Source organism: Camponotus vicinus, unplaced genomic scaffold (genome assembly GCF_025532165.1).
Source record: "Camponotus vicinus isolate PSW18456_S1 unplaced genomic scaffold, iyCamVici1.0 SCAF_8, whole genome shotgun sequence".
Lineage (NCBI taxonomy): Eukaryota > Metazoa > Arthropoda > Insecta > Hymenoptera > Formicidae > Camponotus > Camponotus vicinus.
The window spans coordinates 2,748,966-2,893,144 of NW_028141980.1; the positions used below are offsets into that span (position 1 = coordinate 2,748,966).

A 144,179-nucleotide genomic window follows, 5' to 3' on the forward strand; every position below is an offset into this window, starting at 1 on the left:
TACGCCTAAAGCACACATCCCAAGATCTATATACGCGAAACGGGTACTCATTTGCCAATCCTTTTTAATTAATATTTTAATAATCGCAAAAATTTGCAAAATGGTAAAAGACTTTTCTGTTCAATTTACTGCTTTCTATCCGCTCATGAGCATTGTCCAATCTTTATCAAACATTCTGTATATGTACATATGTAAATGTACAGAACTTTCTGTATATTTATGTATAGCTAGGTAGCAAAATTTAGTAGTGTAGCAATAAATTAAATCATGCTTTTGCAACAGATTCCGTGTTTTGTCTTAATGAATTTAATTTCTGGCTTGTCGATGTAGTACAGTGGTTAAAATGCAGCAAAGTTAATTATTGTTTGCTGTTATATCGTAATAACAAATACATAGCAAATATCAAACAAAATCCATCATATCATTAATAGCAGAAATGCAGTAAAAATTACAAATGATTTGCTGTTATAGTATAATAAGAAACGTAGCATGGATGCAGTATATTCTCTAAAACTGACAATAAAATATAATAAGAAACGTAGCATGGATGCAGTACATTCTCTAAAACTGACAATAAAAACAGCAAAAATTGAGCACAATTTGCCGTCATGATGTAATGGCAACGCAAGGACAGAACATGATCTATTTCGGCTGCGTTTCCAAATTCATAGCCAGTACTGACAATCTATTCTTAACGTAATAGATTTATAGTATTGGCAGTGAATTTTGGAATTCAGCCTTTATTAGTTGAAGGCAGAAATGCAGCAAAAAACTAACAAAAGTCACAATGCGACAGAATGTGGCAAAGATTGAATATGTCTCATATATATCATTATTACAAAGTATTCCAGAGTTCGTGGACACGAATGCACCACATGATTGTTCGTGCCAGAATAATTTTTCGTCTGGCAAAATTGCATTTGAACACTGTTTAAATAAAGGTAACTTTAAGATAACGAATTAGCAATTCATAAATCAGGAGTAGCTCTAAATTATTCATGAATCAGGAGTAGCGCACGTCACAATAAAAAACAATTTTGCCAGAGGAAAAAGTTGTTTCTCCTAACATGAATCATCATAATGTACATTCCATGTACACTTCATTCCATTGACACTGTATATATAATTATTAATATAATTCAACAAAATTGAATATTACAAATATTGTATAAATGTTACTGGTAAGTCGTTAGATATAATTTTTCATAAAAATAATACATGCTTGCGCGTGTGTAAAAAAATATAGTACATGTTAATAAAATAGTATATGATCCTCAAAGTGCCAAATGTGCCAAGAGCATATATAAATATGTTGATAAAGTTAATTATATCATGTTGACAAAATTCTAACAATGACCAAACGTAATATATCGTTTTAAGTAATGTCTGTAAAAAATGCAACAAAAAAACACAGAGCATTCTTGTGTTATATTATTTAAAATGCTGCAAAAATTAAGCAGAAGTTTTTAGTGTAAAAGCAGTAGAATTTAAATATTGCATTTACCATAAGTCAACAAGAAAATAAATCAAAATTAAATATAATATGAAAAGTAAATATAATATATACGTTATGCTACGATGGAAGAATATCAGAAATAGGTGTATCTGCAAGTACGGCATAATGAAATAAACGCGGTAGAACATGCGCATTTTTAAAACTAACAGAGAAAATAGTAGAAACACAGCATGGTTTATTATCATGAAATAATAGTAGAAACACAACGATATCATAAGATTATATAAAGATTATATAAAGCTTTAATTCTTTCATTTACTTCTATACGATGTATCTATATTATATTTAAGTTTATATTACAAGTAAATTTAAAGATTACAAAACATGATAGATTACAAAATATTAACAAGATATAAGCCTGCGACACACGATTTTTCATGTTAAGTGGAATGCAAAGCGTCTTATTAGTAGTCATGCTAGTTGGACTGATTTTGAAAATTTGCGTGATGCGTCCTACTATGCTTGCTAGTATGTTGTCTTTGATGATAGGTCCGGTGTTATTTTTCTTGCTTGTTTTACTGTTAGATAACTATAATAATATTCAGTCATATATGATAATTATTAATCTATTATTTTGTAAAAAAGTTTTCTATCTTGTATTATTCTATAAAAAAAAGAATTCATAAAACTTCATAAATCAAGATTTGTAGTAAAAAATTTGTTATATCGATCACACAGTCTGGCTATAAAGTTTTAGGACTGTGTCTATCAAAAATAAAGAAGTCGGTATATCTTTAATATATATATATATATATATATATATATATATATATATATATGTATGTATGTATGTATACCCAGTAAGCAAAATGTCAACATATTGGCAGCAGGATCGGTCAGAATCCTACACCAAAACCATAGCCATCTGTGTCCGCATTAAGCTTGTGCTCTGGCAACAGAGTCTGTCAAACATAATCTGAGAACAGATTGTCGGCAGAAACCGAGCAGGATCTGCGCATGCAACCTTATGGTAATTTGACAGCAAAAACTGAACAAGATTTGCGCTTACTATTAATGTTATATAAATGCAACAAAATTGATTATTACAGGTGCTAAATAAGAATATTATCGGCAAGTTAATTACAATTTTCTTCTAATATGATATATGTCATATGTTATATTGTAATATATGTTAATGTAATATATGTTATATCGTAGTTATATATCTCACATATAGCGAAAGACTAATTCAATTTAATTAAATTAATAATAAAATAAATGATAAAAGTAAATGTAACTTGTAAAACTTGAGATGTAATTTATTTAGAATTAAATTCTTGCTTTATGTCTCAAATAGGCAGTACATGAATAATTTCCTATTTATCACATTGATTTCAATCAGTTTAATATTCTGAATCTCATCTGCTGTATCAGATATCAGAAATTAAAGTGATAGAAATTAAAATGATAATTACTATATTTTTGATCTTTTATTAAAAATCGCGACTTTATATACATTTTTGACAGAAATTAGATTGCAAGAAAGTACAGCTCACATAGCGATAAGCAAAGGAACTATTGAATCATGCAAATGCTATTCCGTTTCTGCCGTCAATCTGTTATCAGAGATTGTGTGCGCAGATCCTGTTCGATTTTTGTTATCAATTTGCTATCAAATAATGCTGCACAAATTCTGTTCAATTTCTGCCATCAATCTGCCGTCAGTTTTATCAACAAGTTCTGCTCAGTTTTTGTTGACAATCTTTTGTCCAGTTATGTAAACAGATTTTGTTGTATTTCTGCTAACATGCTGGAAACATGATCGAATATATCAGTTCCTTTATACAAATTGTAATCTTTGTGCCTTAAAAATTTTTAATGGGTAATATTTGTAATTTGTAATTTGTAATATTTGACGAAAATCTGTTCTAACAGATTTGGCTATCTGGGTATATATATACACACACACACATACATATATATACTCTTGGAACAAAATTAATGCATAATTTTTTTCTTTAAAATTGTTAAAATTTAAATATCAGCTTTTAAAGAGAAAGTGAAAAAAATATGCGTTAATTTTGTTCAGGAGTATATATCAAGCGACGCGGTAGCCAAGTACATAAAAATAAATAAAAATAAAAAACAGAATCCGAGCATTGAAAGTCATTGCTCTCGACGCGGCGCTACCAAGTAGCTTATCCGGAATTTCATGTCATGTAAATTTTCGACTAAGATATTTTAAAAACTAAAGACGTAATCAAAAATCTAATGACACTTTTATAATATAATGTGAATATAAGCTTTTGATTGCGATCAGTTTGAATAAAATCGATGCAGTCAATCCTGAGAAGTGATGATCGAATATCAGAATTGTGACATTTTTCGTTCTTCTCCAGGTTCAGACTCACATACATATGCTCGCACGCATACACGCAAAGCAAGTTTGTCCCTCAAGCGGCGTTCACACCGTGCATATACGATTATTGCTTCGATGTGCAAAATGCTTTAAGAGGCAAAATCATATGTGTGCATGTGCGTCCATACGTGTGATATGTATATGTATATGTGTACGTACGTATAAGAGATTAATTTATCATATAGTATATAATTTTCAAATCTACCCTTTTGGGGTGAAATTTAATATCTTAGAAACGGAGCCGTAAAAATACGAAACTTCTGCTGTTAAATAAAATTTAAAAAAAGTAATTTATAGTAACAATTTTCAAAAACCATCCCTTATAAAAGAAAATTTCAAAAACCATGAGGATGAAAAACAATATCTCAAAAATGATGCGTCGCAGAAATATGGGACTTACATTGTTATAGTTAAGGTTTCTTACAAAGACTAATTTACCATATAATAATAATTTTTAAAAATCAACTCTTGGGAGTGAAATCTAATATTTCAGAAACGGTGTACCACAAAAATATAAAACCTGTGCCGTTAATTAAGGTTTATATAAAGACTAATTTATCGTATAATAATAATTTTTAAAAACCACCCCTTGGAGATGAAATCTAGTTTTAGAAACGGTGTAACACAAAAATATAAAACTTGTACTGTTTCTTATCACTTGTAGAGAAACTAATTTACCGTATAACAATTTTTAAAATCCATCCCTTGGGAATGAAATCTAATATCTCAGAAACGTTGAGCCACGAAAATATAAAACCTGTACTATTAGTGATGACTTGTAGAAAGACTAATTCAGCGTATAATAACAATTTCTAAAAACTACCCCTTGGGGGTGAAATCTAATATTTCAGAAACGGTGCACCATAAAAATATAAAACCTGTGTTAATAAAGGTAATAAAGGTTTATATAAAGGTTTATATAAAGACTAATTTACCGTATAATAATAATTTTTAAAAACCATCCCTTGGGGATGAAATCTAGTTTCAGAAACGATGTACCAAAAATATAAAACAAAAATATACAACATACATAAAAATATACAACTATACAATATACAAATATACAAATATACAATATACAAATATACAAATATACAATATACAATATAAAAATATACAAATATACAATATACACAAAAATATAAAACTTGTACTGTTTCTTATGACTTCTAGAAAGCTTAATTTACCGTATAATAACAATTTTTTAAAACCACCCTTTGGGAGTGAAATCTAATATTTCAGAAATAGTGTACCACAGAAATATGAAACCTGTGCCGTTAGATAAGACTTATAGAAAAACTAATTTACCGTACAGTAACAATTTTCATAGATAAAATAGTATCTCTAAAAGTAATTTATAAAAATTTTCCCCCAAAAAGTAATTTGAAAGGATATAAAATTTTACAAAAAGGTGATATCCCTCTAAAAAAAACCTTACAAAGGTAAAAAAATATGCCAAGTACATAAAAAATATTTCGCTTTGTATGCAACAAAAACGTTTAATAAAAAAATATCCTTAAAAATAATTTATAAAAATTTTCCCCCAAAAATTAATTTGCACAAAGGATATAAACTTTTACATAAAGGTGTGATATTCCTTTAAAAAAAACCTTACAAAGGTAAAAAAAATACGCCAAGTACATAAAAAATATTCTATCTCGTATGCAACAAAATGTTTAATAAAAAAAGTCCTTAAAAATAATTTACAGTAATTTTCCCTTACAAAATCATTTTTCTAAAAAACAAAACACATGATTTCCCTAAAAAAATATAAAATAAAATATCGAAACTAAATATGAAACCAATAATTACTATTAGCCAAGTACTTAAGAGCAAGTTGTAAATTTGATATAATATTTGCCGTGAAATTAGTCTTACGTTGTAGAAATATTATACATAAATTCTTCTTAAGAAATTAAAACGCATTTTATATTTATTTAGAGAAACTTTATTTTTAAAATATTTAAAATCAACACTAAATGAAAATTAGGATTCTTTTAATTCTTAAAACATTTTTTATACAATGTGTATAATTAAAAAAAAAACGTTTTACGCAAATTTTAAATCGCACTGTCTCTAAATCGAAATAAGTTACGAAAACTTGGCGTGCCCGGATCGTTTACATTATAAACAAATATATCCCCAATAAAATGTAAAATCTTAGATATTATGTAATTAAATATTTAATCTATGTTCGATTACAATATATATATATATATATATATATATATATGTATATACAGGTTGTCCGATTCGTGAGGGACCAAACGAAAAGTGATAATAGGTTGGGTCAAACTAAGAAGAAAAGTCCTCTACCATTTTGCAAAATTCGCAATAATTATTAAGTAATAAGCAAAATTGTCACATGAAGGTTACCTTTAATTTTTTAAATGGAACCCTCTATTTTTTATTATGTATTCTTATAGCTTATCTCGAGAGCTTTCCAAAACACTATAATAAAGTATTTCTTCATTGAGTACTTTTCGAGTTATGAGGCTTGAAGTAATTTCTTAATTTTACATAAACCATAAAATATCTAGTAAAATATTCCTTTTTCGATTATCTTACCTTAATACTTTTATATACAAAACAATGAGAGGAATCAATTGGTGTAAAGAAAAAACATAGTTGTTTTTATACCAATTGATTCCTCTCATTATTTTGCATATAAAAGTATTAAGGTAAGATAATCGAAAAATGAATATTTTACTAGATATTTTATGGTTTATGTAAAATTAAGAAATTATTTCAAGCCTCATAACTCGAAAAGTACTCAATGAAGAAATACTTTATTATAGTGTTTTGGAAAGCTCTCGAGATAAGCTATAAGAATACATAATAAAAAATAGGGGGTTCCATTTAATAAATTAAATGTGACATTTTTGCTTATTACTTAATAATTATTGCGAATTTTGCAAAATGGTAGAGGACTTTTCTTCTTAGTTTGACCCAATCTATCATCACTTTTCGTTTGGTCCCTCACGAATCGGACACCCTGTATATATATATATATATGTAGTTATACCATCATTTATTTTTCAATATATATTATTCCTTCTAATTCTAATTTGATTATAGATGACTTTTTAAAATCATATCAAGATTATCTTCAAATTTTTAAATAGAAATCTATAATATTTAAAGATTTTTGTAGTGATGTAGAAACATTTTCGAAACAATTAATTTGTTGCATAGATTTGTTAATAATAATAATAATAATAGCACAAGATTATTATGGAATATTCATGTTAAACACAATGTGCTTTAACTTGTCATGTGAAATGTGTCATGAATAATATTTCTCTCATATGACATCATGATATTAAGATTTTCGTTTTCAAATTTCCAGAATTTCATAAGTCTATTATTAATAAGTAATGCGCCGACTATGACATGCCGACATGGGGTTCCCGCACGCACGCACGCACGCACTTGTATCATCTTTCGTATGCGGGTAGAGCGGGTTAAACTGAATAGAAAAGTTCTCTACCATTTTACGATTTTTACAATAATTAATGAGAAATTAATTAAAAAATGTCAACCAATTCGCGCTAGTGTTAGCACACGACGAAAGAAACAGCCCACTGTCCGTGTGATTACTAGATGCACAATGAAGCGTTCTCAAGCACACAAGAAAAAGTGTTCTGCAAATGACTACATACGAGTTGTGAGTGGTGAGTAACGCTGATTTCTCATGTCTTAGCGACTGTATAACAACGTGTTATTTCCGATACCCCGACGTGAAAGCAGGCCCGTAATCAGCGGGGGGGGGGGGGCAAATGGGGGTATTGCTGCCCCTAGCGACTTCATTTGCCCCCCTTGGCAAATTTTTATCTTATTTGTTTCTTAATGCTCTGCATATTTAAGAGCACTAGGCAGTAAAAAAATTTCTGTTTCTTTCATTTTTAGAAACTATTATGTTTCCTGAGTAAAATGCCGTTTTATTTATGTCAAAATTCATAAAATGCGAATTTGGCAGCCAAAAAAGATCAAGCGCCACACGAATTCGTTTTCGCCCGAACGCAGGTTGTGTTATTTTATGTTATTTAGTCAAGAATTTTTATTAGTTATTCTTCGGAAAATAAGACAATGCATATAATTGCATATTAAAAAAGACCGGTTTTGTTTCTTTTTGTAGACAAGATATGTATCGATAATCATACTTTAAAATCTTTCGAAACTTTAAATGCGTTTTTCTCTGTTTCCCATTTTTTTTGTTTTACAGTGATAAACTCAAATACAGAGATTCAAATCGACTTGAAAAAAATTGAGCATGTTCACAACACATATAATTTCGGACTGAATTTTTAAAAAGTCTGGGAAAAGTCTGGTTTTTGAGAAAAAAAATCAAATAGCTTACTTTTTTCGACAAAAAACAAGCTCACTATTTTAAAATTTTGTTCAAATTAATTTTTGTTTAGATTTAGTGCAAAATCGAATGTATTTTGAAGAAAAATTTACAAGAAGATCACTGTATCTTTTTGCGTTTAATAAAAATTACTGCAAAAAGAAACAAACATCTTAAAAATTCATATCTGATCTATCATCTGCAGCTCCATTTTTAATGCATATTTTTAATTAAAATAATTTTTGTTTATACTTTATGAGCCTAATAAACACTGTTAAAGGAAGAGGGATTTTCTTTTCGCCTTATTTAACTGCCTACTTTCCTTAAATGAAATTGTGCGCATGGCCTTATTACCGCGACTCTAACTGCAAACAATTATCTATCTAACAGTTAGATAGAATCGCGGTAGTGATAGCGAAACTGTCATCGTGTGCCACTTTTGAATAACATTGTTTTAAAAACTCGCTTCTCAAAATTATGGAAAAGTGGTTAAAAGGTTTCAAAGCAAAACCGAAAAATGATGGAGATACATAAAATAAAAATTCCTGCAGTTCTTTTATTTCTAATTGTACAGAGTCCAATTCCAGTACAGAATTGTTAGTATATGCATCCAGTACATCGTATATATCACTGAATAATGCACCAGGTATCATTTTTATTAAATTATTTTTTAATTGTTTAACATTACCCGGGAAAAACAAGTCCATATAAAATTGGCCATATATGGATTTTGTCAATATCTAATTATGTTTTGCCAAATATAGTCATATATGATATCATATATGAATAAATATTATCAGATCTGAAAATTAAGTACCACTAAGAGTACACCGAAAAAATTGCATTCTTAACTTAAGAATATGCCACTTATCTTTAGAATATATATCACTAAAATAGGCGCCAAGAGGATCCTCTTAAGTTAAGAGGAAAATCTTCTAAAGAGATATTCTTAATATACAGAAAAAATATTTCTTTGGATTTAATAAATTTTGTTGAAGTCAAATAAATTTAATTATTGGTCTAAAAGTTTTTTTCCGCCTAATTTCAAATAATCTGTTTAATATTCTGAATCCCAACAAGGAATCCAGATTATTAAATAAATTATTTTAAATTCAGTTTGAAATTAAACTGATAAACAGTGATGTCAGAAAGAGGATGCGGCTCACGTGCACACAGAGAACCTGTGTGTGAGCCGCGTCCTCTCTTTCGCACCACTGCTAAGGGAAAAAAATATACTTTAGATCTTACGTTAATACAAGTCCTTTATATACATTTCATGATAAATATTGAATACGAGAAAAATTGAGAGTGGTATCGCCGCGTAGCGGCAAATGAAGAAACATGTCGCGCACACGAAAATCGAGTTGCGGCGTAGAAGTCGCAAATTAAGAATATATTCTTATTCATTAAGAATATATTCTTATTTATTAAGAATATTTATTAAGAGGACTTATAAAGAGGACTTTTAATTAATTAAATATATAATGCAAGATATAATTTTTAGGAAAAATTATATTTGTCTATATAAAAAAAGGTAAAATCATATATAATATTAAATGATTATATATAATATCATATATGATTTATATCAGAGCATACATGAAACTAACCTTTGCTTTGGTTTTATACATGCTTAGATATGATATCAATATCTGACTATGTCTGATTGTACAAAATGACATGAGTTATCTACCCATACAGCACCGAAAGATTGCAAAAACGTTGCATAGACCTAACATTGAAACATTGTAATATTGCATAGAAGTTGCGAAATGTTTCTGCAACATTACTGCAAGCTTGCAGCAACGTTGAAATGTCCGCCCTCAGAAATATTACAATGTAAGATTGTAGTAATGTTACGGTGCAACGTATTTGCAATATTAAAACGCGTTTTGCTATTGCAAATGCAGACCGTTTTAAATTTAATAAATAAACTTTGAAAATATAAAGAAATGTTTAAGAAAGATAGGAAAAAAAACATTTACCGCCTTTGAAAAAAAATATCTATTAGTGTTTTTTATCAAATGGGTCTTATTAAATATTTATCTCAATAATATACATACAATTATTTTACATACACTCGGTACCAGAATATTTTAATACATGCAATAAATGAATTATTTCCCATTTACCGATTCAATGAAGAAAAATCTGTTTAATATTCTGAATCCCAACGAGGGATCTAGATTATTAAACAAATTATTTGTTTAATAATCTAGATCCCTTATTAGAATTCAGAATATTAAATAAATCAAGTCAGTTTATCAGAAATTTAACTGACACAAGACAAAAAATATAATTACTACATTAGTCCTTTGTAGACCATATCCACTTTAGATGAAAATTCGAATACGAGTTAGTTAAGTTTGGTGTCGCCACGTAGCGGCAAGTAAAGAAACACATGTTATACATTTTCGCTATGTTAAAATATTGCTGCAACATTGCCAAAGTAATATTACAAAATAATGTCTCTGCAATATTTCTGCAGCATTACACTGCTATGTGCAATGTTGTAACATTGCAGCAATGTTGATGTAAGCTTCTGTGCTGTATGGGTAATATCATTTTTTATGATCAGAAATGGTCAGAGATGGACATCATATCTAAGCATATACAAAAACGTATGCTCTGATAAAATCATATGTGATATTATATATAATTATATATAAGACTGTATATAATTTTACTTTTTTCTATATAAATAGACATGGACTTTTTTTCCCCGGGTAACGATAAAAATTTATATTCTTTCATTTTCTGTGATTGTGTAATTTGTACAGATAGACGTAATATTTTTGAACAAGTTATACCCCCCCCCCAGAATTTAATGAAAGTAAGATTAATCGTATCATTTTAAAGAATTATCCAAAAACTGATGATAGGAATTTTCGTAGTCAGTGGTTTGACTTATTCAAATGGCTTGAATATTATCCTGAAAAAGATGCTTGTTTTTGCTATCGTCGCGTTTTTGGAATGACTGAAAGTAAAGAGACCACTTTTATAAAAACTGGCTTTTGTCAATGGAAAAAGCATTAGACAAGCAGAAAGGTTTTTATAAACATGATTCCACCCAAGTACACAAAATATGAATGAGTATGGACTGAGCAGCAGCAACGTTGCAGCAAAAATAAAGTAATTTCTACTTTGATTAATGAATCTGTTTTAGAAAAACATCGTTATTATATTTCTTCTATATTTGATATTATAAAATTCTTAGTTATACAGGAATTACCTCTACGCGGTAGTTATAAAAAGGATGAAAAATCTGAATCGGGTTTGTTCCAAACACTGTTTCAGTACACGGTTAAAAAAGATAAACACTTGGCAGAATGTGTTAAAATAATCCCGGAAAATGCTATTTACACATCACCTCTCATTTAAAATAACTCATTTAGATTAATATTATGGCTAAGAACATAAAAGAACAAATATCAGAAGAAATAAACACTGCTGATGTTCCATTTTACTGTATTATGGTAGATGGGACAAGGGATAGAAATAATGCAGAAGCAATTTCTATTGTATTACGTTACATTAAAAATGATATTCCGAAAGAGTCTCTGTTAAGTATTGAGGAAGCTGTCAGAATTAATTTTACAGGTATTAAGAGAAAATAATATAAATTGTGAACATATGTTAGTGTTATGATGGTGCGGCTGTAATGAGTGGTCATAAAGGTGGAATACAAACTTTAATTCAACAAAAATTAAATCGCAGTATTCCTTACGTTCATTATTTTAATCATTGCATTTAATTATTATTGCTCTCGTATCACGTATTTCTGAACCCATACAGCACAGAAGCTTGCATCGACATTGCTGCAATGTTACAACATTGCTCACTGTAGTGTAATGTTGCAGAAATAATGCAGAGACATTATTTTGTAATATTACTTTGGCAATGTTGCAGCAAAGTTTTAACATAGCGAAAATGTATAACATCCCATACAGCAATGAAAGATTGCAAAAATGTTGCATAGACCTAACATTGAAACATTGTAATATTGCATAGAAGTTGCGAAATGTTTTTGCAACATAACTGCAAGCTTGCAACAAAGTTGAAATGTCCGCCCTTAGAAATATTACAATGTAAGATTGTAGTAATATTACGGTGCAACGTATTTGCAATATTAAAACGCGTTTTGCTACACACCCAGTAAGCAAAATGTTAGCAGGTTGGCAGCAGATTGGCAGCAAATTCGATCAGAATCCCACACCAGAACCGTAGCCATCTGTGTCCGCATTAAGCTTTTGTTTTGGCGACAGAATCTGTAAAACATAACCTGTCAACAAACTGTCGGCAGAAACCGAGCAGGATCTGTGCGATGCAATTTGATGTTAGATTGCCAGCAGAAACCGAGCAGAATCTGCGCATGCAACCTGATGGCAAATTGACAGCAGAAACTGCACAAGATTTGCGCTTACTTTTATTAATATTATATAAATGCAACAAAATTGATTATTACAAGTGCTAAATAAGAATATTATCGGCACATTAATTACAATTTTCTTCTAAAATAACATATATGTCATATGTTATATCGTAATATATGTTAATGTAATATATGTTATATCGTAGTCAAATCTCATATAGCAAAGGACTAATTTAATTTAATTAAATTAATAATAAAGTAAATGATAAAAGTAAATGTAACTTGTAAAACTGGAGATGTAATTTATTTAAAATTAAATTCTTGCTTTATGCCTCAAATAGGCAGTACATGAATAATTATTCCAATCAGTTTAATATTCTGAATCTCATCTGCTTGTATCAGATATCAGAAATTAAAGTGATAGAAATTAAAATGATAATTACTATATTCTTAGTCTTTTATTCATATTCGCGACTTTATATATATTTCTGACAGAAATTAAATTACGAGAAAGTACAGCTCACGTAGCGGTAAGTGAAGGAACTATCGAATCATGCAAACTCTGTTCCGTTTCTGTCGTCAATCTGCTATCAGAGATTGTGTGCGCAGATCCTGCTCGATTTTTGTTATCAATTTGCAATCAAATTGCGCCTCACAGATCTTGTTAAATTTCTGCTATCAATTTGCCGTCAGTTATATCTGCAGGCTTTACTCGATTTCTGTCGATAATTTGACATAAAATTTCATTGCGCAGATCCTGCTCGGTTTCTGCCGACAATCTGTTGTCAAATTGCGTCGCACAGATCCTGTTCAATTTCTGCCATCAATCTGCCGTCAGTTATATCAGCAGGCTCTACTCGATATCTGCCGAGAATTTGATATCAAATTTCATTGCGCAGATCCTGCTCGGTTTCTGCAACCAATCTGTTATCGAATTGTGTTGCGCAGATCTTGCTCGATTTCTGCCACCAATCTGCTATGATAATTTTAAACAAATCCTGTTCAGTTTCTGCTATCAAATTATGTCAGCAGGTTTTGTAACATTTCTGCTGACATTCTGTTATCATTATTTGATATAACAAATTTTTTATACAATCTGCAATCTTACTGTCGACAAAAATTTGTAGCAGAAATTGACAAAATCTGTTTGAACAGACTTTGCTGACTGGGAATGCAGACCGTTTTAAATTTAATAAATAAACTTCGAAAATATAAAAGATGTTTAAGAATGAGAGGGAAAAAATGCCTTTAAAAAACGTCTATTAGTGTTTCTTATTAAATGTTTCTTTTTAAATGTTTCTTATTAAATATTTATCTCAATACTATACATATATAATTATTTACAGACACTCGACACCAGAATGTTTTAATACGTGTAATAAATAAACTATTTCCTATTTACCCATTCAATTGAGAAAAATCTATTTAATATTTTGAATCCCAACGAGGGATCCAGATTATTAAATAAATTATTTTAAATTCAGTTTGAAATTAAACTGATAAACAGTGATGTCAGAAAGAGGATGCGGCTCACGTGCACACAGAGAACCTGTGTGTGAGCCGCGTCCTCTCTTTCGCACCACTGCTAAGGGAAAAAAATATACTTTAGATCTTACGTTAATACAAGTCCTTTATATACATTTCATGATAAATATTGAATACGAGAAAAATTAAGAGTGGTGTCGCCGCGTAGCGGCAAATGAATTTTATTTATATCATAAGTTTTTTAATTTATGTTTTTATATACTCTTACAATGATATAAAAGAACAAACATTAATTAGAATTAATTACATATTTTTATTTAAAAATTGTTAAGATCCATTTACATATGTGTGTATGTGAAAAATACATAGAAATAATGTACAGAAAAACAAAAATAAAATATGAAATAAAATATTCTATAAGATAATAAAAAAAATATATATATTCAATGAAGAAAAATCTGTTTAATATTCTGAATCCCAACGAGGGATCCAGATTATTAAACAAATTATTTGTTTAATAATCTAGATCCTTTATTAGGATTCAGAATATTAAATAAATCAAATCATTTTATCAGAAATTAAACTGACACAAGACGAGAAATATAATTACTACATTAGTCCTTTGTAGACCTTATATGTGTTATCCACTTTAGATGAAAATTCGAATACGAGTTAGTTAAGTTTGGTGTCGCCACGTAGCGGCAACTAAAGAAACATGTTATACATTTTCACTATGTTAAAATGTTGCTGCAACATTGCCAAAGTAATATTACAAAATAATGTTTCTGCAATATTTCTGCAGCATTACACTGCTATGTGCAATGTTGTAACATTGCAGCAATGTTGATGCAAGTTTCTGTGCTGTATGGGATGTGTTTCTTTACTTGCCGCTACGCGGCGATACCCAATTTAACTAACTCGTATTAGAATTCATCTAAAGTGGATATAAGGTCTACAAAGGACTAATGTAGTAATTATATTTCTTGTCTTGTGTCAGTTTAATTTCTGATAAACTGACTTGGTTTATTTAATATTTTGAATCCTAATGAGGGATCTAGATTATTAAACAAATAATTTGTTTAATAATCTGGATCCCTCATTGGGTTTCAGAATATTAAACAGATTCTTCTTAATTGAATGAGTAAATAGGAAATAGTTCATTTATTGCACGTATTAATAATATTCTGTATTAGTAATATTCTGGTGTCAAATGTATGTAAAATAATTGTATGTATATTATTGAGATAAATATTTAAGAAACATCTAATAAAAAACACTAATAGATATTTTTTTAAAGGCATTTTTTCCTATCTTTCTTAAACATTTTTTTATATTTTCAAAGTTTATTTATTAAATTTAAAACGGTGTCTGCATTTGTAGTAAAACGCGTTTTAATATTACAAATACGTTGCACCGTAACATTGCTACAATCTTACATTGCAATATTCCTAAAAGCGGACATTTTAACGTTGTTGTGTAACCCCAGAACAATGGTGCAGTAACATTTTGCAGTGAATTTGCAACGTTGCAACATTGCGATGAAAGATTGCTGCAACGTGTATGCAAACTTTGTGTGCTGTATGGGAAGTACAACAGTTTTTTGATTATTGTAAATTAGTTCACAAAATTTTTAATACGTTTAAATTTAAGTCATTTTATGCTGGTCATACAACCACTCGATTGTTAGAACAGCAGTGGACAGGTCATCTTCATGTTGTACAAGTAATATATAATAATTACAGTAAAATGATCGAAGCGTTAAGCAACAGTCTAATTGTAGTGAATTAGACGGCAATGAAGTGGTCGAATGTAGTGGTTTACTAACAATTATGAAAACCAGAATGTTTAGATTTATTTTATGTGATATATTAAAATTACTGCGAACGATCGAGCCTGCAGATAAGCTTTTACAAACAAGAGAAAATGATCTAGCAACTACTCTACCTCTGACACATTCCGTATATTCTTGTATTAAGGATTATCGCTCCGACACAATATGATATATATATTTGATCCCAGCAAACACCAAGTAACAGTTATATAATTGTTAGTTATAATTTCTTACTCAACAATATAATTGTTATTTAACACATAACAGTTATATAACATGTAACAGTTATATTGTTGAGTAGGAAATTATAACTAACAGTTATATAACTGTTACTTGGTGTTTGCTGGGATATAAGGGTGTTTCAGACCACTCGTACCACCCATTTAAAAACTAGAGAAGTTGTTATTTCAAAAAAGTAAAAACATTTTCTTTATAAATCGGGTGCGCTCTATCGAATGGTGATATTTTCAACTTCTGGTTCCGGCCGAAAATAGGCGATTCAGACCGGAAGTGCATTTTTTTAAATGGAACATGATATTTTTTATTGCATATTCTTATAGCTTATTTCAAGAGCTTTCCAAAACACTATAATAAAATATTTTTCTCTCAAGTACTTTTTGAGTTATAAGGCTTGAAATCATTTCTTAATTTTACATAAACCGTAAAATATCTTGTAAAATATTCATTTTTTGATTATCTCACCTTAATACTTTTATGTACATAATAATGAGAGGAATCAATTGGTGTAAAGAAAACACATAATTGTTTCGAAGAAAAAATATGTAATTTGCAATTAACAATTACGTATTTTTTCTTCGAAGCAACTATGTGTTTTCTTTACACCAATTGATTCCTCTCATTATTTTGTACATAAAAGTATTAAGGTAAGATAATCGAAAAATGAATATTTTACAAGATATTTTACGGTTTATGTAAAATTAAGAAATTATTTCAAGCCTCATAACTCAAAAAGTACTTAACGAAAAGGTACTTAATTATAGTGTTTTGGAAAGCTCTCGAGATAAGCTACAAGAATATGCAATAAAAAATAGGGGGTTCCATTGAAGAAATTGACGGTGACCTTCACGTGACCTTGACAACACTCTTCAAGGTCATACTGATATCGCCATGTAATGCGTTACTTGAAACCTTACAACTTTTGTCTGAAATATTTTTGTCTACCGCGCTCAGTTTTTGAAATATTCGGCTGATACGGGTGGTCTGCGACATCCTGTATATATATATATATATATATATATATATATTTGAACGAATTATGAAAGAATGTACTGATTTTCTTCCTGATGTTGACGATACAGCTGATAATAATCGTATTTCAAAAAGAAAAGTAAACTTAAATGATCGTTTTTCAAACTTTGTTTTAATGGAAAGTTCTGGTTTATATACCCAGATAGCCAAATGCAATGAGGTTGCTGTCATGTTGCCAATAATTGTTGAAGCAACTAATTTTAACAAACTAGAGACAAGGTGAGACAGCATTATGTCTGTTACGTTGAACTCATATGAATTCATGTGCTAATAACAACAAATTGATTGCAACGTGTCAGCATATTGCTGACATGTTGTAGACAACGTAATAAACCAATATTGCAGACTATTTGCTTCGTTAATTGATTGCATGTAGAAGCAGACATATAGCTGCATTCGTAACGCATTCTATCTCGATGTCAGCAAGTATACTGCAAATATATAATAATACATGCGATGCATTTGTTTGCTGAATATGTCATATCAAGCTTGGCTATCTGGGTAATAACAGATCAACCAACAATTATCAACAAATTTTTTTTGAAATATTTGATTTAGTCATCAATGAGATGAATACTCGATTTTTCAGTAATAATAGTTTAATTAATGTTATAGATAAAATTTATAATTTCGATTTTGATGACATAAATGAACTACAGATACAGGCACTTACAAAATTGAATATTACAATTCCGTGCAAAGAAGAATTTGTCTGTGTAAAAAAGTTTTTCCAAGAAAATAATATAAAAAAAAAGATTATTTTTCAAAATTATTTCACCAAAAAGTTGCTTTCAAAGACACGTACAATTTGCTGGCTACAATTACAGTTTTGGTTGTAGTTCAGCCACTTGTGAGGCCTCGTTTACATAGACAAGTTATGCTGTTTGGTCGGGAGGCCAATCTGACAATATTACCTTTTGAAAAAAAAAATTGAATCAATCGATCAAAATGTTTTCCTAAGAATTTTCGATAACGAGACAACTCGAAAATTACAATTATTTTAACATTTTAATACTTACTTGATTGTAATTTTATATTACTGGTATTTCTTATGAAATATTGCATCGATATTTAAATAATAAAAAATAATGTATTTTGTGCATTGGAAAAGAGTTTTTGAGACTGCCCTACCTAGGATTTTATTTGCTCCCTCTAACATAACGGGCTGGTTACGGGCCTGCGTGAAAGGCAAGAGGAACTCACGTTAATAAAGTATCCCGACGTAAGAGGCAAGAAGAACTCACGTTAATAAATTTAAGGTCTCGGTGCTAATGCTGAAGATTGTAACTTTCGAGTCTCATAGCTCGGAGTACTTAATGAAAATGAACTTCACTATAGTGTTTTGAAAAGCTCTTGCTATCAACTATTATATTCTGGAATCAAAAATATGATGTTCCATTTAAAAAAATTGATGTGATCTTGACCTGACCTTATATAACGACGCCACCCACGGTCAAATCAATGATAACCTTCCTATGTTCCCCTCCGAATCATTTGTTTGAAACATTTTTCCGTATCTATCACAGTTTTCGAGAAATCTTAATGCATTATTTAAAATGGGACACGCTGTATATACAGGGTGTTCCAGACCACCCATACACCCCTTTTAAAATAAAAATAAATGGCTTTTATCAAAAATCGCGAACAATTTTTAAGTAAATCTGGTACGCTCTATCAAATGGTGATATTTTAACCTTTTAATTCCGACCGGAAATACGCCATCCGCATCGGAAGTTGAACTTTTTTAGGGGAACATGGTACTTTTCATGGTCAATTTTAAGATTGACAGAGACACTTTTAGAAAAAACATTTGATACAAAAGTTTCTTGTTTTTTCACGTACGATTCGAATCTGTAATAAAAAGTATCATGTTCCCTTAAAAAAATTCAACTTCCGATCTGGATGGCGTATTTCCGGTCGGAATCAAAAGTTGAAGGTGGCCTTGTCGTGACCTTGGCGACGCCATCCAAGGTCAAACACATGGCTCCAGTAAATAGACCTTTTTACACCCTACAACTTTTGTTTGAAACAATTTTTTGTAAAACCTATTTTTTGTGATATTTCGAGGTCCCGATTCTTTCGAACACTCCGTATGCCGTAGCGATGTAATGACACGTTTCCGACCCCAGGTTCATTTGCAAAAAAATGATTCTTATGGTGCCCCCGACAATCTCTGAAAATTTGTCGGTTGTATTTCCGAACACCCTGTATACAGAGTGAGTCTGATAAAACGTCCACCGTGTTTTTCTCGAAAACGGTAAGAGATAGGTAGAAGACATCCATTATGAAAATTGTAGGATAAGTAGGGGCACATACTTTGATGACCTTGAATAACCTTGAATGTCCGTTTTTCACATCAAGAATTAAAAAAAAATTTTTTTTTAAATGGAAAGGGGTACTTTGTAGTCACTCTATCGATAATACTCAATGAGCTTAATAACTTTTGTATCAGAGTTTTTTTTGAAAATTCAACCGTTATCAAGGTATCGACAAAATAAGTCAGAATGAAAATTTGGAATAAATTTTTTTATTATTCCTAACTGTACTTACTGTAGTACACTTACTGTAGTAAGTGTTCAAAATGTGCACCACGTTGAGCTAGACATGCCTGTAGTTTTCGCGGAAAGCTTGCTTGTACTTCTTCTAACTCATACAGCACAGAAGCTTGCATCAACATTGCTGCAACGTTACAACATTGCTCACTGCCGTATAATGTTGCAAAAGTAATGCAGAGACATTATTTTGTAATATTACTTTGGCAATGTTGCAGCAACATTTTAACATAGCGAAAATGTATAACATGCGTTTCTTTACTTGCCGCTACGCGGCGACACCAAATTTAACTAACTCGTATTCGAATTCATCTAAAGTGGATATAAGGTCTACAAAGGACTAATGTAGTAATTATATTTCTTGTCTTGAGTCAGTTTAATTTCTGATAAATTGACTTGATTTATTTAATATTCTGAATTCTAATAAGGGATCTAGATTATTAAACAAGTAATTTATTTAATAATCTGGATCCCTCGTTGGGATTCAGAATATTAAACAGATTTTTCTTCACTGAATGGATAAATGAGAAATAGTTCATTTATTGCACGTATTAAAATATTCTGGTGTCGAGTGTATGTAAAATAATTGTATGTATATTATTGAGATAAATATTTAATAAGAAATATTTATAGATAAAAAATTAATTATTAATAAATTTATTAATATAAAACACTAATAGATATTTTTTTAAAGGCGTGAAATTGTTTTAAAGCGAAATGTTTTTTCCTATCTTTCTTAAACATTTTTTTAATATTTTCAAAGTTTATTTATTAAATTTAAAACGGTCTGCATTTGTAGTAAAACACGTTTTAATATTATAAATACAATGCACCGTAACATTACTACAATCTTATATTGCAATATTCCTAAAAGCGGACATTTTAACGTTGCTGCAATCCCACAGCAATGGGATTCCCCATGCAGCAACATTTTGCAGTGAATTTGCAATGTTGCAATATTGCGGTGAAAGATTGCTGCAATGTGTATGCAATCTTTGTGTGCTGTATGGGAACTCCTGTGTGGTTATTTCGCGAAAAATTATTTTAATTCTTTCTATCATATTTTCTCGAGTGGTAGGACGTTGAAAATAGGCTAACTCCTTCACTCTTCCTCAGAGGTAAAAGTCCAAACATGTTAAGTCGTGTGATCTCGCAGGAAATAGTACAGGACCACCTCTATCTATCCATTTGTTTGGAAACATTCTGTTGAGCTCTTGCCTCGTATTTATTCCAAAATGAGGTCGATCACCCGACTTAACATGTTTGGATTTTTCCAAATTTTCATTCTGACTTATTTTGTCGATACCTTGACAACGGTTGAATTTTCAAAAAAAACTCTGATACAAAAGTTATTAAGCTCATTGAGTATTATCGATAGAGTGACTACAAAGTACCCCTTTCCATTTAAAAAAAAATTTTTTTTAAATTCTTGATGTGAAAAACGGACATTCAAGGTTATTCAAGGTCATCAAAGTATGTGCCCCTACTTATCCTACAATTTTCATAATGGATGTCTTTTACCTATCTCTTACCGTTTTCGAGAAAAACACGGTGGACGTTTTATCAGACTCACCCTATATATACAGGGTGTAACTGAAAAAGCGCCCACGGAGCAAACAGCGTTATTCCTGATTAAAAATCGAGTTGAAAAGTCCTGAGCCTTTTTTTTTATAATGCTTAATAAAGCGGTAATTATTGAGTAAAGTTGCGCCAATAAGCACCGATCTTTAGTCGGGCACACGTCAGTGAGCCGCGCGCCTGGTAGTGAGCGTGAGCGCTCCGCTGCTACCGCGCTATGTCATGCCGCTATCGTGCAATATTCTTATGCGTCGTAATAATGCGAAAAACTTTATTTTACATTAAAAATCGTATTTCTTTCGTCAAAAGCGTTTCCTTAAAGAAAATTTCGACAAGGAGAATAATGGTCAGTGCTTATTGGCGCAACTTTACTTAATAATTACCGCTTTATTAAGCGGCGTCTACAATAAGATTTTAAGGAGACTTAAGGCGTAAGACTTAAGAAATTGACCAATCACAGTCGAGTATTCTCTTAATTCTTGACTGTGATTGGTCAATTTTTTAAGTCTTACGCCTTAAGTCTCCTTAAAATCTCATTGTAGACGACGCTTTAAGCATTATAGAGAAAAATGACTCAGGACTTTTCGACTCGATTTTAATCAGAAATAACGCTGTTTACTCCGTGGACGCTTTTTTAGTTACACCCTGTATACAGGGTGGCTAAAAACTTTTCGCACATCCGAAGTGTAAAGGTAGATTGGCTCAAATTAAGAAGGAAGGTCTTTTACTGTTTTGCGATATTTGCAATAATTAACGAAAAATTAATTAAAGAAGATCGGCCAATGCGCGTGGCTAGAAGCGTGCGGCGGCGAAGCGATGATTGGGGTGGGGAGAAGCGATGAGTGTGTAGGCGTGCGGCTCCTCCTCATCCCAATCATCGCTTCGCCGCGTGCTGCCATTATGTTACAGTGAGACCGCCTTCGCCGCCGTGCGCTTCTAGCCACGCGCATTGGCCGATCTTCTTAAATTAATTTTTCGTTAATTATTGCAAATATCGCAAAACAGTAGAAGATCTTCCTTCTTAATTTGAGCCAATCTACCTTCACACTTCAGATGTGCGAAAAGTTTTCAGCCACCTTGTATATACAGGATGTCAGGCGTATATGTATTAAAAAAAACCATAAGTAAAATTTCCAGATATTAATTAAAAAAGATTGATCCAATGCGCGTGGATAGAAGCGCGCGGCGGCGAAAGCGGTCTGACTGTAACATAATGGTGGCGCGCAGCGAAGCGGTGATTGGGAAAGGGAGGAGCGATGAGTGTGTTGGCGCGCGGCGAAAGCTCCTCCTCTCCCCAATCACCGCTTCGCCGCGCGCCGCCATTATGTTACAGTCAGACCGCCTTCGCCGTGCACTTTTAGCCACGCGTATTCGCCGATCTTTTTTAATTAATATCTCGAAATTTTACGTAGTTTTTGCAAAATGATAAAAGACTTTTTAGTTCAGTTTAACGAGATCTACTTATAGTTTTTTTTTTAGATACATATACGCCTGACACCCTGCGTATATATATATATGTATATATACATATATATACAGGGTGTCCCAAAAGTCCTGGAACGGTCGAATATTTCATAAACTATGCACTTTAAAAAGAAATGTTTCAGACAAAAGTTGTATGGCTTGAAGGGGGCCATAAGATGGTGTCATTGGTTTTACCTTGAAAAGTCGTTTGAAAGTCACATGAAGGTCACCTTCAATTTTTTAAATGGAACTACCTATTTTTTATTGAATATTCTGGTAGCTCACGTCGAGAGCTTTTCAAAACACTATAACAAAATATTTGTCTATCAAGTATTTTTCGAGTTATGGACCGTGAAAGTCATAACTCGAGGTATGTCGCGCGTAGAGATTTTACGCACGGTCGGATTTACACCGCTTTTGTGTGTGTGTGTGTGTGTGTGTATGTGTGTGTGTGTCACAGCAGAGATAAGGACTCCACGATTCGTCACTCCCGCAGTATTTCATGACTTTAAACCCTCTGCTGTGTATGTGTGTGATTTTAATTGAGCAAATGCTCAAATTGTCGTCCGTGTACGGTTTGACAATGACCCAAGCGTACATAAAAATTGCTTAATACATTTCGTATTTGCTCAAGTGTGATATCCGATTTCTGAGCTCCTCTAGATTACGAGGTTTAGTCACATAAACATTATTTTTTAAATGTCCTCAAAAAAATTGTGCAAATATTTACATGGACCACTCGATCAAAACTATTATCATAACTATTAACTATTGGTACCGTACCAATTGAAGGTCTGCCATTTTACACGCCCGAGGTTCGCGCATGCGTACAGTGCTCTGTCCACCGTGGCACTGCAGATTAAAATGCGTAAAAGTTTAAAATCAGGTTTATTCATAAATAATTTGCCATGGTGAGGTGTTGTTTTTGTGGAAGCATTCACAAAAAAAATTGTGGACGAACATATCATAAGTAAATTGAAAAATCTATACATTATACACAGCATTTACGAAATGTGACAACTACAGGTTATGTTTTCGAGTTGATTATTAAGTCAATTATTTTCATATTTCATAGAATAGATAGCTAAAGAAAACTAGTTATTCGAATATTTAACAATTTGTTCTATTCTGTGCGATCCATTTTTTACAGGTTTCCTTTATCAGATAAATTCTTATTGGAACAATGGGTCAACAATATACCATTGAAATATTGGAAACCTACCAATGAAAGTTTATTGTGTTCAGATCATTTTACTGAAGACTGTTTTGATAGATCTGAATTTAGAGTACGCTTGAAGCTTAATAGTGTTCCAACTTATTTTGGAGATTCCCCGGCAGTCTGTATAATATGCAAGCGCAAACGTTCACGTCAATCTCCTTATTCATTCTTCAGGTATATTTTTTAAACGTTGTATTATTCGACATTAGTCCTAAAGCTTTACATCTTATTCATTATCTTTATATTTTATATCTATATTTTTTTTATAATAGGTTTCCTTTGGAAAAACTAGAACTCCTCAACAAATGGTTGGAAAATAAATATAAATATAAATATGTTAAATTGGAAGCCTACTGAAACTAGTCGTTTGTGTTCAAATCATTTTGACGCATCTTATTTGAGAAAAGTAAAAGGGAAATATTGGACATTGAAGGAAAACAGTATTCCAACAATATTAAATTCTACTAATAGTAATTCACTTGATAGAGAACTTCAAATAAATTAAATATCAATAATTTTTATTATAATTTCTATCTAATTTTCACCACAATATGAAGAAAGAAATGATGATTGTAATGACAAAAAGGTATCATTTCCAGTTCTTGATTCGACTGAATTACTTGCTTCTAAGGAAAATATTCAATAAAGAATTATTGTCTTATTAAATATAAAATCTTGTAATATTTTGAATAATTTTATTATTTATTTCATCGTTTAATACTGATTCTATTATTAATAACACAGAAAATGTTATGTTAACGTAAATTTTAGTCAAACTCATTTGAATTTCCCGCCCTCGGAGGCAAATTGCCGGGTAAGATGGCGGCATGTCTATGATGGCGGCTGTCCATTTGGGAACGCTTCTAAGTACTACGAACAAAGGCGATCGGCTATCCAGTTATATATAGATCAGTGTTTTGAATGCACCTACTGCACGGTCTTACATACAGGTCTGGAAACTCAGGCCTTTTTTAGTGGTGGGGGAGGTCTCACTTAGTGTGTCCGTTTTTCGACTAGAAGTCGCAATACGAGCGAGAGAGACAGAGATAGACGGCAGTAGTCGTTCTTTCTCTAACATACGTCTAAAATGACTTCTAGATCGCAGCGAACCTAGCAGGCAAGCCGTGAACTTCCGAAAAACGGACACACTAAGTAAGACCTCCCCCACCACCGGAGTTTCCAGACCTGTATGTAAGACCGTGACCTACTGAGGCCTAGAGAGCCTAAGATCAGAGTGACGCCATATGGCTACCACTTTTGATTGGTCCGCCATGTTTCATCCGTTCCCGCTAGGTTTTAAAAAGTTTTAAAAACTTTTCTATTTTTTTCATGTTTTTGTAAAAGAATAATTAAATTTAAATAAAAAACAATAATACTAATTATCAATTAATATTAATACTAATTATTAATATTAATAAATTAATATTAACAAATTTATATTAAATTAAGAATGAAAATAAATAGCTGTGAATAAAAAATTATATATTGCATATTGTGTTTATATATTGCACATTTTTTTGCATTTATTTGTAAGAATACATGCGTTGTACATGTGTTTGTATTTTGGATCTTAATATTTTATTTTTCTTGCGCAAAAGAATTAAATGAAGTTGTATTTTTGTGTTTATTTCTTTTAATTTTTTCATTTTGTTTTTCTCTTTTAAGTCGGTTTTAGTTTTATCTGAAGTACATGCTGTATTGATTATCAATGGTGTATTAGTAGGAAGTTCCACAGTTTCATTTATAATCTGAAAAAAATATATATATATTAAAATATTGAATGTACTTTTTTTTCATTATTTTTATAAGTTCTATTATTTATTTTTTTTTACCTGTTTATCATTTATTATAATTTGATCTTCTTCATTAACAGACCTATGTTCTTCTTCATTTATGTCAGATCTTTGATTATTAACAAAAGTTTTTTTGTTTTATATACTACCCAAAAATTGTTGGGACTGCGTTGTATTTTAATTTTTTTTTATTATCAATTCTATGTTCCCACATTTGAGGTTCAAAATGCACCTATATTAATATAACAATTAGTTAAACAATAATAATATTTTAAATATACGTAAACTAAATAATTTTACCTCGCATAAATATGAATTATTTGATGGTGTCCATTTATCAAGCGACGCGGTAGCATCGCGACGCCAAGTACATAAAAAAACAGACCGAGCATTGAGAGTCATTGTTCTCGATCCGAGCATTGAGAGTCACTGTTCTCGACGCGGCGCTACCAAGTACCTTAAGCGTTGTCTACAATGAGATTTTAAGGAGACTTAAGGCGTAAGACTTAAGTCTCCTTAAAATCTCATTGTAGACGCCACATTATCCGGAATTTTCGGTCTTATAAACTTTCGATTAAAATATCTCAAGAACTAAAGTTGTAATCATAAATCTAACGGCATTTTTATTATATAATATGAGTATAGACTTTTGATTGCGACCAGTTTGAATAAGATTGGTGCAGTCAATCCCGAGAAATAATGATCGCATATCAGAATTGTGACATTTTTCGTTTTCCATTTTCAGGTTCAGGTTCAGACTCACGTACATATGCTCGCACGCACAGTAAAGCGAGTTTGTCCCTCAAGGCGCGTTTGCAGCGCTCATGTCGATTACTCTGTCGAGTGTGCAAATACGCCTTAAGAAATAAGATTAAATGTATATGTGCGTGCATACACGTGTAATACGTGTGTATGTGTGTGCATACGTGTGAAAGATTAATTTATCGTATAGTAATTTTCAAAAATTACCCCTTGGGAGATGGAAATTAATATCTCAGGAACGTAAAAATATGGAACTTATTTGATTAAATAAAATTTCTAAAAAAATAATTGTCATATAATAACAATTTTGAAAAATAGTAATAATTTAGAAACAATCCCTTGAGGGTGAAATCTAATATTTCAGAAACGGTGCACCATAAAAATATAAAACTTGTACTGATAGTTAAAATTTATACAAAGATTAATTTAACGTATAATAATAATTTTTAAAAACCACCCCTTGGAGGTGAAATCTAATATTTCAAAAACGGTGCACCACAAAAATATAAAACCTGTACTATTAGTTATGACTTGTAGAAAGACTAATTAAGCGTATAATAATAATTTTTAAAAACAACCCCTTGGGGGTGAAATCTAATATTTCAGAAACGGTGCACCACAAAAATATAAAATCTGTACTGTTAGTTATGACTTGTAGAAAGACTAATTAAGCGTATAATAACAATTTTTAAAAACCACCCCTTGGGGGTGAAATCTAATATTTCAGAAACGGTATACCACAAAAATATAAAACCTGTGCCGTTAGTTAAGGTTTCTACAAAGACTAATTAGCGTATAATAATAATTTTTAAAAAACCACCCCTTAGGGGTGAAATCTAATATTTCAGAAACGGTGCACCACAAAAATATAAAACCTGTACTATTAATTATGACTTGTAGAAAGACTAATTAAGTGTATAACAATTTTTAAAAACCACCCTTTGGGGGTGAAATCTAATATTTCAGAAACGATGCACCACAAAAATATAAAACCTGTACTATTAGTTATGATTTGTAGAAAGACTAATTAAGCGTATAATAACAATTTTTAAAAACCACTCCTTGGGGGTGAAATCTAATATCAGAAACGGTATACCACAAAAATATAAAACCTGTGCCGTTAGTTAAGGTTTCTACAAAGACTAATTTAGCGTATAATAATAATTTTTAAAAACCACCCCTTGGGGGTGAAATCTAATATTTCAGAAACGGTGCACCACAAAAATATAAAATCTGTACTGTTAGTTATGACTTGTAGAAAGACTAATTAAGCGTATAATAACAATTTTTAAAAACTACCCCTTGGGGGTAAAATATAATATTTCAGAAACGGTGCACCACAAAAATATAAAACCTGTACTATTAGTTATGACTTGTAGAAAGACTAATTTAGCGTATAATAATAATCTTTAAAAACCACCCCTTGGAGGTGAAATCTAATATTTCAGAAACGGTGCACCACAAAAATATAAAACCTGTACTATTAGTTATGACTTGTAGAAAGACTAATTAAGCGTATAATAACAATTTTTAAAAACCACCCCTTGGGGGTGAAAACTAATATCAGAAACGTTATACCACAAAAACATAAAACTTGTGCCGTTAGTTAAGGTTTCTACAAAGACTAATTTACCGTATAATAACAATTTTTAAAAACCACCCCTTGGGGGTGAAATCTAATATTTTAGAAACGGTGCACCACAGAAATATAAAACCTGTACTGTTAGTTATGACTTGTAGAAAAACTAATTGACCGTACAGTAACAATTTTCAAAAATAAAATATTATTCCTAAAAATAATTTACTAATATTTTCCCCCAAAAAATAATTTACAGGAAGCATATAAAATTTGATAAAAAGGTGTGAAATCCCTCTAAAAACAACCTTGCAAAGGTAAAAAAAAATACGCCAAGTACATAAAAAATATTTCGCTTTGTATACAACAAAACGTTTAATAAAAAAAATGTCCCTAAAAATAATTTACAAAAATTATCCCCCAAAAATTAATTTGTAAAAAGGATATAAAATTTTACAAAAAGATGTGATATCCCTCTAAAAAAAACCTTACAAAGGTTAAAAAAATACGCCAAGTACATAAAAAATATTCTACCTTATATGCAACAAAATGTTTAATGAAAAAAGTCCTAAAAATAATTTATAATAATTTTCCCTTACAAAACCATTTTTCTGAAAAACAAAACCTCAACAAATAATTATCATAAAAAAATATAAAAAAATAAAATATCAAAACTAAATAGGAAATCAATAATTACTATTAGCCAAGTACCTAAGAGCAATTTGCAAATTTGATATAATACTTGCCATGAAATCAATTTTACATTGTAGAAATATTATACATAAATTCTCCCTAAAATATTAAAACGCATTTTATATTTATTCAGACAAACTTGATTTTTAAAATATTTAAAATCAACACTAAATAAGAATTAGGATTCTTTTAATTCCTAAAACATTTTTTATATAATGTATATAATTTAAGAAAAAAACGTTTTACGCAAGTTTTAAATCGCACAGTCTTTAAATCGAAGTAAGTTATGAAAACTTGGCGTGCCCGGATCGTTTACATTATAAACAAATATATCCCCAATAAAATGTAAAATCTTAGACATTATACAATTAAATATTAAATCTGTGCTTGATTACGATCCGGGCACGCCAAGTTTTCATAACTTAATTCGATTTAAAGACTGCGATTTAAAACTTGCGTAAAACGTTTTTTTCTTAAATTATATACATTATATAAAAAATGTTTTAGGAATTAAAAGAATCCTAATTCTCATTTAGTGTTGATTTTAAATATTTTAAAAATCAAGTTTGTCTGAATAAAAATAAAATACGTTTTAATTTTTTAGGGAGAATTTATGTATAATATTTCTACAATGTAAAATTGATTTCATGGCAAGTATATCAAATTTGCAAATGGCTCTTAGGTACTTGGCTAATAGTAATTATTGATTTCTTATTTAGTTTTGATATTTTATTTTTTTATATTTTTTATGATAATTATTTGTTGAGGTTTTGTTTTTCAGAAAAATGGTTTTGTAAGGGAAAATTATTATAAATTATTTTTAGGACTTTTTTCATTAAACATTTTGTTGCATATAAAGCGTCGTCTACAATGAGATTTTAAGGAGACTTAAGGCGTAAGACTTAAGAAATTGACCAATCACAGTCAAGTATTCAGAGAATACTTGACTGTGATTGGTCAATTTCTTAAATCTTACGTCTTAAGTCTCCTTAAAATCTCATTGTAGACGACGCATAAGGTAGAATATTTTTTATGTACTTGGCGTATATTTTTAACCTTTGTAAGGTTTTTTTTTAGAGGGATATTTAGTATTTATACTTTTTATCCATTCTGTTCGGCGTTGTGCATCTTTTGGCAATATTTTCATTGTGTATCCTTTTTCTGATGAATTGTTGCAAAATGGTATAGTACACCCAACCATTTTTCTTAATAATCTTATAATCTTTTATAATTTTATATCCCATCAATATAGGTTATCTATCGGTATAACTGACATTTGTGATATAGACAGACAGATAAACAGAGAGCGCGCATATCTCTTTCTCTTTCGCACAATTTCGATGAAAAATGGCGGACCTCCCATTATGGCGTCACTCTGATTTTAGGCTCTCTACTGAGGCCCAGTTCCACAATTTACTTTAACCGAAGTTTAACTCGTTAAAGAAGGATTTACATTGCGTTCAATGTCCGATGTATGACGTCCGATTGGATACAATGGGTTTGGGACGCAATGTAAATCCTCCTTTAACTAAACTTCGGTTAAAGTAAAGCCGACGGCACACGGTACGATTTTTCGTACTGGATTTGATAAGATTTAGTAAAATACTAAAAATGCACCAATCAGAATGCAGCATTTCTAATATTTTAGTAAATCTTATCAAATCCAGTACGAAAAATTGTACCGTGTGCCGTAGGCTTAAGTTGTGAAACTGGGCCTAAAACGTTCTTTATACCTGGGCTGCGTTCAGAAATCCTACTCGTGAGGTAGGGTGATATTTAACCTACCAATCGGAATCGAGAAATGTTTGCTCCTTTTGTCGTGATTGATCGATTTGATGTTACTTTATCATGCGAGTAGGATTTCTGAACGCGGCTCTGCTCACGTTAGCTTGCTCTCGTTTGCTAGTTCAGTTCAGTGCAGTGCAACATGAACTCAGTGCAACAATAAAGAACAAACCTTGCATCTCCGATGGCGCCTATTTTGAAGGCGACCAAATCAATATTGATGAATAAACAAGTATTTTGTGTTTTATTTAATAATTCCGGATACTTTTTTTACAAAATGTATATATATATATATATATATATATATATATATGTATATACAGGGTGTCCTATTTTAAATAATGCATTAAGATTTCTCGAAAACTATGGTAGATACGAAAAAATGTTTCAAACAAATGTTGTATAGTTCGGAGGGGGATATATATGTATATATATGTGTGTGTGTGCGCGTGCGTGCGTGTGTGTGTGTGTCTAAACAAGTAAAAAATGTCATATGAACATGTGTCTGATATATGTATATTAGTTTTCAAGTTATGGATGATTAAAGAAAATGTTCGAAATACCCGCCTTCTGCTTCAACCACGCTACTGCACGTCGTAGCATTGGCTGCGTTCAACAGAAAAAGCTGCTTTGCAACTGTTGTAAAGCAGCTTTTTCTGCTGAACGCAGCCAATGAATCCCGCACTCGCTGGAAAATATCAGATATTCTTCGAAAAAGAATTATTAGTCTCAAATCCATTTGCATCCTTTCTTGTAGATCATGCACATTATTCAGTTGCGTTGCATACACAATAGTTTTTAAATTCCCTCAAAGGTAAAAGTCTAATGCGTTGATTAGATAAGATCAAGACGTATTAAAGCGTGTGTAAGGCAGAAGGCAGACACTTCGAACATTTTCTTTAATCATCCATAATTCGAAAATTAAGATATATCACACATGTTTATATGAATTTAGAACATAAATGCGTGTTTGTCGTAAATGTAATTTATTCTTTATTAAATTATATAACTCTTTACTAACTTTTTAAACAGAACACAAATTTATTGAATATGAGAAAACATTTTATAAGTGATATACGTTTGCTCACGTCCCGACTGAATACAAAATTTCTTGACTGGTCAATTGTGCTTGACATAAAGAAAATCCGTAAGTCATCCATATCAATCAATATAGATAATATTATTTGCTATCAGGATACATGCTAACGGGATCCTTCTACCTAACATAGTATAATCCCAGCAAATACCAAGTAACAGTTATATAACTGTTAGTTATAATTTCCTACGTAACAATATAACTGTTACATGTTATATAACTGTTATGTGTTAGATAACAATTATATTATTGAGTAGGAAATTATAACTAACAATTATATAACTGTTACTTGGTGTTTGCTGGGATGTAATTATGATATTATTACATTTATTATGTTGTAATAAAATTATTAAATGTAAAACTTATAGTAAAATATCTTGTTGCGTTATTCTAAATGAAATATTCATATGTCATAAAATATTCGTATAACAATGTTATTAATAAAATATTTTATAATAATTATACATTTTTATATATGCATAAATATCCATATCTTTCTTTTAATTGATATGAAAATGTAATTTCATGTAATTAATATAAGAATGTTCATTATTTGCGATAAATTAATATATAGATTAATAGTATTAGTATGTCGTTGTCGGGGCAACCGAAAGCATAACACAGGCCACGCCACATGCCAGGGTGCATTCAGCCATTTATATAATGTTGCAGTGTATCAGGTATAAGTTGCATTACTTTGAAACATTTTCTTTTTCGCGATAGAAATCCGCAACTAACTGCATCATGAGTGAAAATGTAAAATTTATAGTGACAGAAATAAATAAATTGTTAGGACGGAATTATAATGTAATTGGGTTTAATGCCTTAACTGCTGAAGATTTATTGCAGGTATCTAATTGCTGTTTATTGTATTATTTTGGTAAAGTTCTAGTAAAACTTTAGTAAAATATATTTTTTGTAGATATTATACAATGTTCTTATGAAAATACAACAACAAGATGGTTTAGATACTGATGTTAGATTGGACTCTGCAGAAGAACATTCTATATATATTTTGACAGTTCTCCGAATACTTAATTATCAGCCTAATGTGGATCCTACAACATTTAGGTATAACACATATAATTTATACAGAATGTTCTAAAACATTCTTAACAACACTCGTTAGGAAGTAGAGTGCAATATATTGAAAAGTATATTATTTTAAAATTTTCACAATAATTATTGAAATATTAAAAAATGATTGGCGAATGAACGAGCGTTTCATGCGGTTAAACTATGAGATGTGTAGTTATACAGGCTGCGTTCGTTTTGACGCTTTCAGCACCGAAAGCATCGATCTATCTTTGTTTGCTATTCGATGTGCAATAAAAACAGAATGATGCTCATAGCGTGTGAGCGTGCAAAGCGAACGCAGCCTAAATGTGCTAGTAACGAGTGTCACATGGCAATGGAAAGTTTGGTTGTGTGTACCTCACTTCTCGTTTTTTTTTATTATCGTCCCATACAGCACCGAAAGATTGCAAAAACGTTGCATAGACTTAACGTTGAAACATTGTAATATTGCATAGAAGTTGCGAAATATTTCTGCAACATTACTGCTTGCAGCAACGTTGAAATGTCTGCCCTCAGAAATATTACAATATAAGATTGTAGTAATGTTACGATGCAACGTATTTGTAATATTAAAACGTGTTTTGCTACAAATGCAGACCGTTTTAAATTTAATAAATAAACTGAAAATATAAAAAAAATGTTTAAGAGAGATAGGAAAAAAACATTTACCGCCTTTAAAAAAAACATTATTAGTGTTTTTTATTAAATGTTTCTTATGAAATATTTATCTCAATAATATACATACAATTATTTTACATACACTCGACACCAGAATATTTTAATACAAATGCAATAAATGAATTATTTCTTATTTACCCATTCAATGAAGAAAAATCTGTTTAATATTCTGAATCCCAACGATTTGTATAATAATCTAGATCCCTTATTAGGATTCAGAATATTAAATAAATCAAGTCAGTTTATCAGAAATTTAACTGACACAAGACAAGAAATATAATTACTACATTAGTCCTTTGTAGGCCTTATATCCACTTTAGATGAAAATTCGAATACGAGTTAGTTAAGTTTGGTGTCGCCACATAGCGGCAAGTAAAGAAACACATGTTATACATTTTCGCTATGTTGCTGCAACATTGCCAAAGTAATATTACAAAATAATATCTCTGCAATATTTTTGCAGCATTATACTGCAATGTGCAATGTTGTAACATTGCAGTAATATTGATGCAAGCTTCTGTGCTGTATGGGGTGCGACACTTGCTGCTGGCACGCCTAGAGTGCACATCCTATGATATGATGCATATAAAACGCAATTTTTTTTTCATTTTTCCAAATTTCACTTTTTCTAAAAAAAAATACAAAAATTATTCTTCGAATTACTTTTTAATTTTTGTTATTTTTTTCTGTATGTATAAGTTATATACATATAAGAGAAAAATGTATAGATACGTTTTATATACAGGATATCTGATAATAATCATATCACTTTTCGTGCAAGTAGAGTGGATTAAATAAAATAGAAAATATCTATCTTTGCACGATTTTCGCAATAATCGGTGAGCAATTAATTTTAAAAATCCGTGCGAATATAGAAGTGCAGTGAAAAGAACTAGACTATTACTTACATAATTACTAGACAAGCGACGTAGAGCTGGGAATCAAGTGCTTAATTATGTATATTATACTCGCACGGATTGATCGACTTTTACAATTAATTTCTCATTATGAAAAAAGCGCAAAACAGGATTTTGTTACTCGATTTAACCCGCTCTCCCTGTATACGAGAGATGACATATTATCGGACATTTTGTATAAATTATATATTTTTTATTTTATCATTTTTTTCCGGATCTGAATAAATATGAATCTATTAAAATAATCTTTTTTATAGTTAAAATACCTGTACTTTATGCATTTATGTAAAAAATGTACAAAAAAGAGTTAATTTGTTTAGACAAGGTTTAGTCCGAGGTGAAATCGAAATTATCCATCCTATATTGACATGGCTCTTGACGCATATTGATGTAGTTCAGAAAAGAGCGTATCTATCACGATTTCTCGTCAAGGTAATGTATTGAAATTGTTTGTCGAATGCGCGTGGTATTTAAAATGATAAATTGCCACCATATAATAGAATAATAGAAAAAAAGCATTTTTCTTTGTTAGATAGAAATTTCACCAGAGTATTTAGCAGACTCGGAAATTTCCTCTTTATACGAACAGTATTTATCCTTAGTCGATAAGTTTAAGACAATTCATAAAGAAAGAGAAATAGGAAAGAAGGTGTGTAATCATAAGATATGTATGTGTAATCATTAAATTCTTTTTATTTTTGTTACATAAATAATAACACTTTTATTTATGCAGAATGTCGAAACTGCCGTCGAACTTGCAACAGATCTACAAGCAATGGAAAAAGAAAAAGAAGTATGTGATTAATATTGAAAAAATTTAGCTCCATATTTATTCAAAAATATATTTTGTAGCATGAAAATCCGGTTCATTTGAAACAAATTTATAGTCGAAAATATATAGTTGATATGATGTCGAATTAATATCGAAAACCAAATGTTGAAGTAAAATTGAAATTTTGATTGAATCAATATTAGAATGATATAAATTATTGATGAATTTTCGATTACCCATTTTTTTGGATATATTATATATGTTTCTTATTAAATCAATTAATTAGTTATATCCAAATGCTTATAAATTAAAAGTCACTTTAGATAATCTTATTTATAATTCATGGACAAAATTAAAGATGGAATTTCATTAATTTTATTAAATAAAAAACATTTAAAGTATAATCATATAAAAAATATATATCACTTATATTTTATATGAAACTAGAACTTAATCGCTTTGAAGTCAACATTGAATTAACATTACATTTTTGACTGGATATGAAAATTTAGTAGATTAATATTCAAATTACTATTTTGTTAAAATATAGGCAGTAATTGTGCGTATTGGTAAAATCAAATCAAAAGCTGAACTTGCATTGCATTTATTGGACGCCTGCAGATTATTACGAATAGAAAGAGATAAAGAACGTGATTCAATATTGGAGAAAGAGCAAGAAAAGGATACTATGTTTAATTTACAAGTATATTTTTTTGTAAACCATTATTTTAGACTTTATGAATATTATATAACTCACCATTATATATACCTATTATATATATCTCAGCTTTCTTTATAAAACACTTCTTCTTTTCTATAATAATTATGTGTTTTTATTATCATTTAGAATTCTCTTCAACGAGTTGAACGCGAGTTACACGCTTTGAAACGTGATAGTACTGGACTCACACCGCAAATATTAATTCAACATTTGACAGAAGAAGTAACGGTGCAATCTGCAATCATAAAAGAAAAACTTCCATCTGAATTAAACGCAAAAAAAAATTGGATAAAAGCTTTGTCAATAGTGAAGGAATATTCTTATTTAGGTCCAGATAAAATCATGGTCATGAGAAACGATTTGGATATAATATTAAAGAATATACAAGATTTAATAGAATCCAAAGTGCGTATAGAATAAAAAAATATACTCGATATACAAAAATGTGTATATCTAATGTATAATGATTTATATTCAATAATATATTATATATTATTTAATAATTTATGTATAAAGATTTATATTCAATAATATATTATTTTAACAAGTTTTTTTTATTTGCAAATATTTATTTTTCAGATATCTAAAAATGATATTGATAAAATGGAACCGTTCCGACAACAAGCTGCCGCTGTTGGAAATATGAAACGAAATGCTTTCGAGCGTTTAGAGAAGATCGAAAGTTCTTTAGAGGAATTACAATTACGATTAAAAGAGGAACAAGATTATTCGAAAAGTTTATCGCAAACATCGGTACCTAGAGCGGAGGAATTAAAAAAATATATCAATCGTCTAAAAACTAAGAGTACAGTATATAAACGTTGCAAAACAGAGATAGCTGGCCTACAAGCAGAAAATGGTGTACTTCATCGAACAGCGGCTATTTTAGACGTAAAGGTGTTATTGGAATATGCTCTGAGCCCCTCAAAATGGATATATACAGGGTGTCCGTTCTATCATCCGCCAAAAAAAAAAAACCATAAGTAGATCTCGTTAAACCGACCTAAGAAATCGCGGCGAAGTGGCGGGTGGGGCGCTCTCCAAAACATGATAGCGGCGTGTGGCGCTTCAACGTTGCGTTGATGAGTAAGCCCCGCCCATTACTTCGATGCGCGCCTAATATTAGATTACAGTGGAATGGTTTTTTTGTTGCGCGCTTATACTCGCACATATTGACCGATCTTCTTTAATTAATATCTCGAAATTTTACGGTTTTCAAAATGGTATATGACTTTTTAGTTCGGTTTAACGAGATCTATTTATGGTTTTTTTTGGCGGATGGTAAGACGGGCACCCTGTATATATACACACACATACATATGTGTATTTTATATTATGGTTTTTTTTCAGATTACGCATTCTTACCCAACGGATGTTGTATCTAAAGTAGTGATTCCAGAAAATTATACATTAGAGAACGCATTAGCAACAAATAGTCAGTTGTCTCATTCAATATTGGCTCTGCGTACCAATCTTGCTCCAGTCATAAGAGGTTATAACAAAATCTTATGCAAAGTATCTCACACACATCTTATCTAAAAAATTGTTTCTTAGTGAATTTCATACAAACTAGAATTTCATAGTTCACGCTTGAATAAAAGTCTCGATCAACACAACTCTCTAGAAGTTATAATTTAGCACAGTGCTGGGTTTTACTTGCAACTTTCGGCCAGATTTCTTAGTTTACGCCTACTGTTCCCCTCCTACCGCTCGCGCCTTAGTGACCGCGCCGTCGATCGCTCGTAACTAAGGAGCGCTCAGGAACGTGCGCGTCACAAATGTAATGTGGCAATCTATCTAAGTTCTCTTTATTGTTTATTAATAATAAAAATAATTATTCTATTATTAATTACGTTTAAAACACAAATATTTTAAATTGTTACAGAACATATACGTAATTAATAATAGAATAATTAATTTTATTATTAATAAACAATAAAGAGAACTTAGATAGATTGCCACATTACATTTGTGACGCGCACGTTCCTGAGCGCTCCTTAATTACGAGCGACCGGGGGCGCGGTCGCTAAGGCGCGAGCGGTAGGAGGGGAATAGTAGGCGGAAGCTAAGAAATCTGGCCAAAAGTTGCAAGTAAATCCCAGCACTGATTTAGCATGTAGAGTATTTAAAGTTAATGATTTTTAGAACCTTTTTGCGAAAATTATCAGCAGTTCTTTGTGAATAATAAGTGAAATAACCCAGGAGTCATCATGAATTGGCAATTCGAGTCTGATTCAAACTTTCCTAACCACCTGTTTATAGAATCTAGTGATCGATCGAGCTAGTGTCTTAGTAGACAGCAGTGCTACAGCACTGGCCCATTACTATGAATCAAATGAACATTTATTCAGAGATTTAATTATAAAATCTTATCTTCATTTTGTCTAATCTTTTCTGTATGTAAAGCCAAGATTCAATTAATAATTTACTAATAACTATTATTATTAGGCGATCATTTGTATTCTATAGACGGGTGATTGAGAGAACATGGATAAAACTTAAATTACATACTTCTATGTGATGAGTCTTAAAGTCCTCTACTTGTTAAAATTTGCAAAGAACGAATATGATAATTTCGCAAAAAAGTTTTAAAAATCATTAACTTTAAATGCTGCGTAAAGAGCTAAACTATAGCTCCTAGAGAATTCTGTCGATTGAAATTTTTGTCCAATATCGTATGAACTATAAAATTTTAAATTTTGAACAAAATTTATCGGAAAACATTTTTCTATAAAGTGCGTACAAAATCATTTTGCAGATAAAAAAATTCACTTTTATTTATTTATTTGTTATAATTTTTGTCTTTCGATTTAGGATGAACGTCCGTAATTATTGCATATCTAGTATTTACATTTCATAGCTAGATTCATAAACATCAAACATCATTATTACATACCTACATAATTTGAAACCTAAAGTAAAGTGAAAAGAATTAAAATGCAAGCAACTGCAGTGAAATAACATGAAATAAACTATAAAATGAAATAAAACATTATGAAGTGAAATAACATAGATGGAAATGAAATTAATACACTTATACGTAAACTTAATATTTGTGTTACTTGCTGATTTTGTTGAAACTTAGTATATTTGTAGAATAGACATTAAATAGAATTAAAAATAATAGACATGTATTTTTTTATATAGGCAATGGTGCAATTTCAGGGATAAAAAGTCTTTGTATTTATAAATACGAATAATTAACTCGTTGCATTTAAGTTCACGATATTAAAATTTTTTTTAATTTTGAAGATAATAAGGGGTTTTTCATGTCACAAGCAAATTCGATGTAAAGATTATAGATTGGCGGATCAAATACAGCGACCTAACAATTTTGTCTTGCTTTTTCTTGAATCTGGAAATAATCAACGAGAAGGTGACGAGAATCTATCTCATATTATTTTTTTAAATTATTTTTTAATATATTTTTTACAATTTTTTTATTTTTTGTAATTACATCATTTTTCACGCCTTTCTTATATGTATTTTTTAAGTTTTATTTTTTTGCAGGAACGATATAAAATAATCTTTTATACACAAAGAATTTGCAAAACAAACTTTATGCTACATTATTGCATAACGCACAGAACTTCACACTTTTTAAGACAATAATCTACATGATTGTCAAACTCCAATGATTTCTCTTGTAAATATCCACTTTTATACCATGAATACTTAAACAGATTCCCAGTTAGCCAAGTCTGCTCGAACAGATTTCGCCAAGTGCTTGCTAAAAATTGTTGTCAGCAAAAAGGCTACAATTTTGCTACAAGAGTTGTTATTACCTGATTAAGCTGGCAGATTGGCGGCAAAAACCGAGCAAAGCTTGCTGACAAAATCCGCCAACAAATTGGCGGCAAAAAGCAAGCAAAGCTTGCTGCATTACTTGACGTCAAATTGGCGGCAAAAACCAAGCAAGATCTGCGCGCACAAAATTTGACGTCAAGTTGGCGGCAAAACCCGAGCAAAATCTGTAAAGGAAAGTCTGACGTCAAATTGGCAGCAAAAACCGAGCAAGATCTGCGCGCATAATTTGACGGCAGATTGGTAGCAGAAACCGAGCAGAACCTGCATAATCGGTATTTAAGTACCTTGATTTCAATAGTTCCTTCGCTTTCCGCTACGCGATGCACGCTTTCTCGCAATCAAATTTCTGTTAGAAGTAGATATAAAGCCTGCTAGTGGCTATTAATAAAAGATCAAAAGTATATTTCTATTGGTTTAATTTTTGATATCTCATACAAGCCTAATATGAGAATATTAAACTGATTAGAATCAACAGGATAAATGGAAAATTATCCTATTTGAAGCATAAAGCAAGAGTTTAATTAATATATAAATTATGTCTCAATTTTATAAATTAAATTTAATTATTTTCACAATTTACTTTATTATTAATTTAATTAAGTTGAAAGAGAATTTGCTACGTGAGATATAACTACGATATAACATTACATTTCATAGTTATTTATGAAAAGAAAATTATAATTTACCAATAAAACTTATTCTGTAATATTAAATTTTATTGCACTTTGGTTAAAAGCAGATCATGCTCGGTTTCTACCGTCAATATGCTGTCAGATTGCGCGCGCGCAGATCTTGGTCGGTTTTTGCCGACAATTTGACGTCAACATGTCAGCAAGCTTTGCTCGGGTTTTGTCACCAATTTGCTGTCAGGTTATGTCAGCAAGGTTTGCTAGCAAAACACGAGCTTAATGCGGACACAGATGGTTATGGATTTGGTGTGGAATTTTGATTAAATTTGCTGCCAATTTGCACGCAATTTGTTAACATTTTGCTTACTGGGTTTATAAATCGAGGAGAAGATAGCTGATTATGAATAAGCAATTGAAATTTGATATTATTTTCGCAAATATAAATTCACATTGTAATTATAAAATAACTATATATGAAAAATGTTTTATAAAATTTTTCCAGATTTTAAAGCCAAAGACATTGAGAAATTGAATCCAATCATTCTTGCACGAATTGTTAAAATTTTTAAAGGACCCCGCACAAATCTTGTGGAAAAGTGATTTCAGTGAAATTGTCTAAAAGTTGGATATGTTTTAATTTATGACTTTATGATCAAAAGTTCCAATAAGTACGATCTTAAAAAATGGACAGATTTTTTGTTACAGACGTTCGAAGCGGACAATATTATTCATGCACGCTGGAGATATGTTGACTAGTTCGACATTACATGTAGAAAATACGTGAAGATGTAATATGTTGATGTATTTGCAAGTATGAGTCTGTGTGTGTGTCACAATAGAGATAAGGATCCTATATTTGTTACTACCGTAGTATTTATTGATTCCAATGTTAGCGTTCCTAGCCTAGCGTTACTTCATGATAAAAGATGCCAGCAATAGAAACAATCAAGAAGGTGAAGAAGTAGTCATTGATTTTGAGTCACGCTAAGAGTGAAGAAAAACAGTACAATAATACATGTGAATCTAATATTGTCTGTTTCGAATGTCTGTAACAAAAAATCTGTCCATTTTTTAATGTCATGTCTATTAGAATTTTTGATTAGGAAGTGCCTGCTCGGCATGTTATATTACTGATATATTACTACCATATTTTATTTGAAATATTAAACCTTTCAATAGTATATTATAGAAATATATCACGACCGTTTGTGCAACACTTCTGCAATGTTTCAATGTCCGCAATGATTTCAAATACAATCTTGCTGAAAGATTTCAGTAATATTTCGATAATATTACTGAAATATTTTTTTTAATAAATGAATCATCATCATCATTTTTTTTAATAAATGAATCATCATCATCATTGGCGAAACAGCCCTTTGCGGGCCAATGCCTGCTCCAATTTAATAAATCTTATTAAATTTAATAAAATATCTTGGAAATTTATAAAAGTATATAAACACTCGGCCGTAAGAATACTTTAATATACGCAATAAATGCTTCTCATTTATTCATTTCAATAAATCGGCTATTTCCCATTTATCAGTTTAATTTTTAATAAACTGACTTAATTTCAAATAATCTGTTTAATATTCTGAATCCCAACAAGAAATCCAGATTATTAAACAAATTATTTTAAATTAAGTTAGTTTATCAAGAATTAAACTGACTATAAAGAAGAAACATATTTTGAATCTTATGTTAGTATCAGTCCTATATACATTTCATGATGAAAAATTGATTACGAGTTAGTTAAGTTTGATGTAACGCCGCGTAGTGGCAAAGCGAAGAATCACAGTCTAAATATGTAATATTATAGAAACATACAAATATAAAACATTTTTTGACAAACTTCTTTATTTTTTTAAAAGATTTCAGAAATATTGCAAATGCAATGTTATAAAAACGATGTAGGTATATTTCTAAAATATTTCAGATATAAAGTTACAATTGAAATGTTAATGAAATATTTCTGAACATTCCCAGTAAGCAAAATGTCGATCAGAATCTTACACCAAAACTAGAGCCATCTGTGTCAGCATTAAGCTTTTGTTCTGGCGACAGAGTCTGTAAAACATAATCTGACAACAGATTGTCGACAGAAACCGAACAAAATCTGCGCACGTAATCTGATGGCAAATTGACAGCAGAAACCGAACAAGATTTGCGCTTACTCCTAGATAGCAAAGTTTGTAGAAAGCATATCATGCCAAGTGTCTGCTATCAACTAATGTTAGCAAAACGGCTACAAATTTGGTACTGAAGCTGTTATTACCAATTAAGTTGACAAATTGACGTCAAAACTCGAACAGAGTCTGCTCACAGAATCTGACGCAGATTGGTGGCAGAAACCAAGCAGAATCTACTAACATGACTTGATATCAGATTGTCGGCAAAAATCAAGCAGAATCTGCGTGCGCGCAATTTGACTGCAGATTGACAGCAGAAGTGAAACAGGGTTTGCATGCGTGATCTGATGGCAAATTGGCAACAATCTGCATTTGATTCGATAGTTCCTTCGCTTACCGCTATGTGATGTATTTTCTCGCAATCAAATTTCTGTCAGAAATATATATAAAGTCGCTATTATTAATAAAAGATCAAAAATATAGTAACTATTTCTATCACTTTAATTTCTGATATGTGATACAAGCAGATAAGATTCAGAATATTAAACTGATTGGAATCAATAGGATAAATGGATAATTATTCATTTACTGCCTATTTGAAGCATAAAGGAAGAATTTAATTCTAAATCAATTATATCTCAAGTTTTATAAGTTAAATTTAATTATTTTCACCATTTACTTTATTATTAATTTAATTAAATTGAGTTCTTTACTATGTGAGATATAACTACGATATAACATATTACATATTATATGTTGTATTAGAAGAAAATTGTAATTAACCGATAACTCACCGATAATAGTCTTATTTAACATCTGTAGTAATTAATTTTATTGTATTTATATTACTTATTTATATGAATGACCAGAAGCTGCAGATTCTGCTCGGGATCTGCTGCCAATCTGCCGTCAGATTACGCGCGCGCAGATCCTGCTCGGTTTCTGCCGACAATTTGACATCAAGTGATGTTAGCAGATCCTGCTCGGTTTTTGCTAATAATCTGCTGTCAGATTCTGTGAGCAGGTTTTGCTAGCAAATCGTGAGCCTATTGCGGACATAACGGATGCCAATCTGCTAGCAACTTTTGTGGAAATCTGTCGCCAATCTGCTGGCAAATTGCGCGCATTTTGCTTACCGGGCTTATATTGATGTTATACAAGTAGTAGTAGTAATAAGAACGGGTGAGGCTAGATCAGTCCCTGATGTCACCTAGATCTAAAAGATCTTCTGTAACCCCGTGGTTGTCTGAGGTTATATGTGGCGATCCAATTTGGCCCTTACAAGAAGGTTATATAGATCGCCCACCCTCACGTTTTGTAATGCACTGGGTTCAACGAACATGTGACTCCAAAGTGTGTATCTCCTAAGAGCAAGTGCGGGACAGTAGCACAGAATGTGAATGCTGTCCTCTTTTTCTTCGCCGCATAGCCGGCAGTCTTTCCGCTCGGCCAAGCCGAGATTGAATAAGTAGGCCCTGAGGGCCACATGGCCCGTGAGCAGGCCAATGGAGATATTGAGCCTCTTCTGCATGGTTAGGAGTTCATCCGTCTTTTTAGAAAGGGGTCGGTTCAGCAATAACTTGGCTTGACGACAGTCCAGAATCTGGCCCCACGAAACCAGATGTTCTCGTTTTAAAGACTCTTTGATGAGTCTTTTACCTATGGTAAAGGGGACGCCGACGACCTGTCTAGCCGAGACCTCGAGGGTGCCTAGCTTTGCCAGGCCGCCCGCCACTTCATTGCCATGAATTCCCTAATGACCGGGAACCCAGGCTAAGGTGATCCTATTGGATTCGCCTAGTCTGTTGAGCGCTAGCATGCAGTCCCAAACCACCGAGGACTCATTGGTGGTCTTGGCTAGAGCGTTAATGGCTGCCCTACTATCGGAGCAGATGAGTATATTTCTATTGGTGGCTTTAACTAAGGTTAAGGTGTTTGCACACTCAAGGATTGCTTGAAAAACCGTGGCCAGCTCCCCTAGGGAGTAAGATTCCCTGTGGTTAGTCCTTGAGCCTCCAGCTCCAAATCATCCTTTCGCCCCCAAGCCATCCGTGTACCAGATGTCCCAGTTTGACCGGCAGATTCGTTTTGGTTTACTCCAATCTTCCCTAGAAGGTATCTGGGTTTTGAAGAACTTAGAGACCTGGGATTTCCTAGGTATTCTATCCTGCAGCAGAGAGAATGGGTGTTCATGGAGGAACGATAGCCTGGTATGACCAAGATGCCGTCCTCTCCACTCACCCTGACACTTTAATCTGTAGGCAGAAAGTTTGGCTGTGCTGATATTAAAGTGGTCCAGGGGTGGAAGACAGAGTGCAATCTCAAGCGCCTCTGTAGGGGTGGTTCTCATGGCCTCCATCGCCGCCCTGTGGTAACAACCCTGAAGGCTTCTGAGTAGGTTCCTGGCCCCCACTTTCTCCACCCTGGGCCACCAGACCACCGCAGCATATGTGAGACGGGGCAGTAGAATGGCTTTGTAGATCCAGAGGGCAATATTGGGTTTAATGCCCCACGTTTTACCTACAGCCCTTCTACATGCCCACATGGAGGTGTAAAATTTCTTACGTTTGACTTCAAGGTGAAATTTCCAGCTTAGTTTGGGATCAAGATGGATCCCCAGGTACTTCACCGAAGAAGTGTATGGTAGCTCTTTGCCGCAGAGCCTCAAAGGCCCTGTGGGTTCGGGCTTGTATTTTCTAGTAAAAATCATGGCCTCGGTCTTAGACGGATTAACCGTGAGACCTTTGGCTTGACACCAGCTTTGAATAATCTTAAGTGCTTTATCCATGAGCTCCTTAAGAGTTGAGAGAAAGCTGCCTCTCACGATTGCAGCCACGTCATCCGCATAGCCACAAACGAGGAGGCCCGCTTCTTGTAATTTGACCAGGAGTTCGTCTACCACCAGGCACCACAAGAGCGGAGAGAAAACGCCGCCCTGTGGGCAACCTCTGGCCGGGAGACCACTCAAAGTTTTATCTCCATAATCAACAGTCAGAACTCTGTCCGATAGCATACTTTGCGTCCAATTGATCAGAGTTTCGGGGATGTGATGCCTGTGCATGGTCTCTTTGATCGCTGTATATGAGGTGGTATCAAATGCCCCCTCAATATCCAGAAATAATCCTAGGGCATACCCTCCTGTCGCCAGCTGTGTCTCAATCTTGCTCACAAGGTGATGAAGGGCAGTATCCGTGGATCTGCCCGCCCTATAAGCGTATTGAGAAAATGCCAGCGGTCGGATAGTAAGGGGATATGTCCTAATATGGCTGTCTATCAGTCTCTCCAGTGTCTTTAAAACAAAGGAGGTAAGGCTAATGGGTCTGAAGTCTTTGGCCAAGATATGGCCGTTTCTGCCTGGTTTAGGTATAAAAGTGACTCTGGTGCCACTCCAGACAAGGGGCACGTATCTAAGGGCTATACTAGCCCTAAGCACTTTAACTAGGGGGCCTATCAAAAGGTTCAAACCTTCTTGTAAGCAGGCGGGATAAATCCCGTCTGGTCCAGGTAATTTATAGGGCTTGAAGGTTTTGACGGCCCATTCAACGCCTTTGGGATGGACTATCTTCGCCGCTAGTGACCAATCCCTGGGTTTAAAAACTTCCATGGGTCTCACACGGACAGTAGGAAGATTGTCGACCGTTTGAAAACCTGGGAAATGAGTCTCCATAAGGTGCTCGATAAATTCAGTGAGGTTGACTGTGTAGCCTGTGTTGGGACGCTTGAGGCATCCCAACTGGGTGCGATTGTCAGAGATGAGTATTCTGTTTAGCCTGGAGGCCTCTGGAGCACTCTCGATGCTTGCGCAGAACTCTCTCCAGCTGCTGCGTTTACTTCTGACTATTTCCTTGCTATACCTGCATTGGGCGTTCCTAAAGCCTTCTCAGTGCGAAGACAAGCATGAGTTTCTTGCCCTGTTAAAGAGTCTCCTGGTCTCGTATCTGAGCTTTGACAGCTATTTGTTCCACCAGGGGGCTTTGGTCTGGGACCGTGTAAATTTCAGGGGGCAGTTTGCCTCAAAGGCATCCGAGATAGCGTTACTTAAGCAAGCCGCGGCAGTTTCCAGGTTATCCCTGGTATGGAATCTGGTCGGAACGGTAGTTAGTCTATTCTTCAAGTCTAGCCTGAAGCCGTCCCAATTCGTTTTCCTAGGATTTCGCCTTCGCAAGATCGTAGGTTGCTGGCGAAGGGTGAGGCGTATCTGTCTGTGATCGGATCCTGAAGGTTCGTCTAAGACCCTCCAGTCTCTTACAAGTTCAGACACGCCCTTGGTACAAACAGTGATATCGATTACCTCCTGTCTTCTAGCGTCCATGAAAGTAGGTTCCGTACCTCTGTTTAGGATGATAAGTCCCTTGTCCAGGATGAAATCATGCAGGCTCTCCCCTCTCGGGTTGATGTTTGAGCTCCCCCAACCAACATGGTGGGAGTTGGCATCACAGCCCAGGAGGAGTTCGAGTCCTGCTTCCTCAGCATGGGCAACCAGGTTCTTGACGTTGTCCTGAGGTGGAGGATCGCAGGAATCGTAGGGCATATATGCTGACCCTATGAGTAAGTCCATTGTCTTCCCCTCCTCCAGGTTGATGCTCGTCTAGACGACAGTTAGATCGCTGCTAAGCTGAGGCAGAAAAGTGATATTAAGGCCTTTTGCTACAATGCATGTCCTTAGTTTGCGGTTCGAACAGGCTCTGAAAATAGTTCCACAGCCGCCCAAACCTTTGATGGCATTATTCAGGAGCCAAGGCTCCTAGATAATGGCAAGGTGTGTGTGCATCGCAGCAGTGTTCCTGGGAAGGATAGCCGAGGCGCCTTTACTGTGTTGCAAGTTAATTTGGGTGATGGGTACCGTGGAGACCATCATATTTGGGCAGTCCCCCCTGGAGTTCCCTCCACAGATTCAGGCTTCCTGCCGCATTCCCTTTCGAGCAGCCTAACGGTTGCCCGTCCGAGATTGCAGCTGGGCCTGAAATTGCAGGACTTCAGGGCGTCTAGAGATTGATCCCCAATCAGGCAGGCGAAGTGGGTGCTCGTGGCATCCCTACTCACGCTCCCTCTGGTGACGATCCAATCTCCGGTCGCCAGTCCTGCATTTTGTCTGCCGAGGAGCCTCAAGGTTTCCTCAGCAGACAAGTCTGGCTCCTCCACGTGCACCACCACTCGATGGCGCCTAGGCAGCTCATCGACCGGCACTACACGTAGGGAGTTTCCTCCCACCTTCAGGTCGGAGGATAGGCTTTTTAGCCAATCCCTCGACTGTTCGTCGTCGCACTCAAAAACAAATGCTCCGTCTCTCTCCCAGGAGCCGGAGAATGTGGGGGCTTTTGTATCCTCGGGTAACTCGAGGATACGCCCTCTGATCATTTTCCTGATCAATCCACAATCCGCGGCTCCTAGCTTCTTATCAGGGAAGCCCTCCAAAATGAGGGCTAGTCTGATAAGCCCTTTGGTCGCTTGGGCATATGATCATTGATCATTGATCTTGGGTCGTTTGTCCTGGCGAGTATCGTTGGGGCTAAGGTTGTTATTCCCCGGCCGGGCGCGTTTAAGCGCCACAGTCGAGGCTTCACCGCTACTGGGTCCAGGACTAGAATCAGCTTCAGCGGGAGGGATTTGGGCTTTAGTAGCCTCTCCCTCCCTCTGAAGCTGTTTCTTGTAGCGTCTCCTTGCTGCTCCGCTATACCTGACTCGAGTTTTAGGTGCCCCCGAGTTGCATTCCTCCGGTCGTTCGCTCCCTAGGGAAGCCACGCCCTGGAGGACTTTGTCCATGGTGGTGTCTTTGTAAGTTGTTTGTTTGTTCGTCATGTCCATTTTCGTCCCACGAGTACCGCGGAAGCGCGATATCATCCAACCAGAGCCGCGAATGGCTGGGGCTTGGCTAAATACCCCGGAGGTCGCCCGGTATCCGGGGGAACCGTTCGAGACGCAGCACCCCCTCCGCCACGCAGCCGTCGGCATGGTTTCATTAACACCTTGGCTTGGGGGGTTTCTCTTCGTTGGTTGCTCCGCCCCTTAACGGGTGGGCGCGGATGCGACCGTAAGCCCCTTCACCACGCCAAGGTGGAGACCCATTCGGGGGGAATGTTATACAAATGCAATAAAATTAATCACTACAAGTGCTAAATAAGAGTATCATCGGCGAGTTATCAGTTAATTACAATTTTTTTCTAATATGACATATAATATATGTTATATCGTAGTTGTATCTCACATAGCGAAGGACTAATTCAATTTAATTAAATTAATAATAAAGTAAACGGTATAAAAGTAATTAAATTTAATTTATAAAATTTGAGATATAATTTATTTAAAATTAAATTCTTGCTTTATGCTTCAAATAGGCCGTAAATAAATAATTTTCCATTTATCCTATTGATTCCAATCAGTTTAATATTCTGAACCTCATCTGCTTGTCTCAGATATCAGAAATTAAAGTAATAGAAATAGTTATTATCTTTTTGATCTTTTATTAATAATCGCGACTTTATATATATTTCTGACAGAAATTTGATTGCGAGAAAGTACGTCATAGCGATAAGTGAAGGAACTATCGAATCATGCAAACTGTTCCGCTTTTACCGTCAATCTGATATCAAAGATTGTGTACGCAAATCCTGATCGATTTCTGCCGACAATTTGATATCAAATTTCATTGCGTAGATCCTGCTCGATTTTTGTTATCAATTTGCTGTTAAATTACGCCGCACAGATCCTGTTCAATTTCTGCCATCAATCTGCCATCAGTTATATCAGCAAGCTCTACTCGGTTTCTGCCGAAAAAATATCAAATTTCATTGCGCAGATCCTGCTCGGTTTCTGCCGACAATCTGTTATCAAATTGCGCCGCACAGATCCTGTTTAATTTCTGCCATCAATCTGCCGTCAGTTTATATCAACAAGTTCTGCTTGGTTTCTGTTGACAATCTTTTGTCCAGTTACGTGAACAGATTTTCTTGTATTTCTGCTGACATGCAGGCAACATGATCGAATATATCAATTCCTTTATACAAACTGTAATCTTTCTGCCTTTAAAATTTGTAATGAACATTTGACGAAAATCTGTTCTAACAGATTTGGCTATCTGGGTTACAACATTTTAGTAATAATATTACATGCCGAGTGGGTTATAAACTAAACATATCCAACTTTTAGACAATTTACTGAAATTATTTTTTCATAAAAGTTTGTGCGGGATTCTTTTTGGATCCTTTATCCATTGTTTCAAATATTCTCATATTTTGGCTATTCCATGAATCTAAAAGTAGAACATTATTATCGTTGCAGTTAGGAACATAAATATTTGTAAACCATGTTTTTACAAGATTCCTCCCCACATAAATAAATTTATCGAAAAAATATCTAATAAATGTTTAAATGTCTATATAGTCCATATAGTGTCCATATCTTCTATGGATAACTGCCCAGATAGCCAAATGCAATGAGGTTGCTGTCATGTTGCCAATAATTGTTGAAGCAACCAATTTTAACAAACTAGAGACAAGGTGAGACAGCATTATGTCTGTTACGTTGAACTCACATGAATTCATGTGCTAATAACAACAAATTGATTGCAACGTGTTAGCATATTGCTGACATGTTGTAGACAACGTAATATACCAATATTGCAGACCATTTGCTTCGTTAATTGATTGCATGTAGAAGCAGACATATAGCTGCATTCGTAACGCATTCTATTTCGATGTCAGCAAGTATACTGCAAATATATAATAATACATGCGATGCATTTGTTTGCTGAATATGTCATATCAAGCTTGGCTATCTGGGTGGTATATAAAATATCTAATAAATGTATGAAATATCTATATCTCCCGAATAACCAGGGATATTTATTAGATGTGTATATTTGATCCATATCTGCTAAATAGCTACCAAAGATATCCACTAGATGTACATATGTTATCCACATTCACATGTAAAAAAATGGGCCACTAAATTTTAGCACAATTTTTTAACATCTTTCAATAGTAATAAATTAGCAAAAAATCACCGTATCAAGATGAAACAAAAAACTCAAATTAAAGTTTGAACATTTCTCTTAAAAAGTAAAAGAAAAACCAAATTTGTACAAAAAATGTTTTACAAAATGGCGGACAAAAATAGGTTTTAAGAAACAAATTTTTTTTAAACTGTTGCATTGTTCAGGAGAATCGGCTTCCTGATACAAAAATGTATGAGTTTTTAAGCTCATTTATTTCCTAACAAAATTCATATTTAAGTCAATTTTCTACGATTTTTTTTCATAAAGTTATATCATTTTGAAAAAAATATTCCAAAATGGATAATCTTAGAAAGCAATACTACTATTAAACACACATACATGAAATCAGATTCCTGCCTCATCCCGTTCTGAGTAAAGCCAAAAGCATGACATACGCATGCACTCACACAAAGTTTAAATCTGATCATCTATTTCTACGTGGATCTTGGATCGAGTTACACTTTAATTTGCTTTTTGAAAAAGTTTCCATGATAATTTATTTTTGAATTGAAGATTTTACAAGAAAAGATTCATTTTGTAACATTGTCTATTTTTCCAGTTTTATATGTTATGTAACTATAGAAAAAATAAAAGAAATAAATAAAAAAATGTATTAAAAATTACTTAAAAAAATGAAATAAAGATGAATTCTCGCCATCTCCACTTATTATCTCCAAATTAAAAAATGCCAATATTGTGAATTTAAATGCAACGAGTTAATTATTCATACTTGTAAATACAAAGTAGTTTTCACTCCTAAAATTGCACGATTGTTGATATAAAAAATAAATGTCTATTATTTTTTATTATTCTACAAATATACTGTTTCAATAAAATCGGCGAGTAACACAAAAATAGATTTACTTGTTAGTATTAAATAAATTAAAAACAAATATAAAAAATACAAAAACAAATAAACGAAAATGTCTTACATAAGACTATTCCTCCTTCATTTATTACTCAATTTCTTTCCTTATTTTCTCGCCTCTTTTTTCCTCTTCTGCCGCTTTCCTCCTCTCTTTTTTTATTTCTCTAAATATTTTCAGTCCTTATCCTTCCTCCCCTAAATTCTTTTATTTTCTCTTCTTGTTTGGTGCTTTCGTATTTCTTAACTAGTTCACTGGTAATGGCCCATATATGGCCAAAAAAAAGTGCCACAACTGGTAATGGCCCATATATGTCCACTATGAATAACTGCCAATTTTCAACGAAATTTGCATGAAACTTGATACACCCACATTTTTCTAGTCGCTGATGACAAATTTGGGATCGAAATTTTAAAATTCAAAATGGCGGATTTAGTATGGTGAATTAATTTTGTTATTCTATTATTATATTTGTTATTCCATTAGAGAAGATTCAAATTCGATATGTTCAAGTTTGAATGTCTTGAACTAATCCGTTATCTACGACCAAAAAACGTACCGAGTGTGATATATTTCCATAATGGAATATCAAAGTTAATCACTAGAAACCGCCATATTGGATCTGCCAGTTTAAATTTTGCAATTTTGTCTATAGATTCATCTTCATAAGAGACTCGGAAAACGCGAACATATCGAATTTGATCTTCTCCATAATGAAATAAAATTAGTCCGCCATATTGGATTCGCCATTTTGAATTTTGAAATTTCGACCCTTGATTTGCACCAGCAACGCAAAAAACCCCTTATAGATAAACTTTCATGTAAAATACGAATTTATTTGCTCTCATCAGTTTTGACACAAAACGTTGATTTCGGGTGTACCAGTGAACTGGTTAAGCATATGCTACAAGTTTTCCTTCTCTTTCCTGCATAATCTGTATACTTTTTCTTTCTTACTTTTCGATATTCTCTCTCTCTCTCTCTCTCTTGCTTCCTTGTTACATTTGAATCTGATCACTGATTTTTTATCCCATGTTTTCATTTTCTTACTTAAGTATTTTGGTCTTCCTTTTTCAATTATCTTGTTCTACTCTTTGTTATATATGGACTTCTTTATTTTTTTGCTCCTCTCCGCTTTTCCTTTCTCTCTTATATTTTTTATTACTCTCTATACTCTGTCTTCTCCCTCTTTTCTACATCTTTTTTTCACCTATTTTCCATATGCTTTTTCTTTCAATGCCTTCTTCTGTAGTTTTGCTAAAAACTTCCTTCTTAACTTAGCTTAACTTGCCCATTTTTCTTCTCTCTCTGCCCTTCATTCTTTTTCAGGCATTCTTTCACTAGTTTTTTTCCGGATGTCCTTCATTCTTTAATGTTGTTCTTTTCAACGCCTTTTCTTTGATTGCTATTAACTTGCTTTTCTCCATTATTATATGTGTTCGGTATTGACCTTTTCAGTCCCAGTATCCATTTCACATATTTTCTTTAAAATTCCGTCCAGTTTTTCCTTTCTCCTTCATTCCCATATTTCTGCCCTAAATCCACTCTTCACTAATGCCTCAAACATCCCATTCTTCTCTTATAATTTTCTTTAAATATTCTCTTTCCTGTGCTCCATGTTTTCTTCATCTCTATCGCTCTTCTTTCTTCTTTCCAAAGTATGTTTTTCTGCCCTTTTATTTTTCTGTAATATATGGGAGATATATTTTTCTGTAATACATGGCAGATGTATCTTAATTTTTTTACTTTTTCTCATTTTTCTCCTCCTCTTCTTTCTATTCCATTTTCTTTGCTCTTTCTCTTTCCTTTTCGAATCCTACAATCACTTTAATTTTCTCCGAACTTAGCCTTCTTTTTTTTTAACTTCTTAAATATCCTCTTCAGTTCTTCTCTCTCCGCTGATATAATGTCGTTCATATATTATCGTTCAGATCTTCCTATCATCACTTCTCATGTCTGTCTTTTTCATTTCCTCCTCTATATTCACCATGTTCAATAAAACTGGACTTACAATTAGTAAACATCCTTGTTTGACTTCTTATCTTGTCAAAAATATGCCTATACATTTTTTTTTATTTTCATCGTTTCCTCGTTTCTCTGTATGTCTCGATTATTCTCTCTCTCTAATACTTTTTAGTTACCCCAATTTCCATCATTTTTTCTTTCAATATTTTTCTATCCATTTTATTAAATACCGCCTTTAAATCTGCAAAACTTGCAAAAACTTTTCCTTTCTCTTTTACTATCTCTTTGTCCGTTATCTTATTTAAAACATATACTAGCATCCATTATACTTTGTCCTCTCCTAGGCCGGAATTCATAGTCCGATCTTATATTTAAGATTGTCTTAAGTCTGGTCTTAGGTCGTCTTAAGATTCTGTTCAGCCAATGAAATAATCGTATAACATTTTCAAACCTTACTTAAGACAATCTTAAATATAAGATCGGACTATGAATTCTGGCCCTAAATCCGAATTGCCATTCTTCAAATTTGTTCTACTTCTTTCATTAGTTTTTAATTTAATACTAGCATACGCTGCATTTTATACACTGTATTTATCAGTATTACTGACTCAAAGAAACCTTACAAAGGTAAAAAAATATGCCAAGTATATAAAAAATATTTCGCTTTGTATGTAACAAAACATTTAATGAAAAAATATCCCTAAACATTTATAAATATTTTCCCCCAAAAATTAATTTACAGAAAGGATATAAAATTTTACAAAAAGATGTGATATCCGTCTAAAAAAAACTACAAAGTTAAAAAAATATGCCAAGGACATAAAAACTATTTCGCTTTGTATGCAACAAAAACGTCTAATAAAAAAATATTCCAAAAAATAATTTACAAAAATTTTCCCCCAAAAATTAATTTACAGAAAGGATATACATTTTACAAAAAGGTGTGATATCCCTCTAAAAAAAACCTTACAAAACCTTACTAATTTTGTAATCGAACCCGGATTGTAATCGAACATAGATTAAATATTTAATTACATAATATCTCAAATTTTACATTTTATTGGAGATATATTTGTTTATAATGTAAACGATCCGGGTACACCAAGTTTTCGTAACTTATTTCGATTTAGAGACTGTGCGATTTAAAACTTGCGTAAAACGTTTTTTTTTAAATTATACACATTGTATAAAAAATGTTTTAGGAATTAAAAGAATCCTAATTCTCATTTAGTGTTGATTTTAAATATTTTAAAAATCAAGTTTCTTTAAATAAATATAAAATGCGTTTTAATTTCTTAAGGAGAATTTATGTATAATATTTCTACAATGTAAGATTGATATTTCATGGCAAATATTATATCAAATTGGTTTCATATTTAGTTTTGATATTTTATTTTGTAATATTTTTTAGGGAAATCATTTGTTTTGTTTTTTAGAAAAATGATTTTGTGAGGGAAAATTACTGTAAATTATTTTTTTTTTAATTTTATTATTATAAATTAGTTTTTGTAGAAATCTTAACTAACGGCGTAAGTCCCATATTTCTGCGACGCATCATTTTCGAGATATTATTTTTTATCCTTAAGGGGTTGGTTTTTGAAATTTGCTTTTATAAGGGCTGATTTTTGAAAATTGTTATTATATGACAAATTACTTTTTTTAAAAATTTTATTTAACAGCAGATTTTTACGGCTCCGTTTCTAAGATATTAAATTCCACCCCGAAGGAGTAGTTTTTGAAAATTGTTACTGTATGATAAATTAATCTCTCACACGTACGTACACACATACATATACATATCACACGTATGCACGCATATGATTTTGTCTCTTAAAGCATTCTACATTTTTTTTTTAAGTCAAAATGGCCATTAAGGCTAAGCAGTGATTGAACCAGTCAAAAGAGACCGTTTTACAATATGGTTTTGGAAGCTGTAAGAGGTGGTATATGCGATACTTCATTGAGTATCACAACAATTATAAATGGTCCATAGGCTGAGATGGACAAAAATTTATACATTGTCACATTAGGTCAGTAGGTTTTGGTCCTCTTTAATCATCTTACAATTAGTTTTCCAGCCGTTTTGGAGGAGACGTGATGCAAGGCGGTTCTTGTGCTCAGCAAGTCGTTGGTCGTGCTTTTTGGCTGCTATCTTTATTCCTTTATTGACCGTTTTCATTTACAGGTCGCGATGTAAATCCACGTCACGACAATACCATGGGGTGTTGACAAAGCCTCGCATTACTTTGTTCTGAAACGTTTGAATGATCTTGATATTTGTGTTCGCACTGCAACCCCACAACTGAATGCCGTAATTCCAGATGGATTTTAGTATTTGTTTCTACAGCAGAAGTTTATTGTGGATTGACAGTCTCGAATTACGACCTATCATCCATTCCATTTTTGAGTACATGGAGTTTAGTTGTTTCCTTTTAATCTTAATGTACTCCTTCCAACGAAGCCCTGTATCGAGCGTCATGCCGAGATATTTTGCTGTGTTGGAGTAGGGAAGTATTTGTTGGTTAATGATAATCGGTATTGGAGTCTCTTTTTTTAAGGTAAAATTAATATGCTGTGATTTGGATTCATTCAGTCTGATGCGCCATTGCTTGGTCCAATCAACTACTTTATTAATAGTTGAAGTTTTTCGGTGGCGAGGGTAGTGTCACTTTTGGTCGCCAAAATCGTGGTGTCGTCGGCAAAAATTGCAATTTTAACTCCCAGGTCTCTTGGATCGTCAGCAGTGTAAAGGAGGTACAACATCGGCCTCAGCAAGCTTCCCTGAGGAACTCCAGCCTCAATCCTCCGGAAGCTTCAGTAGGCATCTCCGTACCGCAGCCGAAAGCGGTCCTGGAGGTATGATTTTAATAATTCATTAAATGATTTAGGAAGAATTTTTTTTAACTTGTACTCCAGATTCTCTTGTCAGACTTTATCGAATGCTTGAGAGACATCCAGAAACACGGCAGAACATACTTTCTTATCCTCCAACGCTATCTCGATGTCATCGGTTATACGATGGATTTGATCGATAGTGGAGTGATTATCGCGAAATCCAAATTGGTGTCCAGGAAAAAGATGTTTCTTTTTAATAATAGGCTTTAATCTGTTCATTATAAGTTTTTCAAAGACTTTGGAAACTACTGGGAGGAGTGAAATCGGTCTGTATGATGATGCTTCCTCCAAGAGCTTGCCGGGTTTGGGTATTGTAATCACTTCTGCGATTTTCCATTGTTCGGGTACATACTTTAATCTCAGAGCTGCGTTGAAATAAGTGGGTCAGCTTCATGATTCTTTTGGGCGGAAGGTTTCTTAGCATATAAACGGTGATCAAGTCAAAACTAGGGGCTTTTTTGAGGTTGAAACATTTTATTTCTCTCTCAATTTCTTTAGGGGAGATAGGTTTAATAAGAACATTTTCACTGTTTTCATCCATGGGTAACACGCGGTCAGTAGTAGGGCTATTGTGAGGTTTAAACACATTTTCTAAATGATTAGCATGGAGATCTGCTTTTTCTTGATTATTTCTAGCCCATGATCTATTTTGATTCCTGAGGACAAGTGGGACATTGACGATTGGTCTTTTAATGTGTTTAGTCGCTTTCCAGAGTGAGTAATTGGAGTCTTTTTTGGCAGATAGTCCTTGTAGATATCTAGTAATATCTTGATTTTTGTTGCGTATATAATCCGTTTCAATTTTTGATTTAATCTGTTGAAAATGGTTTTGTGCTCTGGATCGCGCGAATTTTGCCTGATCCTTCGTGCTTTCCTTTTTTCCTTTAACATCTCTTTAATTTCGAGAGAATAATTTTTACCGTGCATACTTTTTTTTAAGTGCTGGGGTGTTCTCTTTGACTGCTTGTTGGAGTAGCTCAGTAAATAGTTTAGCATCATTCTCTATCTGATTACTTATTTTAAGTGAGACACTGAGATTGATTTCTTCAAGAAAAGTTAGCCTATCCAATCAATTCTCTTATTGGTCAGGGAAGGTATAAGCGCCTTATGGATAATTGAATCGTTAAGGGTCAAGAGAACCGGTGTATGGTCAGAACTGAGATCCAGACAGGATTCAATTTTTATATAATTTATTGATGATCCCCTAACTGCTTATTGGAGCTCAGTAAATAGTTTAGCATCATTCTCTATCTGATTACTTGTTTTAAATGAGACACTGAGATTGATGTTTTCTTCAAGAAAATTTGGTAGCCTATCCAATCAGTTCTCTTACTGGTCAGGGAAGGTATAGGCGTCTTATGGATAATTGAATCGCTAAGGGTCAAGATGACCGGTGTGTGGAGAGATCCAGACAGGATTCAATTTTTATATAATTGATTGATGATCCCCTACGAAGAAATCGATCACATCTGGATGTCTATTGATATCGGTAGGCCAGTAGCTAGGACTGCCGCTCGATAAGAACTCGCAGTTAAGAGATCTTCCAGCTTGTAGTAGTTCCTTACCCTTCATCGAGGTGTATCTGCTACACCAATGCGTGTGTTTCGCGTTGAAGTCTCCGCCTGCGATGAAGGAGTTATCCAGGGTCTGAAGAAATTCAACCTATTCATCATACTTGGTATTATGGCCGGTATTCATAGTCCGATCTTATATTTAAGATTGTCTTAAGTCTGGTCCGAGGTTGACTTAAGACCTCATTCAACCAATCAAATGGCTGCGTAGCATTTCAAGCTCGAACTTAAGACGATCTCAAATATAAGATCGGACTATGAATACCGGCCTATGTCTAGGCGAGCTATATAAGTTGCTGAGATTGCAAATTTGTATTTCTTGCATTGCACTTTAATTGTAGAGGCTTGAATAATTTTAGATGAGAATTTAGGTTCTTCGTAATGATTGAGGTTTTCATGGATTATAGTAGCAGCGCCTTCTCGAGCCTTATTGGAGGTGTGGATTGTATGATAAATCTTAAAACCTCTAATACTGAAATTAGATTCCTTCGTAAAATGGGTCTCGGATATCAAGCAAATGTCAATTTTTTGTTCGTCTAGAAAGACTTCAAGCTCTAATTTGTGTTGGCGTAAGCCATTTGCGTTCCATGTTGTGATTCGGATAGATCCTGCCATTACTTTTTTTATAATTTTTGCAAGTTTATTTTCAATTCTGTCAAACTTCAGTTTATTGAACTTTTCGTGTTGGTCAAGTCGATCCATGAGTTTCTCAAGGATCACTAAGATAGGATCGCTCACGGAATCTTTTTTTGATTGCTCTTCTTTTGCCTCTAAGTTATCCTGCTTTACGATTTCAGCATAGGTAAAATTATCGTGTTTCGGCTCAGAGAAGTTTTGTTTTTTCATTGATGATTTTTTTTAATATTCTCTCTGTCGATCTTTTACAACTTTCTTCAGTTTCAATCCATCTTGCTCTTTGTTATTAATGACTTCATTTCTGCGTTTTTGAAATTCCTTGGCGAGCCTCTATAGTTGACTGCGGTCTTCGCCGCAATTCGCGCATCTAGGCTTAGCATCTGCCGGTTTAGGACATGCATCAATAAGATGTTCACCGGCGCACTTAACACAGCGGGCTTTCCTGTGGCAGTTATTTCGCACATGGTTGAATCCTTGACACTTTTTACATTGTACAATTCGTGTTGATTTTTTGCGTATTGCTTCTATTTTAACTACTTGATAGACAATAGTTTTGATCCTATAAATCTTTTTTATTAATTCCGTATTGTCAAAGGACAGCATGAATAGCTTGAGTTTAACTTGAGTCTTACTAATTTTCTTTTCGTCGCTTGGACTTTTCTCAGACTTCTTCAGTCTTGAGAATGTTGGTCGCTGAAATAATCTTGAAGCCTTTAATTTTCAGATCTTGAACAATTGCTCTAGGATCTGTGGCTGGGTCAAGCCCTCGTGCCATCACATTAAATGGGCGAGTGTTTTTATCTGTGAATGTATGCCATTCAGTTTGCTGCCTTAATTCCTTATCTTCACTTAGTATTTTAGTGATTTTGTGGTATTCATCCCCATTTAGACAGTTAATCTTCAGATCCATGGAAGGAAGGGATGAGATTCTCCTTTTGAGTTCCACTTTTTTCAACCTGTCTGTGACTTTATTAATATCACTTAGTCCACTAACGTAGATTGGGGGAGAAGCAGCTTCTTTGATAAATTTCTTATTGGAAAATTATTGGAATTGATTTGTATTTGTTGGTCTAGGTTTCGGTGGATTGGATTCAGGCGATTTTGAAGCCTTTCTCTTTCTTAACTTTCTTTTTTTGGATTGTATCATCCAGTCATATTGTCCTCTTGAGACTTCGGTTTTTGTGAACTCGTCTTCATCCGTATGATAGGATTCCTTCCGTTTTTCTAGATTAGTTAGGCGTTCTTCTAAAGATTTTATTTTATTATGTAGTGCATGATTTTCTTCCTCGAATAGCAGGCACTTCATTTTATAATCTTCCAGGATTTCGTTATTTTGCCTTTGGGTTATTGGCATTGTCAAACTTGACATTTGTTGTGTTCATTTTGCTTATTTGAGGACGAATCCGGAGGGTACCCGATTGACCACGTCGCCAATTGGCCAATTCAAAATAGGACTCTCTGATTGGTTAATCGTTGTTGGTTACCCTAGACACAGGTCGATATAATTGGCTGTGGTCAATCGCAACGTGGTCAAACGGGATACTCCCACGAATCCTCGTTGGTTTTTGTGTTTATATGTGTAGTTGTATCTTGAAAATTCATGTTATTCCCACGAGTATGGTCGATATAATTGGTCACTATCGGGGTAACAACCATTCCCAATAGAAGGCACTATCCAACAACATTAGCCAGGTCTGTCGAGGTTGGTGCTAGCGACTGGACCTCCTCCAGCCATTCATCCCATTGGCATGTTTCCCACCGTAGGATTGAAGTGATTTTTTATAGAGGTTTTCTACCTCACGGTTCGGGTGGTTAAGCCAAAACCCCTGTAAAACATGACCACAGGATTACGGTATGGTCCCATACAGCACAGAAGCTTGCATCAACATTGCTTTAATGTTACAAGATTGCACATAGCAGTGTAATGCTGCAGAAATATTGTAGAGATATTATTTTGTACTATTACTTTGGCAATGTTGCAGCAACATTTTAACATAGCGAAAATGTATAACATGTGTTTCTTTACTTGCCGCTATGTCGCGACACCAAACTTAACTAACTCGTATTTGAATTTTCATTTAAAGTGGATATAAGGCTTACAGAGAACTAATGTAGTAATTATATTTCTTATCTTGTGTCAGTTAAATTTCTGATAAACTGACTTGATTTATTTAATATTCTGAATCCTAATAAAGGATCTAGATTATTAAACAAATAATTTGTTTAATAATCTGGATCCCTCGTTGGGATTCAGAATATTAAACAGATTTTTCTTCATTGAATATATATATTTTTTTTATTATCTTATAGAACATTTTATTTCATATTTTATTTTTGTTTTTCTGTACATTATTTCTATGTATTTTTCACATACACACATATGTAAATGGATCTTAACAATTTTTAAATAAAAATATGTAATTAATTCTAATTAATGTTTGTTCTTTTATATCATTGTAAGAGTATATAAAAACATAAATTAAAAAACTTATGATATAAATAAAAGTTTGTAATGATTTTATTCAAGATAACATATTATAAAGTCATATCTAATATATATATTTAGATATATATTTAGATGAAATATATATATTTAGATATGACTTTACAATATATTATTTTAAATAAAATCATTGGAAGAAATAGTTTTTGATAGATGAATCTTGAAAGTTTATAAAAACATATAAAATAAAAAATCTTGATATAAGTAAAAGTTTGTAATGATTGTATTCAAGATAAGATATTGTAAAGTCATATCTAAATATATATATTTAGATATAAATTTTTATTTATATCAAGATTTTTTTATTTTATGTTTTTTATAAACTTTTAAGATTCATGTATCAAGAATTGTTTCAAAAAAATGTTTTATATGCAATATTGCTACATGATTGCACAGCAACGTTGCATTTTTTCAAATATATTACATTGCAATATTGCTGCGACATTTCGTTGTAATATTACAAAAAGCAGACATCTTAACATTGCCGCAACTTTACAGCAATGTTGCAGCAAAGTTTCGCAACCGATTTGCAATATTGCAATGTTTCAATGAAATTATTCTGCAATATATTTGCAACCTTTCTGTGCTGTATGGGGTGTTAGATATTCGTAGAATATTGGGTACATTAGGATAGTTGTACCCTGTCGTCCTACTTCTCCAAAGAGATTTTCACCGCAATCTCGATAGTAAGATGCTCGACTTAACAGGGTTCACCTCTTGAAGGTAGGAGTGGAGTTGGCAAGGAAAGGCTAAGTGACTGATTTTGCTTTAATCATATATTGCGCTTCACTCACCCTGGAAACCCAGCATTGTACATATCGAAGCAATAGCCGTATACGCACGGTGTAAACACCGCTTGAGGGACAAACTCGCTTTGCGTGTGTGCGTGCGAGCATATGTACGTGAGTCTGAACCTGGAGAAGAATGAAAAATGTCACAATTCTGATATTCATCACTTCTCAGGATTGACTGCACCGATTTTATTCAAACTGATCGCAATCGAAAGCTTATATTCACATTATATAATAATGCCGTTAGATTTTTGATTACAGTTTTAGTTTATTAAATATCTTATTCGAAAGTTTATTAGACCCAAAATTCCGAATAAGCTACTTGGTAGTGCCGCGTCGAGAACAGTGACTCTCAATGCTCGGATCTCGTTTTTTTTCTTTTATGTACTTGGCATCGCATTGCTTGATCTGTAGTTCTTTATCTTCTCCTTTTCTCCTTTAAATATACAATATATTACTCCTTTCTTCCATTCCATATTCCTTTCTTCCTCCATATTTTTTTAACACTTTCCATATCGCTTCTCCTATATTTTTGACATATTTGCATACCTCATTTATCAATTCATTTCTCTCTTAGCGCTTTTCCTGTCTTTAACTCATTCAGCGACTTTATCAACTCTTCTTTTGTTATTTCTCTCTGCGCCTCTTCTTCTTCCAACATCATCTTCCGCTTTCTTCCATTCAATATCTCCATAAAATGTCTTTCCCGTTCTTCTTCATTTAGCTACTTCTCTTCTTTTTTCTCTTACTTGTTTACTTTTTTTCTGAATCTATATTTATATACATATTTATATTTATATATTTCTACGCCTCTTGCTCCGTTTTGATCTTTCTTATTTTCTTCTCTTCTTATCTTTCATGTTTTTTTTCTTTTGTTTATACCACTTGTTTTACTATTTTCTCTCTTTCAGATACCCTTCCATCTCCCTTTTCTTCTTCTTCTTTCTTTATCTTTCTTTTTAGTTCTCTCTTTTTAATTTTCCACTTCTTGTCATGCCATACTCTTGCTCCCATTTTCTATTTATATCTTCTCTTCTTAATCTTATTGCTTTGTCTATCCTTTTTTTGATTTCCTTCCATAATTCTCCAATTGCCTCTTCTTTATTAGTCCACTTTTCGCATTTTTTAAAATATTCTCTCCTTGTTTCTTCCATCCATTCTCTTTTTTCTATTTTCTTCTCTTTTCTTACTTTTTCTTCTTCCTCCATAAAAAAATCTTATTTTTTGATAGAGACTTAGGTGACATTTATGTTTGCTCATATACTTGCCCCCCCCACACACGCACGCGCGCATATACCTGCGATGTATATATATGTTTTATATATATATATACAGGGTGTCCTAGACCACCACTATACCCCTTTTCTTTCAAAAACTAAGCATTTTAGAGAAAAACGTTTTGGACAAAAATTGTATGGTTTTGAGTGGAACATAAGATGGTGTCATTGGTTTGATCTTGGATGGCATCGTTAAGGTGAGGTCAAGGACACCTTTAATTTCTTAAATGGAACCACCTATTTTTTATTGCATATTCTTATAGCTTATGTCGAGAGCGTTTCAAAACACTATAATAAAGTATTTTTTCATCAAGTACTTTCCGAGTTATAAGGCTTGAAATAATTTCTTAATTTTACATAAACCATAAAATATCTAGTAAAATATTCATTTTTCGATTATCTTACCTTAATACTTTTACGTACAAAATAATGTGAGGAATCGATTGGTGTAAAGAAAACACATAGTTATTTTTAAGAAAAAAAATGTAATTGTTAATTGCAAATTACATTTTTTTTTTCGAAACAATTTTGTGTTTTCTTTACACCAATTGATTCCTCTCATTATTTTGTACATAAAAGTATTAAGGTAAGATAATCGAAAAATGAATATTTTACAAGATATTTTACGGTTTATGTAAAATTAAGAAATTATTTCAAGCCTCATAACTCGGAAAGTACTTAATGAAAACTAATTATAGTGTTTTGGAAACCTCCCGAGATGAGCTACAAGAATGTGCAAAAATATATAGGGTGTTCTATTTGAAAAATTCAAGGTGACCTTCATGTGATCTTCCAGCAACTATTCAAGGTCAAACCATTGCCACCATTTTACCTTAATACTTTTACGTACAAAATAATGAGAGAAATCGATTGGTGTAAAGAAAACACATAGTTATTTTTAAGAAAAAAAATGTAATTGTTAATTGCAAATTACATTTTTTTTTTCGAAACAATTTTGTGTTTTCTTTACACCAATTGATTCCTCTCATTATTTTGTACATAAAAGTATTAAGGTAAGATAATCGAAAAATGAATATTTTACTAGATATTTTATGGTTTATGTAAAATTAAGAAATTATTTCAAGCCTTATAACTCGAAAAGTACTTGATAAAAAAATACTTTATTATAGTGTTTTGGAAAGCTCTCGACATAAGCTATAAGAATATGCAATAAAAAATAGGTAGTTCCATTTAAGAAATTAAAGGTGTCCTTGACCTCACCTTAACGATGCCATCCAAGGTCAAACCAATGACACCATCTTATGTTCCCCTCAAAACCATACAATTTTTGTGGAAAACGTTTTTCTCTAAAATGCTTAGTTTTTGAAAGAAAAGGGGTGTACGGGTGGTCTAGGACACCCTGTATATATATATATATATATATATATATATTATATCCCATAATCATATATCCTATAGATATCAAGACACTACGGCAAACAGCGCGTGAAACTGACGAAAGATATCATAAGGCATATAAAAGTCATAACACAGTAGAAACAAATATGAAAAGTACTACGAGTGATTTATTATCTGAAACGAAACAACTGAAAGACAAATTATTAAAGGTAATTTATATATCAGTGTGTAAAATCTACAGTGTACGTGAAATAACATTGTCATTGTATTGTAGAATATCCAAGAGAAAAAAAAATTGCAACAAAATATTGCAAAAATGAAAATTACCGAAGAAAAATTACGCAGTGAAACAGAGGTAGTATAAAATATTCTAAATTAGCAATATTGTTATTTCTATCATTTATAAAATTTACTGTGTTTTATTTCTTTTAGACTAATATTGATTTTAACAACGTAAAAGAAACATTAAAACAGGAATTACAAAAAGTTATCATGTTAGAAGAAGAAGCTTTAAGAAATTTGAATAAGGAACAAGAAAAAATAAAGCAACACATCATACAATATGAAAATCAAACGCAACAATGGAATAATATTATATCGTAAGTAAAACAATTTACACACATTTATCTATATACAAATATACATACATAAATATTTATACATGTAACTAAACAAACATACATGGAGTATATTATCAAATATAAAACAACAATTCAAATCTAAAAGTCCTGAGTTATTTTTTGAGTTGAGCTTTCTTTTTGTTTTTATAAGTTAAAGTTAGTTAATCAGTGTCTGTCTATAGCGAAAAGCAGAAGTCGGACAATAGTAGGGGGTAGGAGATCGGAGAATAGCGAGACACTCCCATACAGCACAGAAAGATTGCAGACATACTACAGAATAATTTTATTAAAATATTGTAATATTGCAAATCAATTGCGAAACTTTACTGCATCATTGTATATATATACTTGCATCATTATTTCCCATTTATCAGTTTAATTTCTGATAAACTGACTATATAAGAAATATATTTTGAATCTTATGTTAATATCAGTCTTTTACATTTCATGATGAAAAATTGAATACGAATTGATAAAGTTTGGTAATGCCGCAAAGGAAAGAAACACATTCTATATACGTAATATTACAGAAACATACAAAATATAAAACTTTTTTTAGCAAACTTTTTTATGAAAGATTTTAGAAATATTGCAAATACAATATTATAAAAAAACATGATGCAGGTATATTTCTGAAATATTTCAAACACAATATTGTAATTGAAATGTCAATGAGTTAGTTAAGTTTGGTGTAGTGCCGCATAGCAGCAAAGTGAAGAAACACACTCTAAATATGCAATATTACAGAAACATCAAAATATAAAACATTTTTTAGTAAACATTTTTATCTTTCTGAAAGATTTCGGAAGTATTGCAAATGTAATATTATAAAAACATGATACAGATATATTTTTAAAATATTTCAGAATTATACACAAAATTACAATTAAAATGTTAATGAAATATTTTTGAACAACATTTTAGTAATATTACATGCCGAGTGGGTTTTGAATTCCAACAAGAGATTCAGATTAGCACAAATTATTTTAAAATGTCAATTTATTAAAAATTAAACTGATAAAAGAAAAGAAATATATCTTGAATCTTATATTAGTATCCCAGTTCTTTATATCTATTTTATAATGAAAAATTGAATACGAGTTATTTAAATTTAGTGTCACCACTTAGTGGTAAGCGAAGAAATACACACCACGCTATTATACAGGGTGAGCCATTTTAATTAACGCACGCAATTATTTCGGAAACAAAGCATTTTAGAGAAAAATGTTTCAGACAAAAGTTTTATGGTTTCGAGGGGGCCATAAGATGGTATCATTGGTTTGACACTGAAGAGTCATTTGAAGGTCACGTGAAGGTCACTTCAATTTTTTTAAATGGAACACCCTATATATTTTTGCACACTCTTGTAGCTTATCTCGAGAGCTTTCCAAAACACTATAATTAAGTACCTTTTCGTTAAGTACTTTTTCAGTTATGAGGCTTGAAATAATTTCTTAATTTTACATAAACCGTAAAATATCTTGTAAAATATTCATTTTTCGATTATCTTACCTTAATACTTTTACGTACAAAATAATGAGAGGAATCAATTGGTCTAAAGAAAACACATAGTTGTTTTGAAGAAAAAATATGTAATTTGCAATTAACAATTCCATATTTTTTCTTAAAAACAACTATGTGTTTTCTTTACACCAATTGATTGCTCTCATTATTTTGTACGTAAAAGTATTAAGGTAAGATAATCGAAAAATGAATATTTTACAAGATATTTTACGGTTTATGTAAAATTAAGAAATTATTTCAAGCCTCATAACTCAAAAAGTACTTAACGAAAAGGTACTTAATTATAGTGTTTTGGAAAGCTCTCGAGATAAGCTACAAGAGTGTGCAAAAATATATAGGGTATTCCATTTAAAAAAATTGAAGTGACCTTCACGTGACCTTCAAATGACTCTTCAGTGTCAAACCAATGATACCATCTTATGGCCCCCTCGAAACCATAAAACTTTTGTCTGAAACATTTTTCTCTAAAATGCTTTGTTTCCGAAATAATTGCGTGCGTTAATTAAAATGGCTCACCCTGTATATTTTCGCTATTTTAAAATCTTGTTATCACATTGCTGAAATAATATTGTAAAATAATATCTTTGCAATATCTTTGCTACATCACATTGCAATATACAATGTTGCAACATTGCAACAATGTTGCTGCAAGCTGCAAGCTTTTGTGTTGTGGGCTCTGTGGCAGACACTGGTGAGCTAATTTTATCACTATATAAAAAAAAAAGAAAGCTCAGATTAAAAAAGTGGCTCAGGATTTTTCGATGTAAATTGTTGCCTTGTACCTGATAGTGTGTTCCATGTATGTTTGTTTAGTTACATCCTCTATACAGGGTGTCCCATTTTAAATAATGCATTAAGATTTTTCGAAAATTATACTAGATGAGAAACATGTTTCAAACAAATGTATAGTTCGGAGAGACATAAGAAGATATCATTGATTTGATCTTGGGTGGCGTCGTTAAGGTCAGGTCAAGATCACATCAATTTTTTGAAATGGAACACTATATTTTTGATTCCAGAATCTAATAGCTGATAACAAGAGCTTTTCAAAATACTATAGTGAAGTTCATTTTCATTAAGTATTTTCCGAGTTATGAGACTCGAAAATTACAATCTTCAGCATTAATACCGGGACCTTAAATTTATTACCTTTTTAATTGTCCTCCTCCAACACCGTACAACATTTGAAACATTTTTCTGTATCTACCATATTTTCGAAAAACTTTAATGCATTATTTGAAATGGGACACCCTGTATGTGTGTGTGTGTACTTAAATTCGCGATAAATATTTTAATGACAAATTTTTTGTAACATTCCCATATAGCACCGAAAGATTGTAAAAAACGTTGCATAGACCTAACATTGAAACATTGTAATATTACATAGAAGTTGCGAAATGTTTCTGCAACATTACTGCAAGTTTGCAGCAACGTTGAACTGTTCGCCCTCAGAAATATTACAATGTAAGATTGTAGTAATGTTACGGTGGTAAATATGTCGATGAAGGGAGCCCGCCTCGATTACCTTGACTTTGATATATGTTATCAAGGTCACTGCCCTGAGTAACATCCAAAAGGTTTTAGCCGTCGCTCGCTGTTCGTTAAAAAGTTATTAGTAAAAGAAGTTAGAAAGAGAATATAGATTTTATTGACACCGTGTAGATAGAACTATAGTATGAAAACATAGTTCGAAAGTTATTTTCCACGCAAAGTATGCTTATAGTGCGAAATATGTAAACATAACAATAATACAGACTTAAGCTGTAGAAATATTCCTTAAGCAGCATATATTCATTAAGAAGCATTTTTTCGAATTATGAGAGACATTTATCCTATTAATAATAATATTGCTGAATAAAATATAAATATAAACATAAATTTGAATATTTTTCTTTCTCCGACCACGCATGTACTTAAATTTATATAGAATTTAATACAATTTAATATAATTAAAAAATATCACAAATGTATGTGTATACACACACACACACACACACGCGCGCGCGCGCGCGCGGGGGGGGTGCGAGGGGGGCCTTCGGCTCCCCCCTCCCCCAACCACCCCGCCGGTAGACAAGGTGGACCTCGCTTTACAACTTACAGCATATATCCATTGTGATTGAACATTGTGAACCATTGTGAACCATTGTGATCTTCGCAATGCGTCCCCTACCGGCGCACAGTGGGCAAAATTCAGAAAAAGTGGACAAAAATCGATAACTCGGTGAATTTTACACCAAATGTTTTGAAAATTGGTACACATAAGTTGTTTTAGGCGTAGATTCCAAATTTTAAGTTAAATTTATCAAATTTAATATGGCAGAGCGAAAAATCAAAACTTGGTTGAATATTTTTGAAAATTGATACATATGAATTGTTGAAGGCGCTGATTCCAAATTTGTAGTTGAAATTGTGAAATTCAAAATGGCCAATCCAATATGGCGGTGAAATTCTAAAAATATAGACAAAAAATCGATAGTTCATTGAATACTGAACGAAATTATTTGCTAAGCTCAAAAATATTAAATTAAAATTGCAAAATTAACAATGGTGAATCCAGTATGAAAGACATTTCATTTATATATATATATATATATATATATATATATGTATATATATTGATAATAGTCTGTAGATTATTAATGAATAATTAAGATAATTAAGAGTGAATATTATCTTTCTCCCTCCAAATAATTAAATTATATAATGACTGGATTTGGTTTAATTGCTACTTTGATTATATTGGAAAAGATATGCACCCAGTAAGCAAAATATTAACAAATTGTGTGCAAATTGGCAGCAAATTTAATCAAAATTCCACACCAAATCCATAGCCATCTGTGTCCGCATTAAGCTCGTGTTTTGCTAGCAAACCTTGCTGACATAACCTGACAGCAAATTGGTGACAAAACCCGAGCATAGCTTGCTGACATGTTGACGTCAAATTGTCGGCAAAAACCGAGCAAGATCTGCGCGCGCGGTTTTATTGGTAAATTATAATTTTCTTTTCATAAATAACTGAAATGTAATGTTATATCGTAGTTATATAGTTATATCTCACGTAGCAAATTCTCTTTCAACTTAATTAAATTAATAATAAAGTAAATTGTGAAAATAATTAAATTAAATTTATAAAATTGAGACATCATTTATATGATAATTAAACTCTTGCTTTATGCTTCAAATAGGATAATTTTTCATTTATCCTGTTGATTCTAATCAGTTTAATATTCTCATATTAGGCTTGTATGAGATATCAAAAATTAAACCAATAGAAATATACTTTTGATCTTTTATTAATAGCCACTAGCAGGCTTTATATCTACTTCTAACAGAAATTTGATTGCGAGAAAGCGTGCATCGCGTAGCGGAAAGCGAAGGAACTATTGAATCAAGGCATCTAAATACCAATTATGCAGGTTCTGCTCGGCTTCTGCCACCAATCTGCCGTCAAATTATGCGCGCAGATCTTGCTCGGTTTTTGCTGCCAATTTGACGTCAAATCACGCAGCAAGCTTTGCTTGCTTTTTGCTGACAATTTGTCATCAAACTTTCCTGCACAGATTTTGCTCGGGTTTTGCCGCCAACTTGACGTCAAATTTTGTGCGCGCAGATCTTGCTTGGTTTTTGCCGCCAATTTGACGTCAAGTAATGCAGCAAGCTTCGCTTGTTTTTTGCCGCCAATTTGTTGTCGGATTTTGTCAGCAAGCTTTGCTCGGTTTTTGCCGCCAATCTGCCAGCTTAATCAGGTAATAACAACTCTTGTAGCAAAATTGTAGCCTTTTTGCTGACAACAATTTTTAGCAAGCACTTGGCGAAATCTGTTCGAGCAGACTTGGCTAACTGGGCAATTATAAGCCTTTTCACCGCGACAAGGTACCAGTCTAAGAAAAGGGTTTTCCGTGTTTTTTTAAAATATTTTTTATATTTTTATATTTTTTTATATTATCAATCGAAGCAAAAAATTTAATAAAATGAACCGAACTAAATAATATAAATAATGATCAAAATAATGATAACAATATTTCAGGAGATTCAGATAATACTAACAATACTTCAGAAGATTCAGATATTGAAGATTACCTTAAAAACCTTGAAGACGATAATATTCCTATGGAGATACAATAAATAAGAAAAAAATAAATAGAATAAATAAATTGTGTTTGCTATATAAAACAAAATTAAATATATATATATTTCCGGCAATTAATATAAATAAAAAAATCAGAATAAAAATTAAATAAAGAAATAAAAATATAAAATATAAAAATACAAAATAATATAAAAAAATAAAAAAATATAAAAAAAAACACGGAAAACCCTTTTCTTAGACTGGTATCTTATCGCGGTGAAAAGGCTTACAATTGCATATCTTTTCCAATATAATCAAAGTAGCAATTAAACCAAATCCAGTCATTATATAATTTAATTATTTGGAGGAAGAGAGATAATATTCACTCTTAATTATCTTAATTATTCATTAATAATCTACAGACTATTATTAATATATATATATATATATATATATATATATATATATATATATATAAATAATATGTCTTTCATACTGGATTCACCATTGTTAATTTTACAATTTTAATTTAATATTTTTGAGATTAGCAAATAATTTCGTTCAGTATTCAATAAACTATCGACTTTTTGTCTATATTTTTAGAATTTCACCGCCATATTGGATTGGCTATTTTGAATGTCACAATTTCAACTACAAATTTGGAATCAGCGCCTTCAACAATTCATATGTATCAATTTTCAAAAATATTCAACCAAGTTTTGATTTTTCGCTCTGCCATATTAAATCTGCCATTTTGAATTTGATAAATTTAACTTAAAACTTGGAATCTACGCCTAAAACAACCTATGTGTACCAATTTTCAAAACATTTGGTGCAAAATTCACCGAGTTATCGATTTTTGTCCACTTTTTCTGAATTTTGCCCACTGTGCGGCGGGGCGGTTGCGGGAGGGGGGGCCCAAGGCCCCCCTTGCACCCCCCGCCCGCGCGCGTGTGTGTGTGTGTACACATACATTTGTGATATTTTTTAATTGTATTAAATTCTATATAAATTTAAATTGTATTAAATGTATTTAAAATTATTATTTTTTCATATAACAGCTAAAATAGTAGGTTTATGAAAAAAATGCATATAACTTTTTTTGTAGAGTTTTTCAGCGGCTTTATTTTCTGCTTAAAATTTTTTTTTCTCAAATCAATATTTTCGGAGATAAAGAGCATTAAAATTGTAAAATTCTTTTGTTAATAACTTTTTAATAAACAACGAGCGACGGCTAAAACCTTTTGGATGTTACTCAGGGCAGTGACCTTTTTTTTTTTTATACGAGAGAGGAGAAAATGCTATTACGTACACCCCTCCACCCCGGCATTGCGGAGGGGTAGTGCGGGACTCGGCCTATTTAACGGCCCCTACCCGCTAAAAACTCCTCTCTATCGCATCCTTCCTTGTTTCGGTTGAACCAGGAGCCCAGTCCCTGTTTCGCACAATCCTCGGGCTACTGGTTTAGGGCAGTGACCTTGACAACATATGCCAAGGTCAAGGTAATCGAGGCGGGCTCCCTTCATCGACATATTTACCGTGTTTTTTAGTGTTTCAAATGTGCCTTATTAAATATTTATCTCAATAATATACATACAATTATTTTACATACACTCGACACCAGAATATTTTAATACGTGCAATAAATGAATTATTTCCTATTTACCCATTCAATGAAGAAAAATCTGTTTAATATTCTGAATCCCAACGAGGGATCCAGATCCCTGGCGAAAATAAATAACGGAGCGTAAGTCGAATGTAAGAAAAGAGTAACAAAAGTGTAAACGAAGCTTATAGGAGGCGTAAATTGAAACAACGAAACGTAAACGAAGTGTTAACGCTTCATTTACGTTTCGTTGTTTCAATTTACGCCTCCTAGAAGCTTCGTTTACACTTCTGTTACTCTTTCCTTACATTCGACTTACGCTCCGATATTTATTTTCGCCAGGGATTATTAAACAAATTATTTGTTTAATAATCTAGATCCCTTATTAGGATTCAGAATATCAAATAAATCAAGTCAGTTTATCAGAAATTTAACTGACACAAGACAAGAAATATAATTACTACATTAGTCCTTTGTAGGCCTTATATCCACTTTAGATGAAAATTCGAATACAAGTTAGTTAAGTTTGGTGTCGCCACATAGCGGCAAGTAAAGAAACACATGTTATACATTTTCGCTATGTTAAAATGTTGCTGCAATATTGCCAAAGTAATATTACAAAATAATGTCTCTGCAATATTTCTGCAGCATTACACTGCTATGTGCAATGTTGTAACATTGCAGCAATGTTGATGCAAGCTTCTGTGCTGTATGGGTTTAAGACGAAAATTCTAATACGAAAATGTCGAGGCTAATAGTTTTTAAATGGGAAAAGGTTAAAGATCACGAATGACAGGACTAGGGTTTCACACGCTCAGGGGTGGCAAAATGGCCAGTAGTAATGGTGAATCGGACACTTTTGACATTAGTGAAATTATTGTGAAAATATTCAAGAATTTCATTAAAAATATCTATTTCTGTTTATCCATAGTGAATTATAACAACAGTTTAAAACATTTTTATTTAATAATTTAATATGTCGTTATTGATATGTGAAAAAGTTCTTAAAAGGATGCCGAGCTCTCTTGTTTTATCGACTAAAACGATTATCTTTTTGCACACCGAAATCTTTTTATTAATTGCATAGAATAATAAACATTTCTCCACGATTAAAGTACACACAGAAATAAAACAAGAAACTCTTAATTGTATGTTGAAAACAAAAAAAAAACAGTTGAAAAATTGCAGTTTTTTTATCAGCTTCTGGCATCAAGTCGTAACAATACTTCCCAGATAGCACAGAACATTCTATGGACGTTCATTTTATGTCCATTTTACATCTGCACGTCCATGGACATGAAATGAACGTTTATCGTACATCCGATTCCAGACATCCGTTAATGGCCAATATTTGGACGTCCACAAGATGTCCAATCTTGGATGTCAAAGTTTCGCACGACCACACAAGGATGTATTAGTTCGTTCGTTTACCGCTACGCGACGTGCGATGCGCAATCTTTCTCGTATTTAAGTTTTAGTTATGAGAATTATATAAAGTTTGCAAAGGGTAATAAATAAAATTTGAGATATATTGTTCAATTTAATTTCTGATCTCATTGCAAGAGCTTCAGATATTAAATTGATTTTATAAATCGGACAAGTAAATGTCCGGCGAATAAACGAAAATAATCCGGTACCTATTTAAACTTGGTTGTTGCACTTTACATATTTAAATTACCTAATTAAAATGTAGAGTGCAATAAGCAAGTATAAATATAAATAAAATTTTTACATGAATTTTATGTAAAGTTTTATATGAAATAGATAAATTATATTATTTTATTATATTATTTAATTTTGTTGGGCCAAAAAGTTTATGTTTTATATGTTATGAAGGATGCATAATGCGATTTATTTATGTATAATAAAGAATAATTTTTTATATATGATTAAATTAGGTCAAAATCCATACATAATTATATCTACACAATTATACATAATTAAATATAAACTTTTTTCTGAGTTTATGAATTTTTGATGTTTATTTCAACAATAATCTGGAAGAGTAGGGCACTGAAAATGACGTCCATTTTAGGTCATTTTTTGAGTATTATTTTGAACGTCCGAAGTTGTGACAAACCGATGCCTTATGGGCGTTCAATAGATGTCCGTCAAACTTAATTCACACGTCTTTTGGATGTCCCAATGTCCGAACTCGGACATCCACTGGACGTCAATGGAACGTCCATGTGCTATCTGGGTTGCTTAATATAAAAATTGTGCAGTTTATATGCATAAAATAAGATAGCTTTCTGTTCGAGATTGCATAAAAGAATATAAATGAACTTTTAGAAATGAGTTTAGAAGCGTAGTAAAAATGATTTCGATACGCCAAATGTTCATACATATGTGTAAGTGTTAGGTTGAATAAAATAAACCAGCTCACTTTGGTAGATAAAATATATTACTTTTTATTAAAGTAAGAAACGTGCAATATCACCATTGTCAGCGGCACTAAGGCCAGCAAGCGACAAAAGAAAATCGGCCACAATACTATCATCTGCTTACACGTGGTGTAACTAACTTACTAGATTACTAGATTAAATGTAACTACACTTTTGCACAAATAATTCATTGCATTTCTTCATACTCCCTCTCAATGAATGATTTCATAGAACATCAAACAAAAAAAAAAACGCTTTTACAACCATTTAATGACTAGTAATCAACTTAATCCGCTGTACTACTTACTACATTTCCTCATTGTTCTGTATTGAGAACTTTATTTCTAAATTTTTCAAACAAGTTACCTCCCAATGGTTTTGTAAATATATCGCCTATCTGTTCACTAGTACATACATATTTAGGGTGCGTTCCGATTTACGCATGTAATGCATAGACTGCATTACTGTTGCGCAGCGCTTCAAAATCGTTCCGTTTTATCAATGCGCATGAAGCGCTTTAATTATTCGGAACGGTGTCTGCGCATTCTATGCGCTAATACGATTTGAAAATGGTAAAATAGTAAAAAAAATAAATAAAAATAGAATAAAATAATAAATACAAATAAAATAAAAAAATAAATAATAAATATAAATAAATAATAATAAATATAAACATAAATAAATATTAATAATAATAAATATAAATATAAATAAATAATAAATATAAATAAAATAAAATAATAAATTAAGGTAAAATAATATATTAATATTAGCTTGGCTTGCTTTCTCCATATCATTTTTATTTAAAAACAAAGTTATTATTTCATTAGTTTCTGCAATTAAAACTGGAAATTCATATAATTGTTGTTTTTCCATCGTCACAAAGAATCTGTTATCTGTTATTGCGTTCCGAATTACGCAGAAAACGCATCAACGCATCAACGCATCAACTGCCTCAAGTCGAGAGTAGAGGCAGTCAATGCGCTGGAAGGGTGCTAAGAATTTAGTACGGTTAGTACAATCTAGAGAATTCTCAGCGCTACTAAAGCGCTACCAATGCGCGCATTGGTTAAATCGAAACGATTTTCTATGCAGTCTACGCGCTTCATGCGTAATTCGGAACGCACCCTTAATATTGATAATACCTGCATCTAACTTTTCCTTTATAAAGTAATATTTAATGTCTAAGGCCCAGTTCCACAACTTATTCTAACCGAAGTTTAGCTCGTTAAAGGAGGATTTACGTTGCGTCCCAAACCCATTGTATCCAATCGGACGTCCTACATCGGACATTGAACGCAATGTAAATTCTCCTTTAACGAGTTAAACTTCGGTTAAAGTAAGTTGTGGAACTGGGCCTAAGTGTTTGATTCTCCTATTCGCAGGATTATGTGCAATCTTAATTGCTGACTGGTTATCTTTGTATAAAGTTATACAATTAACACTAATACCAAATTCTAATAACAGCTCCTTGAGCCAGCAAGCTTCACTAGTTGCAGTACTTAAAGTTGTATATTCTGATTTTGTGGTTGACAATGCGACAGACTGTTGCTTCTTTGACGACCATATCACAGTACAATTGAATACCTTAAAACAATAACCTGTTGTAGATCTTCTATCTTGTGGATTACCTCCCCAATCACTGTCCGCAAAGCCTTCTATATCATTACTATCGTCTCTCTTATATACTAGATTTAAGTGAATCGTACCTTTTATATATCTTAATACATTTTTTAATAGTTTATATAACATTGCACTTGCACAATCTTGAAATCTACTTAGCATTGTAATTGTTGCACATATATCAGGTCTAGAGCCCATTACAGCATACATAAGACAACCTATTAGCTTTCTACATTTAGTCTCTATCTCTTTACTTTCTGACTTAGTTCTCTTCAATGTATCAAACTTAAAATTCTTATCTATACGGTAATGACAAAGGTTTACACTCTGACATACCATATATTTCTAAAATGTTTTTTAAGTATTCAGTCTGACTAATTTTTGTTATACCCTTCTTAAGGTCCTGCTCTATGTTCATATCTAGGTACTTTGATATCTTTCCCATATCTTTCATTTTAAACGACTTAGATAATACTTCTTTCAAGCTTCTAATCTCTGTGTTACAATTTCCAAACAATAAGATGTCATCAACATATAGAAGCAGAAACATTTTTACACTGTCGTTACTTTTTGTATACAAGCAACCATCTTTACTTGATTTCACATAGCCTTCTGAACTCACCACTTCATCAAATGTTTGATTCCAATACCTTGGGGACTTTTTAAGACCGTAAATCGACTTATTTAATTTACACACATCATTCTTGTTATTATCAAGTTTAATACCTTCTGGAAGCTTTAAATAAACATCTTCTTCGATTTTACTATTAAGAAACGCGCTACATATGTCCATTTGATATACTGGTAAATTCAGTTTTGTAGCTACAGACATAAACACTCTAAACGTATTTAATTTAGCAACAGGAGCATACAATTCATGAACATCAAAAATTTCTTTTTGTTCAAATTCCCTAGCTACTAACCTAGCTTTGTACTTAATCTCATTATTACCTAGTCTCTTAACTTTAAATACCCATTTACTATTTATTGCTTTTTTACCTTCGGGCAACTTACTTATAGTCCATGTGTTGTTCTCATTTAATAAACTCAGTTCATTATTTATGGCTTCCTTCCATTTGTCAGCGTCCTCTTTTCTCATGGCTTCTGCATAACTCGTAGGTTCATTATCAAGGCTTATGATAAACCTGTCTCATAATCATTTAGTTTTTGTGATCTCCTTACACGTCTTCCACTCCGAGTTGTATTTGTAGGTATATCTCCCTCCTCATTTGACGTTTCGTATTCTTCAGTACTTTCTCCCTCTGTTTCTTGAATTTCTTCAATCCGAGGTTCGCTTTCTTCTTCATCGTCGATACTTGATTCAGTTTGTTCGGATTCACCCCCCTCCATTTGTTCCAATACTAGACCATCTTGCGGGCATATGGAATGTTGCCTATCTTCTTTCCAGTTTTCCTCTTCTTCTAGTGTAACGAATATTACGTCCCGTTTAACCTTTACTGTTTCTTTCTCTGGAAAATACACTCTGTAACCTTTTGTTGTTTCTCCTGCGACGTTAATTATTTTTTACATACAAGGCCTCCTCGAGGTGTTAGAGAGGAGGATGCTAAAGGGGGAGCGAAAACGTCGTCAAAAACACAAGGATAGAGATACTCGCGCTTGGAGGAATTAAGATGAAGGGTGTTCTCGCGCGAGCCGCGGCGAAGTGAAGGCCGTCTCGAGATTTCGAAGTTGGGCGCCAGATACGGTCTTTCACGTATCAGTTCGCTAAAACGCCAGAATAACGCGAAAAACGTTAGCCTAATTCGCCACGGGCCGACTAGCTCACCTAACGGTAGAGGGGCAGGATCTGTTGAAAAGAATATCGAATTATTTTATGCGAGGCTTTCGGTAATTACGGAAATCGACAAACACAACGGAATTTAACAATCACGAAAGGCTAACACTCAAATAAATTATGCGGACTTAATAAAGAAAAATATAACACATTTATTAAGAAAGAAGATAATATAAAAGTAAAATAACTAAAGAACAAATTAAATAAAGACACCCATACAGCACACAAAGATTGCATACACATTGCAGCAATCTTTCACCGCAATATTGCAAATTCACTGCAAAATGTTGCTGCACCATTGCTGTGGGATTGCAGCAACATTAAAATGTCCACTTTTAGGAATATTGCAATATAAGATTGTAGTAATGTTACGGTGCATTGTATTTATAATATTAAAACGCGTTTTACTACAAATGCAGACCGTTTTAAATTTAATAAATAAACTTTGAAAATATTAAAAAAATGTTTAAGAAAGATAGGAAAAAACATTTCCCTTTAAAAAAATTTCACGCCTTTAAAAAAATATCTATTAGTGTTTTATATTAATAAATTTATTAATAATTAATTTTTTATCTATAAATATTTCTTATTAAATATTTATCTCAATAATATACATACAATTATTTTACATACATTCGACACCAGAATATTTTAATACGTGCAAATGAACTATTTTCTATTTACCCATTCAATTGAGAAAAATCTGTTTAATATTCTGAAACTCAATGAGGGATCCAGATTATTAAACAAATTATTTGTTTAATAATCTAGATCCCTCATTACGATTCAGAATATTAAATAAACTAAGTCAGTTTATAAGAAATTAAACTGACACAAGACAAGAAATATAATTACTACATTAGTCCTTTGTAGGCCTTATATCCACTTTAGATGAATTCGAATACGAGTTAGTTAAATTTGGTGTCGCCGCGTAGCGGCAAGTAAAGAAACACATGTTATACATTTTCGTTATGTTAAAATGTTGCTGCAATATTGCCAAAGTAATATTACAAAATAATATCTCTACAATATTTCTGCAGCATTACACTGCAATGTGCAATGTTGTAACATTGCAGCAATGTTGATGCAAACTTCTATGCTGTATGGGCAGATTAATAATAATAGCAATTTAGAAAATTCGAAATAATATAACTGATATTAACTCGACAGCGGTAATAACAATAAATCAGATGGATCGAATGTTTGCACGAAATCGATAACATAAGAAAGCGCTAAGTTGTTCCTGATATTTATTATAGCTCGTTTTTATGGCTAGGCTCTGCGAGGTCGTTCTGCGTTTCGAAAATGTAACAGAATTTCGACAGCCTACTCGTCAAATTATTATACTTTTTCTTTTGTTCTTTCACTCGCTCCTTTAATCGACAGCAAGTTGTTCGTAAAGAGGCTTAATAATTGAGCGAGAGTAATTAAGCCATTTGCGAAGACGGAAAATCTCGCCTGCGACGAGCAAGACCGAGCAAGATCGATATTCGATAGCCGTCGGACGCCGCTTACTTTCTTTTCGGCGTAACGCCCTTTACTCACGCGCAGTTCTCGAATTTCGGCAATTTCTCAATTTATCGTAATCGATTATGCACCGCGACACATTCACACGCACGACAAATATCTCGCAATAAGCGCAAATCATACAAGTAACAAGCGCGACAAAGACAGCACGACATTTGCAACGTCACGATACGCACACGGTCACACACTCACATACACGCTAATTAATAATGAAAATCGCCCGAAGATCGATTGCGGGGATGTCTTACGCGGTTTCGACAACTCTTTTCGACAGCACGGATATCAAACGCATTCCCCGCGATTTACCGCGCACGTGGTCGATATACGAGAGCCGGTCGCTACGCGTTTTACGACACCCCGAATCCCGGAGAGAGATGAACGATTCCTTATCGACTACGGCCGACGTTACGATCGTCCTTGATGCCTTGGTCGCTTGTCTCCGGTCGCCCGAAATGCACGAAAATCGCGAGCTCGGTACAAAGCCCGAGCGACAACGAGACACGAAAATGGCGACGGCGACAGAGCGGCCGGTCCGCGGACGGAATCGCGTACGTGGCTTACAATTAGCGATGGGCAACCTCACCGATACTTTCTCCCGCAGCCAGGGGGATGTTTCTCGGCTTCGTCCTCTCGATCTCGACAGCGGCTCACACGAAGATAACGACAACGACAATTGACGAACAAACGGACTGCGTTTGACGAGCGCCCGCACCAGAATGATTCCCTGGATCTCACGATCCAGGGTCGATAGCGGCGTCAATCCTGCGCGCAGGGGTGCGCGGATTCGCGGCCAATAGTGCTGCGACACGCGAGATATTAATGCGCCCCGCGACAACGCCGTATCGGGGGCCGTAACGGCCCCGATAATTTGAAATTCTGAATTTCGGCGACCCTGCTATCTGTGGTCTTCTGGAGGCAGATCTTTCGTCCTCCGTCCTCGGAGGGTGGCGCCGATCCGGCCCGGTTATCTCGGTCCAAGACAGCTGTTTCTTTGATGCTTTTCCTCCTTCAATTGCAGGGGGCGAAATCCACCCGCGACTCTGCGCTGTCCTGATCCTCAGGCGCTACCTCCGCTCTCGGCTCGAAATCCGTGAGCGCCGTGTCGGTTGTCGCAAAAAGAATTCCTCTTCTTTCTCTTCCGGTGGTTTTCCGGCGGGTTTCCCGACGTACAAAATAATACAAAAAAGAATAAATTAATAATAGCGCGAAATATGACAATGGCTCGTCTCTCTGGAGATTTCGATACGGCTCTCGCAATCTTTTTCTGGCGCGGCCGCTCGGCTCATGCCCCGTCAAGATTTCCGGGGCGGATGGACGCGCGTCGGAACGGCAACGTCACACTCCATAACCTACGAATATTCCTTTCTCTCCCTTAAAGTCCCATTTCTTTCGTTTTTCCTTAGGGATATGTACAGAGACTTCAATACCAAATACTTGTAATTTTTTTAGATCAAAGTCCTTTCCAGTCCACAGTTTACACGGCGTTATTCCTTGCACTCTTATTGCTTTTACTGGATCTATTTAATACGTATACTGATGTGTTCACTGCTTCCGCCCACAAGTTTTTTTTCATCCTTTTTGCTTGCAGCATGGTCCGTGCTGCCTCTACTATTGTTCTCATGTTCCTCTCTGCCTTTCCATTTTATTCTGGAGAATAGGAGACAGTTGTTTCATGGATTATACCTTTTTTCTCCAGGAGCTTTTTCACTCTCGTGTTGACGAACTCCAGGCCATTATCAGTTCGTAGGGTTTGAATCTTACTTCCTGTGATGGTCTCTGCAAACTTAAGAAAATGTCTGATCTTTTCTTCTGTTTCCGATTTATGTGACATAAAATATACTGTGCGGTAATTTGAGTAATCGTCCTTCAACAGCAGAAACTATCTGGAGCCTCCAATTGAAACTTCCTCCATCGGTCCACACACGTCCGCATGAATCAGTTCACCCACTTTTGACGTAGATGACTCGCTTCTCTGGAATGGGAGTCTATGCTGCTTTCCCTTCAAGCAGTCTGTGCAAGTGTTAGCCTTTCCTGAAAACTTAATATTATTATTTTTTAATATGTCCTTGACACACTCAAAATTTTGATGTGCCATCTTCTCATGCCAGTCCTTCAAGCTGTACCCTACATTCGCCGAGGCATGATTTAAACTTTCACATTTGAAATTCCATTATATAGAATTTTTCATCACGCGTTGCGATGGCACCTACTTTATTGCCTTTTACGAACTCCCATTTATCAATGTCTGCTTTCATGCTATAACCTTTATTTAACGCGCTTGCCACAGAAAATAAGTTCACCTTTAAATCAGGCACATGTAGTACATTGTTCAACGTGGTCTCAATATATAGCACTTTCCATTAAACGCTTTTACTACTATCTGTCCAACACCCACAGCGTCTAATTTTCTTCCGTCACCTATGATCACGGACTTTTTATTTAACAGCGTGCTGTAGTTCACAAACAGGGTGCGATCAAAAGTCATGTGTTCGCTAGCGCCGCTATCTACCAATCATTTATTATAACACGGTTGTTCATCACCAATCATGGCTGTCACTATAAATGCATTACTGTCCTTTGCTTGTTTTTTATTGCTGTTGTCATTATTGAACCGACACTCACTTTTCAATTGTCCCTTTTTATTACATACATAACAGCGTGTCATGTTCCGATTATCGCTATTATTTTTACAGTCTTTCTTAAAGTGCCCTGGATGTCCACACTTAAAACACTTTATATTTTTCTTCACTGCGGTCAACGCAACACTCTTCTCGGATGTATCCATCTTCGCTTTCAGCCGTTCTTTCTCGACCAACAGTCTAGCTATTAAGTTATCTAGTGTCTGTCTTTCATCTGATGTCGACTCCCATGCTGATACAAAATGGCCGTATCCCTCAGGCAAGGACATCAAGATCTTTGTCATAACAAATTTGTCCGATATTTCTTCACCCAGCTGTTTCAGTTTACTCTGAAACTCTTGTACTTTCGATATAAATAGCGACATTTCCATACCTTGAGTATACTTCAGTTGAAAAAATTACAGTTGCACCATGTGAATGCTGATGTCGCTCTTCTGCTCGTACACACTATGCAGCTTTCTCCACATCTCCGCTGCACTTGTGCATGTCAGAACATGCAGCATTACAGACTCTGACAGTCTTGTTACAATTAAGCTTTGAGCTTTGGAATCTTCTTTCAGCCATGCTCTCAGATCTATTTCTGCCTCTGGTTTCATCCTCGTACCTTCTGCAATCTCGTGAACCCCGAGACCTCGCAACAACACGCCCACCTGGAATTTCCACATGTTCCAATTTTTGGCACCTTTCAGTTTACAACGCCCACCGTGGTTGCAAGAATAAATATGTAATTTGCAATTAACAATTCCATATTTTTTCTTAAAAACAACTGTATGTTTTCTTTACACCAATTGATTACTCTCATTATTTTGTACATAAAAGTATTAAGGTAAGATAATCGAAAAATGAATATTTTACTAGATATTTTATGGTTGATGTAAAATTAAGAAATTATTTCAAGCTTCATAACTCGAAAAGTACTCAATGAAGAAATACTTTATTATAGTGTTTTGGAAAGCCCTCGAGATAAGCTACAAGAATATGCAAAATAAAAAATTGAGGTTTCCATTTACAGAATTCAAGGTGACCTTTACGTGACCTTGACAACACTCTTCAAGGTCATACTGATATCGCCATGTAATGTGTTACTTGAAACCTTACAACTTTTGTCTGAAATATTTTTGTCTGCTGCGCTCAGTTTTTGAGATATTCGGCTGATACGGGTGGTTTCCGACACCCTGTATATATACAGGGTGAGTCTGATAAAATGTCCACCGTGTTTTTCTCGAAAACGGTAAGAGATAGGTAGAAGACATCCATTATGAAAATTGTATGATAAGTAGGGGCACATTATTTTGTCGATACCTTGACAACGGTTGAATTTTCGAAAAAAACTCTGATACAAAAGTTATTAAGCTCATTGAGTACTATCGATAGAGTGACTACAAAGTACTCCTTTCCATAAAAAAAAAAATTTTTTTAAATTCTTGATGTGAAAAACGGACATTCAAGGTTATTCAAGGTCATCAAAGTATGTGCCCCTACTTATCCTACAATTTTCATAATGGATGTCTTCTACCTATCTCTTACCGTTTTCGAGAAAAACACGGTGGACGTTTTATCACTCTGTATATACATATATATATATATATATATATATATATATATATATATATATAGATCTTTACACACTTATTTTTTAAGTGATGTATATAAAAATTTATTTTAAAATTATTTATCGTAGGAAGGGCCTGCTATCGTCAGCATCCGCATGGACTTTTAAATTGTTGTCTTTATTAGCGGCATATAATTTATCCGCCGACATAAGAGATAAATGCTCTTCATTAATGAGCATATTTAATGCTGTTTCTCCTCTTGTTTTTAATGCGGACTTAAACACACAAATAGCATTAACGGAAATCGTTCAAAAGCTATTACGTGTTTTCGTTTTTAAATTGTTCAAAAGAGAAAACATTCTCTGAGGATCGGCATTAGAATTCGGAAGCGTTCCAATAGTATTTATAATATTCGTTAAATTGGGATATTTAGGAACATTATTAGTGTGCCGACGTTGTAAAATTGCTTTCCACATATTGTCAAAATGTAATTTAGAAAAATTTTGTTTTTCTTCCACTGTAAGGTCTGATGCTAATGCAATCCATTTTTTTTTAAAGCATATTCATCAAAATCGCCGATAATTTTAGCTACGAGAGAAACATCATCAAATGATGTTTGTCTATTATTATCGAATAAACTTATAGATGGTTGAAAAACTTTAACTTTAACTGTAACTTTAATAAAAATTCATTATTTATAGGTAACCTTTTACAAATTTCTTCTACAGCAGTTACATAAAATGTTAAACAGTTCTCTCGAACAATTTTAACTATGTTTATGTGATCTTTCAACGTTAATTCGTTTAGATATTGCTCACATTCTGGCCCCAAAATAATTTCATTAAGAGCTTTTTGATTTTCTTTTAGTGAAAATATAATATTTGTAGAAAATGTTTTTAAATATTCTTCTTTTAAAAAATTTTAACAGATTTTGAAAAGAAAGTTTTCAGATTTTGGCTGCATTAAATGAATTCTCGTTTCTGACGCTTGAAAGAATGCATTAAATGCGTTAAAAAAATTTAAAACATATTTTAAAAAAGAAAATTAGCTTTTATCTCTATGTTGTTTATCATAAATAATAAATATTTTCCAGAATTTGTTTTTTCACTCGCAACCATTTCAGTAAGAAAATATTTAATTATATCCCAAGATTCAAGAAGTCGTTTGATGCATAAATAATGAGAAAGCCAGCGTGTGTCACATAATTTTAATATTTTGTGATTTGTTTCTTGGAAACATTCACAAAATTCGCGAAAAATAGCCGTACGATTGGGACTGCTATTTAAATATTTAGCAATTTTTTTAAGAAATTCATCGCAATATGCGGGAATTTTAGTACATGTAGCATGCGCAGCTAATGCAGTAGAATGACATGGGCATGAGAATGTTAGTAAACGTGGACACATGTTTTCTAATTTTTTTTTTAAATGACGAATGTTTCCCTGTCATAACAGATGCATTGCATGACAAGGCAACAATATTTAAAAATGGTATCTGTAATTTCCACATTTCACTTTTAAATGCATTGAACAACTTTTCTGCGCTTGAATCTTTGGCATCAATATTTATTAATTTAACTAATTGCGAGCGAACATCTAATGTCTTCGGATCAACGTATTGGACAAAAAAAGTCATCCATTTATTAGTGAGATCAGATGTTTCATCGATAAATATCGAAAATTTTGTGTTTTGAATAATATTGACAACACGATTAGTCTCAACCGGGCATACAACGTTTGTAATAATATTTGTACATTTTGTTCGGCCCATACTCATACTATTCAACACATTAGGATCTTTTCCTATATGTTGGAAAAAATTAAGAATTTCTTTTGCCGTTTGATAGGGAATATTTTTCTCAGCAATTAATGCGGCATATCTGATTTCCGCTGATTTCTTACGCTCATCAAAAGATAAAAGTGATTCATTAATTTGTATATTTGAATCCTCATTCGAAACTCTTGTTTCAATATAATTTTTCTCTTTATTTATACAACATTAGATTCTGCGTGACGATAGATTTGCGATAAATCGCCAGCGATAGATTTATCACAAATCGAACAAAAAAATAAGCTTGCATGTAGCACTTCATGTAACCAACATTTAAATTGCTGAATTTCTAACCATTTTTGTTAAAATTTTGATTTACACAATTTTTTTATTGGCGAGTTAACATTATTATTATCAGTTAGCGTATTTACCTTAATATTATTTTTGTGACACGCAGAATCCGCATGTCTTGATAGTGTTGAATTGCACGAATAATTATTATTGCATATACTACAATAATAAAGACTATCGTCGGATGGTACTTTGCGTATCCAAGATTTATATCGATCATCACTAAGCCAAGCTTCTAAAAAATTTCGCTTACGTTTTTTAGTTAATTGATCACATATTTCGATTATCTATTCTTAACTTAATTTACTCTTAACTCGTCGGCACAAGTAATATCACCAATCTTTTGTCGATTGCTTTGAACTATCTTTTGACTGGGTCACGAACGTATTCGCAAGACGAGCACAGTCAACAGTCAACAATCAACAATTAGTCGATAACAGCCGACACGAGTCAAGAAAAAATAATGTCACACACATATAATATTTGGAATATATATTTGAATATACAGGGTGGGGCATTTTAATCGCCCCAGGCGGATATCTGGAAAACTAAGAGAGATACAGAAAAATGTTTCATACAAAAGTTATATGGTTTCAAGGAGGACATAAGATGGTGCCATTAGTTTGACCTTGAAAAGTCACCCGAAGGTCACGTGAAGGTCATCTCCAACTTTTTAAATGGGACACCCTATATGCTTTTACATATTCTTGTAGCTCATCTTGAGAGCTTTTCAAAACACTATAATTAAGTTAGTTTTCATTAAGTACTTTCCGAGTTATGAGGCTTGAAATCATTTCTTAATTTTACATAAACCGTAAAATATCTTGTAAAATATTCATTTTTCGATTATCTTACCTTAATACTTTTATGTACAAAATAATGAGAGAAATCAATTGGTGGAAAGAAAACACATAGTTGTTTCGAAGAAAAAATATGTAATTTGCAATTAACAATTACATATTTTTTTTTAAAAACAACTATGTTTTTTCTTTACACCAATTGATTCCTCTCATTATTTTGTACATAAAAGTATTAAGGTAAGATAATCGAAAAATAAATATTTTACAAGATATTTTACGGTTTATGTAAAATTAAGAAATGATTTCAAGCCTCATAACTCGGAAAGTACTTAATGAAAACTAACTTAATTATAGTGTTTTGAAAAACTCTCGAGATAAGCTACAAGAATATGCAAAAGCATATAGGGTGTCCCATTTAAAAAGTTGGAGGTGACCTTCACATAACCTTGACAGCGCTATTCGAGGTCATAATAATGTTGCTGTGTAATGCGCCACATAAAACCCTATAACTTTTGTATGAAACATTTTTTTTAAAAATGCGTATTTTTCGAAATATTAAGGGGTTTCCACACTTTTGGCAAACCCTGTATATATTTATATATATATGTATATATAGGCGTGTACGCACGAGTATGTATAGAAAATTCATATTAGAAAATTTTATTATGGAATATATAAAATAATTTTGCTATGTGTTAAAATTGACCTAGCTTTCACCGTGTGGTTGTCACATCATCCGTTATCCGCAAATTAATGACAAAACGCTCACTTTCTTTTTATTAAAATAAATGATGGCTAACATTTTTGCAAAATTATTCAGCGTCTTTTTTGGAAAATTATTCAGAGTACTTTTTGGCATTTTATTGAATTTTTTAAATAATTCTTGACGTACTTAATAAAAATATTTGCATGTTTCAGAATTTTTTCATGCAAAATTCGATGTGCAGAAGAAAGTAAACAAACTGAAGGTATAGTTGTACGAAGAGGAGGTGCTGAAACTCTTGTGTTGCAATAATATTGTTTATCACTTATATTTTTACGAAACTAAAGTATTAGATTCAAGAAATATTATATATATATATATATATAAATGTAGAATAAAATAAAACATTATAAAAATATATAGACGATATGTACATTAAAAGTTATAGATAATTAATATTTGTGTTTTATTCATATACATCCACTCTATGTACATTTTTTATCATCATTTATAAGACAAGATTTCTTTCGAGAATTAATAAAATCAAATTCAAGATCAAGAAATGACGTCATTCTTTTAACTGCCTGCTCAAGTTTACTGTACTGACCTCTATCAGAGCTTGTTGGAGAGACTAAAGAGGAAAGTAAGCTGATGACCTCGAGGCAGTTACATCGTAGAGAGCGATGCAGCCTTACTTATTTATATGCGAGTATCGCGTTTCATTCCCACTTACATGATTCTATATAATTGTATTTAGTTTTATAAGTTACGAAAGATATACATTTTGTTTAAAATAAATCCGGACCGAGGATTTATAAACACTTGTGATACAATCATGGCAGTAAAAAACCAATATTTCATCGTTTTAACGATTACATTGTCGCTATTCATTGGTAAGTTTTTCAATATTTGCTTATCTTTCAAAAGCATTCTACAAATTACACGCATAAAATTATGTACTTGGAATTTCCTAAGTACATAAAATACAATGAAATTGTCATTTAATTATTTTAGGAAAACATAATTATTTAAAACAATAAAATATAATAAATTAACGGTCAAAAAATGCAATAATTCCAACATATAAATGTATATTTACGAAATATATATTTGAAAATCAATATAATTTGTATTGATTTTTTGATAACTTTTATGATAGATTATATAATTTAATAATAATAATAAACATGTTACATGCCATATAATAATAAACGCACTTAAATAATTCAATATATAATAAAATAATATATAATAAATTTTTGAATGATTGAAAAGTATGTTATAGATATAAAACTAGAAAAAAAAAGAAAAATATATATATATATATATATAAATAATATATATATACATATAAGTATAAAAAATATATAAATAAATGTAGGTACAGAAAAGTAAATTATTTAATAATAATAAATATAATTAATTTAATATACCTATATATTAATATATATATTAATATATATATATATATATATATATATATATATATATATATATGTATGTATTAATATAATAGGTAGTATATAAAGGTAATAGTATATAATATATATAATATATATTATTATATATATATTATTATATAAAGGGGTAATAATATATATAATAAATAAATAAATAAATATATATATATATATATATATATATATATATATATATATATATAGGTATAAAAATATCTTTTAATATATCTATATATATTATAAAATTAATGAAATTAATACAAATGTTAATAAAGAGTGAAAATTTAGAAAGGAAGTTATATATATAAAAAATATATAATGCATTATAATGACTTATCTATCTCTATATGATATCTCAAATGACCATTATGACCCAATAAACAGATAAGTAGGATTAAAAATATAAACCACAAAATAAATAAGATTTATGTGGAAACATAATTTTCTTTTATTTTCACATTTCTTTTTAACATTCACGTAATTTTCTCATATATCGCGCAATTTTAAAATTCTAATAATTTTAATCTGCTTTTTAGGAAACAGTGAAGCAGGATGGAAATTTTGGAAAAAAGAGACTACTACTACTACAAGTACTATCACATCAGTTTCCGTAAATGTACAAAGTACTACAGCTTCAACAAAGGCTATAACTGTCAAAAAACCAACGATGTCAGTTGTAAATACTGAACCTGCAATAATAAATGCTGCTAATCCGGGATTAGACATTATAGAAACAACAAGAGAAAGTATACAAAATAATGTTCGATCTAATTCAAAGACAGAATTCGGTATAGATATTGATGTTTCAAGATCAAACAAGCCGGGAATTAGTCATGGAGATAGTCAAAGTTATCGAAATTTGGCTACAGATTTTATCGCTAAAGAATCATCACAAAACCAACCATCAAAAATATTTCAAGGCTCAACAATTAATAATGACGGTGAGACGCATGATAATTTATTTAACGTGTATTATCATTAATGACAACATAGATAACGTACATAGATAACATGAATTAAATATAAAATAAGATCAATCATGATTAAAGAAACGTTATATAAGTTTCATGCAACGAATAGAAAAAGAAATTATTAAATTTTACCGGGATTATTTATTAATTTTTAAAAAAATTTAATGCTGTTCTTATGTGTGTTTATTTGTATGTTATATAAACTAGAAACTAACAAAATAAAACAAAAATAATTATTTCATTACCGAAATTCCCCCGCTGAAAAAATGTATCGAAATTATTATTTTCATGACAAATAAAATTTGAATGCCATTAGCGTTAAAATTACTGAAAAAAATAAATATAATCCTAATAAGTTATAATGCGTTGCTTTTCAATCTTCGTACATAAAACTTCAAGATCTGTTAAATCATGCAATATGTTTATGTTTATTTACATTATTGTTCTAAAAAAATAAAATAAAATTTAATTTACTTTGCAGTTTCTACAGCATCTTCCATCAGAGCAGATCAAAACAAGCCGAGTACGCAACCAAGTGGAAAAACGTGGGCTGATATCGCTGCTATTGGCACTAAAGCTGCTTCACCTACAAACTTTCCAAGACCGCCCGAATATTCTGTGTATCCTGTTTCAGGTATTTTTTTACATAGGATAAATTTTTTTACAAGGGAAATAAATTTTTATATTAGTTATATTTTATATTAGTTTTATATTAGTCCCTTAAATATTAATATTAATAATTAATTGCTAAGTAAATTTTTATATTAATTTATTATCTCCCTTCTGATGATTTTAACATGAACATTTGTTATCAAGATTATGATCTTAAGGATGTTTCATACCTATTTTCAAAATATTGAGAATTTAATGAAAATTGTACAGAATGTCCTTACATATGTTTAGAATCTTCAGTACAATTTTTAAATCGATTCACTAAAGTGTTCACAAGTTATAAGGATTTTAATTTGCACCGAATTAACATGTGTTCTTATGGGAAACGTATAACCACGTCGATTCAAATGACAAAAACACATGGAAATAATATTCAGAATTTGTTTAAAATTTGCAAAAGTGTAGTTTAGATACAGAGGAAATATTTGGTCAAATAATATTATACAAGTACTAACTGATTAAAAAGATATTAAATATAATTCAATGAAATTAGCCATGTATCTGACACAAGGCGAAATTCTCTGCCAAAAGTTAATCATTTCGATTAACAAAATTCGGAATATTTCAGTAAAAACACAATAAATATTAAAAAAATACATCTCTGCACTGTAGCTAAGATCAAATTGTAATATTCACGCAATTTCTCATACTCAAAATACACCAAAAGTGGATATATTCATCAATATTGATTTTCAGCTACTTTTTGCTGGGATTGTACATACAAAGCATCCTTAAATAACCCTCAAAAAGTCCCCAGAGAAGTATAATTATCATATTGAATAAACAGATGCATTACATGTTGTTATATGTTTAACATTGAAAAAGAATTTTACTGAATGTAACAATATGAATTTACTTTTTACAAATAATCACCCAGCAAACACCAAGTAATGGTTATAACAGTAACAGTTATGTAACATGTAACAGTTATATTGTTGAATGGAAAATTATAACTAACAGTTATATAACTATTACTTGGTGTTTGCTGGGATTTGTTGAAATTTCCCGTTAGATTGCATGTGTTCAGATTTTGTTCGGTTTTTGCCGATAATTTGACGTCAAGAATATTAGCAAGCTTTGTTCGATTTTTGCTGTCAATTTGCTGTCAGATTTTTGCCAGCAAGGTTTGCTCGGTTTTTGCCGCCAATCTGTCATTAAGATCTATAATAGCAATTCTTGTACGGCCTTTTTGCTGACAAGTATTTCCTTGGCAAGTAGCAAGTCCGTGGCCAACTCTTCGAGTAGACTTAGTTATTGTCATAACGTAACGGCAGAATTGCAGCAGAAATAGAAGAGGGAATAATATTGCACAGGATGTCTCGAAAGTGACATAACTAATATGTAGCAAGGTCAGTTGTTACAATCCGAGTAAAAAAATATCTAATCTAATTTTTTCATTGCAGCACTATGCAGGGTGTCCTAGACCACCCGTACACCCCTTTTCTTTCAAAAACTAAGCATTTTAGAGAAAAATGTTTTCAACAAAAGTTGTTTGGTTTCGAGGGGGCCATAAGATGGTACCATTGGTTTGACCTTGAAGAGTCATTTGAAGGTCACGTGAAGGTCACTTCAATTTTTTTAAATGGAACACCCTATATATTTTTGCACATTCTTGTAGCTTATCTCGAGAGCTTTCCAAAACACTATAATTAAGTACCTTTTCGTTAAGTACTTTTTCAGTTATGAGGCTTGAAATAATTTCTTAATTTTACATAAACCGTAAAATATCTTGTAAAATATTCATTTTTCGATTATCTTACCTTAATACTTTTATGCACAAAATAATGAGAGGAATCAATTGGTGTAAAGAAAACACATAGTTGTTTTGAAGAAAAAATATGGAATTGTTAATTGCAAATTACATATTTTTTCTTCAAAACAACTATGTGTTTTCTTTACACCAATTGATTCCTCTCATTATTTTGTACATAAAAGTATTAAGGTAAGATAATCGAAAAATGAATATTTTACAAGATATTTTACGGTTTATGTAAAATTAAGAAATTATTTCAAGCCTCATAACTCAAAAAGTACTTAACGAAAAGGTACTTAATTATAGTGTTTTGGAAAGCTCTCGAGATAAGCTACAAGAATGTGTAAAAATATATAGGGTGTTCCATTTAAAAAAATTGAAGTGACCTTCACGTGACCTTCAAATGACTCTTCAAGGTCAAACCAATGATACCATCTTATGGCCCCCTCGAAACCAAACAACTTTTGTTGAAAACGTTTTTCTCTAAAATGCTTAGTTTTTGAAAGAAAAGGGGTGTACGGGTGGTCTAGGACACCCTGTATATAATTAAAGAGTAAATAATTAATAAAAATAGATAATCAAGAATAATATTTAATAGAATGCAAAAAAGATAATAAAATAACAGTCGCATGTATAGTATTGTATATAACTATCATTCCGTTGTATTCGCACCAAATTAAATGCATGTACTTTTCAATTAAGTATTTATATATAAATACTCTCTCTCTCTCTTTCTCCCCCTCCCTCTCTCTTTCTCTCTCTCTCTCTCTCTCTTTCTCTCCACACGCATTTTTATTATTGCTAGCTATATTTTATAGTCTTTCAATTTGCTTGTCATAAAAACTTATAAATACGAGATAGATATATTGTGTAAATGCGGTAAACAAAAAATTACACACACACACACACACACACACACACACACACACACACACATACATACAGGGTGTCCCTGAATGGTCTGTACAAACTTTGTGAATAAGTTCCAGGGACCTAAACAAGCAGAAAATGTCCCATAAATATGGGGTCGGAAACGCTTGCTTCTGGAGTTACGACGGTTCGAAGTTTTCTTGCAATAGCTGGAGAAATTATCACGTCAAATCGCATAGGTGTTACAAAACTGTGTTTATTTATTTCCTCGGTTTTGCCACGGACATAACAGGACAGTACACTTGCTATAGCAAATGCTCGAAATGGCCTCCGTTAGATTCCAAGGAAGCCTGCGCACGTCGCCGCATTGTCTGGCGAACCGTCCATTTCCACCGGCACGGCCATACACCAGATGGATATCCGCCAGTTCATCAAATGAATAATTTGATTCATTCATGTTTTTAAACACAGTTTTGTAACACCTATGCGATTTGACGTGATAATTTCTCTAGCTATTGCAGGAAAACTTCGAACCGTCGTAACTCCAGAAGCAAGCGTTTCCGACCCCATGTTTATGGGACATTTTCTGTTTGTTTAGGTTCCTGGAACTTATTCACAAAGTTTGTACAGACCATTCAGGGACACCCTGTATATATGTAGTTTTATAACTTAATATATGACATATATTTAATGCCTGTGTTTTTGCCTGTTTGTTTCATGATAACAAATCATGTTCCTTCTGTCTTCTTTGTTATCTTTTGAGATGACAGAGTATATTCAATTTCTGTTGTATTATTACCGTCATGCCATGCTTATAGATAAGTTCGATTTCTGATATTCTGCCACTATAGCATAATGTCATATTATGCTTAATTATGATTTAGTTTCTGTTTACATATTGTACTAACAACTTAAACATTGTGAAACAATGTTTAAATTATTTTTATGTCAAAAATTAAGCCGAAATTTTATGAAGGAAGCCAACTGTTTGTAAGTTTGCTGTCATATTGTTAATAATTGTTGTAACAATTAATTTTGAAAAATTAGGGACAAGATGTGATAGCATTATGTTTATTGACTTAAACTCAAATGATTTCTAATTCTAAGAACGACAAATTGATAGCAATACATTATAACACCGGCCGCATATAAGAGATTTCATAGCAATTTGACGACAATTCGTGACGACGTCATTCACGATTAATAATTTTTAGATATTGCGACAAATATTAAATATTATATTTTAACATTATTCCATGCTAATATATTTTATTGTGTTTTCGATAAAAGTTTTTTAATGATATTATTATATAAATATTAACTATAATATAATATAGTGACATTTAAATAACTCAATTCATAAAACTAAAGATTTTATTTAACGAAATATAGATTTCTTATTTTACATTTCAAATAAATGCGAAATAAAAAAGATTTTTGCTTATTCATATACTTATCTATCTATTTTTTAATAATTAATATTATAAAATAGTAAATAATTCAATATCCGGAATTTCTTGTGTTATGATTATATCAGAAATTGAAATGATAAGAAAATATATAATATTTTTAATGTCACTAGTAATTGTCACTTATAATTATATTTTTAATGTTACTAGTAAGTATCATTTATAATTTGCAGGATTTATATACTTTTATAAAAAAAAATTTGAATACAGAGTAGATGGTGCATAATGCGTTGCATAGCGGTAAGCGAACGAACTTTGTAAATTAAATCTCGAGAGTGATACATACTGTCTCGTAAATATATAATAATTTAATATTTTTAATAATTTGTTGACAACGAGCTGCAATTTAAAAACTTTGCTTGAGGAAATATGCGCGACAATAAATGAAAATTATTATATTTGTGTTATTGCCATTATAATGCCATTATGATATTCTAGACGAAATGATAAACTATCAGTTGTTAATAGAATAAGTATCAGTATCGCTGATCGTTTGCTCTCGAAATTTCAGTAATTGACTACTTGTCATAAGCATTCATATTGTTACACTAAGTAACGTTCTTTTCCAATGTTAGCAAATGCACAACACACACACACACACACACACACACACACACACACACACACACACACACACACACACACACACACACACACACACACACACACCACACGCACGCACGCACGCACACGCACACGCACACGCACACACACACACACACAGACACATGTATATGTATATATAGGGTGTCCGTCCTATCATCCGCCAAGAAAAAACCATAATTAGATCTCGTTAAAAGCCATCCCACTGTAACTTGATACTAGGCGCGCGACGAAGCGGCGGGTGGCGGGTGAAGCGCTCTCCAAAACATGATAGCGGCGCGCGACGCTTCAGCGTTGCGTTAGTGAGTAAGGTTACAGTGGGACAAATTTTCTCGCCGCGCGTTTATACTCGCACGTATTGGCCGATCTTCTTTAATTAATATCTCGAAAGTTTACGGGTTGTTTTCAAAATGGTATATGACTTTTTAGTTCGGTTTAGTTCGAGATTTACTTATGGTTTTTTTTTGGCGGATGATAGGACGGACACCCTGTATATATAATAACACATACAATGCATCAGTTCAATCAATATGATTAATCACGTTTAATTATCTGAGTTTATATATTTTTTATATTGATATATATTTTTTAATCAGGTAAAAATAGCGATAGGACTACGTCTGAAAGATCTACGCAGCCTATTCAACTTAATCAAAATAATCATTCAACATTATCCAAAGACGTAGGGGCTAATGCTGCCGCAGAAGCCACCACCAGAGCAACCGTAGGTTTTACTAGAATGTATTCCAATAATCCGACGTATAGCAAAGGAAATATAGTTACGGATGAAGATTTAGAAAAGCTTTCTGAAGCACTTTATATGAAAGATACAAATAATGCAAACCGATATATAACAGTTAATCTGCAAAAACAAACCACTAGCAGTAATCTGATGGATCAAGCTTCGCAGCCGTAAGAGAATTATGTTTTCAACATAATAAAATATATTTATTTATTTAAAAAAAATGTTGGCAACCAATCAATATATATTATGTTATATGAATTATTAGATATAAAATATCAATACTTTTTTCAAGTTATGTTTTAATTGATCAAACTGTATATTCTTATAGGCTATTGATAATAAGTCCTGAAGCTTTTCAAATTCCTACGATTCAAAGAGTTCTCTCCATATATGACAATTATCAACTAGATACTCATACGAATGAATATATTAATCCATTACAAAGACAGGAAGAGAGTCTCCTTGTTGATACTTTTTTGAGTACAAACGTAATGTCGGCTGCTATGCGTTTTCTCGCAGATAAAGGATTTGTGAGACAGGATTATTATGAGTATAAAGATACATTAAGAAGAATTTGGTTCAATCTATTCTCGCGTGGACAAGGTAAAATTGGCAGCACTGGATTTGAACACGTCTTTATGGCAGAAACGAAACAAGTAGATGCGGGTACAGAGGTACTTGGATTACATAATTGGATCTACTTTAATGTAGAAGAAATAAAGAAGCGTGTTGACTATCTAGGTTACATTAAAAAAATCGATTTAGGAAACGTAAGTAATTTTTTTACTAAACTTTTAATAAATAGAATTTATGGAATGCTTTACATTTTTAATGATTTCAATATAAAATCAATTTCAATATAATATGAACGTGGGTGTGTCTTTTTTGTAGAAGGGATCCATTATTAAGATGCATGTAAAATTCAACGGTTACGATAAACCAGTCACGACTATGTTCATCGGAATCTCTCCCGAATTGGAAATGTCACTTTATACTATTTGCTTCTATGTAAGACCGGATGGCAATTGTCCTGTATCTCTAGGAGGCACTAAGTTTAATATAATAACACACAAATTTAGATATAGAGGAAAAGATTTGATTGGAACAGCATATCCGGAAATTTGAACTCTTTCTGTGTAAACATATTTATTTTACATATAATCTGTTTAATAATGGTCGGTATAACTTCCAGTTAGTAAAAATTATACTTTGGATTCTTGCATAAGCCAGTAGATATTTTACTCCTTGATGCTTTGCAACGAAAACTTCAATTATAGTTATAGTTTTGTCAAAACAAAACATAGGCATTATGAGTGCTGCATATGTGTCGCACTTCGAAATTGTGTTCCTTTGCGAACATCCGAAGGGATTGAAAATATCACAATCTGCTGCTAAGTACATGAGAAAATCAAAATCTTTTATCCAAAAGTGGTTGCAGTGGTATAAAGAAGCAAAAACAATAAATGATTTACCGAAACGTAACTCGATACAAAAATTTACAAAAAAAATGATAAACGGATAGTGAATTATACGTGTTTACAAACACTCTAAATGCGGGAAAGATGCTGCAAATTTTTAAAAAAGCTTTGTTACTATTTATCAAATTGATTTATTGAAAAGAATGAAAAATGGGTCAAGAGGATTATCTTCAACAAACATCGGAGCAGGTTCTGTATTGAATGAAAGGAGTGACCTGACATTGATCAATTGGATTGGCCGTCACAATCATCCGATACTTGCATTGAAGTTGGTGGTTGTCATTATGAGCAATTATTGTAGCCATCTGTTTTGACATTGCTAAACATTTTTGTAGTGTAATGTAAGCAAATAAAGTTATTATGAAAATTATTTTTAATACTATCAACAATTCCAGTCTGCAGTTTGCAAACGGTACGTTTCCGGATATGAGTTTCTTATTAAAAGTTGGTCTACTTTGAACCCTCTACATACCCTAGAAGTTTGTAACAGGTATTCATTTACATCCTATAAGTATAAGCTTCGTGGAAGACATATATTCAATTTATTTCGAGAGATTCGTTGATCTACACGAATACGCTATCAGCTTACAATTAGTGTTAAACTTCGGAGATGTCAATCAATTATTGACGCTACTGTGTATATGTGTGTGATGACTGGACACATTATTAATTCCATTTTAGCTCTAATTGAACAAAATGTATCTATGTATTTTAAAATTTTGTTAAATCAATTTTTCTATAAATTAAATCGACCATGCTCTTATTAGATAGATTGTATATATATTTATATATATTCTGATGAAAAAAAATTACGGAAATTATAATAAATATTGAATATTGACATAATTAAAATATTGAATATGAACATTTACAGAAAATATATTGAAATAAGTTCTGAATCACATATATATTACATTATATAATCAATTGACCCTTTTTATTGCAATTTCATTAAAATTTCAATGAATATTCAGAAAAATATATTAAAAATTAATTTTATTCAGTAAATTTTATAAAAGTCTATATCAACATAGAAAAATTAAAGACATATTATAGAATAATTTTGACACTGAAACATTATAATATTGCAAATATGTTATGAAACATTGTTATAAGATGCTGTAAGATTGCAGCAATGTTAGAATGTCTATCTTTAAAAAAATTGTATCGAAATCCAGTAAGCAAAATGTTAACAAATTGCGTGCAAATTGGCAGCAAATTTAATCAAAATTTCACACCAAATCCATAGCCATCTGTGTCCGCATTCCCATACAGCACAGAAGTTTGCATCAACATTGCTGCAATGTTACAACATTGCACATTGCAGTGTAATGCTGCAGAAATATTGCAGAGATATTATTTTGTAATATTACTTTGGCAATATTCCAGCAACATTTTAACATAACAAAAATGTATAACATGTATTTCTTTACTTGCCGCTACGTGGCGACACCAAACTTAATTAACTCGTATTCGAATTTTCGTCTAAAGTGGATATAAGGTCTACAAAGGACTAATGTAGTAATTATATTTCTTGTCTTGAGTCAGTTTAATTTCTGATAAATTGACTTGATTTATTTAATATTCTGAATTCTAATAAGGGATTTAGATTATTAAACAAATAATTTATTTAATAATCTGGATCCCTCGTTGGGATTCAGAATATTAAACAGATTTTTCTTCACTGAATGGATAAATGAGAAATAGTTCATTTATTGCACGTATTAAAATATTCTGGTGTCGAGGGTATATAAAATAATTGTATGTATATTATTGAGATAAATATTTAATAAGAAATATTTATAGATAAAAAATTAATTATTAATAAATTTATTAATAAATTTATTAATAAATTTATTAATAAAAAATTTATTAATAAAAAAACACTAATAGATATTTTTTTAAAGGCGTGAAATTTTTTTAAAGGGAAATGTTTTTTCCTATCTTTCTTAAACATTTTTTTAATATTTTCAAAGTTTATTTATTAAATTTAAAACGGTCTGCATTTGTAGTAAAACGCGTTTTAATATTACAAATACAATGCACCGTAACATTACTACAATCTTACATTGCAATATTCCTAAAAGCGGACATTTTAACGTTGCTGCAATCCCACAGCAATGGTGCAGCAACATTTTGCAGTGAATTTGCAATGTTGCAATATTGCGGTGAAAGATTGCTGCAATGTGTATGCAATCTTTGTGTGCTGTATGGGTTAAGCTCGTGTTTTGCTAGCAAACCTTGCTGACATAACCTGACAGTAAATTGGTGACAAAACCCGAGCAAAGCTTGCTGACATGTTGACGTCAAATTGTCGGCAAAAACCGAGCAAGATCTGCACGCGCGCAATCTGATAGCATATTGATGGTAGAAACCGAGCATGATCTGGTTTTGACCAAAGTGCAATAAAATTTAATATTACAGAATAAGTTTTATTGGTAAATTATAATTTTTTTTTCATAAATAACTATGAAATGTAATGTTATATCGTAGTTATATCTCACGTAGCAAATTCTCTTTCAACTTAATTAAATTAATAATAAAGTAAATTGTGAAAATAATTAAATTTAATTTATAAAATTGAGACATAATTTATTAACTCTTGCTTTATGCTTCAAATAGGATAATTTTCCATTTATCCTGTTGATTCTAATCAGTTTGATATTCTCATATTAGGCTTGTATGAGATATCAAAAATTAAACCAATAGAAATATACTTTTGATCTTTTATTAATAGCCACTAGCAGGCTTTATATACTTCTAACAGAAATTTGATTGCGAGAAAGCGTGCATCGCGTAGCGGAAAGCGAAGGAACTATTGAAATCAAGGTACTTAAATACCGATTATACAGGTTCTGCTCGGTTTCTGCTACCAATCTGCCGTCAAATTATGCGCGCAGATCTTGCTCGGTTTTTGCTGCCAATTTGACGTCAGACTTTCCTTTACAGATTTTGCTCGGGTTTTGCCGCCAACTTGACGTCAAATTTTGTGCGCGCAGATCTTGCTTGGTTTTTGCCGCCAATTTGACGTCAAGTAATGCAGCAAGCTTCGCTTGCTTTTTGCCGCCAATTTGTTGGCGGATTTTGTCAGCAAGCTTTGCTCGGTTTTTGCCGCCAATCTGCCAGCTTAATCAGGTAATAACAACTCTTGTAGCAAAATTGTAGCCTTCTTGCTGACAACAATTTTTAGCAAGCACTTGGCGAAATCTGTTCGAGCAAACTTGGCTAACTGGGAACATTACCCAGTAAGCAAAATGGTAGCAGGTTGGCAGCAGATTGGCAGCAAATTCGATCAGAACCCACACAGAAGAAAATGTCTAATGGATATCTACTGGATATCTACATATTCATTTAATGTCCATATCCACTATGGATAACCAATAGATATCTAAAAGATGTCTAAAATGTTTATATCTCCTGAATAACCAATGATGATATCCATTGAATATCCATATAAAATCCCTATATCCATATCTACTGAAAATCTATGGAAGATATCCACTGGACATCCATATAAAATCCACATACCCATATCTACTGAAAATCTATCAAAGATATCCATTGAACATCCATATATAGTCCACATATCCATGTCCACTAAACATCTAGCAAGGATATCCATTAGACATCCATATAATGTCTACATAGCTATGTCCACTGAAAATCTATCAAGGATATCCATTGGACATCCATATAAAATCCACATATCCATATCTACTGAGAACCTACCAAAGATATCCATTGAACATCCATATATTGTCCACATATCCATGTCCACTGAACATCTACCAAGGATATCCATTAGACATCCATATAATGTCTACATATCCATGTCCACTGAAAATCTATCAAGGATATCCATTGGACATCCATATAAAATCCACATATCCATATCTACTGAAAATCTACCAAAGATATCCAATGGATATTCATATACTTCCACGAGCTTCATGCCTCGCCGCTAGGTGGCGAAAAGGAAAACGCCTAACCCGAAAGTGGGATCCATCTAAGACAGTATATAAGGCCGCAGCACAGGTCCCACAAGTCACGGCTTATCGGTCAAAGAGCGCAGACTATTATAGCCGCATGTCCTCTAGCTTTTGCGAGGAGCTCCAGAGCTCCATATAATTAACCGCAGACGTTTAATTTTTTTTTAAATTCCGTTATATATGGTATCTATATACAGAACATTAAATCAATATCCATTCAAAAATAAATATCAATATATACGTAATAAATGTATCTATATATAATAAATATCCATTGAATATTGTATAGATATTTACAGGATATTGGTTTACATATCCTGTAGGTATTTATGGAACATTGAATAAATATCCACGCAGAAATCTGATGAATATCCAGTATACATGCAATGGATATCTACAGAAATATCCACTAAATATTGTATGAATATCTAATGGATATTTATGTAGATATCCTATGGATATTTATGAGATCTCGAGTGGCGGACATCTGGATATCTAAAGCACGTCTAATAAATGTTTCCTACATATTCGTGGATATCCCTAATGCCCATTGAGAATATCTAATAGATATCTAATAGATATTATTTTCTGTGTGGGAATCCCACACCAGAACCGTAGCCGTCTGTGTTCGCATTAAGCTTTTGTTTTGGCGACAGAGTCTGTAAAACATAATCTGTCAACAAACTGTCGGCAGAAACCGAGCAGGATTTGCGCGATGCAATTTGATGTTAAATTGCCAGCAGAAACTGAGCAGAATCTGCACATGCAACCTGATGGCAAATTGATAGCAGAAACTGCACAAGATTTGCGCTTACTTTTATTAATGTTATATAAATGCAACAAAATTGATTATTACAGGTGCTAAATAAGAATATTATCCGCAAGTTAATTACAATTTTCTTCTAAAATGACATATATGTCATATGTTATATCGTAATATATGTTAATGTAATATATGTTATATCGTAGTTATATCTCATATAGCGAAGGACTAATTCAATTTAATTAAATTAATAATAAAGTAAATGATAAAAATAAATGTAACTTGTAAAACTGGAGATGTAATTTATTTAGAATTAAATTCCTGCTTTATGCCTCAATCCAGGTAGCAAGCACACGTCATTTTGACGTTTCAAATTGGTCATTCATTGACTATTCTTGACGTCACGAATTGATGTTTTTATGACGTAAAAGTGACGGTCTAATGTCACAGATTCTTGACGTCATGACATGTACCGCATTTTGACGTCATAAAATGTACCATGTTTTGACGTTTTTTTCTTAGCATAATAATATATTTAATAGTGTTGTCGAATAAAGCGCTCTCTAAAAGTGAATCAGTGTATTATCACTGAAAAACAGTAAATAATCACTGATTACAGCAGTTATATGTACAGCACTGTAAATCAGTAATATTTTATTGAAAGAATCAGTTAATAATTTTGACTATTTTGTAGGATATTTTGGTGTAAGGATGTAAAATGGAATAGAATACTTTTTAGGACAAATGACTGAGATATTTATTTGTTGGATTACAAGATTAATATGAACAAAGAGATACGCTCGTCTAACGTACGTCTTCGCGCTCTCGCAACAACACCGAGACTACTCGCATCGCGGACCGAAAAATGCTCGGGCGACCTATCTGTTTATACCTAACTCAAGTGCTCGGGTGGTCTATCTGTTTATTTCTAGAAAAATACTCAAGAATTTGGGCAGCCCTACGGACTAACTCTCCTTCACTCGGCCGTTCTGCTCATACATTCGTCCCGAATGTTTCCATCATCACTGTCTTCACTTTCCGATGAATTAGTGTTGACCCATAGCTTTACATTGTCGGCCGATGTTGACGTTCGTTGGGGACCTTCTCCATAGCCGACTCTCTGCACAAATCGTTGATTACGCAGAACTCGAATGATCTCGTAAGGGCCAAGATACTTGTGAGCGACTTTTAATCTCGGACCTTGTTGAGTGCGTTTAATGGCGACCAAATCTCCTTCACGATAACTTGAAGCCTGTCGCCTTTTCTTGTTTTAAGTGTGTTTATTCTCACGCTGGATTTTTGCTATATTCTCGCTCGTTTGGGCTCGCAGTTCGTCACGCTTGTCTTGGAATGACTCAACCCATTCTTTTTCGAGCCACTCTCTGATATCTGGAAAATCTTTAAGCCGTGGACGTATTCCTAAAAGAAGTTTGAACGGTGACATGCCAATGCTTCGATGTATAGTTGCGTTTAGACATTGCTGAGCAGCATCCAAATATTTATACCACTCATCAGATTTTGGTGCAGCTAATTTTGTCAATAATGATATGAGCGTCCGGTTAAGGCGTACAATAACTTCAGCTGTGCCTGTAGATCTGGTAGCATACAGCCATGTGAATTTTGAAAAAGTGTCAATCACAGCAAATATATATTGATATGACTTCTTAGTCGAGGGTAGAGGTCCTAAGTGGTTGATATGCAACGTATCTAAAGGAACAATTCCTTTCTCGACTGGATTTAACAAGCCTTCTTGTTTTCCATGTTTTCTCTCCGCCAGAATGCATGCAACGCAATTTCGTATAACCTTTTCAACTCGTTGTCGCAAATTCGGGATCCAGTAATCAGTGCGCACAAGGGCTTCAGTCTTTCCAGCTGAAAAATGTCCGCGCTCGTGAGCTCGTCTGCATTCTCTCCGGTACTACAAGTTGGACATCACCGCCGGATTCTCTATAAACTAGATCACCTCGTATTATGTAATCTTTCGTTTTGTTCTGCATTATTAGATCTCGGAGCTTTCTCACGCTGTCGTCCTCCTCTTGAGCCTTTCGCAAACGAGCCGTCAAACCAGCTTCCGACTCATCGATCACAAAGCAGACCGGAAGTGGATTCCGACTGAGTGCGTCGACGTGTATCATTCTTTTTCCTGGCCGATGCTCTATACGATAAATTAAACTCCTCCAAAAGTAACGCCCATCGAGCGACACGCACGCAAAGATCTTTCTCATTCATAGTGAGAGCGAACGCGTGACAATCAGTAACAATCGTAAAAGCGATACCTAATAAGTAAACGTGATATTTCTTCAGCGCCTTGTTGCGCAGGGCTATGTAAATAATTACGCAATCTATCTGTGGTTAAATACGTATAATTGATTAGAACTACATAAACAATGTGTTAGTCTTTGAAAGCAAAATAAAAATACTAAGGCACAAGAATGAATTTTTAACGTGCATACTGCAACACAACGCAACGCAGCGGTAATAATAATACAGCGCCGCACACGAGCCTCCTGTGAACGAGCTCGGTATCCTTACGCGTGACGTACATGTGCGAACATAGAAGCGCTGTAAGGTGCTGCAGGCGTTATATTCAACACTCCCACTCGCTGAAATGTTCGCAATGTATACTCCAAGTGACTTCCGATTAGCCTCGAAAAGATTCCTTGTTTGCGGCTTTGTAAATATGCTTTGTAAATATGTCCGCAAGTTGTCTGTTGCTGCTTACATGCTTGACATTGATTGTTCCGTTTTCAACTAATTTACGAGTATAATGGAATTTTACATCGATGTACTTTGTTTTTCGATGAAATATTGGGTTTGCAATAAGTTTTTCGGCTGCTGCATTGTCACAATATAACGTAGTTGATCTATCTTGACTGCAACCGATTTCCTTCTAGCCCATACTATTTCTTTTCCTGCGTCATGTGCTGCCACATATTCAGCATTCGTAGTCGATGTCGCAACAACACCTTGTTTGCGTGAGAACCAAGTGACTGGTCCACTGTTGAGTAAGAGCACGACGCCGCTAGTACTTCTTCGCGTATTGACACAATTTGCCCAGTCTGCGTTTGAGTAAGCGATTAGTTCGGTTGATCTGTCACATCCATACATGATTCCGACGTCCGTTGTGCCCGCTAGATATCTCAATACACGCTTGCCAGCGTTCCAATGTTCATCAGTTGGTGAGTCAAGAAATTTTGAGAGAGTCGCCACTGTATATGCCAAGTCTGGTCGTGTCACAACCGCTAAGTACATCAATGACCCGACGAACTGTCAGTATGACACATTTCTAGGATCTTCATTGATGTTCGTCTTCAATGTAGTACTTGTATCTGCCGGAGTAGCTACCGAATTGCAGCTTGTCATTCCGAATTTATTGAGTATGGCTTTTGCATATGCAGTCTGTATCAAACATACGGTTTTCTTTTCTCGATTTCGTATGATTTCGACACCTAGATAACATGTCGCATCCGAGCTCGTTATCTCAAATTGTTGTTGCATCGCTTTTAGTAGCTTGTCGATTTCCATTTTTGATTTGCCAAATACGAGGCCATCGTCAACATATAATGCGACCAACAGTTCGCCGTTCTTTGAAGTGTATACGCACGAATCCGCATTTGTTGGTTTGAGACCAAATTCTCTCATAAAGCTGTCGAACTTTGCATGCCATTGGCGTGGTGCTTGTCGAAGACCGTATAAGCTTTTGTTTAGAAGACACACGCGATTTGTACCATCGTTGAATCCGTCTGGTTGCTCCATACAGATCGTCTCTGTAAGATCACCATATAAGTACGCAGTCTTGACATCAAGTTGAGCGATTTCGAAATTCTTCGCCGCTGCCACCGCCAATAACATACGCACTGAATCAAATCGTGCTACTGGTGAAAATGTCTGAGAAATCGATACCCGGTTTCTGCGAGCAACCTTTTATGACAAGTCTCGCTTTGTATCGATCAACACTTCCGTCTGGTTTGATTTTTAAACGAAAGATCCATTTGTTACGAATTGGCTTGCGATCTTTCGGTGCTTCCACTAGCGTCCAAGTTTCATTGCGTTTGAGCGAGCTGAGCTCATCTGCCATTGCCAATTCCCATTTCTTCGCATCTGGTGATGTTTTTGTTTCTTTAACTGTTGTTGGCAATTCAGTGTTTGCAATGAACGCACTTGCGCATAACTGTATGCTAGCCATTGACGTCGTAGATTGCCTTTTATTGCGCGTTTGATTCGCAATACTGTCGGCTCTAACTTCGACTGTGTGCTTTTCATGTTTCTTGCGCGGTTTCTCACTTGCCTCCTTTTCAGTTTGAGTGCAATCATCTTCGGTTTCGATGTCTTCATTTGTCGTTTTTGAATCATCTTTGTCATCTGGCATGACAATCCTTGTCATTTGCTGTGGTTGAGGTTCGACTATAATGACATCTCTCCTAATTATAACACGTTGAATGCCTGGTTGCCATAGACGATATGCCTTGTGTGCGTAACCAACAAGCCGCATTTCTTCAGATTTTGGATCAAATTTTGATCTTTTTCCTTCATTGATTAGAACATATGCTTTGCTGCCATAAATACGCAGATGTCCAATATCCGGCTTGTGTCCAGTAAACGCTTCTTGTGGAGTCTTGTTGTTTAGTCGTTTCAACGGAATGCAGTTACGAATCTTTGCGGCTGTTGTTACCGCCTCTGCCCATAGTCCACGTGGTAAGTCTGCACCTGTGAGCATCGCTCTAGCCATTTCGACTATCGTTCGATTCTGGCGTTCAACGCATCCGTTCATCTGTGGAGCTTCCGGTGCTGAAAACTCTTGTACAATTGAATGATTTCGCATTAGTTTACGCATTTCGGTACTCTGAAATTCGCGTGCATTATCAGAACGTGTGCGTCTTACCTCATTACCAATTGCTTTTACCTCAGCAATTACCTCCTGTATGGCTTGAAGTATTTGAGACTTAGCTGCCATTGGTTTGACGAACAGAAAACCAGAGTAGTCATCTACGAATACCGCCATCAATTTCGCACCACTATACGACTCTGCCGACATTGGTCCACATATATTGTAGTGTATTAGTTCACCTGGCTTAGAAGCTCGTGTACTATTTTCGTTGAATGGCTGTCGACATTGTTTTGCATAGATACATGCTTCGCAGAAACAGTTATCGCTCCCACTGGTTGAGCATTTTGCTAATTTCACACCTTCAACCGCTGAACTGTTTGCAAGCTGACGAACTGAACTATAGTTTACGTGGCCTAAACGTTCGTGCCAGACCTGAAGCGTAGCCTCTTGAACGCTGATGTTCGCAGCACCGCCGACTTGAACAAAATCCATTTCGTAGAGGTTGTTGGTAAACGATCCTGTTGCCAGTCGTCGACCATCCTTCGACATCTCAATTACGTCTTCACCAAACTTCACGTTGACTTGCATCTTCGTTGCTGCACCAAGCGAAAGCAAATTACGACCAAGTTTCGGCACGTATAATACATTTGTTAGCGTAACATCGCCTCCTGATAATAATTTAACAACAACTGTCCCTTTGCTTCGGGCGTGAATAACTTCATTGTTGCCAACTATGATTGGGAATGAGCCGTCGTTGATCTCTTCATGATATGAATACGTCTCTTTGATACGTCATGTGATTCGAGGCACCGCTGTCGCCTATCCATGAATATTGACCGTTGTGTACGCCGACCGACATTCGAGCATTAGCGACTTGTTGTACGTTTGATTTGCTTCGGTCGATTTACCTTGTGACTGCTCTTTCGCAATTCTGGCTTTGTATTTGCGACAGTCTTTTCGAAAATGTCCAGGCTTGTGACATTCAAAGCATTCACTTTTGCTTCGTGGCTTTTTGTCAGTGTTCGATTTCTTATCGTTGCTTGACTTCTGCGATTTTGTGACCAGCGCATCTCCACTGTCTGATTTGCTAATGGTTTCATCTCTTCGTGATTCAATCAGTACAAGCTGTTGATGGATGTCGTAAAATTTTATCGTCCTGTCACTTGCTGCCTGTATGTAATACGTATCACGAAATGTGTCGAATTTCATAGACAAATCGTTGATTAACTTCGCTGCGTCACTGATCTGCGTCACCAATGCTGCGTCACTGATCTTCTCACCGATGGCTTCGAGTTGTTGTACAATGACTGCTAACTCGGAACAGTAACTTTGGACGGACTGTCCATCTTTGAACTTCATGGCGTGCAATGCCTGATTCAGCAGATATTTATTTGCTTCAGTCTTCGTCTCGTAAAGCGATTTTATTTTTGTGAACATCGCCTTCGAGGTGTTACATTCTCGTATCGCCGAATGATCATCGTCACTTAAGCCGCCTGACAATATACGCATTGCCTTTGCGTCCTTCTTTTGCCATTCTTTTACTTCTTCGGGTTTTCCACATACCTCACTGCCGTTCACGACCTCGTAGACGCCAACGCTCTTGAGACAGGCGATCACCTCAAACTTCCAGCGTTGATACGATGCCTTCGTCAAGATAGGCACACGTAGATCTTCGTGAGTCGACATTTCGATTTTACTTCGCTAGTCTGTGTTACCAACGGATTATGAAGAAAAGAAAAAGTGTGCAAGATAAACTCAACGGACTTTTGCGAACGAGACACGAACCTAACCTCCAACGTAAGTAACGCACGAAAGTACGTCCTGGGCCCATAACCTGTTGCGCAGGGTTATGTAAATAATTACGCAATCTATCTGTGGTTAAATACGTATAATTGATTAGAACTCTACATAAACAATGTGTTAGTCTTTAAAAGCAAAATAAAAATACTAAGGCACAAGAATGAATTTTTAACGTGCATACTGCAACACAACGCAACGCAGCGGTAATAATAATACAGCGCCGCGCACGAGCCTCCTGTGAACGAGCTCGGTATCCTTACGCGTGACGTACATGTGCGAACATAGAAGCGCTATAAGGCGTTGCAGGCGTTATATTCAACACGCCTTTATTATCGCTAAGACTTCCAGTTCGTAACTAGCATATTTCGACTCCGCAGCAAGGCTGCCAGATTGCATACGCTGCGTCCAGCGGCGACACGATTTGTATCCCCATCACTTTCGGACACAAAGGCATAAGCTCTCAACGAGCGCTTATGCCTTTGTGTCCGAAAGTGGTGGGGATACAAATCGTGCCGTCGCTGGACGCAGCGTATGCAATCTGGCAGCCTTGCTCCGCAGAAGTAGTTTTACCGCTAATAAACGGGGTGAAAGTTTTGATCTTCACTACTTCGTTGCAGTAAAATCGCACCGTACCCTAGCGCAGAAGCATCCGTGTGCAACTCCGTCTCCGCTCCACTTTGATACAAATATAACACCGGTTTTTCGCTCATTATATTTTTAAGCCGCACGAACGCATTTTTCTCAGCTTCTCCAAAATAAAATTTAGTGTTTGCTCGCAGCAGATTCGTCAAGGTTCGCGCAATAGTAGAATACCCAGGGATAAATTTACGAAAGTACCCACTTAACCCAAGAAAACTGTACCTGCTTGGCATTCGTAAGATTCGGAAATCGCCGAACCGCTTCTGTTTTACGATCTAAAGGGCGGACGCAACCGTTGCTAATTACGTGGCCCAAAAACTCGACTGTAGTTTGCATGAAGCAACATTTTTTCCAATTAATTATAAGACCACTAGCTGTCGCTAAAACTTTTTTAAGATTCTTTATGCCGTCATCTCGATGCCGTTATCTCGATGTCGTCAGACGGAACAATTAAGTCATCTACACTCACCCGCAAAAAAAGCGGTACACCTAAAATTTGAGAAAATTTCATCAAATTTTAAATGATCATAACTTGGTAAATAATGATGATAAAAATATGTTTAAAAAAACAAAATGAAGGCTGTAATGTCCACTTTAAGAATATTTAAGTGGCAATTATGCTCAGCCATTGTTTTCAAAATGGCGGATAAGGAAGTGAAAGGATGTAAAATTGATTATTAAAGGATCGAGTTTGGGACGGTGCACGGCGTAAATCAGGTAACGCAGCCCAATGAGACCAAATGCTCGTGAAAGTGTGGAGTGTTATCTTTAAAATGTTTTTTTACCGAGCTCGATACGATGATTTTTCGCTGAGTTATTCCGAATTTAATTAAAAACGCTCTTTTTTCTTCTTCAATTTGCAGCTCAGCGAATAATTATCGTATCGAGTTCGGTAAAAAAGCATTGTAAAGGTGATACTCCACACTTTCACATGCATTTCGTCCCATTGGGCTGCGATACCTGATTCACGCCATGCACTGGAGCAAAGCGGGAACCTTTATTTATCGGTTTTGTATGCTTTCATTTATCCGCTATTTTGAAAAAAAATGGTTGCACATAATTTCAATTTAATTTAGGTGTGTGTGTGTGTGTGCTCGTTTGTATACCACAAGGATAAGGACCCCGTGGTTCGTCAGCTCCACAGTATTTAAAGACTCCAAACCCTCCTTGTGGCGTGTGTGTGTGTGTGTGTGTGTGTGTGTGTGCTCGTTTGTATACCACAAGGATAAGGACCCCGTGGTTCGTCAGCTCCACAGTATTTAAAGACTCCGAACCCTCCTTGTGGCGTGTGTGTGTGTGTGTGTGTGTACGGGCGCACGCATGTGTGTATTAATAGTGGGTATGACCTCCTCGTGCGCGTATTACCTCATTCATACGATCAGGCATACTCTGTATTAGTCTTTTTATTTCATCCTGCGTAATTGCATCCCATGCATTTTGAAGAACTCTTTGAAGTTCTTGCAGTGACTGAGGTGCAGGTACGTGATTTCGTACTTTCTTGCCGAGATTGTCCCACAAATGCTCAATGGGATTTAAATCCGGACTACTTGCTGGCCAAACAAGTCGATTTATGCCAACTTCATCGAGGAAATCAAACACTCTTCTCGCAGTGTGTGGTCGAGCATTGTCTTGCATAAACAAGAAGTTCTCTCCGATAAAGGGTGCATACGGAACAACATACGGAAGGAGTATGTCTTCCACGTATACATCTGCGTTCATGTTCCTGTCAAAAAAGTGCAAATCTGTATGAGCGTCCGCTGAAATACCTGCCCAAACCATCACAGAGCCTCCATTGTAGCTGTACCTTTCACTTACAGTACAATCTGCAAATCGTTCTCCACGACGACGATAAACTCGTTCTCGTCCATCTGGAGAATAGAGACAAAAACGAGATTCATCGCTAAAGAGTACTTTGCCCCAGTCTGCGTAATTCCAGTCTCTATGCGCAACTGCAAAATTGAGTCGAGCTACGCGATGACTGTAAGAAAAGGTACAGCCGCTGGCCTGCGCGAAAACAGATTTTGTTCCGCTAATCTTCTCCGAACGGTGTCAACGGATACATTGCAATTGTGGACATCCCTTAAATTGTTTCGAATTTGAACAGCTGTTCGATGTCTGTCTCTTAATGAATTTAAAACAATAAATCGGTCATCGTTTTCATTGGTACGTCGAGGGCGCCCAGAACCAGGCCTCCTCTTGAAAGAATTGGTGTCAATGTACCTGGCATAAGCACGTCTCAAACGGAAAAAACATTGAAAGACTATAGTACAAGTTATGCGATTGATTTGCTAGCTCTCTAGACGCGTTGCTCCTTGCGACTTCATCTATTGAAACCATAATTAATTACTTCTTCTCGAAATTACTTCTCGATTATGGCAACGATAACTCCAGAAAAAGCTGCTCAAGTTGTTGCTTTAATTGAAGATGGCAGAAGTCGAAGATACGTTGCTGAGGCACTTGATCTGTCAGTGTCAACTGTGCAACGTGCTTATGCCAGGTACTTAGACACCAATTCTTTCAAGAGGAGGCCTGGTTCTGGGCGCCCTCGACGTACCAATGAAAACGATGACCGATTTATTGTTTTAAATTCATTAAGAGACAGACATCGAACAGCTGTTCAAATTCGAAACAATTTAAGGGATGTCCACAATTGCAATGTATCCGTTGACACCGTTCGGAGAAGATTAGCGGAACAAAATCTGTTTTCGCGCAGGCCAGCGGCTGTACCTTTTCTTACAGTCATCGCGTAGCTCGACTCAATTTTGCAGTTGCGCATAGAGACTGGAATTACGCAGACTGGGGCAAAGTACTCTTTAGCGATGAATCTCGTTTTTGTCTCTATTCTCCAGATGGACGAGAACGAGTTTATCGTCGTCGTGGAGAACGATTTGCAGATTGTACTGTAAGTGAAAGGTACAGCTACAATGGAGGCTCTGTGATGGTTTGGGCAGGTATTTCAGCGGACGCTCATACAGATTTGCACTTTTTTGACAGGAACATGAACGCAGATGTATACGTGGAAGACATACTCCTTCCGTATGTTGTTCCGTATGCACCCTTTATCGGAGAGAACTTCTTGTTTATGCAAGACAATGCTCGACCACACACTGCGAGAAGAGTGTTTGATTTCCTCGATGAAGTTGGCATAAATCGACTTGTTTGGCCAGCAAGTAGTCCGGATTTAAATCCCATTGAGCATTTGTGGGACAATCTCGGCAAGAAAGTACGAAATCACGTACCTGCACCTCAGTCACTGCAAGAACTTCAAAGAGTTCTTCAAAATGCATGGGATGCAATTACGCAGGATGAAATAAAAAGACTAATACAGAGTATGCCTGATCGTATGAATGAGGTAATACGCGCACGAGGAGGTCATACCCACTATTAATACACACATGCGTGCGCCCGTACACACACACACACACACACACGCCACAAGGAGGGTTTGGAGTCTTTAAATACTGTGGAGCTGACGAACCACGGGGTCCTTATCCTTGTGGTATACAAACGAGCACACACACACACACACACACACACACACGCCACAAGGAGGGTTTGGAGTCTTTAAATACTGTGGAGCTGACGAACCACGGGGTCCTTATCCTTGTGGTATACAAACGAGCACACACACACACACACACACACACACACGCCACAAGGAGGGTTTGGAGTCTTTAAATACTGTGGAGCTGACGAACCACGGGGTCCTTATCCTTGTGGTATACAAACGAGCACACACACACACACACACACACACACACGCCACAAGGAGGGTTTGGAGTCTTTAAATACTGTGGAGCTGACGAACCACGGGGTCCTTATCCTTGTGGTATACAAACGAGCACACACACACACACACCTAAATTAAATTGAAATTATGTGCAACCATTTTTTTTCAAAATAGCGGATAAATGAAAGCATACAAAACCGATAAATAAAGGTTCCCGCTTTGCTCCAGTGCATGGCGTGAATCAGGTATCGCAGCCCAATGGGACGAAATGCATGTGAAAGTGTGGAGTATCACCTTTACAATGCTTTTTTACCGAACTCGATACGATAATTATTCGCTGAGCTGCAAATTGAAGAAGAAAAAAGAGCGTTTTTAATTAAATTCGGAATAACTCAGCGAAAAATCATCGTATCGAGCTCGGTAAAAAAACATTTTAAAGATAACACTCCACACTTTCACGAGCATTTGGTCTCATTGGGCTGCGTTACCTGATTTACGCCGTGCACCGTCCCAAACTCGATCCTTTAATAATCAATTTTACATCCTTTCACTTCCTTATCCGCCATTTTGAAAACAATGGCTGAGCATAATTGCCACTTAAATATTCTTAAAGTGGACATTACAGCCTTCATTTTGTTTTTTTAAACATATTTTTATCATCATTATTTACCAAGTTATGATCATTTAAAATTTGATGAAATTTTCTCAAATTTTAGGTGTACCGCTTTTTTTGCGGGTGAGTGTATTTACAAGGCGAAACTCCCGACACCGACAACTTTCTTTATTCGCGTTCGTCTTCTCGAAACATCTCGACGCGATATGCCCACGCTCGCCACATTTAAAGCATTTAGCGCCTCGCTCTTTTGTCGGACAGTTTGTACTTACATGATCGCGCTCGCCGCAATTAAAACAACGTACAACTTTAGTCGAATGTTTTTTGTTTTCTCCACCGTTAACAGTCTCTTTTCGCTCGCTTTTATTTTGATTACCATTTCGTTTGTTCGATGTCGATGATCCTGGTGTGCCTGCTCGGTCTCGAAGAGTTACCTTCTCAAATGCTTCTAGCAATCCATCTGTTGTCGTAAATCGTTGTATACGCGCCTGGTTTTGAAGTGCCTCGTCTGGAATGCCTTCAATCACGTACTCAAGTATCTCGCTGTCGTCGATCGGTACTCGGTTGCCCATAATGATTTTCTCATGGAAATATTCGTGGAAAGTTTCATCTTTCTTCCACATACGTTCTTCAAATTTTTTCCGAATTGCCACCTTGTTCTGTCGACGATGAAACATAGCTCTCAGCTCGTCCAGAAGACGATCAAATGTCATAGCAATGTATTCCGGTTTGGAATGTAGCCACTCGAGTACTTTTCTTTTAAGCTACATGCCCACAAGTATTTTCGCAGCATCGTCTTCCAATTTATATGTCGCTTTGAGTAGCTTGACTTGCTTTTCCCAAATCTCATAATCACTAGATTGATCGCTGAAATTACTGAGCAAATCCGCTATTGCCGTAATATTTGCTCGCGGCTGACCGGCCAAAACATTGTTGTTCGTGGCAGCAATGCTATGCATCGGTTGTTGTCGACCTTCGTCTTCTGCAACTGACTCGGTATATACTCCTCGTCGCATTGCTTCTATTTCAAGACGTGCCAATGCTAACTCACACTCTAACAACTCTCTCTCTCTTCTATATAAATCGATCTCTCGTTGCTGTGGATTAATCGTTGGCTGCTCATTTGACGTGCCAGCTCCTTGTAAAGAATCCCCGACATCTTCATCATCTTCTCGTCTATCGTCCAACCACGCTCCCGATGGATCAGCTTCCATTATGCGCGAGATTAATTCGGTTTTCGGTTTTCGATACTGGACAAACCACGCGCTGACAGCAACTCTTTTAAGGCAGCTACCGTGAGTTTATTCAGATTTCTCATCTCTACACTACTCGAACACCTTCTCGTCCTCTATATCTCTCTCTCTTCTACACAACACAATGCGATATCCCGCGGACACACTGCGAAACCTTCTTGAAGACGATCGAATGCTCGAATATTCTTGCTCGAAATCTCTCTCTTCTCTCTCACACACTATTCGAAGATCTCTCGTCCTCTGTCTGTCTCTCTCTTTCGCACAACTCACAACACTGCTCGCGGAAACTTCTCGAAAATGTCCGATTAAATGTTCAAATATTCCATTAACTCGTTATTATCCCGTTATTATCCGTTATCATCCCGGACGAGCCCCCAAATTGTAGGATATTTTGGTGTAAGGATGTAAAATGGAATAGAATACTTTTTAGGGGAAATGACTGAGATATTTATTTGTTGGATTACAAGATTAATATGAACAAAGAGATACGCTCATCTAACGTACGTCTTCGCGCTCTCGCAACGACACCGAGACTACTCGCATCGCGGACCAAAAAATGCTCGGGCGACCTATCTGTTTATACCTAACTCAAGTGCTCGGGTGGTCTATCTGTTTATTTCTAGAAAAATACTCAAGCACTTGGCCCTACGGACTCACTCTCCTTCAATTTTAATTAGTAATATCTCAGTAATATTTCTCAATATCAGTAATATTTCTTTCGTTATTGCCAGTAATATTAAACTACAATTCATCTCTCTATCTATTTCATAAATATAATATAAATATAATAAATATAAAAATAAATAAATATATATAAATATAAATAAATATATTGTGACGTGACGCCTTTTTGCGCTCCGTCACAGTGACCCCGCCGGGGGAGGAAGCGTACGGAGGGTCGTTCTTAGCACCTGAGAGGCGCCCCTTATCCGATCTCGTGATATATCTTTGTATAGATTTCTGTGTTTGAGATTAACTTTAAGCGAGCAGAGCGCGGCAATCTGAGCGAGCGGATAATAAGTGATGTACAGCAAGATCCCGGAGGGTGCAGTTACCGAAGAAAGGAAGAGGAGAGTAGCGGACCAATGCCTCCACCCCAAAGGAAGGTCACGTATCGATCCCGCTCCGCCGCTATCCATATGTAACCATTATATTAATATCCGCTAATTTTAGAGAAACAACGACGGGGAAACCAGGACGAAGGAACGATCAACACTCTCCCAGGCTGCAGACTGAGGAAAGGAGATGCATCCGGAAACGGACGAGGATACGGCCTGGCTAGCCTAAAACGTCCGATCTACCGAGAAAATACAATCGTCCAGAATACCGTCAACGTCGGATTTTGGCTCCTATCGAAGGGCAACCCGCACTACAGCAGGACGAAATTTGAGAGGGCGGAGAATATCGACCCCTTCTCATCGAAAATCGACAGGATGCGCGGAAAATCGGCGCGAGACTCGAGGGCCTTGCGGAGCATTTATCACAAGTCACTGTTCGACGAGCTACAATAGCAAGAGGACGATTCTCCGTACGAGCTGCGATACCGAGAGAACGACCACAGCCAAGCAGCGAGGACCCGGACACCAGAGATAAACTGTAAGCCGTCGCTCAGGTAGCCGTAGAAATATTCCCGGATACAGCTGGCGTCGTACTCTTTCGTGATACCGTCGCGAGGCGACGGTGAACTCGTTACCGAATTGTTGTAGAAAGCCTGCGTGCTTTTCTCGCATTTCGTTGCCGGACGCCAGTTGGGCCCCGGGTATCGCGGATTTGTCCCTCTCAGGGGGTTCGTCGCCGACAGTCATTAGAGAGTTTTTGCAATACCGTCTTCAGATACGGTGAACGTTAAAGTCGTGACTTAATAATACCGTATTTTGCCTTTGCGTGCTCTAACCAAAAAGAGTTTTTGCGTAACGGACGCTATATACAACGAAAGGATATTCAAATGAAGGTATAAAAATGGAGGATTTGTTAGACATTGCTGTTTTCGATTTTAATTTAGTAAAGGATGTTATTATAAACGAGTTATTAGTACCTCGCGAAAATGTCCGCATCAGAAATATTCAATACGAAAGATTGGATGTAAATAATTTGACACCAGAAGAATGTAAAAGAAAATTTCGATTTGAAAGAGAACACATAGGACGACTTGCAGCTGCTCTTGGCATACCTCATCGAATAGAAACGGAAAACCGATATGTCGTTTCAGGTAAGTAATAAAAAATAAATATAACAATAATATAATTAATAAAAAATAAATATAACAATAAGTAATAAAAAAGAAATATAACAAAGATTCTCCTGAATTTTTGTAGGCATAGAAGGTTTATGTATATACTTAAGACGTTTAGTATACCCTAATAGACTGTCAGATTTAGAAAATGAATTCGGTCTATCTGCTCCTTATCTCTCAGTAATTTCCAATACTGTAATGAGAATAATCCAACAACAAAAAGGACATTTATTGACAGATCTAAATAATCTACCATGGCTTAACAGAAATAAACTTCAATATTATTCACAGGTGAAAGACTTAATATAATTAGAAATATATCTTCAATATTTGTGCTACAATAAATAAAATTTATTAATTATTTTTTCAAAGGCTGTTTCAGCAAAAGGAGCACCTGTGCAAAATTGCTAGGGTTTCATTGACGGAACAGCACGAGCAATATGTAGACCTATAAATCAACAAGAATATTATTCTGGTCACAAACGACAACATTGTCTCAAATATCAATCTATGTCCAGATGGTATAATAGTTAGTCTTCATGGACCATATTCTGGTAGACGACATGATGCAGGTATGTTTATAAAATGTAATTTAGCATGGTCAATGAAATTAAATTTTAGTATGGTCAATGATATTAAATTTTCTTTACAGGCATATTTAGAGATTCGCCTTTATATACTCAATTAGAAAGATGTGCATTATATCCAGATGCAAATTTTGTATTGTATGGAGATTGCGCTTATCCTCTCCTCGAATTATTACTTAGACCATACACAAGTAGAGTATTAACTCTTGAACAAGCGATTTTTAATTTAAGAATGAGCTCTGTAAGACAAGCGGTCGAATGGGGTTTTGGAAAAATAGTAACACAATTTGCATTCCTTGATTTTAAGAAAAACCAGAAACTGTTGCTTCAAGATGTGGTTTCAATGTACAAAACAGCAACAATTCTGGTGAATTGTCACACATGTTTATACAGTAGCCAAACTGCTCAATATTTTAATTTTGATCCACCTACATTAGAAGAATACTTACTTTAAAGAAATATATTGTAAGGATGGGGGGGAGGGGAAATATATATAAAACTTTATTAACATTTTATCACAAAAATCGATAAAAAAATAAGTAATGTAATTTATGTAAGAATAAGAGGATTTATATTCACACAGCAATAAATACTAAATTAAAATATAATAGGTTTATGTTTATTTCATAAATGTAGTAAATAGTAATATCTTTATATGCAACACGCACATATCTATATATTTCAATAAAATATATAAATGTTTTTGAACAAACTAAAAAATAAATAAAACTAACAAATTATTGAAACTTATATCTTTGGTTTGTCAACAAGACGCAATAGTATTTCCATCAATTGTCTCTGCTGATCTGCTGCAGTAAGGCTGTGTCTTTTTTCTTCTTCTTCCAACGCTAACCTGATTTCTCGCTCTTTCTTTTCTACTTCAAATTTTTCTTTTTCAAATTTGAATTTTTCTTGCTCTAATTGTAATTTCTGTTTCTCAAGTTCTATTTCTTTGTTGTGTTTTTCTTCTAAAAATTGCAATGTTGAATTTTTAAGTCCGCCACAAACTTTATTTCTTATAGGACCCACTTGTGAAGGTGATAATGGTATTGTTGAAGATAATGTTGATGATGGTCCTAATAATGGTACTCCTGATCCTAGTCCTGGTAAAAAGCATTGTTGTGGTGAAGGCACTGGTGAAGGATTTCGTACTACGATATCCGTTGAATATGCGGAAGAAATGGAATCTTGCTGCAATGATACTGGTGTTGGTGACAATATTGGAAGTGGTGAGAACATTGTTGAAACGTTCGGATACGAGGAGATAGGAGATGTAAGTTCTTGGACTTCTAATTCGCTTGTTGCTTCTGATGTATAAACATTTTTTAATGCTGTATCTCTTGCTTGTGTTCCTAGTTTTTGTAGGCTAGAATTATTATTTTTTCTTGAAGATTTATATTCTCGTTGTAAATCTTCTATTTCTTGAAGCAGCTGCTCTTTTTCCGTATATTTTTCTTCGATCCCTGATCTACACACAAATCAATATATAATAAATCAGAAGAAAAATTTTGCATCTAAAATTATATAAACCTAACCATAATAATAAAGTTATGTGATGTTTTCAAAATTGTATCATTTTTGTAGTTTATATAAACATTTGGAACACTTACTTTTTTAAATTTGCACGGTTTGTTTTTATCCAATTTTTTAAAAGATGCTCGACATGATCTCGGACGGCACGCAAACTGTAATCTTTTTGTGTTGCTATTTTTACACGGTCTGCAACTATTTTCCATTTTTCCTTGTCTTCGTACGGATTTTGAGATATAACCTCTCTTAAGAGTACGAGATCATCCCCACTCGTGAAGCGTAATCGTTCCGGTTTCGTTGTGGTGGTCATAACGTAGACGCTAATCGTGAACTTTATTCGCTCAGAAATAACGTCACACGTTATCTGGATAACGTTACGGTGAACGATGCGCATGCGCAGTTTCGTCTTTCGACCTAATAGCGTGACGTTAGCGTTCACCATATTTGAAAGACGGTATTGCAAAAACTCTCTATTATACCGTATCGTTAGCGCCGTATCGTATCGTATCGTATCGTTTCGTTTCGTATCTCGTTATATCGTTGCGTGGAGCGTCGAATTGTGAATAGTAATAAAGTCACGAGATTCCGACGCCATCGTATTGCGTAAAGAATAGCGGGGTTTGCGTGAGATCGTTCTTCGCGAGTGAGAGTTACCGTATATCCGAAATCCACTCAGCAAGAATTGGATAATTCGCGAAATCTCTGTTTAAAATTTACGTCCGTTACCGTTCGTGTTGTTTGAAATTACGTGAGGGTCGAGTTTGTTTTCGCCGAGAGTGAAAGGTCGGGAAGATACCGGATAACATTGCGAGATAATACTTGTGCCCGCTGACGTGGAATTACCGTTACTTAGAACCGTCGTTACATTTGATTTTTTTCCGCGAATTTCTTGTGGACTTTACTCATCGCGGTCTGTGAAATTATATTCGATCTCGGAATTATCTGTCGCGCGTATCGTATGTATTCGTTTCCGTATAGATAATAATCGACTTTCGTATCTGTCTTATAATTCTGATGTTTCTTTCTTTCGAAATTTATACACTCACCCGCAAAAAAAGCGGTACACCTAAAATTTGAGAAAATTTCATCAAATTTTAAATGATCATAACTTGGTAAATAATGATGATAAAAATATGTTTAAAAAAACAAAATGAAGGCTGTAATGTCCACTTTAAGAATATTTAAGTGGCAATTATGCTCAGCCATTGTTTTCAAAATGGCGGATAAGGAAGTGAAAGGATGTAAAATTGATTATTAAAGGATCGAGTTTGGGACGGTGCACGGCGTAAATCAGGTAACGCAGCCCAATGAGACCAAATGCTCGTGAAAGTGTGGAGTGTTATCTTTAAAATGTTTTTTTACCGAGCTCGATACGATGATTTTTCGCTGAGTTATTCCGAATTTAATTAAAAACGCTCTTTTTTCTTCTTCAATTTGCAGCTCAGCGAATAATTATCGTATCGAGTTCGGTAAAAAAGCATTGTAAAGGTGATACTCCACACTTTCACATGCATTTCGTCCCATTGGGCTGCGATACCTGATTCACGCCATGCACTGGAGCAAAGCGGGAACCTTTATTTATCGGTTTTGTATGCTTTCATTTATCCGCTATTTTGAAAAAAAATGGTTGCACATAATTTCAATTTAATTTAGGTGTGTGTGTGTGTGTGCTCGTTTGTATACCACAAGGATAAGGACCCCGTGGTTCGTCAGCTCCACAGTATTTAAAGACTCCAAACCCTCCTTGTGGCGTGTGTGTGTGTGTGTGTGTGTGCTCGTTTGTATACCACAAGGATAAGGACCCCGTGGTTCGTCAGCTCCACAGTATTTAAAGACTCCGAACCCTCCTTGTGGCGTGTGTGTGTGTGTGTGTGTGTACGGGCGCACGCATGTGTGTATTAATAGTGGGTATGACCTCCTCGTGCGCGTATTACCTCATTCATACGATCAGGCATACTCTGTATTAGTCTTTTTATTTCATCCTGCGTAATTGCATCCCATGCATTTTGAAGAACTCTTTGAAGTTCTTGCAGTGACTGAGGTGCAGGTACGTGATTTCGTACTTTCTTGCCGAGATTGTCCCACAAATGCTCAATGGGATTTAAATCCGGACTACTTGCTGGCCAAACAAGTCGATTTATGCCAACTTCATCGAGGAAATCAAACACTCTTCTCGCAGTGTGTGGTCGAGCATTGTCTTGCATAAACAAGAAGTTCTCTCCGATAAAGGGTGCATACGGAACAACATACGGAAGGAGTATGTCTTCCACGTATACATCTGCGTTCATGTTCCTGTCAAAAAAGTGCAAATCTGTATGAGCGTCCGCTGAAATACCTGCCCAAACCATCACAGAGCCTCCATTGTAGCTGTACCTTTCACTTACAGTACAATCTGCAAATCGTTCTCCACGACGACGATAAACTCGTTCTCGTCCATCTGGAGAATAGAGACAAAAACGAGATTCATCGCTAAAGAGTACTTTGCCCCAGTCTGCGTAATTCCAGTCTCTATGCGCAACTGCAAAATTGAGTCGAGCTACGCGATGACTGTAAGAAAAGGTACAGCCGCTGGCCTGCGCGAAAACAGATTTTGTTCCGCTAATCTTCTCCGAACGGTGTCAACGGATACATTGCAATTGTGGACATCCCTTAAATTGTTTCGAATTTGAACAGCTGTTCGATGTCTGTCTCTTAATGAATTTAAAACAATAAATCGGTCATCGTTTTCATTGGTACGTCGAGGGCGCCCAGAACCAGGCCTCCTCTTGAAAGAATTGGTGTCAATGTACCTGGCATAAGCACGTCTCAAACGGAAAAAACATTGAAAGACTATAGTACAAGTTATGCGATTGATTTGCTAGCTCTCTAGACGCGTTGCTCCTTGCGACTTCATCTATTGAAACCATAATTAATTACTTCTTCTCGAAATTACTTCTCGATTATGGCAACGATAACTCCAGAAAAAGCTGCTCAAGTTGTTGCTTTAATTGAAGATGGCAGAAGTCGAAGATACGTTGCTGAGGCACTTGATCTGTCAGTGTCAACTGTGCAACGTGCTTATGCCAGGTACTTAGACACCAATTCTTTCAAGAGGAGGCCTGGTTCTGGGCGCCCTCGACGTACCAATGAAAACGATGACCGATTTATTGTTTTAAATTCATTAAGAGACAGACATCGAACAGCTGTTCAAATTCGAAACAATTTAAGGGATGTCCACAATTGCAATGTATCCGTTGACACCGTTCGGAGAAGATTAGCGGAACAAAATCTGTTTTCGCGCAGGCCAGCGGCTGTACCTTTTCTTACAGTCATCGCGTAGCTCGACTCAATTTTGCAGTTGCGCATAGAGACTGGAATTACGCAGACTGGGGCAAAGTACTCTTTAGCGATGAATCTCGTTTTTGTCTCTATTCTCCAGATGGACGAGAACGAGTTTATCGTCGTCGTGGAGAACGATTTGCAGATTGTACTGTAAGTGAAAGGTACAGCTACAATGGAGGCTCTGTGATGGTTTGGGCAGGTATTTCAGCGGACGCTCATACAGATTTGCACTTTTTTGACAGGAACATGAACGCAGATGTATACGTGGAAGACATACTCCTTCCGTATGTTGTTCCGTATGCACCCTTTATCGGAGAGAACTTCTTGTTTATGCAAGACAATGCTCGACCACACACTGCGAGAAGAGTGTTTGATTTCCTCGATGAAGTTGGCATAAATCGACTTGTTTGGCCAGCAAGTAGTCCGGATTTAAATCCCATTGAGCATTTGTGGGACAATCTCGGCAAGAAAGTACGAAATCACGTACCTGCACCTCAGTCACTGCAAGAACTTCAAAGAGTTCTTCAAAATGCATGGGATGCAATTACGCAGGATGAAATAAAAAGACTAATACAGAGTATGCCTGATCGTATGAATGAGGTAATACGCGCACGAGGAGGTCATACCCACTATTAATACACACATGCGTGCGCCCGTACACACACACACACACACACACGCCACAAGGAGGGTTTGGAGTCTTTAAATACTGTGGAGCTGACGAACCACGGGGTCCTTATCCTTGTGGTATACAAACGAGCACACACACACACACACACACACACACACGCCACAAGGAGGGTTTGGAGTCTTTAAATACTGTGGAGCTGACGAACCACGGGGTCCTTATCCTTGTGGTATACAAACGAGCACACACACACACACACACACACACACACACACACGCCACAAGGAGGGTTTGGAGTCTTTAAATACTGTGGAGCTGACGAACCACGGGGTCCTTATCCTTGTGGTATACAAACGAGCACACACACACACACACACACACACACACGCCACAAGGAGGGTTTGGAGTCTTTAAATACTGTGGAGCTGACGAACCACGGGGTCCTTATCCTTGTGGTATACAAACGAGCACACACACACACACACCTAAATTAAATTGAAATTATGTGCAACCATTTTTTTTCAAAATAGCGGATAAATGAAAGCATACAAAACCGATAAATAAAGGTTCCCGCTTTGCTCCAGTGCATGGCGTGAATCAGGTATCGCAGCCCAATGGGACGAAATGCATGTGAAAGTGTGGAGTATCACCTTTACAATGCTTTTTTACCGAACTCGATACGATAATTATTCGCTGAGCTGCAAATTGAAGAAGAAAAAAGAGCGTTTTTAATTAAATTCGGAATAACTCAGCGAAAAATCATCGTATCGAGCTCGGTAAAAAAACATTTTAAAGATAACACTCCACACTTTCACGAGCATTTGGTCTCATTGGGCTGCGTTACCTGATTTACGCCGTGCACCGTCCCAAACTCGATCCTCTAATAATCAATTTTACATCCTTTCACTTCCTTATCCGCCATTTTGAAAACAATGGCTGAGCATAATTGCCACTTAAATATTCTTAAAGTGGACATTACAGCCTTCATTTTGTTTTTTTAAACATATTTTTATCATCATTATTTACCAAGTTATGATCATTTAAAATTTGATGAAATTTTCTCAAATTTTAGGTGTACCGCTTTTTTTGCGGGTGAGTGTATTATCGATTTCGTTACTTGCGTATCTTCTGCATGTAATCTTTGCTATTTTCTCCGTACCGTTAACCTTTTCTACTGTATTCATATCGTCTTTGTCGTATACTTTGTTATAAACTTTGTCCATATACTATAATTGTTAAATATATTTATAATAATAATTGAAGGAGTGTCGATCATTTCTCTCTCCCGGCAGTTATTTAATGCTCTCTCTCTAACTTACAAAGAATCCTGCCCCTCTGTCATTTACTGAGCTCTGGGTTATCGAACCCTTCCGTTACCGTAACGATATCGTGGCGCGGGAGACCGCGCCTGGCGCCCAATACCGCTCTCCTTGTGAGAGCTGCGAGATACCGTACGCTACCGTACTCTGAGATACCGTTTTTTTTGTAAATCAACTATTTTCTTTATCGGCTAAAATTGCACGCCGCCTTCTCCGGATCGGCGTTCCCGAGGCGGACAAAGGCGTTGCAAATTTTTGGCGCCCAACGTGGGGCCCGACGCCGTGTGGAAGTACCGAATATAATACCGGAAAGTATTTAGAGAAAGAGAGAGAGAGAGAGAGAAGGAGTGAACCCTTCTTTTCTCTAGTGATCGACATTTCGGTGTTGTGTCTTTGTTACCGTGTTTGTGCTGTTAAATAAAAATTTTTTTTTGCAGTGATTGTTGTAGATAAGTTAAAGTACTGTGTATCGTTCAATTATTGTCATAGTGTGTGTTTCCGTAAAATTATCGTTTATCATAATTTAAGGCCCTGATAACGATCCTGGAATTTGTGTGCTCCGTAAATTAAGGTTACCGAATACCGTGTTGACGCTGCCGGATCGTCCCCTCAGAGAGTTTTTTTTTTCTCGCTCTCTCTCACATTACAGGCGATCATATAATATTTATTTTCGTTTCTTTTGCCGTTTTGAAAGGGGGTCACCTACCGTTCGATTACCGTTCTGACTGTTATTTATAATTCAAATTTACGTACTTTCCGTTAGTTTCCGTTACTTCGACGGTCTTGTGTGGTGTTTTTTTTTTGTATCGCTGGTGGCTCTTACTTCTAGTCTTAGGGGGCAGAATAATATTATCTCTGAAATAATATTTGGAAAGCACTGTTGTTCTCTGAATCTGTACGACCGTGCCTTTTGTTAGCGAATAATAATAACGAGAGAGTTCTGTTTTGATTTCTTATATTCCCCTTTGTCTTCTAACGCGTTTCGCATTGGTGATACCGGGTTATTCGTGTAAAATTCGGTTCGCTGTTAACTTCTTTCGTTTTCTTTCTTTTATTTAATTATATACTTCAATTTTTTTTTTCTTATTTATCTTTATTATTTTTTTTTCTGAGCCTCTCGTTCATATGAGGAAGGATAGCGATCCTCATCAGTGGGTACATAATTTGAATATTGGGCAAGCGCGTCGACATTTGGCGGATAGAGGGTTGAGTGTCCAGGAAATATTGCCAGTTTTGCGCGCGCGACTCCTCCGATACGAGAGAAGCGTGAACGGGGAAGGTGAGGAAGACGAGGACGCGATGTCGCTAGAAGAGAAAGGAGACGCGAACGCACGGGACCTATTGGGGGAGGGCGCCGCGACTGACCCGAAAAGCCCCTTGTTATTAGGGGGACCAGAAATAAAAGTGGATGAGGTCGCGGGGAGAGCTACCGAGTACCGTCCAATTCAGCGCGCACATACGGCCGCCCAACCGACTAATTCTCGTCCGGGACGAGCGTCTACCGCGGAAGCCTACAACTGAATGCGGAAATGGAATCTGCATTTCTTGGGAAAGCGGGGTAGTGATGCCGAAGCTTTTTTATTACGGATCAAAGAAGCCCGCGCGATAGTGCCGATCACCGATGCCGATCTTTTTAAGTGTCTGCCCTTATTTTTGTCGGAAGTCGCGTTATACTGGGTTCGACTGGAGAGCGAAAACTGGCGGAATTGGAATGACTTCGAGACAGCGTGGAGAGCGCGATTCGGGGATCCGGATTATCAATACGCGCTCCGCGACGAAATATTTCGACGTACGCAGGGGGAGCACGAAACTGCGGCAGACTATTTGACTTGCCTACGGGCACTACTTGGTCGGATGATGCCTCCCTGGCCGTTAGAAGAGCAATTAAATTTCGCGCATCGAAACATGTTACCGCGCATGCAAATAGCAATCCGACGCCAGGAGTTCAGAGATTTCGCCACTCTAGAGTACCTAGCTACGCGCATAGAAAGAAGCTTCCTGGCCGAAAAGAATTACCGACCCCCGTTACCGCCGGAACAGTCGATCTTCCCGGATTTAGCCTACCACGCGCCGAAAGGAAAAGCCAAGAATACCGCTACTGTTGCTACCGCTACCGCTAAAAAGAAGGAAAAGAAGAAGCCGGCCAAAACCCCAACCGCGAATACCGCGCAAAAGGACACCGCGGCCGCTACCGTTACCGAACCCTCAACGAGTGCTACCGTAATCCCTACCGCTAGTACATCAGATACCGTAAAGTGCTGGAATTGCGATAAGACCGGACATCGGGCCCGCGGATGCACGGAACCGCGACGGAAATATTGTTACCGATGTGAAGCGCGACTTTACAGTACAGACCTGCCCTACCTGTTCGGGAAACGCAAACCGGAGCCAGTAGACAGGGTCCCTACGACTCCGAACCCAGAAAGCGAGACCCTGATTACCGTACAAGATACCGTAGGGGACGATACATTACTCCACTCGTATGTTACCTTAGAAAGAGAGGAGTTGCTGCCGCTGCGGTTCGTTAAAATCAAAATACAAGAATACACTCTCGTGGCCCTCGTGGACTCGGGGTCCAATCGAACCTTACTGGGCCGTGAAGGAATAAAAATTATCCGCGCGTTGGGAATAAACACCGAGAGAGACAGGGGGAGACAGATACGAACCGCGAATGGACAGATCGCCAACATCAAGGAGGAAGCTAGGATACCGATAGAATTAGAAGAGCAGTGTCGTGAAGTTACCGTAGCCCTGTTACCGAATTTAGCGGTGCCGTGTATTTTAGGATTGGATTTCTTGACGAAATTCGGGATAATATTAGATTTGGACGCCAGCGAATGGTGTTTTGCCAGAGCACCACACAAGAGATATCGTCTTGTTACCGAGGAAGATACACGCGAGACCTCTTGTTGCGGGCTATCGGAATTAACACCCGCGCAAGAAAGAATATTGGAAAATTTTTTACGGACGTTACCGAAATCGTCGGAGGACCCCGGAGTTACCGAGCTTACCGAACATAAGATAGACGTAAGTACCATCCCACCGATAAAGCAACGTTGTTACTTGGTATCGCCTAAAGTCCAGGAAGCTATACGAGCGGAAACCGACAAAATGCTTCAAGCAGGAATAATAGAGCCGTCGTTTAGCGAGGGGTCGAATCCCATTGTAATGGTGAAGAAACCAAACGGAAAGTACCGCTTTTGCTTGGATTTTCGAAAGGTCAATGGCGTATCGAAGAAAGACGCATACCCGCTACCGAATATGAACGGGATCCTCGACAAATTGCGTGCAGCTCGTTACATCTCGACAATTGACTTGAGTCAAGCTTACTTCTAGATACCGCCAAAGAGCCAAAGAGAGTCGCGAGATTACCGCGTTTAGCGTTCCCGGAAAGGGACTATATCATTTTACGCGAATGCTATACGGGCTTACGGGAGCACCGGCAACTTTTCAAAGGTTGTTAGACCGCTTAATAGGGCCGGAAATGGAGCCACACGCGTTCGCATATTTGGACGATATCGTGATAGTTACACCGACATTCGAAGAACATATGGCTTGGCTCAATAAAGTGCTGGATAAAATCACTACCGCCGAACTTACCGTCAATCCGGACAAGTGCGAATTTTGCCGTTCCCAGGTGCGATATTTGGGATTTATAGTGCGGAAAGAAGGGCTAACGGTGGATCCCGAAAAGACACCCGACAGGCCGATCTTGGAATACCCTGCACCGCGAAATATTAAACAATTGCGGCGGTTTTTAGGCATGTCCTCATGGTACCGCAGATTTATCCCGCAATTCGCGACCCTTAGTGAGCCATTGAGGCGGCTTCTGAAGAAAGGCAAGCGCTGGGAGTGAGGGGATGATCAGGGTCGCGCCTTTGAACAAATAAGGGCCCACTTAGTTACCGCACCGACATTGGCATGCCCGAATTTCGAGATACCGTTTGTTCTGCATACCGATGCCAGTTCCGTGAGGTTAGGCGCGGTATTGACGCAGACCGTTGAGGACGAGGAAAGAGTAATAGCCTTTGCAAGTCGAGCTTTATCAGATCCCGAAACAAGATATTCCGTTACCGAACAAGAATATTTAGCAGTTGTCTGGGCAATACAGAAATTTAGACCATATTTAGAAGGATACCGCTTTACCGTCATTACCGATCATAGTAGCTTACGTTGGCTACACAATTTGAAGAACCCCACAGGAAGACTAGCGAGGTGGGCGTTAGAGTTGTTAGAGTATGATTATGAGGTGATTCACCGGAAGGGTGCCTTACACCATGTGCCCGATGCGCTTTCCCGAATGTTCGAAATAGATAATACCGAGGATACCGTCCTGGCCGCGACAAATTCCGCGCACGTGACTACCGCTATAGATACCGTGGATTTGGCGAACACTACCGACAAGTGGTACCGAAAGAGATATAAGGACGTAATAGCGACTCCGGAGAAATACACGCAATGGAAGGTGATAGAAGGGCGACTATATTTTCTGAGACCGAAACGCGTAGTTTCTGAGATAGTGGAAGATTTAGACCGTTGGAAGTTGGTGATACCGCAGGAATACCGTAAGGAGGTTTTGAGGGAATCGCATAATATGCCGCAAGCAGGCCATTTGGGTACCGGAAAGACCTATCAGCGTGTTGCCGTTTCCTATTTCTGGCCGAATCTGTTTCGCGATGTTGCCAGTTATATCCGACAATGCGACCTATGTCAGCGGACGAAGGTCGAGCAAGCGAGTCCCGCGGGTCTCATGGGACGTCGCATTGCGGACGGACCCTGGACTGCCATAGCTGCCGATATTATAGGCCCGTTACCGCGCAGTAAGGCTGGATTCCAGTACCTTCTGGTCATCCAGGATCTTTTTACGAAATGGGTGGAATGCAATGCCCTGAGAGCCGCGACAGGTCCAAAGATTACCGAGGCGTTAGAGGATCTGGTGATATCCCGATGGGGCACCCCGAGGTTCCTGTTGACAAACAACGGGACTGAGTTCATCAATAAAGTGGTGAAAGCATTCGCCGAGACCCGACAGATTACGCACACTACCGTGCCCCCATACCACCCACAGGCTAATCCCGTTGAACGCGTAAACCGAATTCTAAAGACGATGATTATCGCATTTATCGAAAAAGACCATCGGGAATGGGACGAACACATCTCCGATTTTCGTTTCGCGTATAATACAGCCTGTCACTCATCGTTGGGAGCGTCTCCCGCCTTTTTGAATCTCGGACGCGAATTGGAGCCAGTACATTCATTGGGTAGGCGCAGCCGGGGGGTTACCGAAATTGAACCGGAGGATACCGTGAACTGGGCGGCCCGAATGCAGAAGATGCAGGCCCTACGGGAATGGGTTCTCGAGAGTTTGGACAGGGCATACGAGAGACAGGCCTCGAGGTATAATTTGCGTAGACGGAACCGTACTTTTAAAGTAGGAGATCTGGTCCTAAAGCGTCAACACATTTTATCGTCGGCGGCTCACAATATAGTCGTCAAGCTCGCACACAAATTTCAGGACCCGTTTAAGATAGTGCGGGTGATCTCTCCAGTGATATACGAGTTGGAGCAGCTGGATGGGTCGCCTGCCGGGAAAATCCATATCCAGGATCTAAAGCCATACCACCTTCCTGATACCGACAATTAGATGCCGAAGAACGTCATGGATCCGAGGGCGATGCGGAAGCTCTGGCGAGAGTTTTGGTCGCGTTACCGGTCCGTCTGGAAGCACATCGAGTTTCACGATGAGGGCTTCTGGACGGACCTCGAGGACGTGGCCGAACAAGTCCGGAAGGCCCGCTGGACCACCGAGGGAGCCGTGGTACGGGAGTGGCCGTCGACGCGGGATGCCCCGGCCCAAGCGACACCCGAAGAGGGGGTGGCCAGGGCCACTCAGATGAGCCCCCCGAGCCGACCGGGAGGTCCCCGACGCGACTCGTGCCGCCGGAGCGAGCCTCATCGCCCAGGGACAACGCCGGATCTGGGCCGCGCCGGCTTCGCCCTGAATCAGCCGCTGAGCGCCCCCCGCGAAGTGGACCGTGTCGGGTGTTGGAACTGCGGTTCCCCCCGACATCCATACGCGGAGTGTCCCCTGCCCCGTACTGGCAGTTTTTGCTACGGGTGCGGGCAACAGGGGGTCACGCTGCGGGGCTGCGGGTGTTGCGGCGGCGCATACCGGCGCGCGACGCCCTACACCGCGGGACGGGGCTCTAGGGCGCCTCGACCTCCACCACCGACGCGCGACCAAGGAAGGTCGCGTATCGAGATCCCGCTCCGCCGCTATCCATATGTGACCATTATATTAATATCCGCTAATTTTAGAGAAACAACGACGGGGAAACCAGGACGAAGGAACGATCAACACTCTCCCAGGCTGCAGACTGAGGAGAGGAGATGCATCCGGAGACGGACGAGGATACGGTCTGGCTAGCCCAAAACGTCCGATCTACCGAGAAAATACAATCGTCCAGAATACCGTCAACGTCGGATTTTGGCGCCTATCGAAGGGCAACCCGCACTACAGCAGGACGAAATTTGAGAGGGCGGAGAATATCGACCCCTTCTCATCGAAAATCGACAGGATGCGCGGAAAATCGGCGCGGGACTCGAGGGCCTTGCGGAGCATTTATCACAAGTCACTGTTCGACGAGCTACAATAGCAAGAGGACGATTCTCCGTACGAGCTGCGATACCGAGAGAACGACCACAGCCAAGCAGCGAGGACCCGGACACCGGAGATAAACTGTAAGCCGTCGCTCAGGTAGCCGTAGAAATATTCCCGGATACAGCTGGCGTCGTACTCTTTCGTGATACCGTCGCGAGGCGACGGTGAACTCGTTACCGAATTGTTGTAGAAAGCCTGCGTGCTTTTCTCGCGTTTCGTTGCCGGACGCCAGTTGGGCCCCGGGTATCGCGGATTTGTCCCTCTCAGGAGGTTCGTCGCCGACAGTCATTATACCGTATCGTTAGCACCGTATCGTATCGTATCGTATCGTTTCGTTTCGTATCTCGTTATATCGTTGCGTGGAGCGTCGAATTGTGAATAGTAATAACGTCACGAGATTCCGACGCCATCGTATCGCGTAAAGAATAGCGGGGTTTGCGTGAGATCGTTCTTCGCGAGTGAGAGTTACCGTATATCCGAAATCCACTCAGCAAGAATTGGATAATTCGCGAAATCTCTGTTTAAAATTTACGTCCGTTACCGTTCGTGTTGTTTGAAATTACGTGAGGGTCGAGTTTGTTTTCGCCGAGAGTGAAAGGTCGGGAAGATACCGGATAACATTGCGAAATAATACTTGTGCCCGCTGACGTGGAATTACCGTTACTTAGAACCGTCGTTACATTTGATTTTTTTCCGCGAATTTCTTGTGGACTTTACTCATCGCGGTCTGTGAAATTATATTCGATCTCGGAATTATCTGTCGCGCGTATCGTATGTATTCGTTTCCGTATAGATAATAATCGACTTTCGTATCTGTCTTATAATTCTGATGTTTCTTTCTTTCGAAATTTATATTATCGATTTCGTTACTTGCGTATCTTCTGCATGTAATCTTTGCTATTTTCTCCGTATCGTTAACCTTTTCTACTGTATTCATATCGTCTTTGTCGTATACTTTGTTATAAACTTTGTCCATATACTATAATTGTTAAATATATTTATAATAATAATTGAAGGAGTGTCGATCATTTTTCTCTCCCGGAAGTTATTTAGTGCTCTCTCTCTAACCTACAAAGAATCCTGCCCCTCTGTCATTTACTGAGCTCTGGGTTATCGAACCCTTCCGTTACCGTAACGATATCGTGGCGCGGGAGACCGCGCCTGGCGCCCAATACCGCTCTCCTTGTGAGAGCTGCGAGATACCGTACGCTACCATACTCTGAGATACCGTTTTTTTTTGTAAATCAACTATTTTCTTTATCGGCTAAAATTGCACGTCGCCTCCTCCGAATCGGCGTTCCCGAGGCGGACAAAGGCGTTGCAATATATAAAATTAAAAATTTTATTTATATTGACTAAATATTTACTATATTAAAAATTTTATTTTATTTATATATTACATGTATATTGAACTTGTTATTTTAAATAGATAACGAACGAATAATTTTCATTAAGTAGCCAGACATTTATTTGTCCGACTTATAAGATCGATTTAATATCTGAAGCCTCTCTATTGAGATTGTATCAGAAATTAAATCGAAGTAATATTTCTAATTTTATCTGTCACTCTTTGCAAACTTTATATAATTCTTATGACTAAAACTAAATACGAGAGAGATAGCGATCATAGCGGTAAACGAACGAACTAGCGATTACTGGTTTTACAGTGAAATTTACTGGTTTTACAGTGAATTTTACTTTAACAATTGTTAAAGTCTGATCGCGAAAGTCATGTTATATAAAAAATTTTAAAAGATTTTTTTATGGGATCGATGTACTAACTAATGACATTAATAATAAAATAATCGTCACTTCATGACTGAAAAATGACGTCAAAATAATGTTATATCAAGACGTCAATATAAAGTCATGTAACAAATCAGTCATTTTGACGACATACGACCAAAAATGATCAGTTTGGAACGCCAAAATGACGTGTGCTTGCTACCTGGGAAATATGCAGTACATGAATAATTTCCCATTTATCATATTGATTCCAAGTTTAATATTCTGAATCTCATCTGCTTGTATCAGATATCAGAAATTAAAGTGATCGAAATTAAAATGAAAATTACTATATTTTTGATCTTTTATTAATATTTGCGACTTTATATATATTTCTGACAGAAATTAGATTAGGAGAAAGTACAGCTCATATATCGATAAGCGAAAGAACTATCGAATCATGCAAACCCTATCCCGTTTCTGCCGTCAATCTGCTATCAGAGATTATGTGCGCAGATCCTGCTCGATTTTTGTTATTAATTTGCTATCAAATTGCGCCGCACAGATCCTGTTAAATTTCTGTCATCAATCTGCCGTCAGTTATATGTGCAGGCTCTGCTTGATTTCTGTCGATAATTTGATATCAAATTTCATTGCGCAGATTCTGCTCGGTTTCTGCCGACAATCTGTTGTCAAATTGCGTCGTACAGATCTTGTTCAATTTCAGCCATCAATCTGTTGTCAGTTATATTAGCAGGCTCTACTCGATTTCTGCCAACATTTCTGTTAGAAATAGATATAAAGCGACTAATAATAAAAGATGAAAACTATAGTAACTATTTCTATTATTTTAATTTCTGATATTTGATGCAAGTACATCCTAAAATTCAGAATATTAAATTTGGAATCAATTAAGGGGTTAGGGAGTAGATTAATCCATTTGCATCATTAGCGTACAGGATGTCCCATTATAATCGATTACCCCGAATAACTTTTTTAATTTTGATTGTAGAAAAAAACATTTCAGACAAAAGTTATATGGTTTCAAGGGAGACATAAGATGGTGACAATTATTTGATCTTAGATGGTCTTTTGAAGGTCACGCGAAAGTTACCTTTAATTTCTCTAATAGAACCCCTTATTTTTCATTACACATTCTTGTAGCTTATCTCGAGAGCTTTCCAAAACACTATAATAAAATATTTTTCCCTCAAGAACTTTTTGAGTTATAAGGCTTGAAATCATTTCTTAATTTTACATAAACCATAAAATATCTTGTAAAATATTCATTTTCCGATTCTTACCTCAATACTTTTATGTACAAAATAATGAGAGGAATCAATTGGTGTAAAGAAAAAACATAGTTGTTTTTAAGAAAAAATATGTAATTTGCAATTAACAATTCCATATTTTTTCTTACAAACAACTGCATGTATATCTTACACCAATTGCATCAAGTGCAACGTATTTGCAATATTAAAACGCGTTTTGCTACAAATGCAGACCGTTTTAAATTTAATAAATAAACTTTGAAAATATAAAGAAATGTTTAAGAAAGATAGGAAAAAAACATTTACCGCCTTTGAAAAAAACATCTATTAGTGTTTTTTATCAAATGTGTCTTATTAAATATTTATCTCAATAATATGCATACAATTATTTTACATACACTCGATACCAGAATATTTTAATACGTGCAATAAATGAATTATTTCCCATTTACCCATTCAATGAAGAAAAATCTGTTTAATATTCTGAATCCCAACGAGGGATCTAGATTATTAAACAAATTATTTGTTTAATAATCTAGATCTCTTATTAGGATTTAGAATATTAAATAAATCAAGTTAGTTTATCAGAAATTTAACTGACACACAGTGTTGCCAGATCGCTGAAAAATTGGACGGTAGATGGCATGCCAAGAAAGCGGTAGATAGCGGTAGATTTAGCGGTTTTTTATTTTAGAAATTTCGTATAAGACATGAAACTGACAGTTAATAGAAAAAATATTGTAATTATAAGTAATACGAATATCTAAAACAATTCAATAGCAAATAAAAAAAGAAATTATACTTATAATAACAAAATGTACTCATAAGGTAAATGGCTATAACTTCGTTAGCGGATATAATTTCGTCAGGCCTTCTTAATATTAAATAAATTAAGCAATCTCGCGTATATCGACTATATTCGTATTGAAACGATGAAGTGTTCAAATCGTTTTGAACACTTACCTACCGGCATTTACCTTAGTTTTTTCTTTAATCTTTACTTTGTCTGAGTATAATGAGTATCACAAATTTCGTATAATGAGTATCACAAGTTTCGTATAAAACTAGTTAACAGAAAAATATTTTAATTATAATAACTAATACAACAATTCAATACTCAATAGTTTCAATAGTAAATAAAAGAGAAATTATAATTTATACGGGTTCGCCATCAAAATCCGGACAAATTTAAATTTGAATTTCCCGCCTTATTGAACTTTGGCAGTGGGTTGTTATTGTTGTTCTGCCAGTTCAATTGTTTATAATAAACGTACGTAATCTCAAAATGTCCGAACAAATAAGATCGAGTGCGGAATATAACCGAAGAGCGGCGATAATAGAAGGCCTTCGCGCTGGACGTTCTCAGACCGAGATTATTCGGTTTCTCGGTTACCCAAGATCAACCGTGTATGATGTTGCGGTTAAATTTTTTGCTTCGGAGAAGTCCATAGAAGGTTCTGCAAACCCGATGAGGAAGAGGCACTCGAAAGAAAAATCTGTAAGAACCCCAGAAGTCATCGCAAAGGCTCAACAGCTCATTTCAGAGGACCCTGGGCAGTCTCTGACAAAAGTAGCTAAAAGTTTGGATGTGAGTGACACTACAATGCGTCGAATTGCTGAAGAGGATCTACGCTATAAATCCTACGTAATAAAAGTTCGTCAAATGCTTTCCGATGAAGAGAGGCTGCTAAGATGAAGAGAGTTGCTCGCTGTCACTTGCTTCTAAGTTCGCTGAAAAACGAAGCTGCGGGGCGCATAAAGTTCTTTTCGGACGAGAAAATTTTTTCTGTCGATGCCAAGGTGAACCGAAGGAACGATCGTTGGCTCGCCCACGACCCTGATGAAGTTCCCGTAACAGCTAGGACGAAATTCCCGGCCTCTGTTCACGTCCTAAGCGTCGTCTCCAATGAAGGTCACATTATGCCGCCACATTTCTTTCAAAAACACGAGACTGTTACAAAAGAGGTTTATTTACATGTTCTGACGAATACTATGAAGCCATGGCTGGATACTGTGACCGCCGGAAGACCGTACATCTTTCAGCAGGATGGCGCGCCTGCGCACACGAGTCACTTAGTTCAAAATTGGCTATCGGATAACGTTGACATGTTTTGGTCTAAGGAATTCTGGCCTCCGAACAGTCCAGATTTGAATCCTTTGGACTATTTCGTGTGGAGCGTCATTGAACGAGTGACCAACAAGTCGAGACATCCCAACGTGACATCTCTCCAGGCGGCTATTGAGGCAGCGTTCGCAAATATGGACAAGGGCGCATTGCAGAGAGCGTGCCAGCGCTTTAGACCAAGAATCGAAGCAGTTGTCGATGCAAAAGGAGGTTATATAGAATAATTTTATCGTAAAAGGATGTCACTATTAATGTGTAAAAGGTTTTTCTGTAATTCTTACATTTTGATAAATAAAATTTTATTTAAAGAAATTATTCGTTTTGTCCGGATTTTGGTGGCGGACCCTACTTATAACAAACAAATATACTTCGTAGTTTTCCAGGAAACACAAAGTAACAGTAACATAACATTAATGTTATAATTTCCTACTCAACCTGTACAACCTTTATCAGACTCGTCAGCGATTAATGAAAAAGTAGTTGTTCTCAAACATTGTGTTATTAATTGGAGCTGATATTTGCCTAATACATTCTTTATTATTGCTGTACATTTGGTACGATGGCATTGAATTTTTTTTGCATTTTCGTATTCAGGACAAATTGCTTTGATTGCTTGGGAGAAGGAAGATGATTTATCGAATTAAATGATAAATTATGTTCTACTACATATGCTGCTAAATATAAATCAGCCCTTTTCTTGAACTCATCTTGGTTAACTAAAGATTTGGTTACATCTAGTAGGTTAGCTTGTTTTTTCGTACTTTTGCTTAGACGCTGGTGTATTGCTGTTTCCATATGTCTATATAATTGCATTTTACCCGCTCTCACATTTATTGTTTTATTGCACACTTTACAGTAAGCACCACATTTATCTTTTTTATCTGATTGTAGCCAATTTCTGAAAACTTCTTCCATCTACCATTCTTTTTTATATTTCTGATCATATTTCATTTTCTGTTTTTTCGTCTTAGGCTGTTCGGATTCCAAAGATCTAAAAGAATGAAGATATGCATAATTATTGTTAAAAAGGCATTGGCAACAATGGCAACAATAATTTATATTACATGTCAGAATCATCTTCGAATTCTTTGGAATTCATTTTCAGGAAGGAAAATAATAAGGTGTGATAAAGGAATTGAAACTAAAACCACGTGCTTGTGTTGTTATTTGTGTCAAGTCAAACTTTTTTTTCTTCTTCTACTATGGCCGATGACCATAACCTTCCAATAGAAGTGAAACCTCCATATTAATAAGAAACATGATAATACCGCTCGCGATGGTCATCTGGCAGTATTACATTAAAATAGCGGGAATAATATGCTATTTCAAATGTTATTTTTCTACTTGTAATCATGGTTGTCACTTTTTAATGTATTCTTCAAGAATAAAATTTTCCATTTCTAATCCATACACGAATAATCGATAAAATATATATAAAGTAAAAAAACGGTAGATAACCCAGTTAAAACGGTAGACAGTAGATTTGTGAGCCAAAACGGTACATCTACCGCTAAAACGGTAGACCTGGCAACACTGCTGACACAAGACAAGAAATATAATTACTACATTAGTCCTTTGTAGGCTTTATATCCACTTTAGATGAATTCGAATACGAGTTAGTTAAATTTGGTGTCGCCACATAGCGGCAAGTAAAGAAACACATCCCAGATAGCAAAATGCTAGCAGTATGCCAGCAATATGCCAGCAGATTCAATAATGAATTTGCAGCAGATCCGCTGCGTCCTCATTGAGCTTTGTTTTTGCCAACACAATGTAACGGCAGAAACGCAACAGAAATAATGCACGGCGTGCCGTCACGATGTGACGCCAGAAACAGAGTCGATATCAAACAGAGCCTGCATTATCAGTTATCGACAACAGATTTACAGCAAAAATTAAGCATGAACTGTTGTCATAATGTAACAGCAAAAACATGGAAGAAATAAATCAGGAAATGTACGTTTTAAAGATATTTAAAAATGTTTTTAAAAAATGGCATTTAAAAATGGCATTTAAAATTGGCATTTAAAAATCATATTTAAAAATGTCGGGTTTTTAAAAAATAGTATTTAAAAATGTGATTTTTTTATATAATATTTAAGACTATTAAGTATTTAAGATATTTTTAATTTTTGTAAAATTTTATTAATTCTCCACATAATATACACACACACATAAATATGTATACATATTTATCCACATATACACATACACACATATACATTTATATTATATATTATATAATTATATACAGGGTGAGCTATTTTAATTAACGCACGCAATTATTTCGGAAACAAAGCATTTTAGAGAAAAATGTTTAAGACAAAAGTTTTATGGTTTCGAGGGGGCCATAAGATGGTATCATTGGTTTGACCTTGAAGAGTTATTTGAAGGTTACATGAAGGTCACCTTCAATTTCTTAAATGGAACCTACTATTTGTCATTGCATATTCTTGTAGCTTATCTCGAGAGCTTTCCAAAACACTATAATTAAGTACCTTTTCGTTAAGTACTTTTTGAGTTATGAGGCTTGAAATAATTTCTTAATTTTACATAAACCGTAAAATATCTTGTAAAATATTCATTTTTCGATTATCTTACCTTAATACTTTTACGTACAAAATAATGAGAGGAATCAACTGGTGTAAAGAAAACACATAGTTGTTTTGAAGAAAAAATATATAATTTGCAATTAACAATTCCATATTTTATCTTAAAAACAACTATGTGTTTTCTTTACACCAATTGATTCCTCTCATTATTTTGTACATAAAAGTATTAAGATAAGATAATCGAAAAATGAATATTTTACAAGATATTTTACGGTTTATGTAAAATTAAGAAATTATTTCAAGCCTCATAACTCAAAAAGTACTTAACGAAAAGGTACTTAATTATAGTGTTTTGGAAAGCTCTCGAGATAAGCTACAAGAATATGCAATGACAAATAGTAGGTTCCATTTAAGAAATTGAAGGTGACCTTCATGTGACCTTCAAATAACTCTTCAAGGTCAAACCAATGATACCATCTTATGGCCCCCTCGAAACCATAAAACTTTTGTCTGAAACATTTTTCTCTAAAATGCTTTGTTTCCGAAATAATTGCGTGCGTTAATTAAAATGGCTCACCCTGTATATTACATGTAATAAATTTTATATATATATTACATATTATTAAAGTATAACATTATAATAAAATATTAATAATATAATTACAGTAAAGTATAATTTATTATATAATTCTTATATATAATTTTATTTATTATTCTACTTATTCTATTTATACCTCTACTTTGTATATACAATTCTTATAAATTTCTTATAATTTAATTAATCCCACAACATGTATATTCAAAAAACATTCAAAAGATATCCCAAATAAGACATCTTCGGAATGTCTTTTGGATATGTATGTTGTATGGGCTGTAATAATTACAATAAATTTCAATAAATAATATTTTATAATATATTTAACGCGTTTCATATTAATTTAAATTATTTAATTTTATATTATTATTATTATTCACACATTTTATAAAAAAATTTGTATGATCTTGATCTGATTTTTGGGATGATCATCAAAAATTCAATGAATTCAAAATTTTTGAATAAAATACAAATATCTTCTAATTTTTCTAAAAAATGTTTTTCTAAAATCAATATTTTATAAAATATTAAACCATACAGAGTCCCTCTGTTGGGTATATTGCGCCCTTTAACAGGCGCTAAGCTCTACGCTACTGATTGACGAACTGCGCGACCAAGAGCGATTGCTCGCACGACAACGCGCAGAGGCGACATAGCACATAGCATAGCACATAGCATGGCACGACTATGCACACGACACTACTGTGCACACGACACTACAGTAAGAGAGACGTCTTAAGAGACGACCGAGAGACGGACCGTCGGAGAAGCATGGATGTGGTCGACATGAACGAAGCATAAACGACGTGCTTGAATCTTCTATTACTACTTCGGACTGTTCGCGTATTGAGGACATAATAATAAGGCCCAACGGTCTTAGACATTATACAAAACCAACAAGAAACACAACAATTGGCGCTGCGGCTTATTGAACCTGCAAGAAAAAGATAATGGAACGAATACTTCAAGCGCTAGCGACTACTGCGCAAAACCAGGAGCAGACATTACATCAGATCGGTGAGTCACAAAAGCAAATGGCGGAGATACTGTCATATCGAACACTGAGAACGGACGATAGTGCAAAATCGTCACAATTTTCAAATCTGGCTACACGGCTCGGTAAATTCGTTTATGATCCTGCAAGGGGTAAAACCTTCACGTTATAAGTTGAACGACATAGAAGCACTTTCGCGGAAGGAGCAAAGGGTTTAATCGAGATGGAGAGCAAAGAGCTACTTCTTCATGCTCTCGGGGACGAGTATCAACAATTACTTAGTCGTTTATCACCGAAGAAACCGCATGAGATGTCTTTTGAAGATCTCGTGCAACATCTTAAGAAATAGTTCCATGATAATAAAACGTTATTTCAACGTCGTTTTGAAGCTCTCAATTTTCGTGCTTCCCCGCTAGCAACGGCAATAGAAATACTTGACAAAGTAAATGTTCTAGGAGATGCCTTTGAGCTCGATAATTTCATATCGACCAACTCAAAATTCTGCTAACGACTCTCGCCCTAAGCGACCACATCTACTACACGGAGCGAACAGTCCTTTTCAAGGTTGCATCAGAAAAAGAAAACTGCACATTTCAAGACATTAGAGAAATCTGTTACGCACTTGCGAACCGCACAGCTGACGTCATGCGCGGTGAAGAACAACGCTTCTCAGAAATCAACGCGGTCAGCCAATCAACGAAGAATTCACCTAAAAAGAAAGGTAAATATTACGAAAAGAAAACAAATCCTACTACACTGCATTACGAAAAAAAGACAAATTCTACTACATTGTCGCCATGCCATGGCTGCGGTTCCGCAAAACACAGACGGGATGCATGTCCTTTTAAGAAAGCAGAATGCAGATTATGCAAGAAAACGGGACATATTGCTAGAGTTTGCTTATCGAAGCAACGAAATAAAATAAATACTGTCAGATTACAAGGTGTTCTAGGCACAGGACATCGGTATCGCAAATTCATGCATATTACTATCAATAACAAGCCATTAAAAATGCAGTTGGATACAGGGGCGGACGTAACCACGATCGGGATAGAAACTTGGACACGAATCGGTCGTCCAAAACTCCAACCTCTTACTACTTCCTGTGTTAATGTCTCAGGACATCCAATGCATACCACAGGATTTTTTAACGCCTCATTTGGCTACAAGGACTGTATGATAAAAGCACCAGTCATCGTACTTGATCGTCCAGAAACTGCACTAATTAGTTCTCAAGCAATAGATGAGCTTGGCTTAATTACCTATGACACAGGAGTCGTCGGAAATCTGCAAATGATAAATACGATTACGGTAAATTCACTTCATAAACAATTTACAGAACTTTTTAGTAGTTCGACAGGTGAATGCACCAAGATGACAGTTCATCTGCGGCTTAAACCAGATGCGAAACCGAAACACATTCCACGACGTCCAATCGCACTCGCATTAGAAGAACCAGTCAATGAAGAACTGGATAGACTCATTAAGAATTGAATTTTAACGCCAGTCGACTTTTCGGAATGGGCTGCTCCCATAGTAGTTGCACGCAAAGCAAATGGGAAAATACGCATTTGTGCAGATTACTCAACAGGATTAAATGACGCACTTGACGCGGAGGATTATCCAATCCCAGGTATAGAGGAACTTATGGCAAAACTTCGAGGAAGTTCTATCTTCTCACAACTAGATCTATCTGATGCTTATTTTCATCTAAGACTAGATGAGGAAAGTAAGAAGCTAACTACAATAAATACTCATCGAGGTTTATTTGCTTACAATCGGTTGATTTTTGGATTAAAACCAGCTTCTGCAATTTTCCAACGTACGCTGGAACAGGCACTTATAGGTTTTCCAGACGTACTCGTCTATCTTGATGATATTCTGATTTATGCCAGGAACACACAGAGCATGATACGCGTTTACACGTCATGCTAAACCGTTTGCAAGAATGGAGTTTTCGACTCCAAAAGGAAAAATGTAAATTTCATACTTCAACAGTTAAATACCTTGGATTTATTGTTTCAGCTAAAGGTATTGAGCCCGACCCAGCACGTCTTCGACCTATCCAAACAATGCGAGCTCCGACGAATGCAAAAGAGATACGCTCGTTTTCAGGTCTGATAAGTTACTACGGGAAATTTGTATCAAATTTGCATCGACTCAAAGCACCATTCGAAGCTTTGATCAAGAAAGATGTACCTTTCGTGTGGATAGCGAAAATGAAGAAAACGTTTGAGGATATTAAGAATATTCTTACTGGACCACTTCTACTAGCTCATTACGATCCCAGACAAACTCTGATCGTTGCAGCAGACGTTAGTTCGATCGGAATTGGTGGCGTCTTGTTACAGCGCGCCCCAAATGGTCAGGTAAAAGCAGTCTTCCACATGTCAAAAGCATTGACAAAGGCTCAACAGAATTACAGCCAAATCGAAAAAGAAGCTTTAGCATTAGTCACTGCAGTTGAACGTTTTTGAAAATTCGTATGTAGCCGTCACTTCGTGCTACAAACGGATCATCGTCCACTTCTAGTCTTGTTTAAAACATCGAATACAAAAGATCTAGATACACGCACAGCAAATCGATTGAAACGATGGGCTCTTCGACTAATTGGGTATGGCTTCGACATAGAATATGTCAACTCCGAAAAATTTGGTTAAGCGGACGCTCTTTCAAGATTAATACAGGATGCAAAACAAGACGTAATAGACGCCGACCTCGAAGAAGTTGTAGCTGCGCTACAGGAAACAGATACAGAGCTACAACAGATTGTCAACGAATCAGTACAGTTCTTACCTTCAACGGCTCGACAAGAGCTCCAAAGTGCGACATTCAGAGATGGAATTCTCGCTGAGGTTATAGATCGTCTACAAAACGGATGGCTCAAATCGGACGTAACTGACAAAGAGTTAATGCCATATTATCGTCGTCGCGATTACTTAGCCATAGTTGATAATACATTAGTTCTAGATGAGAAACTAATAATTCCTAAACGTCTACAATCTACTGTACTGAAGCAACTACACATTGCACATCCAGGTATTCGCCGGATGATACAGCTTGCTCGACGTTATTTCTATTGGCCGGCGATGCATGATGACATCGAGAGATACGTAAAAGAATGTAATCATTGCGATCGCACAGCAAGCAACCCAGTAAAAGAACCATTACACCCATGGCCAAATCCAGAGAAATCATGGTCACGCCTTCACATTGATTTCGCAGGCCCGATACACGGACAATGGGTACTCGTCATTATCGATAGCTATTCCAAATTCGTAGAAGCAGGATGGTTCTCAACAATAACATTGGCAGCAACATGTCGATATCTGCGAAGACTCTTTAGTCGATATGGACCTCCTGAAGTACTAGTTTCCGATAACGGTACTCAATTCACTTCAGTAGAATTCGCGCAACTGTGCGCCGAATTTAGAATCCTTCACCTGCGTACTCCACCTGGGCACCCACAATCAAATGGTCAAGCCGAGAGAATGGTCAGAACATTGAAAAGTTCTATAGACACAAGTCAAAGTTCACAGTTAGAAACGGAATTAAACAAATTTGTTTACGCATATAACTACACACCCAGTGATGCGGTACCGGATCATAAGTCTCCGAATAAGATTTAGAGAACTCTAAATAGCATTGAAAAGGATCCAGAATGGATCGAAACATTTGCGCTTACCATTGTATTATTTCTTAAATATTATTATGTTTGTAATTTAATATGACTTAAACTATTTCTTTATATATT

At 35.0% G+C, this 144,179-nt stretch overlaps 6 protein-coding genes, 2 long non-coding RNA genes and 2 pseudogenes across 11 annotated transcripts in view; 6 read left to right on the plus strand and 4 right to left on the minus strand.

Moving 5' to 3' along the window:
• The first annotated feature begins 23,196 nt into the window (after nt 1–23,196).
• On the plus strand, nt 23,197–24,508 carry LOC145975944 (THAP domain-containing protein 1-like). 2 transcript variants are annotated; one of them, XR_014440135.1, is made up of 3 exons: nt 23,197–23,800; nt 23,925–24,167; nt 24,266–24,508. XR_014440135.1 is itself a non-coding variant. In XM_083106710.1 (3 exons), exons 1-3 carry the CDS (start codon nt 23,683–23,685, stop codon nt 24,348–24,350), a joined length of 390 nt encoding a protein of 129 aa, XP_082962836.1. In that variant the 5' UTR covers nt 23,208–23,682; the 3' UTR covers nt 24,351–24,508. The 2 variants fall into 2 exon arrangements, 1 of the variants encoding a protein (XP_082962836.1); XM_083106710.1 differs by having other exon boundaries at nt 23,208–23,744.
• Nucleotides 24,489–25,588, plus strand: LOC145975945 (uncharacterized). The gene is made up of 2 exons (XR_014440136.1): nt 24,489–24,579; nt 24,765–25,588. It is a non-coding gene; the product is annotated as an uncharacterized LOC145975945 (long non-coding RNA).
• On the minus strand, nt 25,487–26,952 carry LOC145975946 (uncharacterized). Its single transcript, XR_014440137.1, has 3 exons — nt 26,087–26,952; nt 25,826–26,018; nt 25,487–25,741 (listed from the first exon to the last, which is right to left on the minus strand). It is a non-coding gene; the product is annotated as an uncharacterized LOC145975946 (long non-coding RNA).
• A 5,346-nt stretch (nt 26,953–32,298) lies between these two features.
• LOC145975790 (intraflagellar transport protein 81 homolog) lies at nt 32,299–87,654 on the plus strand. 3 transcript variants are annotated; one of them, XM_083106496.1, is made up of 13 exons: nt 32,299–32,547; nt 32,621–32,769; nt 34,691–34,802; nt 34,903–35,019; nt 35,104–35,163; nt 35,693–35,845; nt 35,990–36,268; nt 36,443–36,754; nt 37,214–37,355; nt 64,345–64,493; nt 64,559–64,639; nt 64,717–64,883; nt 87,464–87,654. In XM_083106496.1, exons 1-13 carry the CDS (start codon nt 32,443–32,445, stop codon nt 87,558–87,560), a joined length of 1,923 nt encoding a protein of 640 aa, XP_082962622.1. In that variant the 5' UTR covers nt 32,299–32,442; the 3' UTR covers nt 87,561–87,654. The 3 variants fall into 3 exon arrangements, with proteins under 3 accessions (XP_082962622.1, XP_082962623.1, XP_082962621.1); XM_083106497.1 differs by lacking the exon at nt 87,464–87,654 and adding an exon at nt 67,754–67,881 and having other exon boundaries at nt 36,443–36,760; XM_083106495.1 differs by having other exon boundaries at nt 32,300–32,547; nt 36,443–36,760; nt 87,464–87,651.
• LOC145975824 (uncharacterized) lies at nt 47,283–48,227 on the minus strand. Its single transcript, XM_083106569.1, has 2 exons — nt 47,993–48,227; nt 47,283–47,875 (listed from the first exon to the last, which is right to left on the minus strand). The coding sequence occupies exons 1-2, from the start codon at nt 48,225–48,227 to the stop codon at nt 47,283–47,285; spliced, it is 828 nt and encodes a 275-aa protein (XP_082962695.1).
• A 233-nt stretch (nt 87,655–87,887) lies between the features above and the next one.
• LOC145975455 (endoribonuclease Arlr-like) lies at nt 87,888–97,639 on the plus strand. The gene is made up of 6 exons (XM_083105942.1): nt 87,888–88,141; nt 89,245–89,649; nt 90,161–90,313; nt 95,643–95,958; nt 96,120–96,561; nt 96,683–97,639. Exons 1-6 carry the CDS (start codon nt 88,084–88,086, stop codon nt 96,914–96,916), a joined length of 1,608 nt encoding a protein of 535 aa, XP_082962068.1. The 5' UTR covers nt 87,888–88,083; the 3' UTR covers nt 96,917–97,639.
• Nucleotides 97,640–104,796: 7,157 nt separating this feature from the next.
• LOC145976281 (uncharacterized) lies at nt 104,797–105,273 on the minus strand (annotated as a pseudogene).
• Nucleotides 105,274–115,782: 10,509 nt separating this feature from the next.
• On the plus strand, nt 115,783–118,120 carry LOC145975573 (uncharacterized). Its single transcript, XM_083106161.1, has 4 exons — nt 115,783–117,093; nt 117,200–117,408; nt 117,490–117,689; nt 117,770–118,120. The coding sequence occupies exons 1-3, from the start codon at nt 116,844–116,846 to the stop codon at nt 117,526–117,528; spliced, it is 498 nt and encodes a 165-aa protein (XP_082962287.1). The 5' UTR covers nt 115,783–116,843; the 3' UTR covers nt 117,529–117,689; nt 117,770–118,120.
• A 17,311-nt stretch (nt 118,121–135,431) lies between these two features.
• LOC145976099 (uncharacterized) lies at nt 135,432–136,419 on the plus strand (annotated as a pseudogene).
• A 776-nt stretch (nt 136,420–137,195) lies between these two features.
• LOC145975363 (uncharacterized) overlaps nt 137,196–144,179 on the minus strand; it is a gene marked incomplete at its 5' end in the record, with an annotated part of 7,910 nt that continues 926 nt past the window's right edge. Inside the window, one exon of the mRNA XM_083105797.1 lies at nt 137,196–137,275. Coding sequence (XP_082961923.1) covers nt 137,232–137,275 — 44 coding nt within the window. The remainder of the gene's footprint in view (nt 137,276–144,179) is intronic.

What these genes read in the sequence shown, in the direction of transcription:
- LOC145975790 (XM_083106495.1), top strand. Translation starts at nt 32,443, where the DNA reads ATGAGTGAAAATGTAAAATTTATAGTGACAGAAATAAATAAATTGTTA. An exon ending in ATACTATGTTTAATTTACAA is followed by an intron (nt 35,846 to 35,989) that starts GTATATTTTTTT and finishes ATTATCATTTAG; the next exon opens with AATTCTCTTCAACGAGTTGA. An exon ending in AATTACGCAGTGAAACAGAG is followed by an intron (nt 64,640 to 64,716) that starts GTAGTATAAAAT and finishes TATTTCTTTTAG; the next exon opens with ACTAATATTGATTTTAACAA.
- LOC145975944 (XM_083106710.1), top strand. Translation starts at nt 23,683, where the DNA reads ATGGTGAGGTGTTGTTTTTGTGGAAGCATTCACAAAAAAAATTGTGGA. An exon ending in TGTGGACGAACATATCATAA is followed by an intron (nt 23,745 to 23,924) that starts GTAAATTGAAAA and finishes CATTTTTTACAG; the next exon opens with GTTTCCTTTATCAGATAAAT. An exon ending in TCTCCTTATTCATTCTTCAG is followed by an intron (nt 24,168 to 24,265) that starts GTATATTTTTTA and finishes TTTTTATAATAG; the next exon opens with GTTTCCTTTGGAAAAACTAG.
- LOC145975455 (XM_083105942.1), top strand. Translation starts at nt 88,084, where the DNA reads ATGGCAGTAAAAAACCAATATTTCATCGTTTTAACGATTACATTGTCG. An exon ending in CTCAACAATTAATAATGACG is followed by an intron (nt 89,650 to 90,160) that starts GTGAGACGCATG and finishes TTTACTTTGCAG; the next exon opens with TTTCTACAGCATCTTCCATC. An exon ending in AAAAAATCGATTTAGGAAAC is followed by an intron (nt 96,562 to 96,682) that starts GTAAGTAATTTT and finishes TCTTTTTTGTAG; the next exon opens with AAGGGATCCATTATTAAGAT.
- LOC145975573 (XM_083106161.1), top strand. Translation starts at nt 116,844, where the DNA reads ATGGAGGATTTGTTAGACATTGCTGTTTTCGATTTTAATTTAGTAAAG. An exon ending in AAACCGATATGTCGTTTCAG is followed by an intron (nt 117,094 to 117,199) that starts GTAAGTAATAAA and finishes GAATTTTTGTAG; the next exon opens with GCATAGAAGGTTTATGTATA. An exon ending in AACTTCAATATTATTCACAG is followed by an intron (nt 117,409 to 117,489) that starts GTGAAAGACTTA and finishes ATTTTTTCAAAG; the next exon opens with GCTGTTTCAGCAAAAGGAGC.
- LOC145975824 (XM_083106569.1), bottom strand. Translation starts at nt 48,227, where the DNA reads ATGACGAACAAACAAACAACTTACAAAGACACCACCATGGACAAAGTC. An exon ending in TAGTCCTGGACCCAGTAGCG is followed by an intron (nt 47,876 to 47,992) that starts GTGAAGCCTCGA and finishes CATATGCCCAAG; the next exon opens with CGACCAAAGGGCTTATCAGA.